A 121,896-nucleotide genomic window follows, 5' to 3' on the forward strand; every position below is an offset into this window, starting at 1 on the left:
TCTTTCTCATTGATGCAAAGCGTTTCTGGGGTGTGAGTTCACAGGGAGAAAGGGTGACTGAGGTGAGAAGTGTTCAAACAGCTGAACAAACCACACATGCACTTGAAATTACTGCAGGGTTTGTAAGTTCATAAAAGCCTCATAACTGTAAGGTTTATTAGCCAGCATAATAATTTTCCAAGGGAAATAGGGGGAGTTGTGAGTTAATTATCCCTCCACTATGCTGCATGTGCTGTAGCACTGGAGAAAAAGATGATTTTTCCTTTTTTTTCTGCATATCATTGACCAACATAGAAGTGATACAGAGAGGTTATGTGGCTACAAAAACAAGGCAAAAATCCCCAGCAAACCAAAGAGTGACACTGGGGTGTGTCATGTTGAAATGCCACCAGTAGAGATAACTCATTATTAATGCTGCACACAACAAGGGATCCTTTGGGGAATGTTTTTCTCTGACTGTGCCATTTTTCTCTGACTTGCAAAAAAGCTGTGTACACACTGAAGCTCATTCAGAGAAATGAATGTGGCACATCAGGGGAATGGATTTCCAAGCAAAATCCACAACTTTTTGGTGGATTGATTTATTTATCTGATGTGAATTTTGTTAGGATATTGATCTTCCAAAGTGTGATTTCTGTGGTTAGAGTAATATCCTTGGTGAGCTTTCATGCAGCTGGCAGGTATGATTCACTAAAAGTTTCTATTTTAGAGGTTTTTGGTCCTTTTTTTGCAGGAAAAGTAATTTTTTCCACAAGACTCTGAAAGAAATTTATAATGCATATAAATTGAGTTTATTAAAGCTTTGGCAGATCGTGACCCACGTTAATTTGTAAAACTCAGCATCTCATAGCAAGTAGTCAGGTTTAGTGTTCTTGGGTTCAGGTAATGATTCTTGGATCAATTCTCTGATCCTCACCTCAAGCAGCATATTTTCTTGGACAAGAACATGTTTTTTCCAGTATGTGTGGGACAAAAACTTGTATATTGATCAGACCAGCTATTTCCTGATAGAAGTATGAGAATAACTCTCATGTCTGAAGTGGGTAGCAAATATTAAATTATCTCAACAGCTGCATGAGCTAAACAGACATTTGAAAATAATGCCATTTATAAGCTCCAAAAGCCTCCAAAGAGTAAGGATTATTGGTCAGCCTACTCATTTTCCAAGGCAAGTAGGTGAAATGAGTTAACCCTCCAGTACACTGCACACATTTTGGCACTGAAGAAAGTACAGCATGGAACAGTGTTTCACATTTTATTTGCTGATGAGAAATCAAAAGCACTGGGGAAAAGCACTGAGAAATAAAAGCACTGGGAAATCCCTACAGTTGGTTTTATTTTCTTTTTTTCAACTGCAGGCTGTTATGCCACTTAAAATAAACATGGTAATCTACCAGACTAGTATTAAGATAAATGTTTTGTGGCCTCAGCTAAGTCCATTTCCTGCACTCATTTCTCAGCGTGCAGTTGAGAAGGGCACCAGCTGGAGCACTTGGGAGGGATGTGGACAGACACTGATAAAGCACTTGGTCAAAAAGAAGAAGTAGTTGATCACACCCATGGGTGGTCCTTTGCAATGTTTTGTTTACAGGAATCTCTGACATTATTTGCAACAAAAGCACTGGTGTGACAGGAGGCTGTTCTGGTTCTTCTGAAGCGTTCTGTGTCACTTCCTAGGCTGATGTCCTAAAGAGGGAGATTGAGAGGGCTGGGCTTCAACTCCTCTGATGTAAGAGATCATGCATTTTTCCTGTCTGTAACAGGGTATTTGTCATTTAGAAAGGTGACTGATTGCTAACCTGGTTATATTCCCTGAATAAAGGAGTTGAAAATGGACTGCTCAGCTGAGTGGGTTTATTCCTGAGTGGATCCAGTAGTTTGATAAATACATGGTAGGGCTTTGGATTTGGGATATCCATGAGATTGAAAGGCCAGGAATTCAGTGAGTTTTCCTTGGGACAGGAAGAAACAAGGCAGGTCTGGCCATACAGAGTTGTTTGCAGGCTGAAGAGAGTTCAAGTTTAGCAGAAGGTGTTAGATCACTCTAAAAAGTTTCCAGAGAGTGACAGGAGACTTGACAGCAGAATACCTGAAACAGCCCTGGAGTCTCCTTTTTTGTTTTTAACTTCCTCTTCAACATCTGTGTTTTTTCCAATGAAACTTTTGTAACAGTAAGGTACAGTAGACAACAATCCCTCCGTGGCAATATTTCTCCTCCTAGATCCTGAAGGAATACTGCTTTGGCTTTCACAGTTTATTTACTGGCATTGCCTGTGCTGGCTGTAGGAAGACCATTACAGTGTAGTTCTGTGAGTAATAGGGGCCTGATGAGCTCCCAGCAGATCATCTGAAGGCTGATGCCATGTTGCAGGAAACTTAAGAGAAGCCCTTCAAATCATCAGGTACTTTTTCCCCTCTCAGGACTTGCTGTTGCAGAGTTTCAAGACTCCCTTTGAATGGTTTATCGTTCCTCTTTGTGTCCTGTGGGAGACAAAGAGCTGCTGGATGTAGCTGGTCATTATGGGAATCCTCATGGGTGTCTCACTAGAAATAACAGATGACAAGCCATTGCAAAGAGATGGATTTCAGAATTACATGTACATTACAGTGGATGATAGAGGTGACAGCAAAGAAACATCAATAAGAACTTGGTGTAGGAAAGCTACTGCACTGACTCAGTCCCCTTCAATAAAAATGAGTGTGGTCCATAGATTTTGGTTATTCCAGCAAAGCACAGAGTTTAGCTTATCACATTTTCAGTTTCATTTCAACTTGCAGAAAGGTTTATTGGAGCCTTGAATTCCACATCAAAACCTTTGAAAATGTCAAAACTTTAGAAGGATTTTTTTCCCCCCATTCACTCATTTCTGTTCAAATCCATTTTTTCCATCAGCTGAGGATACTGGCAGATGAATTTCTATCCCTGAGCTAATATTCATTCTGGTGGGACCCCAAACTAAGAGAGACCTTGATGGGTGTTCCCCTCCAGCAGCGACCTGTGGTTCTTGGCAGCCCTGGGAAGGAAAGGGGCGACACCAGCCAGAGGAAGGGTTTCTGTTTTCAGTGCACCAGCCAGATTTTGGGTGCTGCTGCCAAGAATGCAGATTTTATTAGTGCTGCAAAAAGAGACTCTGTTCAGGGGTCTTTATTTTCAATTCCAGTTTAATTCATGTTAATACAGCAAAGCATATTCTCCACTACCCTAATGCCATTTCACAGCCCCGGGTGGAGTTGCCCTCGTGTTACAGAGTGGAAATGGGTTCAGGGTCTTTAGGGAGTCGGAGTTATTATACCTGATTTAAAGCATAAATGGGGAAATTATGTTGGTGGGGGAGAGATGGAGTAGGGAGAGGAAAGGCCTGGGATATGTGAAGTGGTTTCAGTAAGAACCAGTGTGAAATTTCATCCTGTTCTCAAGAAGACACCAGCCTTTTCATAGTCTCCCCCATTTTTCCAGGCTGAAAGTAAATAAGTAAATAGCTCATGCTCCCACTTGCTGGCTTCCAAGGGAAACAGTGGGTACAAAAAAGACACAAAAGGTCATATAATGGCTTGAAAGGAAAGAGTTTAGAAATGGATGAGGGTGAGGTAGGATTGGTTCTTAAGAATTGTCCCGTTTGGTTTCTGTAGCAGAGGACTGCAGCAGAAGAATTTTGTTCACCTATTCCTATGTTCACTGTGTTCACCAAACAGGTGCTGGAGTGAAGAAATACTTAATTACTGAAACTTTCATTTACATTAGCTCTAAAGCCTCATTTTGTTACTAACTTTAATTATCCAAGCCAAATAAACACCGAGGAGTGTGTCTCACGTTAATTTAGGCCCAGGCTCAGGAAGGTAATTTAATTAAGCACCAGTGTAATTCACAGCACATTAGAAGTCCCACTGAAACCTACTTGTGCTGCTTTGCAGTTGTTTTGAAGCTGGTTTTACTTCTCCACGCTCCAAGACAAGCCAACCTTATATTTTTTCATTTCAGCTCAAGTTATGAGCAGGGGAGAAAGGCAATTTGAGGTTAAGTGGAGAAAAATTTTACAGACTACTTAGGGAAAAGCTGAATTTGAAGGAGAAATGAATGCAGAGGATTTGAAGCATGTGTGGGCTGCAGGTGGAGGTTCCTTGCTGTGTACCCAGTTCCCAAGGTGCTGCTTGGATGGGTCTGCACAGGAGGGGACAAGAGGCCACTCTCTTAAATACCCTGGGGCTGGGCTCTGTCGTGCCCATCACGAGGAGTGCCATGATAAAAACTCTGTTGGATGCTGGCACAAACCTGATCTGCACTTCATTGCTCACCTTGCTTGCCTGGCTAGCTCAGAGTGTGCTGGGGGAGCTTTTTGCTGCTGCTGAAACTGTGGCAGAGGAATTGCCTGAATTCATTTCTGTTCAAAAGTTCTAAAGAAATTCTACCTTGGCATTAGCTGGGTTGAAATACTTTTAAGATGCAGCTTGCTCAGAGTGTGGTCCTGCTCATGTTGGTATGAATAAGTCCATTATGTAAAAAAAAAAATTACGACTGCATAAATTAGAAGGAACTTGAGTCCTGTGCCATTCTTTCAAGAAATTGTAAATGTAGTTGGGGAATTGACAAATATCTGGAATATTAATTGAAAACACCAGACAAGATTTTGTATTTCTTGTTATGGCTACAACAGTGTTGCAACTCATTTTCTTTTAGTTTTGAATAATTATCTAGATAATTAAGCATTTTGTTTTCAACTTATTAAAACCATGCTATAAAAATTAGTGCCAGTTTATATAAAAATGCAGAGAAACTTAGCTCATATAAAATGGTTTTTAGTTGAGGAAAACACCTAAACAACTTTCTGGAAGTTTTGAAACATTTTGACAGAACTTCTAATGTAATGATAGAGAAAATGCTGAAAGATTAGCATTTTAAACCAAATGTTTTTTGTGTAAAACAAGAAAAATCAATCATCACGTTAAAGGGGGGTTCTTATAACAATGAAGCAATTTATCAGATGCAAATGCAGGGTTATGAATAGACTCCAAAAAGCTCTTAGCTTCTTGTCCAGAGCTGCTTTCCCACAAAGTTAACATTAAGTCACTGACAGAGTTGCTGGGAAACTGGGATACTTGCACGTAGAAAATTTGTTTGGAAAACGTTTCTATTTTTGGATTTATCAACACATAATTCTGAAAAAGGCTTTTCTCTTTCTCTCCATACCCACTCTCTCTCTGTTTGCCTATAATTTCAAATGGAAATGCTGCTGCCTTAAATGAATAGTGGTGCTTGGAAGCATTTTAACTTTGTACAGTAACGTTGAAATGCAAAGTTGTTATTTAAAAGATTAAAGAAATGATTATTTAAAAATAGCACTGCTGTGCTTTCAAGCACTTTCAGTTAATACCACTTATTTTAACGGAATTGTTTGTTTAATGTGCAATCTGGTCAGTCTATGGAAACTGCTGAGTTAGTCTTGTTTCTTTATCTGCTCCAAGGGAAGTGTTTCTGAGTCAGCAAAGGGAACCCAGCACATTTTGCAGCATCTAGGAGGGAAGGCTCAGGAGAAAGACAGACAAACCAGTGATGAGTGAACAGGAAAGAGGAAGAGCAAAGTGGAGCAGCTTGGAAGGAAAGCCCAGGTGGACACCAGGAGGAAGAGCTGAGCACTTTGGCAGTGGGATAAGAAAACTTAGAGCAAGCTCCCACAGCAAGATCATGATGAACTTCTCAGAAAAAAGCCAAATTGTATTGCACAAATTTATAATCCCAGGGTGCTTGTCTGAGTCTTGTCTCTGACACTGCTGCTCTTCAGAGAGCTTAATGGTGTCCAGGGGCTGGGGGTGTGAAGGAAACCCTTCCTTCCTCCCAGCTGCTCCTCACGTGTCCCAGGACTGCCACAAAGGGGATTTGGGTTAGGGTTCTACTCCTCAGAACAAGCAGTCCTGAGCCTTCTCTAATAAGCCCCTCATTGTCCTTGTCCCTGTTTTGCAGGTTTTTTGTGCTGTGCCCACATCCTCCCGGGATGGTGGTGCCCACAGCTGAGCCACTTCCCCCCACTGAGCTGAGCACGAGCATTGCTCCATGTGTTCTACAGATGGCACTTGTTTATTCTCCCACAATGCTTTCCCATTTTTCCCAGCAGCATGATGTTGTTGACTCATATCTGTGATTTAATATATTATAGCTCACTAGTGAAATGGTAGAGGATTTGTGAGTTTGATTTTTTTTTTTTTTTTTTGCCTTTCTGACTGCTTTAATAAAAAGAAAAAGAAGGTGCTGTAGGATCACTGGCAGGCTAAGTTTATTTAATTTATTGTTTTTCTTAATGCTCAGGTTGAAGAGCCACATTCACAAAAGTACCTGCTGACATCATGAATGTCACTAAGACTGGGCTATCAGAGAGTTGTACAGCCCTTTTTAATCAGTATCAGCTGACAGGGTTGTGCTTGATTTCAGTTTTGTTTGTCTTCACAAAATAATTTTAATCATATTTTTTTAATTGGTTCTGAAGTCAGAGTTTGAAAGCAAAGCTAAAAATCTAGTTCTTATTTCTTTTTCATTTTTATGAAGCCAAAAGACTTCAGTCCCCTTGCTGTCTGTGTCGCAGCAATCTGAGCTTGTTTTTAGCCAAAATATTTTCTGTGTCTCCAAGCCTTTTTCCTCCTGTCAACAAATCTATGTTGATGGAAGGCTCAGTTTTGTTATTCATGCTTAAAACTGTGTTTTACCTTTCAGGTCTACCCTGGAGGAATTATGTCATGAGAAATATCAGAGATAAGAAGTCCTGAAAAACCGTAATTTGTGTTCAGGCTGACAGATTTCAACAGCATGGACAGGGATGAAAAGGTTGTGGGAGTCTTTTGGGGGGTTTTTTGTTGTGTTGTTGTGTTTTGATTTGGAAACAGATGAGTCCTTTACCTCTTGAGACCAAGTACGTTAGTGTGAAATAGCAAACTTGTGTTTGTTGCCCATTTCATGACTACAAGCTAAAAATATTTTGACATCACTAGTTCAAGTTTGATAAAAGGTAATTATTGGTGTAGAAACACCCAAGATATTTGCCATGTTGGCTGCCTTTCAGTCCATCCCACTGAATATTGCAGTGCTTTCCAGTCAGATGTTAGAGACCATTTCGTGAATGCTTACAGCAACCTGGCAAAGTTTCCTGCCACTGTATGTGCACTGGCTCCATAAATCCATAAAAGGGAGTATTTATTTCTGAGGCTGTCATTTTCTTCTTGGAAAAGCATTTAATACTCAGACTGCATCTTTTGCACACATTCGAGTTGGAAAAGAAAAGGAAGAAAAAAGAGGGGAAAAAAAAGAAAGTCTTGCAATAGTTCATTTTCAGCTGGGGTTTTGTGTTTGTGGATGTTGCAGCAGCTGTAAATTCTGCAAAGCAGAGTGACTCTTGATTTAGTCTGGGACATGATTTTCCTTCTTCTCCCACTGCTTCCTGAGCTCAGCATGTCCCAGTGTTGTTTGGGAGAGCTATGGAGTCAGCTGGCTGCTTTTCCAGGCAGCATTACTCTGCCCATGCCTCTCCCTGCAGACAGCAACTTCTGTGTGATAAGGCAAAGTTTTCAGCTCTGAACATTCATCAAAACACCCCATTCCTCTAGTAAGAGCATTGAACTGAGAGCTCTGATGCATGGCCAATTTGTCTCCTGCACAATGCTCCACTCAGTTTGCAGCTTTAATGCAGCAGGGTCGGAAATAATCAGGCTTTGAACCAGCACTGTGTGGCTGAGCACGCAGAGCAGGAAGCAGAAGGTTTGACAGTTGCATCACGATTTGTGCCATGCAGACAGAGCAGCCCACGACAGAGCTCAGTAGCACAAAAAAGGAGTGGAAATGGGAGTCGGTCCTCACTCTCCCCATCCAGAATTCTGGGCAGTGGACTGGACAACAGCATGAATGTTCAGGGCTGCATTGTTCAGCTTCTGAGTTTTTTGGTTTTCTTTTTTCGTTTTTTCTGCCTTTGTAACTTATCCCTCCCTCTTCTCTACGGCATCCTCGAGGCTGATGTGCTGCTGGTAGAACCAGACACTCATGTTCATCCCAAATCTCTTCTGCTTTTTTGTCAGCTCTACTTCCCAATTCAAGCTGGCCAGGGGAGTAGTGGTTCTAACCAGGCCAAGGTGCATGTAAGGAAGGGAGAACAGGAGACTGTGAGCTCTTACCAGCAACAAAAAAGGGCTGCAGACAGCTTAGCAGCCCTCAGGACTGGAGATGGATGGGGGCAGAATGCTGTGAGTGCTGCTGGTTCCTGCAGAATTCCAGTGGAATGGGTATTTCTGACTTAAGGGGAAAAAACCCTTCCCATAAAGAATAGGGTGGGTTTAGTTTTTAGGACATTTAATGATGTACTGGCACATAGTAACTGCACTATAAATATAGTCTGAAAAAATATGAGCTTAGTTTGGAAGCTGCTCTCAGCTAAATTATGGGGTTTTGATCCTGACCTAAACTGATCCCACATGTTCCTGTATTCTCCCAATGTTTGAGTGCACAGTAAATCAACTGTAATTTTTGCTTTTTATTGCAAAGAATGAATAGAAGAGATTGGAAATTATATGGCTTTGGCATATGTTTATCACATGGTTCAGGATTGTTTGATATCTTTTGGGGTTTAAAATTTAAATAAAGTTTAAAACAGGTACAGAGGATCAAAACCTGTTAACTGGTATTAGCTCAGAGAAAGCAGCCTGAGGTTCACCAAAGTGCTCATTTCACAAACATTCAGTGCCTCTAGAGAGAAGAATGCACTGATTTTATGAACATTAATGTGCTCTGCTCACACATACTGAGTGTATGGAGAAAAATAGTACCACAGCAGGGAGCAGTAAAGGAGGAGGAAATACCAAGTGACTTCCTTGGTAATGATACCCACTGCTTTAAAGCAACAGCCATTGTGGATTGTGGTGTTTCTGCTTTGAAAAATGAGCATGTTCAGTATTTATTCATTTTACCTCTCCTAAGGCCGTCTCTTCCCTCTTCTTCACTCTTCCTTGTTGTACTCACTTCAGGGATGATCCCATAAACAAGAGTTTGCTCTGCAGCATGAAGCTTAGCCTGCCCACTTCAACTTTTAAACCCTTTTCCTTTCTGTTCACAAACACTTTTTTTGTCATCTGATTCCTGCCCTCCAGCCTTTTTTTATTTTTAAGCTATTTCATAATTTTGTTGTTGTACCTTGTAACTTCTTCCTATTCTTTGCCTGCTTTTTTGTTTTCTTTTAACTTAAGAGTTGGTATTTATATTCTTTCCTGATACTACTGAAATATGGCTAAACTGTCTTCTTGAGCTTGGCTTTCCTAATGGACTGACTTTCCCCTCTGAAACACGAGTCTTGCAGAGTGATTTTTGTGAGCTGACTGCCCACACAAGTCTGCTGCCTTGTGGGCTGTAGAGTCAGCTTGTCTGAAGCCTTCCTCACTAATTACCAGGTAATAAAAGTTAACTGCCCCATAAAACCACATGGATGAACCATGCTATTGCTGGCTTGCCCTACTCAGCCATCCTCTTCCTGTGTGCTGGATCTTTTGGGCAGGGGAAAGGACTACCCAGGGTCTCTTTTGGCTCTCTTCTCTGTGTTTCTGATAACTGGTGACCTGGCTACGGGCTGCTGAGGACAACGCTCAGAGGCACATCTCAAACTAGGAGCCTGAAGCAGTGAATCTGAGCTGAAAATTTTCTATTTCATTTGTCAGGAGGGGGAAAAAAAGAAGTTGAGGCACTCCAAAGTTACCCTCCAATGCTTAACTGTTTTCTAGACACCTTGAAAAAACGTTTCAGAATAATGCTTCAAAGCTTATCTCATGCAGCACTAAATTAGGTGCTGCAGAGTGAAGGTGTCCAACACGGACTCAAAAAGAGATCAGCTTTGCAACTTGTCTGAATTGGCCATGACTCAAACTGGCAGAACTAGCCTTAATTTTGTAGTTCAGTAGATGTGTATAATAGCTTTATGGAGAATTGGAAATGTCAGGTTTCTGCCAACCTGCTAACAGGATTTATATTGCTCTGGTAACTCGTAATTTTTACTGCTGTGGCTCTGCTATCTTATTTTATCCTGTGTGTCTTCTGCCTCATTTTTTATTTCTCAGTGAGATAACAATCCCGTTTGGCTTTGTTTTTTTTTCCTTTTTGCTTTTGTTATAAGTAACTGAGTTTTCAGTCTTCCTCAGGGATTGCAAGCATGTCTGTGCAGAGCTCCTGAGAGAATTGTAAAGGAGTTTACAAATTATACAGAAGACTGTTAAAATACTGGGTGGCAGTTTGGGAGGGGGGTGATTCTGAGTTTTAGAGCATCCAGAAATAGCAAGAATATCTTAGGTTATGGTTAAATCAATGCTTCTGCCTCAAAGAAGAATCTTTACAATAATGTTCCTAACAGAGGCTTGTCTAAATTGTCCTTACATAATGACAACCCTTCAGCTTCATTAGGCAACCTTAACTTTAACCCTTGGAAAGCTTTTCTTAATCTTGGGTCTCAGTATTCCAGGATCCCAGAAAAAAACTGTTTGAGATAGTGCCAAAAGAATTCAGCTTCTCTTCTGCTTGCTGCACTGATTTTCCAGAAGTGGAGGAGGAAAGCCAAGTATGAAAGGTACTTTCAGAACAAAGTGGGTATTTTCAATCCTTTTTGTCACATTGATTCTTTTTGTCATTAACATTGCTGACAATGCCTGCAAACTCTTGAGGGTCTCCCCTTTGCAAGAGGGATCACAGCTGAGTGTTTTCTGCAGTAAAATCAAAACCCTGAGCTTTCTGCAAGGGCTGCACATGGCCACGCTGCTCCTACTTAAAAACCAAGGGGCTGAGAGCTGGGCAAGGGAGCTGAGCAGGGGAAGCACTCGAGAAGGCCTTGATTAATAGCATCCCTAAATGACAATGGCTGTTTTATGGTTTTTATAAGGCCTGTAGTGTTTCTCATACATAAAAATAGACAAGATGTGGTTGCAATTAATGGAGAGCTCTTTGTTGAAGCTGTTGACTGTAGGAAAGAACCCAAGGGTTTCTTACACTCCTCAGTTGTAAAACTAACTAAATACATCTAGGGCTGCCTTGTGTCACTCCATGGCATCTTTCAAAGCTGTAATTAGCAGATATCTAATGAGTTGTGGCTATAGCATATGGATCAGATGACTCAAATATTTGCTTTAGGCCTCTGATTCTCTGTCTCTGCACAGAGAACAGCTTGGGTGTAATGTGTAGAGACTCATTTTTCTTGGGTTGTCTTGCCTAGAAACTTTGTTTCTTCCCCATGGTCTGTCAAACTGAGTCCTGTCCAGCTTCCTTAGTGGCAAGGTGCATCTTAAAAATGTTTATTGGTGAGTCTTTGCTTCATGAAGACTTTTCAAAAAATTATTTTTAAGAAATTCATCTGAAAACTGTATTTCCATTTGCATTTTTTAGCAAGATTGTCCTGTTCTTTCCCAGTGCAACTTTAGAGCATAGGAAACAAATCAAGCCAGGATACATTTTTAGCCAGGGAAGGTAAGGGGCAGCTACAGCCATTCTTCCATTGTTGACAGCTTGACCAAAGGTTGCTAACACCTCATAATGCCCAGGAAGAAGTTGTTTTCAGAACAAGAGTTTGTGGGTCAGTTCAAACTACCTAGTTTGAAGCCTTCCCTTTTTTTTTCAACCCAAAGGCATTTTTTCTATGTTCTTTCCTTAGCCCATTTGAAAACTTTGAATATAAACTTTAACAGTAATTTCATATTGGCTGTGCATGAGCTGACCTTGATTGAGAAATTTCCTAATTGTTCCCTGTGCTCAGCCATTCCAGCATAAAGGATAAAGATTCAGATGAACTAAATAGCAAATCAAAGCTATATCTCTCTGTTAGCTGTTTTTCTCCATAGCTGGATGTTCCTGAACACTCTTCAGAGCCATTCTTTAAGAAATCACTGCATGAGTTTGCAGCTGTGAGAACAGCACTACACCTAGACCCATACCTGCAAATAGTGTGTTGTGAGCAGCTCCTGAAATGAGTTTATTCCTGCAATCAGCACTTTTCTAGGCATCTGTCCCAGGAGACCTGAACTGAATGTTCAACAAGTTTTTAATGAAGAAAGAAAAAGCATGGAGGAGGTTAGCATGTGCTGCAAGAGTGTCTGTTTTATAACAGTCATGGTTGTCACAATAAACATGATTGATGTGCTCTTCATCACCAGCCACTCTCTTAATTCTTTAGATGGTGGCAAAGATGAATAAGGAGTGAGCTTCATCCTTCTGGAAAGCTGTGAATTTAAGCAGTGTCAATCTCTGAATCCCATGGGAGGTGCAGTCAGGCCAGTAGTGCTTTTCCTAACAGGGATTTTTCATGTGCCAGTCTGGTTTACCCCTCAGCCCAGTTGTGTGTCCCTCAGTGATGAAAACACAAAGTGTTTTTTCCTTTATCAAATGGGCTGCAATCTGTGAGCACTGAGCAATTCATCAGAGATGCAGTTTATGGAAGATAGGCATTACTTTGGCTCCAAAATACCTAAATTTGCAGTTACATCTCTGTCTATGACAATGATTTGTCATATAGTCTAAAGATATGGGGGTTCTTTGGGGTTTTATTAACTACACATAAAGCTGTAAAAATGGCTTCTGTGACTGGTGGGAACACGAGTTCCCATGAGCCATTAAGTAGGTAAATAATTTTTGCTAATAAGATATCCTGCCTTGTCTGTCAGTCAGGCAGAACTTATTCTTCTGCTGGCTGCTTTCAAACATGTTTAATGGACTGAACTAAAGGAAAATGCCTCTTAGCAAGGATCTCCTTGCTTGAAAGATGTTTGTAATTCTCACTATGAAAACTTCTCCAAAGTGATCTTTTTTAGGATCTATTTAATGAGAAAATCCAGAACTAAAACAGGTAATGAGAGTCAACTAATTTCTTCAAGCCATAAGGAAAGTCATTCCTGATTTAATGATTTAGGCTATCAGCCCACAATCTAGAGCTGAGGCTCTGAACTGCACAGTGTGATCTGCACCTGGCAACACAAAGGTACAAATTGCCTGAGCATCCCTACTCCACCAGAGCTCACATCTTCCAAAGTAAATGGGTGTGGTGAGGCAAAGGCTGGAAATAGTGAGCCTGGGAGATGCATGGCATGGCCAGACACTTTTCATTAGTCTCCCACCTCTTGGTGAAGCCCCTTGGCAAAAATATTTGTAATATTCCATCCTTTTCTTCCAAAGAGGTGACTCATGTCTGGGATCCTGCAACTTTTCATATAAAGGAAAGAGTGAAGCTGCTATTGTAGAAGAACTGAATTCAGTGTTTTCCCTCCCTTCAGAACAATATTTTTAACTGAACAAGGAGAAAACTGGCACAGAGTCTATCAGTTTTCTGTCTTGAAATTCCAAACCATTGAAAACAACAAAGCCAGTTCCTGAGTTTTCACTCAAAGGAGGGACATGGATAAATAACATGATTGCATTTGGAGATGAATATATGAGTTGACCTTCAGGTCTTTTCAACTTGCTTGCAGTGATTGATAGAAAATTACTATTAAAAAATTAATTGTCTCATAATTTAAAAAGCAGCTGCTGAACTGTTTGTGAAACACAGTCAAAGATTGTTTTACTTCTTTCTCATTGTGTGGGTTTGTGCATTTGTGCTGAACGAGAGGAATGGGCTGCTCATAACCTACCAGGGCAGCCTGCTGTGGTCTGACCTCACTCAGTCTCCCCTTCATACCCTTGGAAAGGGCTCAGCAATTTCTGAGATGGGATTTAATCACCTTAATTGCCTGTGGTGGCTAGGAACACTGGGAGCTGGATGGAAGGGAAGGATTCCTGTTGGTGCCCACGCTGACACACCAGCAGAGCCCATCAGTTACCTCGTGGGTTTGACAGCAGCTGCTGGGGCAGCCCATGGCTCCAGCTCCACTGCAGATATCCACACATCCCCATGCAGAGCACGTGGCTTAGGGCACTGGAAGGAGACTTAGGGGACAAAAAATAGCAGGAAATCAAGTTCTACTGATTTTGCTCCTCACAGAATAAACTTTTATTGTTGGAGTGGCAGAGCAGCCCCACAGGTCACTTTTTGTGAGAGTGAGATCCCTCTCATTTGGTTTTCAAATCAGGTATCAGTTTGTCATGTGCACCTATTTTAGTTTTTCTTTTCTCTTGTTATATATACAGGCAGAAATTCTAGGAGCTTCTTTCATTTTGAACACATTTACTAAATATATATATTATCTTAGTGGGGCAAAGGCATAACCAGTACTCATGTACCACTTGTGGCCATCAAAGCATAACCAGACCTGCCTTTTACAGGGCATGTATATTTTATTGTCCTTAAAAATTGTCTTCAGTTGATTTTGAAGATGTCACAGGTTGAAATACTGAGTAACTCTTTTGAGAACATTATTCTAAGATACACAGCTGGCAGAGATAATACAGTAGTTTAATAACCTGAGGTATGTCTCTGCAGAGTGGATATAATTTAAAAAAATAATATGTAGTTCACAATGCTTGGATGTTATGGACAGATGAGTGAATGTAGAACCAAGCTGCAGCCAGTAAACTCCATCTTTCATGTCATCAGATAAGCTTGATTGAAGTCTAATAGCTACTTTTAATTGTTCTTCATTAACCTTTGAATTTTGGCCCCTGAATAACAGGTGGAGGCTACTGTGACTAAAGTTTTGGTGAGCTAGAGCAGAGTGTGGTGTGCTGATGTGGGAATAATGTAGTGTAAGACACAGCAGCCTCAGCCAATGACTGAATTGCAGCTTTTAGCCTGGCTGGGGTTTTTTTTTGTTTATTTATCCAGGAGAAGGGGGAATAGTGAAGAAATTGTGCATTATTACAACAGTGGACAGTTGGCTGCAGTTCATATCAAGAGACAAAGAAAATGATGCCTAATGACTAAAACAGACAGCAGGTTGCAAATTTGGACTTCATGATGCATTCCAGCCAGTAACATGAAAGACAGGAAATACCTTACACGTGCTGCCTTTGGGAAACAAGAGAAGATATGGAGGTCAAGCATGGCTCTGCCACGTTTGCTGATAAATCTTTTTCTAATAGTGGGCTTTTTCCTTTTTCTTTTCTTTTCCCCCCTGAGCAGAGGGAAGATGAAGCAGCCTTGCTGCCAGCTGCTCAGTGTTGGTCACTGCCTGTGAGAAGGATGGGCCCATCAGCATGGCTGAGCGTGGCCATTCATCACCCAGCACGTGCAGAGGTGCTTGGCAGTGACCTTGAGCACTGCACCAGCAGCTCTTGGCCAAGCCAGTGGTCATGTCCATCCCTTATCTCCAGGTACAATCCAACAGGCTGCTGCAGGCAGGGATGGCTCTGGAGCAGTTTGTAACTGATGGTGTTTGAGAGGGTGCCTAAATTCAGTTTAGTGGGACCACTGCACTGTTTGAGACCCCTGGCGGTGTTAGGGCTGACACAGCCCCCTGTCTGTGTTCCTTTGCACTCTTGGAAAAATAAGATGGCAGACTTGAGGGGGTGTTGTTATTTCTGTTAGCAAAATCCAGGCAAGTCACTAGAAAAATGGTGTGGTAATGAAAACAGTAAAAACATGGGGGCTTTCTTCATAAATCCTGAAAAGCTGTGAAAAATGGCAACTTTACAGTTGCTATCCAAACACACCACAGTAGAGCAAATGACATTATGTTGGCTGTAAATGTTCCTGCTGCAATGACAAGTTAACACGGGCTGCTTTTAGGTTACTGAGGAGCAGGATCCTTGTTCCAAACAGTTGTCATTTAAGAAAGGAAAGAATAGAGGTGAAGGAATAAGTTTCATGTCATTAAAGGATTTCCCTTTCTCATCTCTTTAATTACTTTATTGTGGTGAGAATGATGAAGATTTTGTATATATTCATAGTAAAAAAATCAGCCATTCTACATCAGGAAAAAATAAGTGCTAAAGTTCATTTCTGTTTCAGCAGAAACCAGTAACCAAATTCAGAATAACTTCAGCATTATAGGTTAAGGGATGCAATCCCTGGGTTAGAATGCAATAAAAATCTACCGGAAGCCCAGAGAATCAGCCAAGAAACACTTGGAGAAGTCTGGATTTCCTGTGCACAGTGAATTCTCAGAAGGTCTTGTGGCCCAACAAGGTACAAATTAGGTTGTTGGTTTCCAGCTGCAAGTTCTTGGTGTGGGGAATGACATGGATCAACAAATGCTTGTGCACTTCCATATTTCTGGTCTTTAAAGAGGTAGTGACAAGGTAATTGTTTGATAGATGCAATATGTTATGGGACTGCTGTCCAAATAACACCAACATCAATATTTAGCCATATTGTCAGCATATGAGTGATCTGCCCTCAAATTGTGTCTGAGAGCAACAAAACCACATTTTCTCAGAAAAAAGTTGCATATGCATGTTGAGTGGAGAAAAATCTCCGCTGGTGATCACACATTGCGGTCAAGTTGTTCAAAATGGCTGAGTAACTTGTGCCAGATAAATGTACACTGAATTTACTCTGTGACAACCAAGCATGAGCTTGGCTGGCAGAGCACAGCCCTACTCAGACATGCTTATTCTCCAAAGGAACTTTGGGAAGCACTCTTGAAATTCCAACTCAATTGGAATTCAAACTCACGTTGCTCTGAGCGACACCACGAGTTTACTGAGTTAGTGAATAGGATTGGCTGCTTTCATTTGAGCCTTCCAGAAAGCAAATTAGAAAAAAAAAACAAAAAACCACCCAGATCAATAGCATTGAAAATGTCCATTTACATATTATTATACTTTGGTCTGCTTGCATTTTTCTCCATAATCATATTGTCATAAACATTTTCCACTGAAAATATAAAGTGAACAACCCTTTTATTTTTCCAGGCCAATGAATTTTTAGGAAGACAAACTGAATAACATTTACATAAATCAGAAAGTGTTGATGGTCGTGTTTCCATGCATTGGGCCCATCTGTGAAGGAAGCTGTAAGGCAGCTTTTCATGTGTGAGGTAAGAAAATGGTCAATAATAGATCTTCAAGCATTTTAGGAGACTTTGACCTTAGCAGTGTATGTCATGTTAAACCAATAAATTAGAAGTGACTGAGCTCTATTAATAACAAATCTAAGTAGGTTTGAAATTTCTGTAAAGTCTCCTTAGAATAAATTTCACCTCAAACAGGTTTCATTGTTCTCCAGCTTTTCTCTGCTATTTTTCAGCTATGGGTGCATTTAAAATATTACATATTATCATTTGTTTAGTGTCACTAGTTCCACACCATTCCAAAAGTGCATTTGGCTTGTCCTGGGGCAAAACAAAAACCTAAATTGTACTTGACACTTTTTCTTGTCACAGGGTCTTGCATGCACACTTTGCTCAAGAAAATGGTTCAATGTTATTGGTCTATCCATAATTGCCATTTGTCTATTTTTAGCATGTTTTTATTAGCATGCCATAATTCATGGTTAAAATGCAGTGTGTCCTGTGTTCTTAACTCTAGATACTGCTCCTTGAAGATGCAGATTTGCTGAAAAACAATACTATTTAAAAAGTAAACAGTTTCCTTTTCTCCCAGACTAACACGAAAAACAATCTCTTGAAACAAATCCATTCAAAGTTCTCCAAGGAACATGGTTAAAAATAAATGAGAAGACATTTGTCTTTGTAATGGATAGTGTATTTTTAGGTAGTATAAATTTTATAGCAGTCATAAAGTTTTATGAATTTTAACAAATATCCTTCACAGAATAACTTGGATCTTATTGTCAGTGTGTTATCTGGGAAAAGGTCACCAGATCTGTTCCTAAAAGCAAGGAATTTGCAAGTGGGAAGAGAGTTAAAAATCAATCCCTGGTTGCTAGTCCCATAAGCTGCAAGATGCCAAAGCTGAGCTTCAGGAAAAAAAGTCCCTGAAATTGCTGTGTGTCTGTGTCCTATGTGCTGGCTGGCACCCAGCCCACCCACAGGTGTGCCTGCACTGAGCTCAAAATCCTGCAGTCACCTTGAGGTGCCTTGCTGAATTCAATTCCAGCTACAGGCAGGGATACAAACCATATTATAATTGCTGCTTCCAACCCCATTATGTTTATGCATCCAGCTTGCAGTAAGGATCCTGTGCAATGACACAAGGTCTGCTCCAGCAGAAACTGGGAAGCAATGAGTTTTACCATTTTTTTTCCCTGTTCACTTTAAACTGTTGACATGGTGCTAAATTCAGTATGCTGAAGGTGTTTCCATGTGTCACTTCTAATAGGATACAGGTGTCAGACAATTTGAGATTATTTCAAACCTAATTCTCTTAGAGTGAAGATACAAACAGTTACACCAGAAGCAGATGTTGGGCCTTTCTCACCCCTCCAAAATGTGGTTTGGCATCCATCCAGACTGAATCTATGGGGAAAAAGAGAAAATTATATTTAATTTTGGCTTGCTTGGTTTCCTCCTTTCAAAATCTACATGAGTGTGTAATAAAAAAACAAACTCATCCCATTTTCCCTCTGCTTTACACAGGGACTGAGTATCTTGTTGCAAACAGATGGAGTACAGGCAGGTTGGGATGTGAACACTTTTCCATCTCCACACTCTCACTTTGTGGCCCAAAATCTGACATTAAATTCTCTTTTCCTTTTTGCCCTCTTACCCATGTCTCTGCCACTTGCATTTCTAGGGCACCAATGCTAAAGGAACAGCCAGGAAACAGAGGGGTGGCAAGGACTGCACCTAAACCACTGACTCAGGCTCCTGCCTCTGGCCCACCTCGATTGACCAACCTGGTCACTGGGACTCAGGAGAGAAACCCTAAAAGAATCTTCTGTCCCTCTGTCTTCCAGATGCTTCCATTTTCCCTAGCTTGAAGCAAAATCTCAGCTGTACACGTAATACAGGAGCTACATCACTTGCTGGCACTGGCCTGTCCTGAGGACAGCAGGAATTCTCCATCAGGAGCTTCAGTGAGTTTAGTTACACTTCATCAGAACTCATGTGGGTGGCAGAAAAATGGAGCTCATCATCTTGATATTACAACCTTGTAGAAAAAGACCCTACTCCCAGGTTTGCTGTGTGAATTTTGGGTTCTGCTGCTCCAATACCTCTTTCTGCAACTGCTTGAATCTTGTGCCTGTAAATGCCATGTGAGCCGTGATGGTATTTAAAGCCAAATTACCAAAAAATGCTCTACTTGAACAGGGGCTTTTAATCAGTGTTTGTTGGTCACTGAAATGCTGCTGAACAAGAAATTCTTTAAGAGCTAAGAGCTGCACGTGTCCACTCAGAAGTGAAGGATATTTATACCCTCCAGCCCTGTGTGCCAGGGGAAGAAGGGCACAAAGTCCTTCCACACATTTAGAGGACTCCATGGACAGACAGATGGAGGGGCAGGAATGAGCAGATGCTGGACAGGAGGCATTAAAGCCACAGCTCATCTGCATGGGGTCAGCCCAGACTGCACCAGGAAGGTTCCTGGGTTGGCTCCCTGCCGAGGCCACCAGCACAGGTGGGGGAATGTGATCAATAGGAGGCATCAAGTGTTGGTTTGGCAATGCAAGGCAAAAGTGTGGAAATGCCACTCTGCAAATGGGGTTTCAGTGTGCTGCCAGCAACTTCTCCAGAGGCATTGGAAGACCAAGCCGGTAACAGGAAATGAATCAGAAGCGTTTTTGAGCAGCTCCTCGGCTGGTGAGTGCTGCTGGGGCTATTTATACCTCTGAACTACAGCAATTTACCCTGCTAAGGAGCTGCTCAGATGTCACACATTAGCCACTGCCAGAACAAGTGACCTTTCTGCACACTACATTAAGAACAAAGAGATGAAAATTCCCATTTTCCAAGCATGGTCCAAAAAAACCTCTGTGCTCTTGTTCAACCAGCTGCATTGAAGAGGAGTGATTAGAACAGACATTTTTTTAATTTTTTTTTTCAGTCTGCACCTGTCTCTCGTTCCACAGCTGAGGACACACTGAAATCTGCTTCCCTCCAGACCTGATCCTGTAAGAGCTTCAGGTGGTAATTAAATTCATCATTATCTCCATCTATTTCTACTTAAACACTTGAGAGGAAAAGCCACCTGAAGGCCAGCATTTGCTGGAATTTGCAATAATGAGTCACCCACAGGAAAAAAGAAAAAAAAAAAGCTCCCCCATTTCTCCATCCCCAAATGGTTGAGATTTTTCTTGGTTTTCGTTCTTATGGAGGCCTTGCAAAGGAGGGAGGATCATTTTGAGCAGCCCTGTGTGTCAATCTCTTGAGAAGGTGACAACTTCACTCCCAGCTAGGAAAAAAGGTTCCCTGTCCATTCTAGCCAGAAATACACAGAAAGAACTGTGCCAGATTACTGCAGCAAAGATGTGTGGGTTTTTTTCTTAGGAATTTTGGGCATTTTTAGGGAAAAACCTGGGTTCAGCATCATCCCTAGAGAAATGTGGCCAATCATTTTCTGTCCTGGAATATCCCTTTATTGTAAACGTGTTTAAAGTGCACAAAGTGAGGGATTCCACTTACTCCGTGGAAATGAGCAGTAGCATTTTTCAAGAGTGGGTTTCATTTAAAATATCTTTCCTCTTTCATAAAAATATCCTTTTAATTCTCTATTATTTTGCTCAGGTAGTTCCTAACATTGAGCTCACCTGCCTTCAGAGCTGAAGTTTCTCATATTCCATCAGTTGCTCTTCCCCTGTGAACATGCACATTGTCAGCAGTTTGATTTCTGGCACAGTGACACAGCCCCAGTGGCTTCAAAATTGTCACTATTGGCATTTTTAAAAATCCAAAACCATTGAATATTTCTGCCTTTAAAATGTGATGGGTGCTTGAAAATTACTGGCACTGGTACTTGCAAATTATTCTATGTACAGTCAGTCAGGCATCCCAAATAATTTGTACTTCTGGGGAGGAAAAAAGTCAAAGTAGAACTTGAATTGTTTTGTGACAAAGTTCTTAGATGTGACATTCAAAAAAAGATGAATTTTCAGGGCGAATTGTAGCTATTTCTTTTGTAGATTAATTGTAGTTTTGTGACTGCCTGAAATATAAATAAAATTAGGTTTTTTAAGGCAAATGCATTTATTGTGAACAATATCACCCAGAATACCTTGCTACAGAATTAAAACCAAACTAAACAAATCTAGGAAACTGTCTTAAATAATTTTTAGAAATTTTAAAGAGATGCCAGATTTAATGGGGATTTTTTTTTTGCCTCCTAGAAATCGTTATTAATATATTTATTTTCTGTCAAAGTAAGATGGATTGTAAGATTTTTTTGATTTCAAGGCTGTACTGGAGCTTTGTGTAGTTAGATTTGTGTTACGTGATAGAAAATGACCACTTTTGGCATTCTAATCAGCTAGTGAACAAATTCCCTAAAAACTAGGGCTATGAACCAGAAAATGTTATTCATTAATTTTGTTTATGGTGATTTAATTTTAATTATAATACTTTAAAGCTATTTCAATCTACATTTCCATCATGTTTGAGTTAATGTAGCATATTTTGCAGAAATAATCAAGGCCTGATAATACAAATCAGTGCAGAGCCTGTAATTAAATCTTTGATGAGTGTTTCAAAGTGATTTTTAAATGTGGCTTATAAGGTGCTTTACAAAAGCTTTGCTTTTGTCATTGTGACTTCCCCAATGTTCCTCTGGCATTGTCCAAGTTTAATTTCCACTCAAATTCAGAATGGAAGTGTTTGTAATTGAGTAATTGCCTTGTAAACAAGTGTTGTCTGTAGGTAAGGAAAACAATTAATTTTCACAGCAGCTTTCCCGTGTAAGTGTAAATAAATATCCATTTTCCTGATGTCAGCGAGCCCCCAGCCCACCTGCCCCTCTGACAACAGAAAAATGGGGTGTAAAGGTGTGTTCTTGTTGTTTGTTTTTTTTCTGGAATGATTTCCTTGTAATAGAATTCCATGTTGAAGACAGGCTTTCCCTGCTCACGTTACACGAGGGGAGCTGCAGGTTTGCAGTGATAAGCAGGCTGCCTGCAGGCAATTAGAGACCTCAGGGCTCGCAGAGTCTGGTCACTAAAATGTGTTCCAGCTCGAGTCATTGTTTAACAATCCGAGTCTCTTACAGCTGTGAAACACTCCCATCATCAAGTGGCTCTCTGGGACTCCCTCAGGAACGGCAGGCTCTAGATATCCAGCTGCTAGGAACAAAAATAAATCTCTTTGAAGACTTATTTGCCATCAAACTGTGTGAGGACTTAGAAAGGCTGAAGCATTTTAATCGTTAATCTTGTCATTCTTAACAAAACTCCAGAATAGTTTGGGCTGTGAGCTGGATGTCGATGACACCAGGCTCTGTGTGTAGGTATCAATTTCGTGCTGAAGATGTGCCACACACGAGAAGTGCCTGTTGCAATCAGAACAGTTCCTGCCCATGCAGAGACACCAGGGAGCGTTTCAGAACTCATTATTATTGATGCTCATGTGGAGGGAGAGCAGCACAACTTGAACATCTATTGATCACCAGCCTCTATTGAGCAGTATTAGAATGTCTTTCATTAATGGTTAGTCAGTTTTTGCTGCTGACAGATGGTGTTGGTTATCTCTGCTATGCTGTGATATCAGCAGCAGCAATTAGAAGTGATCACCTCGCAGAAATATTCACTGCACAAGTGTGGTTGAAAAAATATCTTAATGCTTTTCAAACTCAGCAAAACCTGATTGTCTTGACTTCACTGGGATGTGAAGAAATCCCATTTTCCCTCCCTTCTGAGCTGCTTGTGTTAAAGTAGGGACTGTTTCTCTTGTACTTTTTTCCCCAAGATTTTTAAATTTTATTGCTGACCTAAAAAGGAAGGAAATGAAAAAATTCTAGGAAAATCTGTGTGTACTTAAAACATTCTTGACCTCTTCCTTGCTAATACTTAAAACTGTTAGATAAATTAATAGCAAACATGCTCATGACTTAGAGGTGAGCTCTTAATGACTTAAAAACTTTCAAGCTGGCAAGTATCTCTAGTATATTCCATTAGATTGGTTTTCCTTATCATGTTCCTTCTTTTTTAAAAGGCCTGTTTTGCTTCTCCTTTCTGGAGCATCCCAGAGAGCACCAATGTGACATTGGGCTGGGCTGTGCAGTCAGCAGAAGGAAAGGTTGCTGCATGTGGGAAAACAAACCCCATCTCCATATGCACAAATATCCACAAATATCCAAAGTGAGCACTTCAAAGAACAGCAGCTCGTTGCTGGCCAAGCACGTGGATATTGCAGGAACACCCTCGGTGTTCTCTGCTCTTCTAGGAGACAAATTCCTCCAGACTTGGGGAAAACTTTGCTTCAGCACTTCTCTGTCAGGGGCACAAGATGTCCTCAAATTATTTAAGGACAAGAACCTTATCCCACTTCAGAGACAAGACAGCTTTCAAAGGTGCAGAGGTTAGATGGTCTTCCCAAATCAGTACAGCATGGGAATGAGGAATAAAACATCCTAGCCCAAAAGTTATTTTGGAGGGGTTTTAGTTCTTTTGAAGCACAAGCCAAAGCCCCTTGCAGGCTCCTGTGGAAATGTTCATATTAACATCAGTTTTTAATTTTTCTGGGGTTTGGATCTATTTGATGAAGGAGAGAGAATAATGTTGAATTTGCTGGAAAATGGTAAAAAATATTTTGACCTGCTCCTGAATTTTAATATATTTTTTAAGCTGTGTGGTTTTGACTGTGGTTTTACTTGTGCCCAATGCTGCAAGAAGAGAGAGCCCAGGCAGTGCTTATGCAGAGTGAGGAGGAGACTCCTGCAGTGGCCCTGCTGACCTCACCTTCTTTCTCAGTACAATTTCTCGTCACATTTCCCATAGCTTCTGATATTTTTGTTGAATTATTCCCTCCCAGAGAAGATATTTCCTCTTATCCTTATTTCCAAGGGCTTTCTGTCTGATTTATCTTCTATTTTCAGGAGTCAATGAAGCAGAAAAACAATGTTAGTCTTTGGTGGCCAGGGAAAAGGAGGAAAGCTCGTGGTGGTCTCCAGATGATGTGACCCTGACTGAAGCAATCTCCTTGCACAAGGAGGGAGCAAAGGGCTGGCAAGTGCAGGTAAAGCTGCCTGAACTCCATGTGCTAAGAAATCACCGCCCCCCACCCCCCACACACACATTCCAGCTTTGGCAGTGCTCAAGTAATGGCTATTACTGCTCCAGGGAGGAAATAATTAAAGCCATTTCTTGACTCTGACAGTTTGATACTGGTGGTTTTCAATAGCAAATTACCAACATCTGTACAGCAAAATTCAGCTACTGCAGCAATTATTCAGCAGGGCTAACCACAGAGGTGCTAGGAATTTTTCATTTTCTCCATGTCCCCTCGTTAGGTGTGACCTGTGATTGAGACCCAAGCTCCACACCATGGCAGACTGAGTCTCTAGCCTTAGATATGTAAACGAAACCATCTGGAAAGCTGAATATTCTGTGAAAACCCCAATGGCAAATGCATCAAAGCCAGAAAATGAAAGACTGGAAAGACATCTGAATGGCTTTCTTAACTATGTGACTATTTCAAGTTTCCAGAGCAATTCAGAAGTAGAATTTGTACAAATCATTCGATTCCACAAAAATTAAGGCTTTTCATTCCCACATAGTGTTACAACTGTTTTGCTTAGTAAACACAATGAGTGTCACTGTACAAGCTGAAAACTCACATCTATAACCTGTAGCAAGCAGCACAGCACTGCAGGTTTTCACTGCTGGTGAAAGAAAAGGGTAGCAAAAAAACTTAAATAAGCTCTATACGTCCCTAAGTCAAATATTTCTTTTTAAACATTAGCTAGAAAAGGTAATACAAACACAGTCAGAGGCTGTGAGGTGAAATATGTTTCTAGGAGAGACCTGATTTGAGATTGATAATAAAAATGCCTTATTTCACTGCTTATGTTGTAGCTACTTGTTTGTCAGGGTTTTATGTTATAATCTACTTTGGTCATGGGTTTACTGATGTATAAAACTTGAGTTTAGTTTGTAAATTGGCACTCTGTCTTCAGCTCTGTTTCACTGTTATTTAAGCTGCAGGACCCCATCAAGGAGTAGTATAATTTTCTGTAAAAGTATGCAGTAATTTTAAATTAGAGCTTCAGACTTCAGCAGTCTATGGGGTGGCCTGATGGGGAATAAAAATAGATTATACACCTATCAGGTGATAACTGAGAGGCTTTAAAATAGATTATAGTCTTCATGGCCCATGTTAGCTAATTAGTCTGTGGCAAAAAAATCACTTATTGACATGGGACAATTAAACCCTTGCTTCCCTTTAGAGAAGAGAGAAACTTGCTTGAAGTGCTAGGAAATCAGAGCAAGTTCCTCAGAGTTAGATCAATTTAATTTAGATATTGATATACAAGGTGCCAGTCAACTTCATAATGCCTTTAATTGATTGCTACACAGTTATATTTTGAAGTTGATAAGGCAGATCTTATTGTAATAGCTATCATACAGCAATTTCCTGGCCGTGTTGCAAGCAGGTTATGGTCAGATCTAACCAGTATCCATCAGAATTTCAGGAAATGCAGGTCACTACATTTTTTGTGGCAGTACAAAATTCAAGTTCTCTGCAGAGGAATTAAATGCAAACTAAACAGGCTGGGAAATGGTTTTACAGTTTTGAAAAGGAGGAGAATCTGCTCTGTATTCAGTCAGATGCACATTAATAGAGAAGAAGATAGCTCAGTGAGTATTTTCTTTTCACTCTTAATCTTCATTTGACATGAATGTGGACAGGCCAAGCCAGGTTATTATATTCACATCAGCAGTGCCTTCAGACACTGTGATGACTTAGTGCAGTGAGACCCACATGAATCAATATTGATTGGTCACTTACTTTAAGGCTACTTAATTAAAACTAACACCATGGCACAGCTTCCAGGCAAACCCACAGCACTGTGATTTATGAGTGTGCTTGGGAGAAAGTGGCAAGGACACAGTGTAACAGTTCTCTTTATTCTGCAATTGAGATCTCTTTGTGTAAGGTGAAATTAAAGAGTTTTAAAAGAGCAGCTGAATGAATGCCATAAATAAACTAAAAGGACTGTTTTGTCATTCTCTAGGCTGTTGGAGAGGACTTCTGGCTTTTTTCCAGGGTATCTGACTGTCTTATTATATATTGGTGTCATCCAGGGCATCCAACATGTTAATGATAAAGGAAAATGACTTCCCTGTGACTGGGGTTGGAGCGAGCACAAGTGGCATCACTCTTCTGTCAGGTTGGTCTTTTGTGTTTCTACTAAATGTATTTAGTTCCACAAATATATCAAATTACAGTGTTTATTTACAGTATCTGCATCTGGGGGAATCCACTAAGATCATCTGAAATGATTTCTTTTCCTAGAAATCTCCATCTCTTGATGCCTGGGGAGCAGTCATTTTTTTGTTTTACCAAGCTGGTTTAGGCAACAAGTTGTTCTTTATGTGACAGCCTCGTGTACTGTGTGTTTGTTTGACCAGAGATGCAGAGAACACAACTCCTTGTGTCACTAACAAAACCCTGGGGCTTTGCACCTCCAGATATTTCTGTTCCTCCATGGCCAGTGAGGAGGAAAAGTAAGAGAAGTCTCACAGATTGAAATGCCATAAGGAATTGTTTCTCATCTGCTCTTATTTACACAAAAATAAATAGAGAGAATTATGCCTTGAAAAGTTCAAGCCTTTGAATTGTGCTTAGCAGGCATAAGTCAAGAAGTCACTTGCAACACAACTGGGTTTGTTTTTTATCAGCACTTTCAATATCCTGAATCTCTGCTTGCTATTGCAAACAGTTTGGTGAGGGAGCAGCTGAGATGCCAGAGGACAATGTATTGCTCTCTGAGGGGAAAGTCTTGGAAATCGTTAAGATAAAGGCAAGAATAGTTTAGAGAAGTGTGATTTAGGCAGTGAATTGGGTTTTTTTAATATTTCTCCCACAGCAAGAAACAAGCTTTAGAAAATTTTTTTTTTACATCTGATACTAGAAGAAACCAAACTTTGTCTGCTTATTGTACTGAGTGATAGTTTGTGTTTTCTGAGCATTCCAAATAAAGCCAGACAGCACCATTGTTTTTAGAGAACTTTACTGATAAACTCGTAATTGAAGTAAAGCACTTGGCTGAAATCATCCACTCTATTTTAGTTCTTTAGTTTTGTCCAGGTGTATCAATTTCCAAAGACTGGCAAGCATCAGTTCTCTGTATTCAAAAGACTGAATTTTTGAAGATTTTGAACCTTAGAAGTTACAGAACTTGCTGCTTCAGGTATTTCATCTTGACGTTTTGTCAGAAGTCTAAAAAGTTATGCTTTGTTTCTTGAGTTACCTGTAAGGGACATAGAGTTCTCCCAAGAAACCTGTATTTGTAAGGATTTCTGGTGGATGAAAATGATTTTTTTGAATGCAGAGTAGTCCTCACAAAGCTCCTTGAACCATTTGATTTCTCATTCTTACTCTTCACTTCTTCATCATGTTTATGACGTGGTTATGACAATGTTAAGATTGTTGGAAGGATGGTGTCTCTGACTTCTCTGGAGTTTTCTTCTGAAAACTTTTTCTTCTTGGAACTTGTCTTTTCCTGGGATTTCATTAAAGACCATGGTACAGTTGAACTTATGAGAAAAACCCTTCAGAGAGGAGTGCATGTTGCTCCCTCTCTCTCTGCATTAGTGCTGGAAGAGTGTTCATGCTTTCCTAAACATTTGCACAGAGATTTAGCTGGGCAGGAGCCCCTGCACTTTAGTGAGAATTGCTGTCCTGTGACAGTGTTAACACAGTGTCACACTAATAAACTGCAGGACTTGCTGGGATGTGTCCCTCTCCTATTAAAAAAATATATATTGATATAAAGTAATATTTCTCTCCACTGCCATCTAGTGAAGTTGCTATGCTCTGTTAAGGCTTTGAGACTCTGCTGGGCATTTTGGTAATGAGTACAACAAAGTCCAGTTCCCTGCAGAGAGTCTGAGATTCATCCCTGAGGTAACAGCAAACACTACAAAATAAAGGAGGTACAATAAATTTAATCATAGAATTCTGTCAATAGCTATGATGATAGAAACAGTGAAAGTATTTGTACATGTTTGTCAGCATTACAGAAGTGATTGGCAACACCTAGATTCAAGTTGTAAAGAAAGCAAGCACCAAAACCTCTGCAGGCTGGTGGAATGGTGTAAAATCAGGCATTTTTGGTAAAAATCACACAGGTCCCCTGGGGGTCCAGATCTGCTGCCTCCAGTCTGTATTTTCAAGCCTGCAGAGTGATGCCCACCAAAATCCTCAGTAGATTTTCAGCCTAGAACTCGAATGACACTTGTTAAAAAGAAATGTTGGAGTTTTTCAGCAATGGCCAGCTTGTGTTGGGCCACACAGGGAGGCTCTGACAGCAGTGCTGGGAGGGCACCAAAGGGCTCATGCTGTGAGCACATTGCACCTCTCCATTTCTGTTCAGCTCAGGGGCATTGATTTTGCTTAAAGATCCTTGGCTATTTTTGTAACACACAAGTAGGTCAGCCCATCACTTCCTGATAGTGGAGATAGCTAAAATAGGACATACAGATCTGAAATCATTATTCTCTTCATGTATCATTTAGTGAACAAAATCTCTGTCCTAATATTCATGTGAAGTCATCTTAAAATCACAAGCTGTTCACAATGCAAGAGACTGAAATAAAGTTGAGAAAAGAGATAATATCAGTACTATTTGGAGGAAGAAAAAAAATCCAGACAAGTGCCAACCATGGCTGAAATGTGTGTTTCCATTGCCATAGATGTGCAGTGTCTCTGCACTCTGAAATGCCATCTTTCCACTTGAGTTTCCCAGGCATGAACATCCCAAATTCCTACAGATCTGTCAATCTGTGCACTTCCCTCTGTAGCTGTAGTAGCAGTGTGGTGATTTGCTTGTCTGTTTTTTACTTTCCTTCTAGCAGACTTAGCACTGAATCTATTGGGCAACATTTAAAGACAAATGATGTGAGTATCCCTCAGCTCTAAGTGAATTATACATTACCTTTGAACAGAAATGAAAGGTGACTTCATGTTTTAACTTGGGGTTGGCTGCTAAAGTTTGTGCTTCCAGGTGGGAACTGTACATGTACAGACTTGCTGGATTTTCCAAAGCTGTTTAAAGGAAGTAAAACAAACTGGTCATCTGGCAAATAAAAGACAAATGCAGGGTGGAGTAAGTTTATTATTATTATAATGATTTATTTTGTAGCTAAGCCTTTGTAAGGTCTTTCATTGAATCGTGTCATAAATTGTAAATTACAGAACAAATTTTTTAACTTGGTTTGCTAAAATATGAGAAATTCAGGAACCTTTGAAAAATCTGGAGCTTGTAATTTGGAATGAGTTTGCTCTATTCAGTAATTGGAGCCGTGTTTAAAGAAAAGGAAAATCCTTTATTTTACTGAGGAAAGGCTCAATAGGATTGAGTTGTAGCCACTACTCCCCAACCAAGCTGAGTGACTGAGAGAGTTGTTGTTTTACCTGTCTCTTGAGGCAATGAATAAATCTTAAATAATAAATAAATCTTCTAAATCATCTTAAATCACAGTCTGCCCAGGCATATTTACAGAGTGCCAGGGCAGCCAGGCAATGACCATGCTGCTAATTATAAGTAAGCAAACAGTTGGGTTCATTGGCAACTTCAGCACTGATCTTTTTTTTTTTTTCCATTTCGTTTTATTTCCAGCCAATTTGCATTTAAACTTCTTTGTTCAAGGAGTCCCCTTCCTAAGTTATAAAGAATGACATTTGAACATTTAATTGCATAGTGCCATAATACTTAGACTTAATTTTTATTGAAAAAAATACAATTCTAAGTAGAAAACTTTAACCAGTGCATTTTCTTTAATTAGAATTTCATCCAAAATGTTGCAAGGGGATGTCATGGAGAGATTATGGTTCCTAAGCAGCCCTGTTATCAATAAGCTAAGAAAGTACATTAGGAACTTAGACATATTAAATGCATCAGGAAAAAGAAAAAAAATTGAATTACTATGGTCTTTTCAACCAGAATTTGAATTCCTGGTTTTGACATTGCTGGGTAAGGTTGTAGTATTTAAAAGGTCTCTTTTGTTCTTTCCATGATTGTTTGTGTTGGACCTCACAGACTCCAAGCTTTTTTTGTATTTCCCCAAAAACCACCAGAGCTTGCAGATATCCCAGTGGGATGTAAATTGCCTTGATGTCCCATGGTCAAAAGCAGCGTGGCAGATGCAATGGCACATCCCCTTTGGAAAAGCAGCAAAAAAGAAAAGCTGCAGGGGTTCAAAGCCACAGAGGATTGGGAGCAATAGAGGAGGGATAATCCAGAGCAGTTTATTGAGACACAGGAAGGTTGAAGATGGATGACATCCCTAGTTTTGCACAGTGTTCCTTCCACACATACTATGAAATCCAGACTGGAAAGGGAAGGTAAAATACTGTAGGATGTGCTGAATGTGGCTTTGCACTGACTTCCAGTGCTGTCATCATTTCATTGCAGTATTGTTTTTAATTCCATCTTGTAAAAATGTTGTGTTGAAAAGGTAAATCAAGTTCATCAGGTATACGAATATGCAGGACTAGTGCAGTTGGATTTGATAAAGCAATACCAAAGTTTCTCATTGTGCCAGCAAATCCTATTTCCACACGAGAAAAAAAGATTATAAAGAATGGGATGTCAAGAGTAGTCTTTAAATAGTTTTCCAGTAAAAAATGTATGGATTTTACTTCTAGTCCAAAGTAACATATAGCATCTGCAGAAGTGGCTTGTTTTCTCAAACAAAAATTCCAAAAGAGGTTTTTGCTGTTGAGTTATTGATTTGATTTTTCTTAGAAGTCATCTTGGCTGTTATATCCTCTTTTCCTGCTTTCCAGTCAGGTAGCAATTGCATTGCACCTTCTACACAGGGTTTCCATTTTATGTCAAAATGGTGCACATTAAAATAAAAACACTGGGAGAAAAATGTAAGTTACAAACACTGAAGGTGATGCTGTCACAGAGTCAGGCCCAATATCCACCTCAGCCCTAACCTCATATCCTAAAACCACCAAGAGTTAACACTTGGGAAGAGTGTAAGTATTCCCAAACAAATAGTGGTAATAAGAAAGACTCCTAGGGAAATTAATTTGCAGTCTGCCTATCTTAGCCTCTCTTGGTGGACATCACTTAAAAGTAATAACAATCACTTGGTATTTGTAGAGAAGAGCAGAACTCATCAGCCATAGATTATTGTGCAAATTTATTTACAGTTTTAATTTTCTTTCCATTTGCTGAAAGAGTAGAATGATTAAGTAAAACCTTTGAAAAAACAAATGAGTATTTTTTTTTCCCAAGGAGAAAGCATAGAGATATTGCTAATAAGGCTGCATTCCTTTGATGTCAGGCCTCATGCTGCATAAACTTTATGGACCCGTCATTAGTCCTTGTCAACTCTTAGGGTCTTTTGGCTTGGGGCCAAACAATTGATATAGTGGAGAGCTTCCAGCTAAAATAACAGCCTCTGCATCTTTATCTTCCCATCCATCAGATTGTTGGTGGAAGAGATAGGGCTAATTTGTCACTCTACCCACTTGGAAAAGTGTGATAAATGGCTTAATTAGAAATTTTCTTCTTTTTATTTATTTTTTTTTAAGAAATCACGTTTCTTGAGAACTAGAGATTGGGAAAACAAGGACTAAGGATTGAATTAGAAAAGGAAAATATTTTTTCTTCAGTACAGATCAGAGGAAACACAACCATTATACAATCAGGAGAAGTGGAAAGAATACAGTTTTTTGGAAGAATTCTCAAGGACAAAAAACCCAAACCACCCTAACACATAAATGATCTGTGGGCTGTGCAACTGCCCAAAGACTGTGTCAGACCAGTCTCTGCAGAAACATTCACCTGCAGAGTGCCTTTTTAAACATGCTGCCCCCCCAAATTACAGTGCTTTTGTGTTCACAACTCCAGAAAAGATAGCCAGGCAGCTTTGTAGCTAAAAGAACATCTAAATAGAGAATGAACTAACTCTGTGTGATGCTTTTCCTATCTTCCAGCAGGCCACTGACACCAAAGGGAGCTGTGCTTCCCAGGAGGCTCCTGGGGTTAGTGCCTACACCACTCAAAGCCAGGCCTTTGCTTCAAATCTCATCCATCACTTTTGGGATAAAAAGGGGGCTGCTCCAAGGCCATGGATCAAGGACTGAGCAAGTCCAGGTCACAGTTTGTAATGTTCCTGCTCAGGACATGCTAAAGGTAAAAGGATATTTGCATTTTGTTCTTTGCTTGAGGTAGTTTTGTGGCTTATGAGTCAAACAACTTACATGGATTTCAGTCATTGGTTTTGATGCTTTTCAAACTTTAAGGAGAGAGAAGCTGAGTAAAAATCTTCTCTTGGCTGTTGTTTCCACCATTGTGTTTGGATAATTATCCTTCCACTTTGCATAATTATGGCATGTATTCCTACATGTGGATGTATTGGTGACAGCTGCCCATCTTAACATGTTAGAGATGTCTGGGCTTTACATTGCTAAGCATCTTTTTATGTAACTATTTCATTTGGGTCACTGAGGGAATATATTTCTCCTTTTTTTCTGATCCAACATAAATTAATAAAGCAAGAGACAAACTGCATCCTCCTTTTTTTGATAAACTGCCCAGAAATTGGATGCAATTCAGAAATAATTTAAAAACTCTCTAACCTCTGGGCAGAAATTTATAATAGTAAGGAAAAGAGAAACATTTTTCAATTAAAAAGATTTAGAATCCCTTTCTCTGTAGAACACTAATCTGAAATGACACTGAGGGGTAATAGGCCTGGTATTAGTGCTTCCCCAAGGAAATGTCTTATCTTTTGCACTAAATTAATTGTGTCTTTCTCACACATCCTAAAGCTGTCAGTTTGGGCGTTCTGTGTAAGGAAGCTCATGATTTAAAGTTTCTGAGAAGAAAGGCAAAACAAAAGTGTTTAAACAATAATGACCTCTTATGCCCCAATCTCCAGGACCCATTCTGAAGACGATAGCTGTTAGCATTAAATCATTCCCATTCCTGGCAAAGTCATAAGGACAAGTTGTGGGAGCAGCCTGTGTGTGGGTCAAGTCCTGGAGGTGTGATGTGCAAGGGCACTGCAGCAAATGACAGGACAAAGTGGGGGTGGGTTGGGATAACACAGAGGGCTGGCAAGGGCACCCCTGCAGAGTTCAGTTCCAATCAGAAACGATCCCTCCTGACTCCCTGGTGGCCTCTCCAAGACCAAATAATGCGAATGCCACATGGGAAGGATGCTCTGTTCCTCCGTGTCAAGGTCACAGAAATGGGACCTTGGTGACCCAGTGCCAGCTGGCACGGCCTGCCAGGCAGGATGGGGCAGCTCCACCACTCACTGCCCAGCTCCAGTGCCAGGAACACGAGTTCCTGGAAGTGTGGGTGCAGGTACCTCACAACCCCTGGGAGCTGGGGTTTGGTCCCTTCCCTGCAGCAGTTTGTGTGAGCTGCTGACCCTCCCCAGAAGCCTCATCTGGGCTCTCTTGGCTTCTTCTCCATTGCTGCCTTCACCCAGGCAGGAGGGCTGCCCTGGCCCCAGCTCAGCAGATGTTGTTTGCTGAGCCAGTGTTGCAGGAAATTCCCCCTGTGCTGTTTCTGAATCATCCTGCTGGTGCCATCAGTTGCCAAGTGCCCTCTGTTAATGTTGGGAGATCAGAGCTCTAAGGTTGTGTTTGTCACTGTGGGACATCCTTAATTTAACAGGGAAAAAAAGGATGTACAAAGGCACCTCATGCTTCCATGAGCTGTGTAATGGTGATGGCTGGACCAGCTGCTCTGGTGAAGCTGTTCATGGACAGGATTTGCTCCCAAGACAGGAATTGCCCATATCCCTAATGAAGTGAAGATAAATTGTATTTACAGCTTTAGATCTTCACTAGGAAATCTGATTTATCTAACTGTAGAATCTAAAAGTTCAGCAAAGTGGCTGCACATTGGGACATGAAAAGTGCATTTACAGGATTATTTTTTGCATTGAAGAGAAATCAGGCATTTTCTTCTGTATAAAGAAATGTCTTGGACATGAGGAAGAAAAGGAATATGTTAATCCCTGTGTTAGTGATTTGCTATTTTAAAGTAAGTAAATACATCCAATATGTTTTACTTTATTTTAAAAGTAAGAACTGTCAGAAATAAAACTCTCTAAGTCTAGAGTAATTCTTTTTGATTTAGAGCCAGTTGTGGTTATTAATGTATTAAATGAATTCAATATGTTTTGAATTGCTTTGCCACTTGGTTTTCTTGGAAACTAAAACCATTTGTAACAGAACAGTTGGACTGATTCTAAGTCAGACCAGTGTGCAAGAGCATGTGAAACTAATGGTGCACTTCAGAGCACCAAAAAGCAATCTTCTGGACTAGATAAAGGACAATTATTAGAAACCAAACCTAAAACTCTTCAGGTACTTGGAAAAGAAAAAGAATTCTCTGCACTTTCATCCTATGATTTGCAATTTAAAAAAAGCTCAACTCAATTTAAAGGAAACTCAAGGGTCAGGATGAGATTTCTGCACACACAGAGCAGCCAGGAGAGCTGGCAAGAGTGGACTGGAAGTAACTTGAAGTTGTGCAGCAAGTCTGCTGTAAATCCAGACATATTTACAGTTTTCAATCTGCTTAAATGTGTGTGGTAGGTGATCTCACAAGGTGTTGCTTCATTTATGGATTAGATAGTTCCCAAGAATTGAGAGAAATGAACTTGTTCTTTTCAAGCTGTCAGGTGTCTTTTTTTTTTTCCAGTGGTTTACTACACATAGAACAGGCTCAGATTCTTTTTTACAAGCACACTTTTAATACCTTTTGCAAAATGCTTGTAAATCTGCCATCAGTTTGCTTGTTTATACATGTGACTTTAGAAGAACCTGTTACATGTAAGTAAAGATGAATCAATAGTTCCTAACCTGTGCAAATCACTGTGCAGAAATCATCTCTAGCAGTTTCTCCTAAGACATGAAATGAAGCATGCTTTCAATACTTCATCTTACAGTAGACTGAGTTTTATTCAAACCAAAGTATTGAGAGTTTTATTTAGAGCCTGAGCTGAAATCTGTACTCTTAAACTCTTCATGAAATGCTCAGCAAAATTGAGTTTTCAATACAGGTTTTCAAAAATGTTGCCTTCATTTTTCTCCAGTGGAAAAGGTTAGACTAAACAGAAGTAAAGGGTCAGATTTATGGGAGTGTAAAAAACCTTACAAATGAATCCCAGGTGGAGTTCAGTCATGAGCAAGGGTTTCAGGATTGTCCCTCCAGTGAGTGTGACAGTAACAGACCTTGTAGTTCCTCTGGCTTCATCTACTCACCAATAGATACAATTTCTGCCTGAAATCTCTAGTCCATTACATAGTATTATAAATTAAATTAACTACATTGTCTTTTCAATGCAGATTCCAGTTGTCCCTGGACTCACCAGTGTAATGTAAGAGGGAAGCTCAGTGATGAGGGGATATAAACCCAAGGGCCAGGACATAAAGCAGAGGATATGATATGTATGTAAAATGGTTTATGTATGTTTGCTTTGATCTTTAAATGTAAACCTAATGCTTATCACAAGTCAGTGATTGCTTGCCAGAACCAGATTTGCCTTGCACTGTAGCATCAAACTTGAGGCAATGAGAGCAGCATGAAAAACAGCTTGGCAGAATGAAAAACAGTTTCCAAGTTCTTAATGCCTTGGACTTTCTTGGCTTTTCTTTGCCTGTAGAACCAGAGGTGAACATATCATCCTTTCAAATTGCTTTGATAAATCTCATTCCCTTTAGGATTAAACATTCCTGAATATTTTTATGCCTCATCGAGCTCTTTCAGAGAAACAAAAATTAATTCTTTACCTCAACATTTATACTCATAAGACCGAATTCCCCTTGCCTGTAGTTATTGTAACCATGGCCATTTGTGCATAGTTATCACACTGTTACTCTCCTGCCTGCTTTGTGCACTTAGATTTTATGTACAGAGATTTTATGTGGCTCTGAGCAGTGGGAAATGACACGGCAGGGGTGAGTTGGATGGGTAGATGTCAAACATCGATTTTGGATGCAAAACCAGGACACTTCCCTGCATTCTGTGCGTGCAAAATCAGGCTTAAGCACTAAATACTTGACTTTGGGTATCTCAGCTGAATCCAGGCTAAGCTGAACACATAGAGACAAGAGTTAGCACCTCACAAATACTCACAAATATTTGCAAAGTCATTGGCACAGCGTGACTCAGCTCTCCTGAAGTGATTGGGCCACCTGATTTATACCTTTGGAGGGCACCTGGAAGAGGTGAACAGGGACACAACAGATGGGGTTTTGAATGGCTACCCTGTGGCTCCTTTGGAAGGATATCTTACCCAGCCACAATCCTTGTGGTTATCTGGCCTTCAGTCTTTGCAAAACAATTTTCTAAGGTGGCTGAGGTAAAAAAGTAAGAATTTTGTGAACAGCTCAGTTTTTCTATGATGACTTTGCTATGAGATGGCTGATGTGAAACTATTCTCCTGTATTCCTGTTTGCCTGTCTGACAGGCAGCTCAATCAAACCTGTGTATTTACACAAGCAGCATGAACAGTTCATCTGCAGTATTCAACATCTGTGTAGCAGCTTAGAGCAGGGAAACAGGTGACAAAGTGTGTGAAGGTGATACAGATTTGATAGAAGGTGAATTTTTGTCCCAGCAAACTTTTGTTAGAGATCAGTGCTCAAGAGGAAGGAAGGAACGATCCATCCCAGCTCAGACAAAGCCTGAAGCACCTGTAAATTGGTTGAATAATTCATTTTTTCCTGTGTAATCTTAAATTACATATCTTGGTAATGCTGCAGTTTGAAAGGGTGAGATGGCACACCAGGAAATATGACCAAAAAAATCAAGTGAACAGGAAGAAAAGCACATTTTCTGCTTCAGATGATGACTGTTTTACAATAAGACTTTAAAATAGGCTATCTCCTTTTTTCTTTCCTATGTCCCATAAACAGGTGAGGAATTCTCTGCTTGAGGAACAAGGCTTTCTGTGATACAGCACTGAAGTGCTGAGGTGCACCAAAAGCAGTCCACAGATGTGAAATAAATCTAATTTTCCTTTTCCATTGGACTTGCTGTTTGGCTGCTGAGCAGCCCTCCTGTAATCAGACAAATAAAATTGCACCCTCATTTCCTTTAGTGACAGGGAGTGCTAAAGGAGGTCTCTGCCACTCTCAGGTTAATTTAGATGATCATCCAAATGCACAGATGTTTGTTCCAATCTCCTCCTGTAAAGGAAGTGGGACATTTCCAGTACTCTGGACAGGGCAGGATCCATGCAAAAATGCTCTTCCTTGCACAGCAGAATTAGCTCTGGCAAGGAGTGCAAAAAGGGGAAAAATATATTAAAGTAGTCTGCAAATTTTTTTTCCAAATGGCATTATTAGGGGATTAAAATCAGAAGTTTACATTATCTGTTATTCTGCTTAAATTAATATATACATTTCTAACTTGTATATTTTTGCATAGTATGGATCTAATTAAATTTGCAAGCAGATCAGTAATTCCAAATGAAGTTAGACAGAGGTGACCCATAATACTCAACTTGAGTGCTTTCATATACTGGCTCCCTCTTAGATTTCCTGTAGTAATTTTAGAATTTAAAGTACCAATGTCTTTATGTTCATACTTATGAGTTAATTATTTTGACTAAAATTCAATCACATTTCTTTTCCATTTATTATCAACTCAATGTATTACATAGTAAAACTGACCTCCTAAACCTTCCCAGGTAAAAACCAATTAATCAAAACAAACTAAGAGCAAGTAAAGGTGATTTCAATAGCAGAGTTTTCTAGCAATTTAATTCTGTTGCTTTCAGAATTATATCTTTGGTATTATTGTCCTTTAAAAATTGAACAAAATACTAACCAAGTTGAAAAAGTTCAGCAAAAGCAAAGGCTATTGAAAGCTCCATATGTAAAATGGTTCAAGTGTCCTTTGAGAAACTTTATTCTGGTGTTCACATACATTAGCCCTCCTATTATAACTGTATTTTGGGGGGAAAAAAACTAAATCACCATTTGGGAGCTGTATTTCCTCAGGTAACGTTGGTAAGGCCCATAAAATTCCTCCTGCTTAAGCCAATGTAATCTTGTGAAATCTGTAGGCAACCATGAAGCATTTATGAAAATGTGGTGCCTGCACAGGTCTTTGTGTGGTGAATGCCAGAAGTACCACCATGTACAGGAAATATTTTTTAATATTGATGAAAATGGAAAAAAAAACCCAAGCTCAGCCAGATTTGTGCCCCAGGGTTGGAATGTGAACACTCACAATCTCTCTTGGCTATGTCCAGCAGTGGAGGATGGGGAGGTCAAGAAGTTCCCAGGCTGTCAGTGCCCCTGGCTGCCCTCATGTCTGGCAGTCATCTTCCTGCCTCTTCTGTGTGGTAAGAAAGGATAAAATTCCAGTTTAAGAGAGAAAATTGAGTTTCAGATAGACCAGCACTTCCCTCCCTGGTGGTGGAGGAAGCAGCACCAAGGAGTGAGTGATTCCACCCACAGCCCAGCCTTGTCTGTCTGTTCCTGTCCCTCCCCACTGGAGGCAGAGGGAGGAGGGATGGGAGGTTAATCCAGGTGCTTCTTTTTTCTATGTTTAAATTAGGAAAAATGAATCTACCTTAGCTGACTTCCCCAGCAACACCCACAGTGCTTAGCTGGGGCATGATTAACTATTCCATCTGCTGGTATCCCAATTACAGATACTGTAACAATGGCTTTTGTCCTGCTGTATGACTGTGGGAGGAAAAGACAAAGAAAATTAGGCTCAGCAGACACAAACAATAAGGGGGTGGGGTTTTTTTTGTGCCTAGTTGGTTTTTTTAACCTGTTAAAAAAGCAGTGTGTTCTGCTTGTCCTGGAATGCTATTCTCAACCAAAGTCTTAGTTTTGAAAATTATAAGTTGTTTAGCTCTTTCTGTCTTCTAATTGCTTAATTTAGTTCAGTTGTAGCTCCAGAGTTCTTTATGAATTTTATAAGGAAAAAGAAATCTTTCTGTCCTGAATTGAAACACCCGACCTCAGTGCTGCTTCTCTTGTGAGCAGTGGTGCCATTTGTGCAAGAGAAGTGATGAATGAAAATGTGATCCTGACTTCAGGACTAGTGACATCTGCACTGACACAGTGTCTTGAGAGAATAACAGCAAAGGCTGGCACATCTCCTGCAATATATTTAATTAAAATAACCAGAATAAATACCTAAAAATGCCACCACGTTATTAATAAGGTGTCACCAATGAATAACTGAAATTCCCACCTCCTTGAAAAAGAGAGGTTTTGTAGTTGAGACACAATTAAATCATAACTATCTTTTACACAGAATGAAGTATTTCTGTTGAAATGACTGCCTGGGCTCCAGGCACACTGGCACCAAGGAGCAGGCATTCCTTACTTCTCTGCTGGTGCTCCAGCTCTATCTGGCCTAACAGACAGGATGGAGTCTGGCCTGCAAAGTTATCATTATAATGTCAACATAAATATAATTACATTTTCTCCAGCAGTGGAATTAGTGCCACTAGGAAACAAAATCATTTCAGGTTTCTCCTGCTGTGTTTGTATGAGCTTGGGGTCTAACTGCCAACCAGGGAAATTTGGCCTTTGTGCTCAAATAATGCAATGCTGTGCTTTCCATTTGGAGATGAAATTACTACTGGTGGGATTTGTGATATAGAAAAAGAATTTGTGTTGCTAAATCTTTTGGTAGATGAGGCTGTTTTGTCTCACCACATAAAGACAGTTATTTACAAGGCCATGCATACCCAGATGCACAGCTAGAGCTTATGTGCATGTGTGTGTGTGTGTGTGTGTTGGTTTGGGATGTCTTTTTAGGAACATTAGTGTGATGTGCATCATTGTAAGTGCAATTTTTATGGAGAAGGATATGAGCCTCCAGGTACCTATTTCCTGTCTCTCTGAGTGCACTCATTTTCTAAAGTTCTGGAGGTGGATGAAGGATCTCAGCAGTAAGCCCTGGGATGCTGCTCCCTCCATCTCATTGCAGACCCAGGTGGGCCCTGCTAAGGATTTCCTGGCATGCCATATGCCCACATTTTTCCTGGGGAAAGCAAGGATTGGATATAGGAAAGGGGAAGGACTTGGTTAACCACACTTTTATTCTGTGTTTTAATGTACCAGTCAGTTGGGAAATAAATGAATCACTGGAGATTCCTGGAGCATTTCTTGTGCATCAAGAGGTTGGCTTTTCCCTCAGCATCACAGAATTAGTTTGGAGTGATGGTGACGAGCTAATTCTCCCTATAATTGTGCCTCCTGTGCCAATATTGCTGTGTTCCCAAAAACGGTCTCAAATGAGATAAAATCAACAAACTGAAGCCAATTGCTCTTACACATAGCCTTAAGCCTTTTTTCAAAAAACTCTGAAATGATACTGCAGGATAAGTATTGCAGCTGCTGCTTCAGTGGTGTCCAAGTGCAGTGATTTAGAGCAAAGCCTACATGAAAGCAATGGGAAATTTGTGCTCAGTCTTGCTGGCCAGCTGGAGTCCAGGTGCAAATCAAGCCCTTGTGCTGCCCTTATGCAGGGATAACAGCACAAATAGGGTGAGGGTAGGTTGGCATTTTAGGTCAGATCAGAAGGGCACTTCTGAAGCAAATTTCCTGATTTCTCCCACTTACCATGCTTTTCTTGCATCTCAGGTCAGAGCATAGGAACTGGGCTTTTGGATGAAACCATCATGAGAGGTACTCCAGGAGCACACTTCCTAAGCTCCAGCCATGGGGCTAGACTGGAAAATTCAGCCACATGTGTGGTGTGGATGTGGGGTCCCCACTACCAGCTGTGTTTCTGCTCCTGTTTAGCTTTCCAGTGTAGGTAGAGCCATCTGACACCCAGCTAAAACACTAGTGCATTGCAGGCTCTCATTTTGACTAAATTGGAAATTGAAATAAGTAGTAGAAACTTTAAAATAATGCATTTCTCATCCCAAGTGATTTAAACTCGAGGCTTTCAACTCTTTAACACAGCTTCTTTCTTCTCCTCCTCAGCTGAAGAAGCAGCTCTGCTTTTTAGACTCTCCACTACCATATCCATGTTAAATAGAAACAAGCAACTCTTTTTCATTATGACTTACATACCAAAATTGCTTTCTTACTCCTAGGTAGAATTAATCTTGTCTTTAATTACTTTTATAGCAATTACATGCTTTTAATCTGTGGTTTAGTGATCTATTGCTTACAGCTGCAGTGAACAAAAAACACATAGGCTGGGGGAAACACATCCCCTGTGTAAAGTGGCCACTGTAGGCCTCTTTTCAATTATACCAAGCTTCATGAGTTAAGGCCTAAGTAATTTTCAGGATTTGAACAAATGAGGATATTTCAGTCAAGGACATCATTGGCAACTCTTTATTGAAAATGAAAAGATGCAAAGCCCAAAATAACTTGTCCCAGAAAGCTTAAGATCACAAACTTAAAGGATTGTGTTCAAACACTCTGTACTGGTTTTAATCTTCCTCCTGTTTTTTTCTCATTGCAAGTGGGTCAGATTACTCAGGATAGGAGAAATTAATTCACAAACTTCTTAGATATCTGGATTTAAAATTTTAGTTGGACCAACTTCTAGTGTGCAAAAAGTGTACACTTGTATTTCTCTTCCCTCCTGAACATCTGAAGATGACAGTATTAAAAAATTAGTCCTCAGAGCATTATTATCCACTTCCAACTGATGGGGCACAAAGAGATTTGATGGCTTTTTCAATACACTGTGGTAAAGCTAGGAAAGGAATCCAGATGTCCTGGTTCCTCATCCTGTCCCTGAACCACAAACCACACATCCCTGCCTTATTAGCGACAATCACAGCACATGAAAACAGACTATTTATATCTAAATATTTCATCTGTTCTCACTCATTATTCCCTAACTCACCAATGTAATTATGCTGGCAGGGCGACAATCTCTTTTTTCCCAGTAAGAGCAAACAGATTGTTAGGTTGTCTGCTGAGATACAAGCTGCACAAGAAGAACTCCCAAATAAATCAGATCAAAAGGACCACTTGTTTCCATTGAAACATCCTTGGTCAGGCAGCAATGGGAGAGAAGATTTCGTAACATCTTCCTTGGCTGAGTCAAACAGCTGCATTAAAAAGCACTGATCAAGAAAGGTTAACTTTGAAAAGAATATTATCCCAGAATAGGTTTAGCCAAAGAGAGGAAAAAAAAAATTCCAATAAAAAGGGGCTTTGGAAAGTTGTGGGTTTTGAACGTTATGCAATATTTAACAGCCCTCAGAGTTTACATAACATGCGGCTTTGGATAAAAAAATAAGATGGTCTGTGCAAAATAGATCCAAGATTCACATTTCATAAATATCATTAGAAGTTGCTTCAGTGATTACATATTCTCTGATTAGCAGAAATAATGCTTGTTCTGGTAAAACACTTGCTTCCATATATGGGGAATATCAGTGCATCTTGGGCAGAACACAAAGCTCCTTGAGAATTTCTCTGCCGAAGTCAGTGACACCACATTTCTCTCTGAATAAGGCAGGCACCTCACAGGTCTTGACAGTGCTTGGGCTGCCTCATCCTGAAGTGGCAGCTCCACTCTGTGTCCCAGATGCAGACGTTATAGACAGATAATGTGCATAATCACAGTCCTTTTATGTGCATAATGTGCATAATCACGATCCTTTTAATTTCCCAATGACATGCAGGAGTGAGGTTGTGTTTGTTAGCATTGTACACTGCTAGTTCTGCTCAATAGGATACCACAGTTCATTGCCACAAAATTTCAGGTTCCTAATTCCAAGCAGACTTAGAGCAAAGGCTGAGAGCATAACATGGATTCATAATGTTCAGATTTCAAAAAGCAACCCCCAATTAACAGCAATGTTTTGGCTGGGATTTTTTTCTCTGCTGATCACGTGCTTCCAAATGTAAGCCTGAGAAATCTCCCCTGCAGTGGAACACGACCAGTGATATTTGAGAACACTGGAGGGAGAAAGCAGCTCAAGAGCACCGTGTTTTCATCTCTTACTAAGTCAGAAACTCTCCACTGTGCATGTGCTCTTCTGTTTTCTGTTGGCCAGGGTTTGGTGACTCTGTACAGCCCCACTACAGTTCTGAAACCCTCTGTTGTTTAGCACCACGAGTGAAATGGGCACCATAACCTCTGTGTGGCCCTGGAGCTGCACAGGAATGATTTCCTGCTCTCTGCAAAGGAAGATGCCTTCAGATTCTGTTAAATGATAACAAATAAGGAAAAGGAGGCCTCCCCTAGTTCTAGCAATCCTATCCCTCCCACTGGGCTTTCCTAGAGGTGGCAGAGTTGAAACTCGCAGGTTTTATTTTCAGAGCATGGTCATTTCTCATTTTGGTATTTTAAAGTAAACAATCCTTGGTTCCCATGTATTATTCAAGTCGAGAGAAGTGGGTATCCAGTGCACAGATAATCAAACATCCAGCCTGCACCAGACAACCTTCTCAAATCGCTTGAGAAACTTCCCTATTGCTGTTGTTACCATTCTCCATCCACTTCCTCCAATTATCCAGCACTTCAAACATTACATCCCATGTTTTCCCCACAGCTGTGGGGTGAAGAAAGCAAGAGCTGTGTTCTTCCAGCTCCCCTAACAGTGCTTGCCCACAGGAGAAGAGAGGGAGCTGCACAGATGTTGCTGGTATCACATTAATACAGAAATAACCTGTTGAAAGTAGATTTGTTTTCAAACCTTTCAGTAAGAAAATACCAGTTTCAGACTGAGGAATTAATGATTTTAACCTGCCTATCAAGCTCTTTCATTGCCAGCATGTAAAATCGTTATTGGTGTTTCAAGTTGCAAGTAGTAATGTTGAGGGTATTTTCACTGCTGCCAAAACATTTACATGAAACTGCTATTCAGATCAAATTATCTTGAAACTGCAAAGCGTGCGTGGATTCCAAATTATTCAACTTGGAGAGAGTGTTGCATATTGAAATTACATGGTAGAAACCCACAAAACACCACGATTGCTTCAGATTCACGGGGATGGCAAAAATAGCTCTCAAAAAAACCTCTTCTCCTTAAATGCAGTAATGAAACAGACACAGGCTTTGGCTATGTTTAAACCAGAAAAATCTCTTTTTTTGAGGCAGGCTGGGTGGTTCTGGCTTTGGTTCCACCACCCTTCAGACACAGCTCAAAGAGAGGAGTGGTGTGGAAGTGATGCATCAGCAAGATGAAGCACAGAGGGTAAAGAGCTGTGACCATTTGGGGAATGACAAACTGAAAACATAAGTTCCAAAAGTGCAGCAAACTCTCAGAAGTGCTCAGTGCTGGTAGGATCCTATTAACTATCTCACATTTACCTTTCAGGAACACACCAGTTGTGGAAAATACTCCAGAATATCACCAAAAAGAGGATTGGGCAATTTCAAGTCTTTGATGAACCATCATTCCAGGTATTTTGATGTGCTTTCCTTTGCATAATGTTCCAAAAAACCTGCTGCTTTTTAGTAAGGATTCTGTGTTGCAATGAAAGAACAATCTGGCCACATTAAATACATCTCTAAGAAAAAAGTGCTTCCCTCAAAGAATCATAAAGGTAATTTTCTAAGAATCACAGGAAGGACTGTCTAATTTAGTACCAGAGGTGAGGGGTCAGTTCTCTCTAGCAGAGAGGGGATGGACAGATGAAAACCCTAAATACGAAAAAATCTTAGAGATAAAACTGAAAACTCGTAACTGCTGTCAGAAAAGAGTTGAAAAGAAAAGTGAGGGCTGTAGAAAGAGCTCACCTGTGAGGAATATTGAGTGTGGCACTGGAGCAGGGTCCTTTGCCCTTTCAGTCACTGATAATTGGAGATTAGCATCTAAAATGTCTGTGTTTTCCCTCTTCAAGTTTGTAGTTGATTTGTTCTCATTCCTTCAGTGAAATATCCTGAAAAGCAGCACAAAAAGCAATAGGGTAAGACAGGTTCCCCAGATGTGGTGGGGAGTGCTCAATGGGTGTTTGTCTGCAAGAGGAAATGAGTGCCTGTGTGCTCTGCCACTGTGGGCTGTTTTATCGTGGCATAAAATCACAGTGATTCAGCAGTAGCCTGAGCAGCAGATACTCTGCACTGTCCTGTGCATAAGTCACAGGTGAGGCATCCTGGTCAGAACAATCTGCTACACTTCTCTGGGAAAGGGAAAAGGAATTAAAGAGAGAGCCAGATGAGGAGGAAAGAAATACTAATGATCTCTTCAGAGGCTGGGCTTTTTCCACTTCTTCTTTTAATGTGCATGCAGTGACAGCTCTGTGAGTAAAACACCAGAAGAATGTGCATGAGCTTCCACAGTGTACACGTTTCAAAACAATCTAATACCTGTTGTCTGTTGCATTCAGATGAGGTGGGGTTTTTTCCTGGAAAGACCTAAGGCTTGAGTTTGCACATCTTAGGAAAAAACATTTCTGCAGTACTTCTGACACTGTACATCTGGCAGTGCTCTTCATGTCACCTGGGAGAAGAGGGCACAAGGTTTCCCACATCATCTCCTTTCTTGCCAACCCTTGAGGCTTCCAGGAGGGAGATATCTCTTTGTTCTCCACCTTAAAGAAAAAAAAAAATCTGAATTAGTGGCTTTGGTTCAGTAGGGCATTTCAACACCTAGTTTAAAGCATCAGATGGGCTCCAGTGAGTACAGGAAGTGTGGGGGCAGTTAGAATGACACAAGCACATATGTAAATATTTCCCTGGATGAGGCTTCAAGTTGCATTTGGGAAAATGTGAAGTTATATAAAGAAAAGAACATATTAATTCCTTTTCTTTTTCTTTTTTTTTAACAGTATTTAACTTCATTTTTCTCGAAGTAGGGAAAGTAGTGTGAAACGCTGCACTAATATGGATAAAAATATATTAAATGGGTAGATTAAAGATTTGGAAATTAATTTCTCAGGAGACCTTTTCCAGTCTAGACTCTATTGACATATCCTGCCAATTTGTTTGTCTGGTCTCTCTGTGAACAGAACATTTGATACCGTAGGCAATGTGAAGATCTCTGATAAGCTTGCTGCTTCCTGCAGCACTCTGTGCTCACACTGAACTTCTTAAATACAACTTTCAGCTTCTCTGAAAGAACTTCCAGCTTCTCTCCATCACCCCCATTCTTTTCACCACGGGCTTTCTCCTTTTTGCACCTTGTGCCTTCATCCCATGGGGGACCATTCTCAGCTTCCACATCTCCTGTGAGGACAAGGATGTCTGAGCTCACCCTCTGCCTGCTGGATGCACACTGCTGAACGGGTAGGATTTGATTGTGATCTTGCTTCTTACCTGTCCTCACCCTTTGCTAGTTTGTATTTGGAGCTGCTGGAGGGAAAGGTGAACCTAAGGAACTAAAGGGGTTTCCAGCAGAAAGATTCCAGAAACGAATCTGATCTTCAGGGGGTGATGCTGACTCATTAATGGGACTTCTTGCAGTGCCTTTACTGCTTCTTAGTTAAGCACACAATGCAGCTCTGTAATTAAGCTACAGGCATAATAAGGGACAAAAGTCACATATGGATTTTTTTCTTGTTTTTAATTTTCTTTCTTGTAGTTATTACTGGGCCCACTAGATGTGAAGAACAGTTGTGCTTGAATTTTACCATTATAGATTAATCTTTAAACTCATGGTGTTTCTTGACAATTATGTCTTTATTGCAAGTTAGATAAAGCACAAGTTTTTCTGAATGCCTTCTTTAGTCCATATATTTTGGTTTGAAAAAGTAAGGCAGGAATATTTGTAATTTAAACTTAAAAATTACCTGGGAATAGGAGAAATCTACTTGAAATTTAGGGAGACCAGGCCAGTCATCCACAAGACAAGCCATTTCTGTTTGGAAAAGTGTCTGTATATCCTCACCTGTAAGTAATGAATGAAGCTGAGTTCCAAGTCAATATCAGGCCTGCTTAGGTTGACTTTCTGTGAAGAACCTATTACAGGATCCCAGTAAACATCCATAGGACTACTTTAATTTTCATTATTCAAATAGACCAGCATTAAGAAACTCCCTACATGTGCTATCTCATCTCTATCCCTCAGCATCCCTGAAATGCTGTGTTCAGTCACCTGAGTATCCAAGAAATGAAGAGTAGCTGGAAAAAGCTCTGTATCTTGGTGCTGCAGAATCAACTGGCTGGTTCAAATTTATTAGGATTCACTTTTTTGCCACAGAGGCAATAAAGCATGATTCTAGCAGGCTCAGAGATCTGGCACTGGTCTGGCACTGGTCTCAAAACAAAACCCCAAAGCCCTGGAGAAAGGTATTCTTTTAGGAATATGTGTTTCTGTACCTTGATCTCACCAAGGGGTAGAAATGTTCATGTTTTCTTTAGCAAGGATGCAATGTGGCTTGCTAGGAATAACCTTTATGTATCCTTGTGTGCATCTAGCATTAACAAACTCTTCCCACCTTACAGATTTCCTCTGGGAAGTTTGCTTCTTCTGGCTAATAGCAAGTTCCCAGTAAAATCAGTTTGTACTACAGATGCAGAGGAGTCTTTGTCAGAAAGAAATTCCTCCCAAACCATGGATAATCATTATCCACTCTGAATTACCTAATTATCTTTTGGGGGTTTTATTTATTGTGTGGAAAAAGAAACAAGGAGTTTTCTTGCCAGCTCCCTCAGAAGTGGCCTAAATGCCCACTGTCTGAGAGAGATCACAGGCTCAGGCCGCTGTCCCATTGTCCAGCTGGGTGCCTGCAATAGCCTGGCCCCATAAAACAGACATTTAGCTGAACAGAAGCAATTAGCCCTCCATCGTGGCCCCTGCTCACAATAGCAAAACCAGCTGATGTTCCCTTAACTTGAAACAATGGGAGGACAGGCATGGGCTGTGGAACTCTTAGAAGCACAGTAACTCCTTCCAGAGGGGGACCGTGAGAAAGTGGAGCCTGTAAAGAGCCTTTCAGTGGATGAACTCCTGAGCAGTCTTTTATCCGGTGAACTCATCAGTCAGCTGTCTGTGGGTGCAGTTCTCTTTAGAAAACCCCAGTTCAACTGCAACATGCCAGTTCGTAGTGATAAACCTTCGTGCTGAATGATATTCTGTCTCAGCACTGTGTTCACCCCAGTATGGATTTATTCAGCAGCATCTTTTCCCTGCAGCCCTGTTTCACATTCCTTACCGTGCCTGTTCCTCTTCCTAATGATCTGGGAATAGCAATGACCACCAATGAGAGCATGGCAAGAACTGAATGTTGCTCCTAACAATGGCAGTGAGGCTTCACTTAAGATTCAGATGCTGAGAAAATTCCAGCAAAGCTGGTGAGCTCAGAAATTCAGCCCTTCCATATGAATCCAGTAATTCACTTCCTTTTGCCTGCTTTCTCCTCCACTTTTGCCACCACCCCTAATCACTGGATACCCAGAACTCAACTCCTGCAAGCAGTAAGGCTGTGTTCAATGACTGAGCTCTCTTTAAAGCTGTGTACAGCACTGTGCCCCTTCCCACCTGGAATGTTTTCCAAGCACCTTCAGGCAATATTTCATCACTTGCAAGGATGAAACTCCTTGAAAACACAAGGCCTTTGCTAGTGGCAAGGCAAAGATACCATTAACTTGGGGAAAACAGTCCACAATAAATAAAACCATCTATCTCATTCAGCATCTTTGGCCACAGTCCAGTGGTTTGGTTTCCAGCTGATGCTGTGAATTTTCTGTAGGCACACATTCCTTATGAGCATCTTTTCTCCTAAGCCTTGTGCCGAATTTTCCTGTAGTTTAGCAGAGTTTGGATACCACAGCTCCAGAGGTCTGACTCCTGCCTGGGCAGGCCAGCTGCAAATGGATATTCTGTTACTTTTGGAATCTCCTTCCTACAACCCTATCTAAAATCAAATTAATTATTTAGTGATTGAGTAAGACTTGTCAGTGAATATCACAGAACGGTTTGGCTTGGAAGGGATCTTTAAAGATCATCCTCCAAGATGTCCCACTTCTGCTGCTGTTACCATGGTCTGCAGTAAAACAACCTTTCCTTTGCTCAGCCCCATTATGGATCTGTTTCCCCATCATGTCTACTCACTAAATCTTTTGCAAGAACTAACAGAGAAGCCATCCCAGTATAGAATACTGAGAGGACTGGTAGGACTTTGTGGTCACTGAAATGTAACTATGACATCTCCCCAGAAGTGCCACTGGAAGAATGAGGAGTGAAATGAAAGAAAAGCAGATGGTACCAGAGAGCTCCTACCCCTGGATTATCTGTCCATTCAGGGACCTGGGTAAAACAACCAAACTGATTTACTGGTTTTTATGGGCATTCTTCTCTTGCTCACCGATAGATGGGAGCAGAGATTTCTCTGCTCGTGAAATTTTCAGGCTACAGCACTTGCAGTTTTTTGTACACTGTGACTGCGAGGGGCAAAAAATAAAACCAAACGATGTCAATGTAGCTCATTCATATGTCCACAGGGAGAAGGATATTGTTTTGTTTAGTAACATACAGATGAGGTTTGTAATGGGAGTCAAATAGAAACCAGGAGTCAGCACTCTTGTATTCTTTAACATTGGAATTCTCTGGTTTGGTATCTAGAACTGGTCAGAGGGTATTGAATAAGTTTACAACCCCTCATTGTTATTTCCCAGATTGTAAGTGTGTTTTGCTTGCATCCAAGCCTTTACAAAAGCAATTAAATGTGTCCTAAACTTCCATTCATTTTTCTTACAAGATCAAAGAGGAGAAGCTGTCCAGATGTAAATAGCTAAACCTCTAATGAGATGATCAGTGAATTGTTTCTCTCTTGTGTTAGAAGCATTTAAATTACAATATTGCACTTAGGGCACTTGGCACTTCTGACTTATATAGCAGGATCCCAGCAGCTAACACAAGCCAGACAAATAATTCCAGCAATTGGCTTTCAGCATAGGTCCCTGCCCTCCGACCTCTGCTGTTCATCAGGGGTCACTCAAATGCTTTGTTAAACAATATTAATCGGGCCTGGCACTCCTCTAGGGCCGGGCACGTCACAAACAGTTTCTAACAGCAAGGTGCTGTTTGTAAGAAGCAAAATCTCATGAATTTCTTGCTCAACAGAAGCCTGACTGAGCCATACTGGAGCTGAAGCAAAGCCTGATCTGTGGAAACCTGGGAATGGCAGTGCAGCACCTGCTCAGGTGCCACCTGTGTGCCACTGTCAGGACTCCTCCAAACTGCCAGCGAGGGAGAGGAGGATCAGTTTGCATAGCCTGAGGTTGGTCGGTTTGTTTGGGAGATTTTTTGTTAATTGCCTCTATTCCTGCATAAATATTTTGTGCCAGCATAATAGGAATATAAATTTAAGTATCCCTGGAGCTACCTATAAAGACAAGGGCCAGTGGAAGGGAGAATAAAGAAAATTTCTGTCCTGCCCAGCTGTGGGACATGGGCTGGTGTTTACAGCATGTCAGTACAAACTGGAGCTGGGCTCGGTGTGAGGTGCTGCCAGGGAGTACCAGTGATGTGTGCAGAGGTAGAACATGGTGCTGAGGCAGGAAGAGAGGATTTCCTCTCTGCTGCCCCTCCTCTGCACCTCACCCCACACAGGGGCCTTGGTTGGGCAGCAGTGGGATGTAACCAGGGAGATGCTTTGCCTGAGCTTCTGCCTGGTTCCCAGTCAAGCCCTTTATTCCTTATTTGTTCCTCTTTCACTGATATGCACTAGCATGTTCATAATTGAGAGCTGAAACTTCCAGAGACAAGCAGGAGGTAGGAGCCATCTGCAGGTTTCATGAGAGGCACCCAAGCTCCTGAAGAGAACCTAAAGAAAGTGTACTTACCTAAACTCATTCCATCTTCTTTCTGAAGAGATTTCTTCTTTATATTAAAAGTGAGTTCACTACCCTTCCAAGACATAGAAACCGTGATCTTGTCCCAGGGTGTGACATTGGCTTTGAGCATTTCTCAGCTTTTTTCATGTCATTTGCTTTTCTCAAGGGGAAAGATCTCTCCAGTTCCCTTTCATGCAAGGGTCTACAGTGATGATTTTTTTTTTTTTTAATTCTGGCACTAATCCTGCAGATACCACTACTCATAACAAAGGCAGCTGACTGTGTGCCAATTTTGGAAGTTACAAACTCTGATTTGTAGTTTGGGTGTGTTCCAAATTTATCAAAGCCATGCCTTCATTCTAGTAATAAGCTCCACTAAAACCCAAACTCCTCTACATAAAACCAACTTTTGACTTCCTAATTTAACAGTAACAGCAGCCTTTCTGAAATGACAGTTTCTGTTAGTGACGAGTTAAAAATTAAAATTCAAACCTTATCCTACAAGAGGGAGCAGTTTCACACATTTTTAGACTGCTTATGGTAACATGGAGAAGGAGTACAAATCACTCCACAAAAATCAGATTAGGATGCCCTAGTGATTCAAAATTTAGGGATGCCAGTGCTCCCTACCTTGTGTGCCCCTTCTGATCTGGAAGCCAGCAAAAGCCCCTGTGAAACTCGAGTGCAGAGGCTCCAGGCCCAGCCTGGGCTTTGCACTCAGGGTATTGGGCTTTGACAGCCCCATGGCATTTTGGCTGTACATTATCAGCTCTTTTTGTTATTAGTTGTGGGCTTCAGATAACCGTGAGGAAAAACAATTTTAAGAGGAAACAGCACCTTGGGTACAGACCAAAACAGAAAACATTCAAAAAACCCAAATATTTCTTATTTCTTGTAATCACCTGTGTTACAGCAATCAAGTGTTGACTGCTGTTTGCTGACAGCTTGCTTTACAGGAAGAACAAAGGGAAAGAGACAGGAAGAGAGGGTTTTTCTGCATTTCTGATAAACCTGTAGTTATGTCCTTCAATGACACATTTGCCAACAGCAAAGAGTAAGAAAATATCTGCAGTCTGAAGTGTCTGGAAGCAAACTCACACATGCCTTCACTGTACTGCTTTTGTTTGCAGAACCTTTCATTCTGGATGAGTAGCAGGAGCAGGAAAGCATTTGAAGCTAGGAAAACCACCATACTGCTGTCTATAAAGCGCTGATAGGATTTTTATGTGGAGCCCTAAAGAGAATGACATGCTGTGCTTGTTTGTGTTTTTTTTTTTCTTTTTGCCAAATTGGAGAGCTCAGATGTTTGCAAGCAAAACAAAATAAACGGAGGCATTGAAACTCCTTCCTGAAATGTGTCTGGTGGCTGATGCCATGGCACGTCCCCCAGCACATGCATTGTGCACCCTTGGGCTGTCCTGGGCCCTGCTGGGACACAGCTAATGGCACCCATGGCACAAAAGGGAAGGTAATTAGCAGAGAATGATTATTGCTGCAGCTAGAAAATAGACAAGTAATCTTTTGGGTTTCAGTCCATTGCCTCAGTGTTTTCAAACCAGCACCTAATCTTCCCAGACCCCACTCTGTAGCTGTTCCTTTCTTCCTTTCTTTTCTTTCTCCCCCTTTTTTGCAGGGACTGTGGCTGATTCTGATTCACTCCATTTCTTTCTTCTCAAACAGCCACAGGGCAGGCTGGCTGTTGCCAGGGATATGGCCAATGCATGTGACATCGTGCCACCAAAAACAATCCCGTTTATTTCTGCTGTGATGCTGCTGAAGTCGGCGCAGCCAGGCTGGGAGCAGGACACCTCAGTCAGCCACGAAATTTTGTGAGAAGAATTTTCCTTAAAGGAAGTGCTCTTAAAAAATAGCTCTCGGGGAGAAATGTGCAGGTTTTGCTCATAAAGTGGTTGTTGGCAAAGGTTTCCTTGCCAAAGTCCAGTCAGAGTATCAGTGAGGGATGGTAAACACATGCCAATTTGACAAGAAATTAGTAGGCTACGTAGCACTGTGGAAAATATTAGACTTTCTTCTTCCCCTGACCTCAAAGAGCCTGTTAGGAGATTAAGAATCTCCAGCTCTCAAAGGTATAGCTGTTTTACCAAAATTCAATTAATGAAGAATAATATTTTGGGAACAAGAGAAAACACCTCTGTAGCATGTGGAGTGCTAGGAATAGATGGAAAGTTGCCTGAATAAACAGTTCAGCAACTCTGGGATGAATTATACGAGCATTTGTATGCATGATTGCCCATCTGTGTAAAACAAGACATGCAGTCACACACAGCAATGATGTGCAGGGCAGACCTGTGGGGATGTTATTAACTTGCTCCAGGACAAGACCTGTCCCATCACATCCAAGTGTGACCCAAGGAAGTTGAGATAAATCCGTGTAAGTAAATAAATAGAGGAGGTGGCCTCAATGGGAGGAAACCCAAGGTATGCTATCTACATCTGTGTTTCTGGGTTTGGTGTTTATTTAGACTCAAGTCAGATTTTGGACTGTTACTTCTCCACTTGAAGTTTTTTTGGCAGTTCCAGAGGGGCTGAAGGCTCAGATCCAGAGGGTTCCTTCCAGCTGCACAGCCCAGCATGGGCCACGGGCACTGGCAGAGTCTGGGGAGCTGCAGGACTCCAAACCAGGGATGCTGTCAGGAGTTCTGCCTTGCACAGCTCCCCTCTCAACTACCAGCTGCAAAATGTCAACAGCACCTTCCTCAGAGAACACAATTAATTAAACGAGGCCTAATTAATTAGTGTCAGGAAAGCAGATGTAGCAATTATGGCAGAAGTAAACAAATGTACATATTGTGAATTGTTCTGCAAAGGATTTGTTCTGGAATCCCTGTAGCCCTTTCACTCCTCCCCACGATGCTATTGGGAAGGCCATCAGGGAAAACGTAGAGATAAACTGCAAATTGATGAGGAACTAATGTACTTTTATAAGTTTATATCTCAGGAAAACAATCAGCAGACAGACTCCTTTATTAACCTCTTGGGACTTGGGGGTGAAATACAATCCTGATATTTAATTTCCAGATCATGCAACATCGTGTGCCACAAATAAGTCAATTGTTTAAAGATTGTTTAATGTGGGTGTGAAAAAGCAAATGTGGAGCCACACCAGTCTGGTGTTTGAGTGGAGCCTTTAGACTTTATAAAGGATCTGCACTGAAGGAAATCTCTCATACCTTGTAGGTATGAGGATGCTCCAAGCTCAATGTAACAGACACTGGAATAGTGAAACACACTTGGAAAACTCAGATAGAAAAATTTCTGAGTTGCCTTTCAAATTTTCTTCAAGATGATAAAGAAGACAAATGAGGCTGGCTAGGGATGTTGCTGTAGAAGCAAATGGGACTGATGTACTGGAAGAAGCAGTCGAGATATTAGGAAACCAAGAGTACTGTGTGTCAAAGAAAATGCATTGCACAGCTGTGCCATGCTGAGGGGAACAGCCCCATAGGCAGCCAGGAACAGTCACTTTCTAGATCTCAACAGAGAGTTTTACCCTTCACTCCGTGCTCTTTTTTGCTCTGCAGGTAATGATGGCTTTGGTGCAGAGGATGGGAGCTGGGATGTACTTTAGGGTAGAGTCAGCTCACTAATTCATGCTGTGGAGAAGCTGTGAAGGTGGAAAATCCCCCTTGCCTTGGTGAAGAATTAAAGGATTAAGGTAGGCAGCAGCAGCCTGTGGCCGGGGTGCTGCAAGAGGGAAGTTGCAGTCAGAGGCCACTGCTCTTTCCTGCCTCTTTGTGGTTCCTCTTTTCCCCAGATGATACTGCTAAAGTCAGAAAGAGAGGCTTTCATGGCCCATGCCAGGATATGTCCTTTATTTGTTCAGGTGACAGCATTTCCTGTGCAAAAGACTGCCAAGTAATGAGCTGCTCATGAATGCTGCTCCAGGGCTGGGGGCTGCTCCCCACCATGGTGAGTGCATTGCCCTGCTCACGTGAGATATTTGTGGATTTTGGGTTCTGTATTATGGGCTTTGTGCTCATGTGAGTTTCTCCCTGCTTTCAAAAGCCAGGATTTAAAGGTGAATATCTCTGTTTTATGATGATGCAGAGTTGCCAACTTCCTGAAGGGAATGAATTTGGTTTCTGTTCACAAACATTGGCTTCTTTAGTGCTTGTCTCAAACAATTTTTGTTCCAGTGAGTAAATGAGCAGTGAAACAAGTAGTGAGAGGAGTGAAGGTACAAACAGAATTGTTAGAACAAAGTTTAAAAATCATTCTAAACAAACCCACCCACGGTAAGATGTATGAGAAGAGGAGAGGCAGCCTGTTCCTGTGCCCAGCCATAGGATGGAGAATCTGTTCAGGCAGCTGACAAGGCAGATGGATAATTAGTGCCATGGGTTAGGACCTGGGCAGGCACAGCTGGTGACCTGGCAGTTGCTTTTGGCACTTTATTTGGAAATCTCTTCCTCTTGCTTTTAGGTATTGGCAGAATAGCACGAGACCATCTTGCATTAGGGACTGGGGCAGCAACAAGAGTGCTTGACTTTTCTGAATCTTAAAAGGGAAACAAAACCTTTAAAAGAATGTTTGAAATCCCCCTTTTTAATTCTCTCTCGAAGTCTGAATTCTCCCCTTTTGAATGGGACACTGGTCTCTTTTTCTTCCTCTTCTCTCTCATAAAAAAATTACTTTTTTGTGTGCATTCTAATGCATTTTAGAGTTTTTACAAGACAGCTCTGCCAGCTTTCAGCTTCCAGCTACAGCTTCTATGATCTGAGCCCCTTTTCATGCAATGTAACTTTACATTAGTCAATGACAGGTTTTACACAAACAGAAGATATAAATAATATCCAGGGATTTAATGCACTAAAAGCCAACCAGCTCTCTGTAACACCCCATCCTATTACTGTACCTTGTTTTGTATTTTAGATAACACTTAAAGAGGTAGGGGGGTAATTAAGTAGTTGAATGAAATGATCTGATAACAAAGAACATTTTCTTGTTTGTGTAAAGTCATTGGTCAAATCATATGACCTCTACCTATGCAGGAATTCTGAGAGTGAGTCCAGCACCATAAGTGCATTCCAGAGCCCAGGCACATTTGTGAACCTTGTGCCAATAGATGTCCACAGGCATCACCTTTCCTGTCTCTTCCATTTGCCTGTCCTCATGCCACACCCACACAACGCTGCCAATGCCTTTCCAAATCCCTCTTTTTTTTCAGCAGTCACTGAATGACAAGCCAAAAGCAAATGGTATCAAATGTGGCCAGGCAGGGCAATGTCAAAACAAGGCCCAGCAGGGTGGTGTGGCTGCAGTCTTTGCTACCTGCCTACAGCTGAACAGGTTCCATCCTCATATCCTGTACATTCAGCTTAATTGGCCTGGCCCTTCCAAAGAGAGGCAGCAGCCCTGATTTACTGCACTGTATAAATGTGTTTATAGCTTGGCACCAGCACACTTAGGCTCACTATTTTCCAACATGGATTTCCAATAAGCCCTTTGCTCAAATGAGTCTATTAACTTTAAAGTGCCTGAAGGTGAAACTGAGTTATGAGAGGCAAGCTTTGGGGATTGAAGCCCAAAACAGCTGGGAAAGGCTCCTGGAGTCTTCTGTTAGTACCTGTTGTGGTTGATATTTATATGAAGGAAAAATAATGTAGAAAGTAAAAGCAAACCTGGGACACACATGGTCTCAGCCTGAGCTGCCTTTCACTTCAGCTGGCACTCAGACCCATCCCATTCCACAGGATTATTAGAGCAGCTCCTCATTTAAGCCAGTGTGCAATCAGAACATAACCCATTCCTTCCTCTCCTTACAAATGTAACTTCCAAGAGTCACATTTCCCTGTTTCTGCAGTGGGGCACCACAGCCTGGGGAGAAGCTCATGTGACCATGGCCCCTTTGGCAGTGAATTTCATGGCTCTCTTTGGTCCCTGGTGTTCTGCAGAGCTGGGACACACTTCCATCTCCTGTCTCAGCCTGGGGGATGCACAGAGCTGCTCCTGGAGCCTCTCAGTGCTGCCCTGCTCACTGCCAGAGGGGCTGGGATACTTCCATGTGGAACTCCAATTATCATCCCTGCAGGGATGGGAAATCAGGCAGAAAGTTTTAGTGGACCCCTAAGTACAGTCCATAATTACCTGCCCAAACCTGCTCAAGGTTACATCTCTGCAGCTAAGGAATGAGATTGATTTCTAGTTGCTTATAGCTCAGCTTTATCTGGAATAAGAAAGGAACTCCTTAATACCCATGGAGGAAAAAAAGATTCATAGAGAACGGAATTAAATTAGGAAAAGTAGAATTTTGGATGAATGTCAGGGGTAAAACTGCCATAGTAACTTCTTCTAAACTGTGGAATGATCTCCCAGGGTGAGTGAGTGATGTAGCCCCACAGTGTGAAGAATTAAAGCAGCATCAGGCAAAGCCTCAGGAAATCAGTGTCTGAGGAGGCAGTGCAAGGACTGTGCCTGTGTGGGAAATGTCCATTGTCCAAAAACTGAACCTGTTCTTGTCCTGTAAAATCTGTTGTATTGCTCAGGTAGGTGTGATCTGCAGAGCTTTAAATCCTGCTGGCATTTAAACTATTGGGACTCTTACAGGCTAATCCAGCAGCAAGCCCTCAGAGGACACTGGTGACTCTGGCTGATGCTCCCCTGTCCCATCCTCAGCACGTGATGCCTTTAAAATTCTTCAGACTTACATGAGGTAGAACACGGGTATTACTGGGCATTTCTGCTTTAAGAAAAAAGTCTCCTTTTGCTTTTACAAATTTTTATCCCAAGTTTTATAGGCTGATCCAATAAGTTTGGCTGCTCTGTCAGTTGGGAACTGCTCCCTTTCCACTTGTAACTTTTTGTGCCAATAGAAGGTTTGTGTGACAAGTGGAAAAAACCCCTGTGCACCAAGGTCAGGGTGAAGTGTCTCTCTCTCTGTGGAGATCAGCTTGCATTTCCTTGTTTCTGAATGACATCCATATGAAAGACCTGCAGACATAATGAGAGGATACAGTTTTTAATTAAAAAATATAATATGCTGTTATCACATTATTAAACAAATTGAATTTGTGATTTTTTGCAGAGTAGCCAAATTTAGGAAATAGTATTTTTTGGTGCAGTATTCTGCTGTGATGAGTAAATACTGGATTGCATAGACAGTCATTCAGAGTAAAGACAGTGGGATTAGATTAGATTAGATTAGATTAGATTAGATTAGATTAGATTAGATTAGACAGTGGGGGAAAATTCAAGAACTTGCTTTGTGTAGCACTCAGACACCTCACACTGTGTGAGGTACATTACCATCCAAACCAAAGGTGTGGACACGTGCTAATCGTGACCCTTTAGCTCTTCTCTGGAAATTCTCGTTTGTGCATAAAATAAGAAACAGGAGCAGAGAAGCAGAGGGTGAGGAAATGCTCCCTCTCCTCTGTTTGTAAGTGTGGGAAGCTGAGTGGGAGCAGGGCTGGCTGGAGCTGACCTAGGGCTATGCAAACAAATCCATCTCCTGTGGCTTGCCTCCCCCTGAACCAGGGAACAGAAGCTCTGCAGGTAAGCAGGATTGCTTCAAAGATACGTGGTGGCAATTCCAGTTCTCCTTTGTAACACAGAATATGTGGAGCCCCTGGATTTTGTCCAACCACTTAGACCAAGGCATTCAGTTGCCTGTCTTTAGCTCCCTGGCACCACTCATGGGGCAGTGCTGACACATTCTTCAAAGTCTCGTGGTTTGGGTCTGTTCAGGGGGAAAAAAAAGTGCCTCTTGCCACTCACCAGATATGCTGGAGGGCTCAAAAAATAGACATGGAAAAGCACTGGCCATGGCTGCTGTCCTGGCTCTTCACAGATGTTGGCTTTCCCATTCCTCCTGTTAAACTGCTGCTACTTCACAGTGCACTTCATCTTCTGGAATGAGGTTGGTGCCATTAGTCATCTGTATTTTTTCTGTATTTGTTGGGGTTTTATAGTCTGGAAGGATTATCCCCTATAATTTTTGATTTTACTGAACTGTTGGCTTCACTTGCATGGTAATTCCCTTCCAATATTTCCCATTGTGGCTCAGAATGGCTGGGGGAATGCAGCAGGTGGGAGAGCCAGGATCTCAGTGGAGCTCTGCAACACAGGTTCACCTGAGGTGTCTGATCCAGCAAAACTCCACATCAGCCTGGGATACAAGAGAAATCATTGCAATGGAAATTGAATCTTTCATTTGCTCTTTGTATTTTCTGCCCTTGCTTTGGGTTTGTTTTCTCCTCTTTTCTTTCCCTGCAATAGTCAAGGCAGCATCTGGAAGTTTTATGAAACAAATGTTTCCCATTAAAAGCCCATCGCTGCCTGCCAGAAAGGAAAATGGCATCTTATTGAAAACAATATGTAATGGTTATTGCTGTCTTGTTGCAAGTTATGCCCTTGAAAAATGTTAGGGACTTATTTAGTAGCAACTGATGGTGAGGAAAAGCGCAACTAAAGAGAAAATTAACTGTTGCATTATCTTTTACACAGCTTCAAACACCATCATACAAATGCCTGGTCTGTTGTGTTCATATCTGTGTTTACAGTTGCTTCAAGGACAAGGAACAGCACATTTCCAGGATGCTTTTGTTGCCTCAGTGTTGAAGTCACAAATAATTCCTGTCTGGTTTCACATACCGGCCTTGGAGCAGCGATGGAGACTCCAGTCCTGACCAGGAGAGCACAACTCGAGCCTTGTGAGTGAGAGACCCCCTGCAGACACAGCACCCTTGGGCACTGCCTGGGGGACACTGTGCCTACAAGGACACTTTTTACTTTAAGTTGGCACCCTCAGCACCTGGCACAGACCAAGCTGCTGATTGACTCACAGGCTGTTAATATTTTTAACTGTTTCCATCTTTTGTATTGCCTTTTATTTTTTAAATTTTACCTTGTATTAAAATTAGGATTAATGAACGAACAGATTTTTACAAATCAGTTTGGGAAACACAGATCTTTTCTCTTGGAAACACAGCATTAATTTCTGCACACTGCAAAGCCCCTCTCTCAGCACAGCCTGGAACCAAACCTGGTGGCAGAACTTGTCCTTCTTAGCCTGAGCTCTCATTCATAGGGTGAACACGATTGAGGGTAATGGCCAAAATGCCTGACAGCCTCAGGTGTGGCAGCAGGGGATTTCCACGTGCCCCCAGGCAGGGACAGGGAGCCCTGGCTGAGCACAGAGCGCTGAACGTGCAGACTTCTGTGCACGCGTGAGTGACGAGCAGCGCTTGGGAAAAGCCTGGGACTGCACCTTCCCCAGGGCACTGGCAGCAGAGCGATCGTGCCTGGGGTCAGGCACTTTGCACAGGGCCCATAAAGGCGCCTCCCAGCCCCCGGTTAACTCTGGCCTTCGGATGGCCCCGTAGGTAAAGGAGCTCCTCCTTCTGCGATTCCCCGCGGAGCTGCTTGAAGCCCAGTGCAGATGCGCACGTTCTCCGTGGGATCAGTGCGCTCTGACAGGGCTGAAGCTGCTCCAGCTCCACGGGACAGTGACACAGAGCAGCCCCAGCACAGGCAGAAGGCTCTGAACTGACTCCAGGCTGCTGGGGAACAGCGTTGGTCCCGGCATCAGCATCGGGCCCCTCACAGTCACATTTACACTCGTTCTGCAGGGATGGGGACTGGTTGACAATTCCCTGCATTCCAGTTTGGAAGGAAGAGTTTTGTGTTCGAAGAGGATTGTAGGATGGAGAGGCATGAAATAGATACCAAAGCTGCACCATGGAAATTGTGGTGGAAATGCTACGTGCAGTTTGGAGGCACTCATCAACGTGATGGTAAAAAAAAAAATTAATAATCTCTGTATCACAAAAACTACAAGGAACGTAAATTAGGATGCCCAGTATTTTCCTCAGCCTCATTTGTGATTCCCTTTGGTAACTGTTGGTGCCACTCTCTGGCACCTGGCCAGAGATCATCACTTAATCCAGCTTCATTTATTCATTTCACATAATTATGCCTGTGGATTACGATGACTGCAGAGTTCAAAGCTGCTTCTGTTTGCTGTGGTTTGTCTGCAGTGTTACTGAGGGATGTGTTTTCAAAGACTCAGCTTGGCTAACAGGGTCACTGAGTGGTGTCAAGCTGCATTTAGCAAGTGGGAGAAGGAAGAACCAGGAAACCTGGAATACAAAAGGCAGTGAAAATCCCAGGCAGGGATACCCTCCCAAGCCTGCTCTGGCAGTGGAGGGGCACGGAGACATTTCTGGGCTGGGAATTCCAGGAGCAAACCGGGACATGGCAGTGAGGACAGGCTGGAGCTGCAGAGCCTTGCACAGGGAGTGATCCACGGTGAGTTCCCATGGAGCTGTGGGTAAGAGGTTATGTGTGTTTTAGGAAAAGCAGGGATGCTCTTGCTGTGGGGTTGGTAATGGCAGAAGTGTGGAGCCCTTCCCAAACTCCCCTCTGGCACCAAAGTGCCCCAGGCATGCACAGCCTGGCAGTGCATCCACCTCGAGCTGAGAGACCTCCATGGCTCCTTCGGCTCTGGGGCTTTCTGTGACCTCTTCTGTCAGGTAACAGAGAGCTCTGAGCTCACAAACCCTGGGGATTCGTGGTAGGACTCAAACCTCACTCAGAGCTCAGCTTTGCTATTCCAGCTTCATTGTCGCTCCTTGTTTTGGGGTGTGTGTCACCCATCTGATGTTCAGCTACATTATTCCCAGAGCAAAATCAATACTGGCTGGATCCTGTTCAGCAGAGCCAGGGTTGACACTTCTGAGGGGAATGAAGCAAACACAGACTTGCCCTTTTACTCTGGAGAGTGAAAACAAGGCAAGTTTGCCTTTGGAAGCGTGAGTTTCCTTGTATTTCTGCAACTCCCTGTCCTTAGGTTGCTCCTTTGTATTTTAACATGAAGCAGTGGTGCCTCGTGCTCCACAGCACAGCAAATAGAGGAGGCTCCCTGGATAAATCCGGGTGGCTCCCTGCTGCCTCCAGCCTTGTTCTGCAGTGGATTTTCTGTGCAAACCCCTTACAGGGGCACTGAGCAGGCTGTGATGGGAGGGATCCTTTCTGTGCTGTGTGTGGTTTGCAAACCCCTCACTCCCACTCAGATCAGCAGCTTGACTCATGTAATTAATGGCCCCAGACAGAATTCTGTGTTGGCCTGAAACAGCTACTGGTTCAAGTTGTAATTTTTCAATTTCATTCAGTTCTTTCCTTCTTGCTGGTATCAGCCTGGCAAAACCTCTCACTGCAGCCTTCGTTTGCTCAAGGTGCTCCAGTCCTCGGAAGTCAGATGGGGCTGCCTCAGGCACTGAATTTAGATCCCATAACTTTTCCTGAGAAAGACCAGAGGCAGTTGAGGAGCTGTGGGCACCACACTGGTGCAGCACCTTCCATCCTCTCCCCTGCTCCCTCCTGAGCCACAGCAGCACCACTGTCAGTGCTGACAGACACAGGGGCAGGGCTGCCAGGGTCAGTGATGGGCAAGGAAATGCTGCTTTTCCCCTTCCAGGAGAGGTCATTTCCCAGATAGAAACAGGAATTCTCACCTGCTGCCCAGGGGCTGTTGAAGGCTGGAGATGCAATGGCCACGTGCTGTGGCTTGGGCCTGCAGGAATATTCACCACTCTGGATTCTTGTTTAGCAGGGCACTGCTGGACTCAGTGAGGTGGGGGTGTTTTAGGAGGGGCCCTTTCAGTTCCAGGAGAAACAGATTCTATCCACAGAAACCTGAGGGTGTGTTGAACTCGGTGATATCCTCAGCAAGCAGAGCTTTTCTGTGTCAGTTCACGTAACTCAGCTCACAAACTCACCAAGGCACACAGCAATCCTCAGTGCCAAGGCTGAGGTGACAAAGCTGCAGAAGGTCAGGTCCCTTTGCCAGTGGAGAGAGCTTTGTCTGCACCACTCCTTGTTTTATTGTTCACCTCTCCTTGCAAGCACAGTCAAGTTCACCAAAGGATGTTTGAGTAAAGCAGGGATTTGTTGGTGTTTCTAGAGAACGGGGTCTTCTGGGGGGCATAAGGAGTGAACTCTCTCTCTCCAGTCTTGGAAATTCTGTATCACATCTATTTTGAGTTTCTGATTCATTTTGACAACACCTTACATATTCCTGCCTTAAAGGTCAAAGCTGCTCCTTGCCAGCGACATCTGACAAATGAGAATATCGGTGCTGGAGAAAAATGACATCCCTGATAGGTTAATCTGCTCTTTATCAACTGAGCTGAGAGGGTGCTCTTGAAAAGTGATTGGGGAGATTCACCATAAGCATTGCTGAGACTGTCAAAAGCTCAGCTTAAGCTTCCACTGAAACAGACTGAACCTGATCGATGTCACAGCTGGGAAATATTGGGGGATCGAGGCAGATGCCAAGTGTTCCCAGTCACTTAGGATTACTCTGTCAGTGAACCTGACTGCACAGCTAAATCTGCAAAGGTGCCCTCCAGACAGAACAGGCTTTACAGGACCTCACTGTCAAAAGAGCTCCAAAAAAGGTACATTGTGTTTTTCTAACCTGTGTTTCTGAAAAGTAGACAAAGGAGCTTTAAAATATTTTGAAAAAGCCCTGAACCAACTCAGTTTGTTCACTTTATAATCCGCGTTGCTCTAAACACATCCCAGTCACCAGCACTGGGTGTAAGATCCAGGGGAAATGTTGCAGCTCCTGTAGAGGTGTGGGAGCCACGCCCGGGCTGCCAGAGGAGCTGTCCCTCAGTGCCACAGGAGTCAGCTGGAGCTGCAGAGCCGGGCAGGAGGGGGCTCCTGGTCCCGGCCAGGCACACTCAGAGCCTTCCCCTGACTGCACAGGGCTCGGGGCAGGCGCTCAGCTGGGTTTTATTATGGACTGAGGGAAGGGTTCAGGCCTGCAAGTACCTCCCGGTGCTGCTGGACAGTCAGAGCCTGGCACAGCTGAGCCACAGCAGGGCTGAAAAAACGGGTCAGGATCAGTTTGGACACGGGAAACTCTGGGAAACTCTTTTTCAGCTTCTGGAATTCCTAAGAGCGACCCTGCTAGGATTGTGCAGAATATCCCGTGGAAGGGTTATCAGTCATTTATGGATGGAGGAAGCTCTAGAAATGGAAAAAAAATACTTAATAACTGAGCTTTACATGGACAAAGGTTGTTCTTCCTCTCATTCCCCTGCTGTAATGGGACTTTCCCTTAACAAGAGCAGTCAGACTCTATGAAATCAATATCACAGAAAGCACATCAAACATAAGGTTTGTTTTTTGACCCTCACTAGCTATAATGTTGGTTCACAAAAACAGAAGTACTGACAAAATAAATGTTCTTAAACAAGACAGACATTTAGTGACAATGAATTCTGAAAATTCATGAGTTTGGAGCCACAGATAACCTCTTAGTCAGTATTCATCATGTTGAGAGCTACTCGTGAGTTGTGTCACCCCGTTTCACAGCTCCAGCTCCCCAAATTGAACTATTTATTGCAGAAAGAACAAGATGCAATTTGTTTTGCCCTTATCTGTGTGATAACAACGTGTGCCATGCAAATATCATGAGCAGAGATGATATCAAGCTTTGGTGTGAGAAGCAGAACAGGTTGGATTTAGAGTATCCTAATGAGATTAGAATGAGACAAAATGTAAGATAACATGAGCAGAGGAGCACATGGATGGATCCAGGGATTTCTGGAATGGAAAGCTAAATATGCAAAGATCGGGCATCAGTTTTTAATTCATCGCTTTCATCTTCCTGCTTTCAAAACCTAGTCAGGAGCATGGTTTTGGCCAGAGTTTTAAGAAGAAAATGTCATGAGGTATTATTAATCTTACCTACGTATAATTGCATAAAAGAAGGAAAGGAAAACAACGTAGTTTATCTTTGTTTTGAAGCCTGCAGACATTGTGGCTGTTTTGCATAATATACGCTGGTATCAGTTGATGTCATAGTCTATAAAATGAATATTAAAACCTTCTGGCCATCCCTTAATCCCGCTCGAGGAACACGGAGCAAGTTCTCCCCTCGGGACCGGCCCAGTGCCGGCTGCACCCGGGCACTCCCATGCGTCTCCCTCTCCTGGCAGAACCTGAGCAGAGACCCCGCGTCACCGATCCCTGTGCAGGACGAGACTCCCAGGCTCCTGCTGCCTCTGCTCTGCTCGGTGCCAGGGGCTCGCTGGCTGCGCCGAGCCCCGGCTGCCGGGACCTCGGTTCCTCTTCCAAACACCCGGCTGGCCCTGGGAGAGGCGGGGCAGCTGCCATGGCACGGGAGCGCGGTCATCCTTGGGGAGCTGCTCCTTCCTGGCAGCGGCAGGTGGGAGCTGCCTCACCCCGAGCGCGGGACGTGGGGATCAGGACGTGCCTGGATCACCGCTGCTCCGGCCTGGCCATCTCCCACCGCCCGAGTTCCATCAGGCCGAGCAGATCCGCGGCGCTTCCCTGGGCCTCGGGAACCACGAGCGGCACCGGGCAGCGAGCGAGAGGCGGCACAACAAAGGCGATGTTGGGATAACAGGATATCACAGCGTTAGGATAAGATAATGCACCATTTTATGGCTTCAGTTCAGGGGAGGCTTCCTACCTTTTCATCCCACGGCTCTTTTTTTGCTAGTCTGGAGCAGTTCTCACAACAGACTCAAACGTGTCTGAGAGGTCCATTCCCTGTCACCATCTCTGGGAGTGTCCACAGAACTGAGACTAATAAATTGGGCATTTTTCTGGTCTCAGAATCGGAGTCTTAAGTCCTGTGGGGATTTTTTGGTGGGGGTGAAGGTGTGGAGGGCTCAGGAACAAAGTCCTGCATTGCTGGCACTTGGGCCCAGTCCCATCTGGCCAGGGCTCGGGCTGTGAAGCAGGGACTTGAGCGCTGCGTTTCGGGAGTGCAGAACGAGGCTCGCCCAGGCCTCGAGCACAAAGCCCAAATCCTGCCTTTTGGGGACAGACCCCAGATCCTGGGTGCGAGTGCTTGGAACACGGAGCGCTGTCCGGGCTGGGCCCCGGGCTCACGGGCGGCTTCAGGGCTGGGAGCAGCGGCCGAGGCTCTTCCACGGCCGGGACACTCGCGGGGCCTCTCCCCGGGGCCGATGCGGTGCTGGGGGCCGAGCCGCCAGCGCAGCCTTGCGGGGCTCGTGGGGCCGGGGTTCGGGGGCTCGGGCCCAGCCCCCGCCGCGGTTCCCGGTGCTGGAGGCGCCGGGGCTGTTCCCGGGGCAGGAGGCGGAGCGGGAGCCGCGGTGTCTGTCCCGGGCCGGGCGGTTCCCCGGTCGCGGTGCTCCGGGACCCCGGTGCGGGCACTGCGGACCCGGGCACACGGGGCGGGGCGGCCCCGGCCGGGGCTTTCCAGCCTTTCCTCGGTGCCTGCGCGGAGCCGCCGCGCCCGCCAGAGCGGGACGGGAGGGGACGGGAACGCGAGAGCGGGGCCGCCGCTTCCCGCTCCCCGCCCGCTCCTCCTGCCCGCGGCACCGGCACAGGGAGGGTGACACCGGGACACCGAGAGTGACACCGGCACAGGGAGGGTGACACCGGGACACCGAGAGTGACGCCGGGACAGGGAGGGTGACAGCGGCACGGGGCACGACAGGGCCCCGGCCTCACTCCCCGTGCCAGCCCCGCCCGGCTGCGAGCCCGACACCGGCCCCGCCCGCAAACGGGAGCGGCCCCGCGCGGGGCAGGGGCGGGGGCGGCTCAGGTGCTCGGGACGGGGCGGGGCGGGACAAGGGCGGTACCGGAGCAGGACAAGGGCGGTACCGGGGCGGGGCAAGGGCGGTACCGGAGCGGGGCGGGCCCGGCTCAGGTGCTCGGGACGGGGCGGGGCGGGCCCGGCTCAGGTGCGCGCGGCGGGGCCGGGCAGGTGCGCGGGGCCCCAGGGCGGCTGCGCGGGGCGGGGCCGAGGGCATTTAGGCCCCGGAAGTGGCGCCCGCCGCCATTTGCTCCCCGGCGCTCGGTGGGGTCGGCAGCGGCCGCTCCGGGCTCCCCGGCGGGGCCCAGGTGAGGCGCGGGAGCTTCGGCTTCCCACCGCTGCTTCTTTCTACCCCTTCTTCCCTCTTTTCCTTTCTCCCCGTTACCTCTCTCCTCTCTGTCCGCCGCAAAACCCTCATTTCTCTGCCCCTTTGCTCTCGTCTTCCTCCTCTGCACCTCGTCTCCCCCTGTCCCCACTCCCTGCACATCCCGACCCTCCACTCTACCCCTCCTTCTTCCTTTTTCTACCTTGCTCCCTCTCGTCTCCTGAGCCCCCACTTTCTTCCTCTCCCTGCCCCATCCTACGCATCCCGACCCCCCCACCCCCCTCTTCCTTTCCTCCCTACACACCCCGACCCCGATTCTCTTTCTCCTCTTTCCAGCCTCTCTCCTCTCCTGACCCGGCTTTCTGACCTCCCTGTGCCTCTCTCTTCCCCCATTCCCTCTCTCCCCTCCTGACCTCCACTCTTGCTCCCCTCTTCTCTCTCTATTCCTCCATTCCCTCTCTGTCCCTCTCCCCCCTCCTGACCTCCCCTCTTCCTCCCTCTACTCTCTGTCTTCCTTGTCTCCCGTCCTGACCTTTCCTCTTGCTCCCCTCTGCTCTCTCTCTATTCCCGCACTCGCTCTCTGTCCCTCTGTCCCCTTATTCCCCTCCCTGTTTCCCCGCATTCGCGGGGTTCGGGGCGCCGGATAATAAAGGCCCGAGGCCCGGAGCCGGCGCCCCTCCCTTGAGTCCCCCAAATGGGCCGGAGCCGCTCTGCGGCCCCCGCCAGCAGATTCCAACACTGCCCTACACTGCCGGGCTTCCGGCTTTCCCTCCATCACACTTGGGGGGGCAGGGGGTCGGGGTGGGCCCCCTCCTCCGGAGGGGGTCCTGGGGGGGTCGGAGGGAGGGGGGTCGGGAGGGGGGGTGGGGGGGCTCCCTCCGGAGGAGGGGCCCCTGGGGGGGGGCGGGGGGCGGGCCCCCTCCGGAGGGGGGGGTCCGGGGTGGGAGGGGCTGGGGGGGGTCAATCCCCCCTTAGCTCCTCTCACCCCGGGCCCTCCCCTCCGGACGGGCCCCGCCCCCTGAGCCCCTCCCCAGGACCCCCTCCTCCGGACGGGGCCCGGGGGGAGGGAGGGGTGGGTGGGGGGGGGGAAAGCAGAGGGGGGTCACGTCACTCTGAACCGTAATTTTATTTTTGTTACAAACAAGCGCAGTCTTCCTCCCTCCTGGCCCCCCCCACCCACCCCTCCCTCCCCCCCGGGGCCCCGTCCGGAGGAGGGGGTCCTGGGGAGGGGCTCAGGGGGCGGGGCCCGTCCGGAGGGGAGGGCCCGGGGTGAGAGGAGCTAAGGGGGGGATTGACCCCCCCCAGCCCCTCCCACCCCGGACCCCCCCCTCCGGAGGGGGCCCGCCCCCCGCCCCCCCCCCAGGGGCCCCTCCTCCGGAGGGAGCCCCCCCACCCCCCCCCTCCCGACCCCCCTCCCTCCCTCCCTCCCACCGACCCCCCCAGGGGCCCCTCCGGAGGAGGGGGCCCACCCCGACCCCCCGCCCCCCCAAGTGTGATGGAGGGAAAGCCGGAAGCCCGGCAGTGTAGGGCAGTGTTGGAATCTGCTGGCGGGGGCCGCAGAGCGGCTCCGGCCCATTTGGGGGACTCAAGGGAGGGGCGCCGGCTCCGGGCCTCGGGCCTTTATTATCCGGCGCCCCGAACCCCGCGAATGCGGGGAAACAGGGAGGGGAATAAGGGGACAGAGGGACAGAGAGCGAGTGCGGGAATAGAGAGAGAGCAGAGGGGAGCAAGAGGAAAGGTCAGGACGGGAGACAGGGAGGGAACGGGGCAAACAGAGAGAGTAGAGGGAGGAAGAGGGGAGGTCAGGACAAGGAATGGGGGAATAGAGAGAGTAGAGGGAGGCAGAGGATTAAGATCTAAGGTCAGGAGGGGAGAGAGAGAGACAAGAGAGGGGGAATGGGGGAATAGAGAGAGTAGAGAGGAGGTCAGGAGGGGAGAGAGGGAATAGAGGAAGACACAGGATAGAAGGAGGCAGAGGGAAGAGAGTCTGGAGGGAGAAGGAGAAAGAGGAATAGAAGCGGGGTCGGGGTGTGCAGAGAGGAAAGGCAGAGGGGGAATGGTGGGGTCGGGCTGGGTGCCCGGGAAGAGGAGAGGGGAGGAAGGAGGGGTGGGGGGGGTCGGGATGAGTAGGATGGGGAGAAGATGGATAAGGAGGAGGAAGAAGGGCTAGAGCCGAGGGTTGGGGTGTGCAGGGAGAAAACAGAAGGGAGCAGTGAAGGGAAGGAAGGAGAGACTGGGGAGGGGAGGGGGGGGTAAGGGGTAGGAGGGGGAGCAAGAAGAGGTAGAGTGGGGGAGCCGGGTGTGTAGGGGGACAAGGAGAGGACGGAAGGGGAGTTCAGGAGCGGAGAGGGAGCAGGGTAAGGGGTAGGAGGAAGAAGAAGGAGGGATAGAGGGGGAGACCTCACCTGGGCCCCGCCGGGGAGCCCGGAGCGGCCGCTGCCGACCCCACCGAGCGCCGGGGAGCAAATGGCGGCGGGCGCCACTTCCGGGGCTTAAATGCCCTCGGCCCCGCCCCGCGCAGCCGCCCTGGGGCCCCGCGCACCTGCCCGGCCCCGCCGCGCGCACCTGAGCCGGGCCCGCCCCGCCCCGTCCCGAGCACCTGAGCCGGGCCCGCCCCGCCCCGGTACCGCCCTTGTCCCGCTCCGGTACCGCCCTTGTCCCGCCCTTGTCTCGCTTCGGTACCGCCCTTGTCCCATCCCGAGCACCTGAGCCGTGCCCGCCCCTGTCCTATCCCCCCCTTTCCCTGTCTCTCTCCTGTCCCATCCTGTCCCTTCCCTGTTCCGCTGTCCCGAATCCTTGCTCTGCGCTGTCGGGCCCCGTCCCGAGGGGGGCGCTCTCGGCCGGGCCGGGTCGGGGATGCGCGCCCGGGTCCTGCCGGTACCGGCTGCGGTCCCGGGCGGTGCCGCCTCTCCCCGTGGGCGGATGCGTGTCCGGGACCGGAGGACCGGGACGAGATTGGGGTTGGGATCGGCACCGGGGCCGCCCCGTTCAGGACGAGCCGCTCCGGGCCGGGCGCTGGAGCCGCGTCCCGCGCTGCCGCTCCCGCTCCACCGGGGCTCCGCCGCCAGCCCCAAAGGCAGTTCCGAGTCGCTGGTTCCGAGCGGGCCCGGGACTGGGCTGTGCCAAAGGCAGCCCCTAGAGCCGAGCGGCTGCGGCTGACGCTGGGCCAAATGAGCCCGGTTTAAACACCAAAGCCGGGATTTGGGCTTTACTTCAAGCCCCCCAAAATACATTATTCTGTGAAGCTCAAAGCCCAGAACATGGGTCTTGTTCTTTACCTCAGGCCCCTAACATGCAGAACTTACTCTCTGTGAGTCCAAATGCTGTCTGAGTAATCGTGGTTTCAAGTCCCCAAATCATGACTCGGTTAATCCGTCTGCACTTGGCCAAAGTAGCCTGCTTTTGAGCAGTCAAACTGCAGCACTTGCTCTCCATTTCAAAGCTGAAATACACAGATCATGGTCTCTTTTTAGACCCCCAAAACGCAGAGCTTGGTCCCTGTTTCTCAGCCATAAATGGGGCCATGTAAGGCCAGCAGCACTTGCTCTCCATTTCTCAGTTTTAGTACTGGCCCCATAAGCCTGGTTTCAAGGCTCAAATGCTGTACAGGACTCAGTCTATGTCCTACACACCCAAAATGGAGGACTTGGTGTCTCTATGCGAGTCCAAAGTTGGCTGAGTGACCCTAGGTTTTCAAGGTCCCAAAACCCATGACTTGGTCTCTGTTTTTGAGGCCCTAAAATATAGCACTTGGTCTCTGAGTTAAGAGATTGTCTTAGTCTCTGAAAAAGCACAAGGCTTAGTCACTGTTTCTGAACCCCAAATCCAGCCATATGACCCTGTTTTCAGAGTCTGAAATGCAGGATTTAGTCTCTGGTTTTAAGCTCGGAACCTGAATTTTGAGCTCCCCAAAAGCAGCCCTTGGTCTTTCTTTGTGAGCCCAAAAATTGATCAAGTGAGCCTGGTTCTCAGGCTCTGAAACATAACAGTGACTTGGGTCTCTGAAAGCCCAAAATTGCTTGACTTGGTCTCAGTTCCAAGGCCCCAAACCCAGTACTGAGTCCAGTTCTGGGCCCCTCAAACCCAGTGCCTGTGATGATTACAACTCAGTATTTCTATATATATTCCTCTAATTGCTAAAGCAGGAGGGAAGATGTAACAGGTTTTCCTTTAACATATTTTTTACTTAAAAATCTACACAGACATTGCAGCTTACATGTCCCTTTGTCTTCTGAAGTACTTAATAATTCTTCTAATATATTTTTTCACATTGCTTCTTTAAACAGAGCCAACTCAGTATTTTCCATTTGACCTCAAGAAACACTGAAATATGGTCTAATATAGAAACATTTTCTGAATAATTTTAAGAAGTGAAACACAGACAGAATGGTGTTTGCCCATCTCCTCCTGCCATTCCCTCATGGGGAGCAGTAGCTGGTGCTGCTGGATCTTCCTTCCCAAGGAGGTGCCAAATGGGAGCAGTGTCCAGAGCCTGGAGCAGGGCTGGGATGATGATTAGACAGTGAATTGGCACTGGTGCTGCTCCCCGGGATTTTGGTGCTGCATGGTTTGGGCAAGACAAATTTCAAGCCTGGTTCCTAAGAAGTTTTTGGCAAGAAGAGAGGCCAGTACATGCACCTGTTACCAAAGGTGGCTGTGAGGAATTTGTCCTCCCACTGGAGAGACATTTCTAGGGCACAGTGGATTGTTACAGCACAGCCTGGAACCAAACCTGGTGGCAGAACTTGTCCTTCTTAGCCTGAGCTCTCATTCATAGGGTGAACACGATTGAGGGTAATGGCCAAAATGCCTGACAGCCTCAGGTGTGGCAGCAGGGGATTTCCACGTGCCCCCAGGCAGGGACAGGGAGCCCTGGCTGAGCACAGAGCGCTGAACGTGCAGACTTCTGTGCACGCGTGAGTGACGAGCAGCGCTTGGGAAAAGCCTGGGACTGCACCTTCCCCAGGGCACTGGCAGCAGAGCGATCGTGCCTGGGGTCAGGCACTTTGCACAGGGCCCATAAAGGCGCCTCCCAGCCCCCGGTTAACTCTGGCCTTCGGATGGCCCCGTAGGTAAAGGAGCTCCTCCTTCTGCGATTCCCCGCGGAGCTGCTTGAAGCCCAGTGCAGATGCGCACGTTCTCCGTGGGATCAGTGCGCTCTGACAGGGCTGAAGCTGCTCCAGCTCCACGGGACAGTGACACAGAGCAGCCCCAGCACAGGCAGAAGGCTCTGAACTGACTCCAGGCTGCTGGGGAACAGCGTTGGTCCCGGCATCAGCATCGGGCCCCTCACAGTCACACTTACACTCGTTCTGCAGGGATGGGGACTGGTTGACAATTCGCTGCATTCCAGTTTGGAAGGAAGAGTTTTGTGTCTGACCCTTTATTTTCAATGCTGTGGGTCTGCCTGCCCTGCTGACACGCCTTTGATCCATCCCATTCCTTCCATTTCAGCTACAGATGAGGAAAGCTAAAGCAGTAACAGTGCTCTTTTTTCTGGTATGCTTTTGGCTTAGTGTTATCAGGCTGGATTTAGTTTCTGCATTCATTTCACTGCTTTCATAAAACTGACTTGGAAATTTTGATGACTGATAAGGAATGACCTTTTCTCAGCTGCTCTAACAAAATTTAAAAAAAAATCCCTTTGGACTGAAGAAATGCAGATGATATTATTGACAATTTTTATATGAGATAATAAATCTTAAAAGGCTTTTCATACACATGTACTCACAAAGTCAGAGTTTTATCTGAACATGACCTAAATGCTATGAAAATTTCCAGAAGCCTCACAAGTATGAAAATACTCTTCTCAAAGTCACAGGAGACTTTGAAAAAAGTGAGAAACAACAACAACTAAAGAAAAACAAAAATTAAAAAAAAAAGGAAAGCAAAAGCACCATGTTATTTCAGTGTAAGCACATTAAATAACTGGCATCTGTCCTGAAGTCTTGTAAAACAAATTGTAGCTCTCTGCAATTAAGTGTGATGGCTTACAGTATCCTGCAAGATTAGCAATCTCTAGGGAATGTTGACAAGACCTTCGGCATAGCAATGCAGCGCTGCCCCCTCAAAGAACAAAGGAAAGCTCCTGGGAAATAATTAAAAACCATTTTGGGCAGCTTGGGATGCAAATACAGACTTTTCAGGTTATGCAGAAATAAGCTGGAAACCCACAGAACATCACCAAAATACACTAAAGGAGAATGACTGATGTTTTTCCAAATGGGCCTGAAAGGAAAAGGCTGGGAATGAGAGAGGACAGGAAGTTTTCTGAGTAGCTGTGGTTCCTGAAAAACTCTCCTCTCTGTCTTAATTTTTTTATTTTTGTAGTCTGATGATGGAGATGAAACTAATCAATCTTTTCATTAATCCTGACTCTTTCTCCTTCATCTGAAAAACTGACATCAATTATGATTTTAGTTTCATATTTTACTTATTCAGAATCTTGTTAGAGAACAGTATTTACATATTCAAATCTGTTATTTTCACTGGTCTGTGCCTATATTCTGTGTCAAACAAAGCTTTATGTTACCTCTTAATGGTGTTAAAAATAGTAGGGTCTCCTCATTATGTTGACCATACTTGGTTAGCTCAATACTTCCAACTGTTCTTCATCTCTTGCTACTTTTTGATTCAAGAAGAATATTTACTGAAAAGAATAACAAGGAAAATCAAGTATTTTAAAATTGATCACTTAATTGCTGACGTCTATCTAACAAAGCCATCTTTGGGTTATTTTGGCAACATGGTAAATTTAGGAGGTAGCTGACCTTAAAAGGGTCATTTCTGGATAAAAAAACCAGTTAAACTTAAATCAAGACTTGAGAAATTAGGACAAACTACAGGGAGGATCCAAGTCACGAAGTCTCTTTCTCACACAGCCATAATTCACTAAAGGGAGTGTTTGAACATTTCCACAACTGCAAGAGTTTGGACAGAAGGAATGGGGAAGGAAATGCATTTTACTATTTAGCCTGTACATGGTGGCCTCCTCCTGTCCAAAGATGCAAGCCTGAAAAATTAAGAGGTGTGAAGTACATACAGCCCAAAGGGTAAAAAAGAGACAGGCATTTAAATAACTTTTATCACTTTTTGCATATAATGATGTTTAGAACAGTATTGTTTAATGATGCAGTATTTTTTCTAAGGTACCCAGGTCCCTCATCACTGCTGAAGCCATTAGAAGGGATTATTCCATTTTTTTATATAATTTCTACAGCACAGTGAGGAAATCCCACAATGTCTGCATGAGCATTCTTGCCATTGCTTGTGGTTTGAGATGCAGTGAGTTTCCTGGCACGAAGTGAGAGAAAATCATGTGCTGAAGGTGTAAGCCAGCAATGAAGCAGTAAATAGCTGCTCCTCAGAAGATCAGCTCATTAAGAAGCAGACATCTGAATGAAATAAGGTTCCTGGGGAGTCTGTGGCATGCCAAAAAGAGAGGCATGAAACCTCGTTATGTGCCATGACCAAGCAAAAGGAATTTCTACCTAGGCAGGATCTGTGGTTAATATTCTGCTCTTGTGCTTTGCCCACTGAAGCCCTGGTGTGCTTTTGTTTATGGTGTGGTTCTTGTTCAGCACATTTCCATGTGAGCAACTGCGAGTGGCTCTGTCACCCTGGGCACAGAACAGAGCCCAGCTGAAATGCCAGAGGCTGCAGTTTTCTTTATGCCATGAAGAAAACCAAAGAAAAATATCACAACCTTTTTCTTTTTTTCTTTTTTTTGCTGCGACAAAAGCTTCAACAATAGCTTCCTTATTCAATAGAATGGTGTTGTATGGATATATAACAGCTGGTCAAAAGACTCCAAGATTATTTAGCTTTTAATTAGCTTTTTTGTACTGTTAATTTTGTTAGCCATAAATAGCTAAATGACACAGTATTTGTGTAACTTAGCAATACCCAGCAATATTCACAGCTTAATTAAATAATTGACATGCCAATCTCTAGTCATGATGTAAAAAGACCAAAAGACAAATTAAATAATCATAGCTCCCTTGGCCAATTTCTAGCAAAAGAGAAACAGGGCCTGTTGAGACATATGGTAAACAATGTTTTCTGCAAAACAGCAAACTAAAACACATCACTACTCCCACGTGCTAGGAGGCAGGATACATTTTCAAAGCACAATCTCACGATGAGCAGCAGACCTGTCACAGAGCAGTTGCACCAGTGCTTGAACAGGGAATTCAACTACCATGAACTGAAAGCAAAGGGAAGAAGGCAGGAGAGGGCATGAAATATCACAAATTCAAATGGCAATTTCCCAAACAATTTTTTTATTGTTTGGAAATTTGTGAAATGTGACAAATAAAGAAGTGATTGAGAATGCCCACTACACTGAGATCTGTCTCTGCCAACACATGCATAAGTAGGAATCAGTGCTGGAATTACCTTCAGTTAAATCAGGCACCCATGCCAGCAGGGGTGAGGAATGAAGACATAGATTCAGTTGCTAAAATCTGCCAGGATTTAGAAGTTTTCTTACATCATGGCTTCATTATCTAATCACCCTGTTGGGATACATGCATACTGTACACAAAAATGTATGTACAGCACAAAAATCCAAAAATTCACTATAAGTTGCTTTACATTGTGTTTAGCAGACATTATCCCACAAATGAACAACTTCAAATAACAATAGTTTTTCTCTTGACTAGGTTCTCTGCTATGGTGATGTTATTTATCCTGGTGTCACACAAGCAGCCTTGTGCAGGGAAATCCACTGGTGGCAGCACAGTGATAAGGGTGCCGTTTATTCGTATTTTTCTATTGCATATTTGAAAAAGTTAAACCCAAAAAAATCTGCCAAGATATGATATTCCTTGAGAGGAAGAACATGGTTTATGTGTCTCAGCTTTGCCAAAGAACTCTGGATACCAACGCTTCAGTTTGTGAATAAAGATGTAGGCACAAACACTGCCTCAGGCAGGGTGAAGACCACCCTTGGGCAGGAGTGGTTTGGAGCTGCAGTGGTGAAAGGATGGGGGTGTGCTTTGTTTTGCAGACATTTGGGTGTGTATAACAGGCCTGTCCAAACAGAATTGGTGTGTCTGATGGCTGATCCAATGTTCCAAGGAGGTCCTCTATTCAGAACTTGTTTTCCTTCCCACTTACCCTACTTTGTGTATTGTGCTAGATTATACTGGTTTGGTAAGTGGCAGTCACAGTTACTGTCCATCTGGATGTGTTTTGAGGCTCTGTAAAGTTTTAACAACTGTGAAGGGGAAAACACTGAAGTATGCAGCCAGTCTGAAGTGGTTATCTTGGGCTTTAACCTACTGTCACCAGTAAGGCACAAAACACCCTTCACAGGCCATGTAAAACTTATTCCATTTGTACCTTAATAACACAGCAAAAAGCATTCTCTTATGAGATAAAAGGTTCTCTCTTTGTATCTGTAATCTCTTTATGAATGAAAATGGTTATAATATTTAAAGTATTATTATATAATATTATTCAATATTATAATATTTAATATTTAAATCATACTAACACGTCTCTATGCATTCCATCTTGATCTAAGACACGTATAACTGAATGAGATACTTGATTAACTCTTGCACTTGTCTTACTGATTGCTATTACACAAGGAGATTTTATACTTTTCAATATTTTTTAGGAAGAAAATTTGTTCTCATGCTATTCGTTATGGAATGCCAATCAGTTTTCAAAACATTTGTGCATGCTTGTCATGTTTGTCCCATGTTTAATAAGCCTGATTTTCCATGTTATCCCAGACTAAATTACCCTGTCAATCTTTACCTCCTAGGCCTGTGATGACAGATGATGATAAACACCTGGCTAGGCACGAGCATGGTTCTGCACATGAACTGAGTCTGTGCAGGCCTTTTAAGGTCAGTAAGGTTAGGACTGGTCATCTCTAAGTGTTAACGTAGGCAGGTTCTTGTGTCAGGCTCAAAGGGATCCAAGGTTTTGGGACCACATCTCTCTAAGCTATCACCTGCACATCATGGGATTGTGAGGGATGATTTCCCTCAGAGCCTGGGCTGGGGTTTGCTCCCAAGCTGGGCCATGGCACAGGAGCACAGAGCAGTGCAGGCACTCACCAGCTCTCTTTGTTCCTTCCCTCCAGCCTCTGGAGCTGCTGCAGGCACTGGCACTGCTCCCTCTGCTCAGCTCCTGCCCCAGGATGGGGCTGACTGGGCTCCCCTGGCTGCCTGTGAACACATGAACGGGGAACAAGAGCACGGCTCCCAGTGCCAGGTCTGTGCTGGGCTTGGCTCTGCAGGAGATTTATCAGCACGGCTGTGCTGGGAGCTGAGCCTCTGTGCTCTGTGAGGGGTACAAAGGACATGGCACACCCCCAGTCCTGGTCCCCAGAGTGCCACTGCACTGCCCTGCTGCTCCAGCCTTCAGCTCCAAACCACGCTGCTGCCCAGGTGTGCTTTCTGACATATTGATGAACACACGGCAGAGGAGAAGCCAAATCACACAAAACTCTCTTCTTCTGATCTATGGGGCAGTTCATTACCATCAGCCCTCAGAGCAAAATAATGCCTGTGCTGAGAGCAGGGCTCTTCACACAGCACCTGAAGCTGTGCCTGCAATTCCAAGTGGGATTTAAGTCTCTCTCGTTTATGCACAGCCTTCTGCTACTTCATCCCTTGGCTATCCCAGCCAGGCTGATAAATTATTTTCTTTGCCATCTGTAAGACAGGATTAGACCATATTGGGCAGGAGAAAACCTCTTCTGCTGGGGGAGGGGGGAAAAAGTTACTGAAACACCATCATAAGGCAGAGATGCTGTTGAAACAGCAAAGGATTTTCCTGAAGGTTCTTAGTACCCATCTGCAATAAATTTTTATGAGGGTTTGGATGAAATAGAGGCCTGGGCTAGCCAGCAGGTTAGTGGTTTGGAAAGCTGCACAGCACAGTTACTGGCAAATCCTTGCTTTATCCACCCTGACAGGTTCTGCCATACTATTTATTTTTCTAATGCAATAACATAAATCACTGTCAGGTCATCAGCATTCCCACAGTTTTCCAAAGTATTTTTGTGTCTGCCAAAGGTTCCCACTGGACCTCTAGGCCTATAGGATGCTATATAAGCTCCTTTAATGGAGCATGTAGTGCTGAGCTGTGCTCTGCTCCAACATTCCTGCTCAGAGGAAGAGGTTTAAGGAATGAGGTGGTCCCAAGAGTTATGGCTTAAGGAGCATATTAAAGGCCACCTCCAGTTATAACATGTCTTAAAACCTGAAAGCAAAGCAAAGCTGTATTTTAAACAAAAGCTTTTTTTCCTTTCACTGTCCACTTAAGAGAATTCTATATGAGGATCCCAGAGTAAAGCAAGACACTCTGAGGACACAGGAATCTATGCCATACTCCTGAGGCCCATGATCCAGCTGAAAATAGCTCAAGTGCAAGGTGTGCTGGCCACATGTCCCTTTGTGCCTTGTTGTTCAGCTTTTTCTTCTGGGTAACTCTTTCCCTTCTTCTTTTCCTAAACTGTGGTGGAGCACTTCCAAAAGATGTTAAAAAATGAAATAGAATTCAGTTCACTGATTATTTTGTGAGAATCTTAGTTCTCTGTGGGAGTTGAAGTGATGCTTTTACCAGCCCATACCATGAAAGAAGTCCTGACAATAAGAGGTGGACTCTCAGATGCCAGGCTGCCCATGCCATCCCACAGCACTCTTGGGCTGCCCTGCTTTGCTGAATCTCATGACATCAAAGCTCCAGCCATGCTGAAGGATTTGAAGCACAACAGGCCCTTTTCAGATCATCTCAGGGGCCTGACCTGAGGATAAGGGGTGAAGGGGTGCAATAACATCCATCCCAAACTTGGTGCTGTGCAGCAGCTTCCCTGATGTGCTTGGTCACCAGGTGAACCACTCTGAGCAAACCTCACAGATTTTCTCCCCACACCAATCAGAGCAAAGCTTGGGGTTCTGTTAAACACCTGAATCTTCCCCTAAAACCCTTTATTTTCATTAATTCATGACTACTTTCCTCCACACTACACTTACTGATAAACTCGCCATATTTCTGTGCACTGTCCTTTCTTTAGTTCTCTGACTTTTTTGCCTCCAAAAGCAAAAAATATCCAATTCTCTAGATCTAAAACATTTCTTAGTTAAATTATAGGCTTTCTTCTTTGAAAATCTAAAAAGTTAATGCATGACTTCTCTTTGTTTGGCTTTGTTGTGAGGGAAGGAATGGTCTGGCTGCAGAGTTGTGTTTTTCTCAGAGAACATTGGATGGGCATATCAGTCAGATTTTTGCTTTCCCTTCTTTGAAGGAAAGATAAAACTAACTAATGAGTTGCAGAGTTTCTCTAGGCAATGGTCTCTTTATACTTGTTAAAACCAACGTAGGCAATGTTATCCACAAACCTTATTAAGGAAAAATGTTTTAATGTCCTTTTCTCAAAGACACATTTATCTTTCCAGTGGAAGAAAGACAGCTAAATTTGGAATTTCTCTAAAATAAGAAAGAGACTATCAGAGTCTCTTCTCAAGAGAACCCATGAGGATTTATTCCCAATACATAATGTCCCAAATGAACCCAGTATACCATTAGGCTGGAGAAGCTCTTCAACTTACAACATTTACCACCAATACACCAATGGTATTTCAGTGTGGAGAGAACAAACAGCCATCTGATTTAAAATAAACCAAAGAGAGGTAGGAAAGCTCATCATGATGAAGACAAGAAGTGAAGAAAACTCTACTCACCATTTCAGGATCATGTATGAAATTCTAAGCATTAATGAAAGTAGCTGCATTGAAATACAGTATGTCACCTGAATATTGCAGCTGAAATTGAAAAATACCAGGCTAGGAGCTGAAAACAGGATCAGTTGAAAGAAACACTGAGGTAGGAGACCAACTCATGTTATGGAGGAAGGACTTATATCTGAGCTTTGGAAAGCAGAGGGGACTGAGCAGCAGGCTGTGAAGTCAAGTAGATGGCCAAGAAAAATGGAAAGGAATTGAAAAACAGAAAGGATAAACAAAACACTTCTAAGAAAGTTACTTATGTCCTAGTCAGGACGGAAAGGCTACTAAGGAATGGGTTTGGAAACAGTGGCAGCAGAAATTAAAATGTCTGGTGTATTTGTAAACAAAGGCACACAGATATTCTATTCTGACTTGGCTGTGAAATGTATGATAAGAAAAGTGCACTCAGACGTTTTTGAGAGATTTACAGAGTAGCTCTCTGTTTAAAGAGTCCACATGAGTGAAGGAAAGGCAGAGGGGATTCAGAAGTGGATGCAAGTTGTTTATAACACAAGCATTAAAAACAGTATGCTTCTGTTTTGTTGGCATTGAGAAAAGACATCTGAATAACCTGTCATCTCCAGCAGTTGCTCAAGCAAACTTACTCCTCTTTCCCAAGGAAGCTGGGTTTGATTGGTCTCTGAAGCACTGCTGAGTTACAATGCCACAAGTAACATGGAATTGCTGTCTGTTCTTGTTCCCTGGCACAGTCAGCATTTTCACTTCATTTAGATTGTAGCTGACATGGCTCGTGCTTTCAGCTCTAGGAATCCTCTGTCTGGCCCTTTGAGCTGGCCAAGGGACTCGCTCTATAAATATACTTACAGGATTTCTAGCTCAGTCTCAACAGGTCAGCACGTCCTCAGTTTGGTTGATTTCCCTGAACTGGGAAGGAACAGAACAGTGAAGAAAAATCCCACTTCTCCCAGCCCACAGGCTGGTTAATATCTGAGGTGCTAATGCACAGTCATTAGGCTTCCAGACTGACACAGCAGCTTGGAAGGAGAGGAAGGATTTTGTGTCCTTGATGTGTCTTGTTTTATGGTACCATCAGACCTAGCAGAGCTCACCACTCCAAAGCTGCTATCAGTCTTCATTGCCACAGGCACATCTAAGCACCTTGATTTTAAGTTCTAAAGCAACATATATTCCTGGCAGGAAAGAGGAAAAAATTCAAAAGTGAAAGAAATCAATTCAGAGTCTTAATAAAACAATCAGAAGTATAGCAGAAAGAATAATATCAGAAGTATAGCAGAAAGAATAATGAAACATTGGAAATGATTTATGGCTGTAATGGATCACTCTCTATGTCTTTACAGAAAGAAAATATCCAAATTACCTCAGCTTTCATAGTCATATTCCCAGTGACTGCAGATGAGGAACTTTTAAATGTATGTTTAAGACTGGAAATGGTTATAAAAGATCAGAGGCTTTCAAAACTCACTGTGTACCAGGTCTAGTGAGTGCAATGCCAAGAGCAATATATGAAATCTGATCTGACAGTTTCATAATTTTCCTTTGTTTGAGGAGATCCCTGTGCAGTGAAAACATACAGCAAAGTGCCAGGACTCAGAGGTAAGGACCACTGGCAGTTTCTCACTGACAAAATATTAAAAATAAAATAAAAAAGAAAGGAAGAATTAACTACATTAGGAAGTCCCAGGGAGTATGGTTTAGATTAAAGGACACTCTTTTCAACGAGGCTGCTGGCAGGTTGATGTAGGACTCTTCATGCAGATGTTTGGAAAGTATTTCACAAACTCTACTTTTGGAGAGGGCTTCTAAAGGCTGTTGCTCTTCCACTGCTCTGTGCCACCTCCAATTTATCTTTAGCCTAATACAGAAAAAAAAAATAGAAACAACAGATTCTCGTTAAATAGGAGGGGTCTTTTAAAGAAACACAGTAAAACATAAGATATTATAGTCCAAATCCCATAGACCCTGTATCTATAGTAGGCTGGCAGCTCTCCTCTTACCTATATACAATAAAAATGAAGTAAAAGCAAATCTGTCAAAACTCAGCAGTTTTAATGCAGTCCCCTTGGTTCATAGTGGCTGCATGTGAACAGTGCAAAGAGCAATAAATTGCTACACTGAAATATAACCAGACCTGGTTGTGTGGTTTATCTTTAAAAGTCTGCTTCTATATTATGCTCTGGCTATTGATTTTTAGCAGACAGTGCACCTGGCAGCTGTTCTTCAGCCCCTCTCAGATATATTCCGAGCTGGACTGTGTTCCCTTGAACATGAAACACACAAAAAGGTGACTTAAGTAAGATCTCAACTAAGGGAGCTTTTGTGTTTTGGCCAAAATCTGGGCTAATGCTCTGAAGTTCTGTTAATTAATTTTGCAATTTTTTGTTCAATTCTGACTTTCAATTGATGAGGAGCTTTGAGTGTGCTTCAAAGCCAGAGAGCAAGAGCTCCATCTTCTCTCAAACAAAAACAAACCTGCTGGGTGGTGTCAGTTCAGCTCTGAAAATGAGAACCCCACTCTGCTTATGCTCTGTCTACCACATTTTCCTGCAGCAGAGGAGAAATGCTCAATGCTGCTGTTCCCCTGCCTGCTCCCCCTTTCTGACTTCCTGCATTTTTGTCTATCTATCTTCCCTGATCATCTCTCAGTGTCTGGAAAAGGTGTTACCTCATGGCAATACCCAAGGAAACAGTTTCTCCTTTCCTTTCCAGGTTTCATTTTTGCAAATGCAAGATGTGACGAGGGATGCCTCTTGTCTTAATGAAAGAGGCTGAAGGTTCCATTGACTTCACTGGGGTCAAACCTTCACCCTATTGGAAAAATGGAAGGAATTTCCATTTTCACAGAGAATTGGCCACCCTTAATTGTGTTGAAACCTCAAATATTTTCTTCACAGGGCAAAGTTCGTCTCTTATTTCAGATGAATGCAGTGGCTGAGTGTCACCTGCTGCTGGAAAATCTTCGGAAGTTCCTTAAAACTACAACAGGCATAAAAGAGAAGCAGGGTGGGAAAGGGTTGTTTGCTATTAAACACCAACACAAACCAAGCTGGGCTTTTTGTCTGTGCCCTTCCCCCTTTTTGTTCACACACTCCTCTTCACCCTCCAGACAGTCTTAGAATGCTAATTTTTCTAATCATTGGAGAATGAAAACGATTATAGAAATCAACTAAAATATTATTTTAAACCTTGTTAAATGAGACTGGATTCACACTACAAATTAAGTCCTGATCTTTCCCTTCTAAAGTTCAAAAATGTTATTTCTCATACTCTATACAGCCTGTCACTTTCAAATTCAAAGCAAATGCTTGAAATCATTTTCAAAAAAGGATGTTTATACAAACTGGCAGGTGGAATTTACAAAGAAAAGGTTTTATTTAAAAGTCTATTTGTCTCTTTTCACAGATATTTAGGATTTCTCCTCACTTAGCAGAAGATGATATGGATGCCCAGAAATAATCGGTGCAATGGTACTGTAGTGATAAAGATCTAATTGTGCTATTCTTTCTTGGGGTTTTTACCACTTTCTGAACTTTAAGGTATTCAATTATTCTGTTTTTCTCAAGGGTAAAATATGCATGTAACCCTCAGTTAGCAGTAAGAACAATGTGCAAACCTTCACACATCAAAGATGTGACTACGTGCTTTTGTCTCTCCTAATGGTTTGAGAGAAAATCTTAATAAATCAACATGAGATTTCTTTTTATTTTCCTTTTTTCTTCTTTTTCCCTTTCTTACATTTTGTTGTCTTGATTAGATAAAAAATAATAGGGGGCTGTCAATCTGTTTTCTTTTCAGGTCTTCTCTGTCTCTTTCTAAATTAGTTACAGCCTGCTTTTTGTAGCTTTATAGCCAGCCTGACCTAATTTAATTACCATGACTTGTGTGGCTTAAAGATAAATAGTTTTATTCAGCCTGCCTACTTTTGTATAAGTTTTCCCTTTCACACATCTCTCTATATTTTGGCATTCAGAATTCTTGTCCTCTGTTCTTTGGTAGGTTAACACAAGGTTGGTTTATAGCATTGTCCTTATTTTGACAAAAAGGCCTTTGATGCCTTTAGTCCCTGCTTTGCTCTGAGTCTGGGGGCCTTTGTGGGACACAAATCAACATTTACTGGGGCTCAGGAGCATGGGATGGAAAATACAGCCCTGTGTCTATCACGAGGGAGAAATTCTAAGAGCTTGTTCCTACACTGCTACAGTCCAAGATTTTTTTCTTATTTTTAGGAAAATACTTCAGAAATCAAAGCTTGAGACTTCTCTACAGATTATGATAAACTGACATAAGTGGCTAGAAGATCTCCAGTAAAATAACTCTGTAGTGTGAAAATGCCTTCAAGATGTCTGAGAACACAAATGCTTTAGACAGAAATTTCCCTGGTGCACAGATCCCTGAGGTTCATGCCAAGATCACTGACAAATCCTTCTACCACCCTGTTGGCCACCTTTAAATACAGAAAGCAAGCAACCAGTTCATAAATTCCAAAATCCTACTTAAAAGAAGGGATAATCATGTTCCTTCCTCTCTGTTAAAATGGAGAAGGATTGACCAGAAAACCCTGAGTGATACTAAATAGTTTTAAAAACATCTGATTTAGGTTCTGTGACATTCCTGTAATCACTGCATTTTTAAAAAAAATCTCACATATAACACTGAGATGGATGTACAAAGACTTCCTCCATATAAATATGTAGTGTTTTTCCTATGAACACCAAATACACTTTGCAGTAGTTTAAAAATAATTCTTTTGAGGCTTATTGCAGTTCTTAATATAAATATAGATTTGTATTAAGAATTTGGAGTGTTATTTCTTGTATCATCTGTGTGTCATCTTAATGCTGCTTAGAAGAGCCTCAAGCCCCTTTTTAAAAAGGCATCGACCTGAGTTTAAAAAGTCTATGAGGTCATTAGCAAAGGAAGTTGCCAGCACTAATCCTGACCTACCACAGGCTTTAACAAAAAGAACAAACTGTGAAACTCAAAAGGAAACCAAACAAATGTGTTTTATGAACACATGTGTAAAATTTTTGTTACAATCAAATAAAATGCTGATATGTGCCAGATACCTAGGAGTTGCTCTCCTGTGTCTAATTCTTCTGAGCTGGATTTAAATTAATCTTCCATTACTTTGCCTCTCCCCACCCTTGTTAATAAACTAACAAAAGAAATTTATACCAACCACACCATAAGCAAACAGTTAAATAAAAACACTTTCAAGCCTTTCCTTCACCCTATTGGACACCTTTACCTATAATCACAATAATGTTCTATTAAATAAAATTGCATACATACGATTTCATTTCAATATATAAAATGTTTTGTTTCCAAGTGCAATATTCAAATACCTTGTTTCTGTGTTGTTGGTCTATTTATCTGATGGCAATATTCCACAGAACTTCCATGAAACTAACCTGAATAGTTGTAAAACTCCCAGGAAGCTGATTTGCTTCGGAACAGATCATGACGTTTCTGTAGGTGCAGAAAAAACACAAATCTAAACCTTTCTATAAACTTCTCAAGAAATATTGCAATCCTCAGTAAAATCACATTTTGAGAAAATTCTAAACTTGAGGGCTAGAGGGTTTATTTCTCATCCAAATAAGTTCACCTGCAAAGAAATAATTCTGAGACATCCAATTGGAGACATCTGAGTGGTTCAACCAGGCCTTCCCATTTTCATATTTAATGATACTTACTTGGAACTTTTCCTTGACTGAAGTGGTGTATAACTCATGAATACAAACCAGTGTTTGACAGCTGAGGCAGCTGCTATCCTTGCCTTTAGCTCTGCCTGCTTCCTGTGTGCCATTGCCTGGATGGAAGAAAAAGCCAGAGCCAGAAAAGACAGGGAAGCACTTCCTGAATGGCTCAGGCTCAGTTTACTGTGGTAACTTATACCCACAGTGTGATAATGTAAAAAAATTAACACAGTGTATGATAAAGAAGGCACCAGCAGTGGATAAGAACAGTAGAAACAGACACACATAAAATAGGATAGGAAATTGGAATGAAATTGAAATGGAATCTGTGCTGAAGGACACAAATGAGAATACCTGGGCTCCTTGAGAAGTTCTTCTGAAAAAGTCAGAATGTTCCTGGCAACAGTGACTGGTCACTTCTGTTCTTCTTTCTAGGAAGATGTAAATCTGCTTCCTTTATGTGTCCAGAGTATTTTGATTTTAAATGCTTCACAAAAGGCTGCCAATATGAGAGTACAGTGGTTCTTGACCTCATTTGATGTCTAGAGGTAATTTCATGTTGCCTAAAAGTAATAAAAGAGCAATCATGGGTGAATTATAGAAAATATAATTTCTTATTTATGCATTTATCTTTGTTACACCCTGTACAAAAACTATGTCATAATGAGATATGCCACGAGGGGAAAAAAAAAAAAAGCACAGATCAGTTCATGGGTCTGGATGTGGATCAAACACCAACTGCACTTGGCAGAAGCACACATCTGATCATTACTGCAGCCAGATTCCAGGAAACAAAGGACAGAATATGGCACAGATTCCACTGCTCTCATCATGCACAGAAAACAGCTGATATTTTGAGGTTCTGAGGTTACAACATGTGGCTCTTCTAAAGAGCAGACTGCAACCTTGAGAGGCTTGTTTTGTTTTCCAACTGAAATCTGACATGCATTACATGTGAACATTTGGAAGTCATATTGTTCATCATGCATTACATAGAACTGCTTGAACTTTTACAGTGTGCAGTCATTAAAGTGACTTCCACAATAATTGAGCACTTAAGAGAACCCTCACCCACATGTGACCCAACAAAGAGGAGTAAGTGTGTAACTCTGCAAGCACTTTGTCCTTCAGCAGAGATGCTCAAGTGCCCTCTTTAAATCAGTGTGAAGCTTGCAGTGGATAGGAAGCAGGCCACCCTGTGATCTATGGACACATGCAAGGAGAAATTATTTCTGGCACAGATTTACTTCACTCAAGATTCTCTGAGCAGCAGGGAGACATCTGATATGTAAAACAGTAGGCTCCAGCCAATTAGGCTGTGACAGATAAGAACATTTCTTTAATTTGTGCTGTAGGGTTTCTATGTGGTCTGTTCCTTCGATGATCTCATGTTCCCCTCTGACTTCACTGAAATCCAGTTTGTATCAACTGGGATTCTGGCATTCTTTCCAGGTGCAACAAAGGAATAGCCTGTTTGGAAGAAAGGATGATAAGTGGGCCTCGTTTCTGTCTTGTGGGAAGCAATGCTTTTGTAGTTCTATTCCTCACAAAAACAATCTGTGAACAAGGAAAGTAACTACTTTATTATCCATACAAGTGTACCCTTTCAAAGCATTACAGGGGATTCAACCATTAATATCTAACAGCAGCAAGACTGCTTTGGAAGTCTGCCTTGCCATAGTTGTGCAGAACAAGTCCATATAAAAGTAGTCAAAAAAAGTTTACAAAATCTCCCTCATTATGAATATCTTGCATTGCTTTTTATATCTGTGTATTACTACCTTCCCAAAGTTAAGGAAAGGAAAATTCTTCTAAGCCAGCATCTCCAAGGTGCATAGAGACCCGTGGGGAGTGCTAGGTTGTTGAGATGGCAACGTTTTAGTTCGTGTTCCAGCTGGAGGAACCTGTAAAATTTTAAACTGGTACTTGCATTATTCCACTACATCAGCAAAAGCAGCACCTCACACTTCTCTCAGTAATAATTTCACAACATAAACCTCAATTTTCATTTGCACCCCTAAAAAAATTCCCATGGAGTTTTCCCTTCAATCTTGTGGCTCTGCATGAAAAGAAAATTCTAGAAAGGCTTCATTCTACTGATGGGAATGGAATTCTGAGTGGCAGATGGAACAGCTCCTGAAACAACTTGGTCCGTGGTAAAGGCATTAATTCAATAAAGGTTACAGAAAATATTAGAACAAATGTTATAGGAAGCAAGAACCACCTTCTCATATATTTCTACCTTAAATTAAAAATTGTAAGGCCTGGCAAAAAAAAAGAAAAAATTTACAGTTCTTTTAAGTATAGCATAGAAATAATTTTTGAGGCCTTTAAGGAGAGATTTTTTTCTTCCTTCTTCTTGTTAACTTGATTTATTTTTATATATCCTCAGAAGCTGCAGTCAAACTTCACACAAAAATTACTTCCAACAAAAGAGGTTCATATTGCTGGATAGAAAACAAGAAAAACTCAGATCCAAATTCCTCCTTTACTTCCGTGACCTAGGGCAACTACTGCTGCCTTTTAAAGTCTGCGTGCTTCTCCTGTCCCTGGTGATTGTTATTAATACAGGTTAGGGAAAGTGGTGATAAAGATCAATTCCCAACCCAGAAAAGAAACATTAACTGCTTCTTTCATGTCTTCCATAGTGACTGAGCAGCTACAGTTTCAAATGATCAAATGATCCCCAGATGTTTACTCCTCCTGGTGCTCAAAAGCAGCGTGGGTTTTCTCCAGAGCCATGTTGGGTATTTCTGGTTATCCTGCAGACTTCAACCCCTTGTCCTCAGAAGAAAATGCAAAGGTCAAATAGAAAACTTGTGTAGTGTAGAAGTCTCCAAGGAAAAATAAACCAAGGATGGTCTCTTACTATTGGCCAGCTTAAGCTGTGCCTCTGCAGGTTAATGCAAGGAATTCCTACACAGATGGGTATGGGAACACTACAAGCTTGTCACTTAATTACACAGAGAATTCATGATTCCACTACAAGTAAAATGGCTGAGATTCCCTCACAAAAACGATGCTGTTTTTCTGGTTCTTTACAGCAGTGTTTTCCTATTTCTTCTCACTCAGAGCTTGGACACAGCATAGTCCACCTACATTTGTAAACAGGACAGCTAACAGAAAAATGAAAAATAAAAAAAATTCTCCTTAGATAATACCGGATTAAGTACAGTAAGAACAATTTTCATTCCACTTCTCTTTTCTTTGCACTTTTTCCTAATTAATCCCTGATGATGTGAAGACTTGCCTTTACTAAAGCTTAGTCCCACTGGAAGCAATTAATAGTGATAAAACCAGGAACTTTCCAAGAGCTTGAAACACATTTTTATCTGAAGAGCCCAACAATTTTGTCATTATTATAATCAGGAAAGTAAAGACAGAAGAAGAACATGCCATACAGGACATTAAAGTACTTCACCTTCTTGGTCTGCACCATTCCTTTCTCCTCTCATCTTCTGAGGAACGCTGGCCAAAAGATTTAGTGCTGCATGAACAGCAGAGATGGAGAAAAAAATACTCCAAACCATGGTAGGACTTAAATCCAATTTCTTACAGCTGCTACAGTGTATAACTTAGAGAATGTAAGGAAAAACAAAAGCCTCTGATCCTCATTTCAGGACAATTATTCAGATTGAGCACTCAGGTTAACTGAGCTGGGCTCCTCTTTCTAATGAATGAGAAGATGCCAATATGACCTAATTGGATCAGCCCAGATGGAAATTAAACATTTACATGTATTGTTGCAGTTCTTCTTTCATGCCAAATAGGCAGGCCTCAAACTGACTTCTCTGCTCATGTGCAATGGTCAGAATTAACCAAGTTGTTCAGTCTCTTCAGGATCAGAATTAAAATACTCTCTGAAAGGTATTTTGAACAGAGGATGGAATTATTTGACCCTATTTCCTCTGTTGATAACTGAGAGGGTGGTAGGATGGCCTTGAATACAAAAACATGTTCCCATTGGAACAGCAAACTTTTGAGTAAGATAATAACACAGCACAGTTCCCCCAGCCAGTGCCCTGGCTCAACATGAATCTACTGCAAAAATATTAAACACCTATTTCTGAACAGAACAGCACCCAGTTCACATGGGAAACATTTTCATCTGCTAGCATATAAATGCTGATGAGTGTTGAGTTAATAGTCTGTTAATTCTTGGGTACTATTAGCCACAGATTTGTTCAAATTGAACTGAAAATTCAGTTACTCAATAACTCCTGACTACATACAACATTACTTTTATCAAAGTCATGTTACTTACTGATCTATTTCATCCAGTGTATCAAAAACAGGTGGAAAGGCTCTGAAATGCAAACACCACAGCCAGAGGTCTTCCTGCTGGGAAAGCTGAAAAAGACAAAGTGCATCACTGAATCTCTATTTACCAGGGAAAGGCACGTCTCTAAGTCTTAAGAAGTAAATACAAATTGGAATCTCTCTTCCATAGCCCTGAAATGTGAAAGAGACATTAGAACTATGCTGACAATTTGATACTGTGGTTTGCTGAGAGAAAATGGTAGAACGGCTTGAAAGCAACTTAACAATTTCCACACAGTTTCTCCCACTTGCAATTCACTTTAATTCAAGTTTTCTTTCCCCATTCCCAAGTCTTTCACCTTTTTGTTTTAGCACTTGAAGAATCTTTAAATCTTTCTTTCCGGCAATCCAGCAACTGTTTCCTTCCCATTTCACCTTGGGGGAAGTCAGTTTTCACAATTGGCTATATGGTTAGAGGAGAAACATGAAAACACATGAAAAAAAGGACATATAATAAATTAAAATAAATTTTTTAAATTTTAAGAATTGCAGAACTATCTTCATCTGAAAATAAATTTCTTTGATAAGGATCTTGCTTCCAAGAGAAATTCTATTGTTAATTAATAAAATTTTGCTCCAAAACGCCAATCAATTATAATTAAACATGGCACCACTCAGTTACTTGCAACATCCAGGATTACCCAAGCCCTCCTGGGGTAAGTTGTATTAAAAGCAAGAAGGACTTCAGAGTATACAGAGCTCTTGTGTAGCCACCCAGTGAGGACATGCAAGGAAACCCAACAGGAAGAAGCTTCCAGCTGCACAGCTCCTTAGGATTCTCAGGCCAGTAAAAGCCCAAGGCAGGAATGCACAGTCCCTTTCTGTCCTGCCAGCATCACACATCGTGGTTCTTGGGAGGGATTAAGGTACAAGGATTTCATTCACTCTTCCCAAGTCGATAAAAGCACACCTCAACTGGCCGTGGCAACAATGAGACTTAACTGCATGCACAGAATTAAAAGGGGGTTATAGACTTCTCAGAAAAGGAGCAGTTGCCAAAAAAGCACCTTTCTGTTTGCCCACCTCTAAGATATCAAAATGCAGAGGCTGTGGGGCTTTAAAAATATTCTTTCATGTCCAAGATTATTCATGTATCATTTTTAGAAGTTTTTTTTTTTACAGATTAGCTTGTGTTTTCCATCTGGTTTATCAACGAGACTGTAGCAGCAGTGTGACCTCAACTTTTTTTTCCCCTTCCTTTTAAATTTTTTTATTACTTAGCACAGATTTTAAGATAGGAAATAATAGCAAGCTTATTGGGCTTGAAGACAATCCCTAGTGGTGCACACTTTAGCTGGGGTGTAGCTGTTAATATGTCTGTGATCTAATTCCCCTAAAGTCAGCCAGAGAGCCCACTTACTCAAAGCAAAATAATCATTAGGGTAAATATCCTGGGATCTGTAAAATCCACGGTTTCTAAAATTAATCTCCTTTACTCCACAAAAGAAGGCTATGAGGATTATGCATGTGGGAAGCTGCAAAGAGCACTCTACTGTACTTTTTGAACAGACCAAACTCTTCCCTCCTGCAGTTTACCAAAGCAGTGGGTTCCACCTGCAGCATCTGCTGGGGAACTGGGGAGCAGATCCTGGGGACACTTTGTGCACCAGGATATAATTCAGTAACAGCCTTTAGCAGCAAAATGGCATCCTGTACCTTGGAAACACCGGGGTTGCCATAGTCTGACTACTTCCATGTGGGCACACACAGAGACAGAGCAACTGAGTTGCTCCATTGTGTGACCCAACCACACAATTACACCTAAAATACAAGCAGGGGACAAGTGTAGACACTGTCCTGAGAAAGTGTCCTGAGACTCTCCACCTTTCCCACATTTCCTATTCTTGAGCATCCATTGAAGCCTTAAGGATGAAGGACACAGTAAGAGTGAAGAATTATGATTTGTGTCCTTTAGATGAGATGCATAGTAGCAACAGGAGAGCTGCTTGTTTGTAGGCAGATAAATTTGTATTTCATCTGTGATATCTGTATCTCATCAAACAACACCTGATTTAACAACTTCCTTAAAATGCATAGATTTCTGAAATAGGGATCAGGAAGAGCTGAAGGAGCACATTGCTGTTTCTGTTTCATTCTTCCTGCAACATTCTGGATGCAAAGTCACTTCCCTGTATTTCAGCCTGCTCTCTTACAAGGTAAAAATTTGACTTTCTTAAAATATTGGTCACCTCTGAAGCTGACCAGGAATGAAGGAATGAAGCTCTGTCTGGTGAAAAGCTGCAGATTAAGTGAGCATGACCAACAGCCACAAGGACACAACCTGTGCCCTGCACAAGTGCAGTCAGCTAGGACAGCAAGCCAAGTAAACAGAAAAATGTGGTGCAGATGGGCAAGACAATTGCAAAATAAAATAAACAGGCTCTAACAGGAAGCAGAAAAGCAGAAAGCTTAGCTTGTCCTTATACAATTCAAGCTACATTTGCCAGTGAATATGCTTTCAACTAATAAAGATCTCCACTGACCACATTTTACATGAAATTGGAGAATAATCAGTTTTTTATGACAGAAGTGAGTACATGAAGTGCTTTGCAGGAGCTCATACAATCTACTGGAACACTCTTGGCTTACTGAACACTTTGAAACAGAAACTGAGCATTTCAGTAGAAGTTAACTCAGCTCAAGAGTCCTTGAAATCGGCTTTTATTCATCACCCATAGATTATCTACTCTCATGACTACTCCTCCTTTTCTGCACCATTATTATTATTCATGATTTGGCAGCGGCCAAGAAATTCCTCTGGGTTTCAGTGATGAAGTGCCTCATTTGGACTAATTGTTTCACTTACTTTAAAAGAACAAAGAAATATGTCAAAGCACATGTACTCTTTTGAGGCCACTTTTGGATATCTGTTGCCAGTTGTTAAGATTTTTGGAACTGAACACTGAAGACTCAACTTCCAAAAATATTTTAAGTTAGAGCAGCACACGGGAGACAAAGTGAAAAGAGCATCAAAGCTGCTGCATTTGTGCTGCTGCACATTTCACCTGCATGTCACTAATTTCCCAGATTGCCTTGGCACATCTCAGATATGACAAGGGTTCTACATCACAGGTTGTAAGAGTGTGGTTCAGGTTAAGCATACTCTGTTTAACCCTCCAAAAAATGGAAAACCATTATTTCAATGTGTACTTTTCCTTGGGCTGTGCCTGGACTGGTATCCATTTACACTGCTCTCCAGTCTCCCATCCCAGTGCCTGTGTGGCTAACAAATTAAAGCTTTAGAACCCAGAGAATGCAATGTACCTTTTTATTATAAATTTTTATAACATTATTTCCTTACTGTATCAGTACTCAAGAAGAATGTTAAGAGCCATTTGAATTCAACTATTTGCATCTTTCTGGAGACTATACAGTTGTTAAGGGAATACAAAATAGACCTCTGTCATTCTTGAAGCTGAGCTTCTTGTCTCACTGACAAGCCACCTGTGATGCTAATTCTGTGATATATTATAAGCTTTTGTGCAGGAATGAAAGGAGTCTGTAAGGTGCTACAGATGACTAACCATGAGACAAGCAGAAGAAATTAATTTTCATCTCTTTAGTATTTACCAAATTTAAGACTTATTTGCTGGCTGTCAGATTGATATTTAAAACCAGAGGACACTTGAATTTTAAATGGCATTACTCTGAGAATTTGCCTGTTACAATAAAGAGTACACACGTTCATTTGATATTTTTCTTTCTGCAGACCACAAAATAAATAGTATTTTGTGTCATGTCTTTGGGTTTAGTTGTATAAATATTGCTCTTTACCTTGAAGCAAAACAGATTGTATTTTTTTCATTAATACTTAAAGAAACCTGAGGAAAAGCTCTCATGCTGTCAGTTCTGTTTTCTCCTGGGAATTCACAGTCAAAGTGTCTTTCACAAACCACTTGGGCTGTAAAAAAGACTTGAGCTCCAGCTCATAAAGCAAAGAGGATTTTGACACTCTAAGATAATTGAAATTGAGCTGTCCAGGCTCTCTCCAGTGCCCACAGGAAGATGTGAAATAATGGCTAAAAGCAGGTGAGGTGAGTCCCTGTCTCGCATGGGTTAAGAAACAAACAAACAAAAAAAGCTGATATTGATGATGGCAGGACCAAAACCAAAATCAAGTATTTCAGTATAAAATCTTCACTCCAGCAGCAGCCTAGCACCCTCCCTGATTCTAGGCCTGCTGGCCAGTCCAAAGATTTCTCCACAGGGCAGAAGAAAGATTATTGAGCACATAAATCATCATCTACTCCCAGAGTAAGCCCCATAAAGTCTATTTATTGGCAAGGGAGTTCTGTGAAGGCAGATCCTATAACACCATGTTTTCAAAAAGCCCGTGGCTGAAGTCCAGGGGGGCACTTCAAGACCACATGCACAGGAATCTGACAGGCACTGCATTCCCCATGCCAAGCAGTCCATCCAGAGGAGTGAGCACTTGCTCCAAAAGAGCAACATCTTTGCAATCCAGTAACCTCCTCTCCCATATCCCTCCATCTGTCCAACCTTCTCCTATGTTGTATTGCTAAAGGCAAGGAAATATTCTACTTTTCACTGTAACTTGTCTAGCTCCATGGTTTCACCCAGTTTCCTATCATCAGGTTTACTCAAGGCAGCTCTCTCAGATCAAGCACCATCTTCTGACAGAGCAGAACCAAGAAAGAGTCTGAGGCTCTAGTAAAACATGCTTGTCCTATCTCAAAACTTTGCTGAGCACAGGTTTCTGTTTTCACTTATTATTCACATTACTCTAGGAGTTTCAAGCAAGTAATTTTCAGTACTCTGGTATATTACACCTTTTGGGCAACTTTTGCTCCAAGTCAACAGGTTTTGTTTCTTTACCAATTTTAGACTCTCTTTACACCTCTTTAGTTTTTTTCTTTCTAGGCAAATTAATAGATGCCCTTCACTAGAGTTTGTCAATGTTTTTGTTTTCCTTCTTTCGTGTCTTTTGTACAGCCTAACTCTTCAAGTGGTGTCCCTTGACTTGATTCCACATTGTAGCTTCCTTCACATGGCATTTGCAATGCTTTGATCATTCTCTGCCCTCCTCATTTTGTTCTTCCACTGGGAAAAATATATTAACACCAGAAACTTTCCACTCTAGGTAAAGGGGCACCTTTCTCCTTGGAGACACTGCCTGTCACCTTCAGTTTTACTTTTTACCCTGTTATTGACATTGACAATGACTGTTGGCTGCTTGTAGAAACTGAGAACATAATTCTCACCATAAAACATTTACCAGAGTAAACTCAACCCTGCAAACAAATTGATGCATACAAGGGGAATAATATAAAACCTACCAGCAGGGCACAGGTCTATTTTATGCAGATGTACAGTTTGCATATTATGGGACTCAACAGCATTCAAGTTTCCAATAACTTCTCTTTTTTGCTTGACCAATTTTGTTCATTACTTATAGGTCCCTGCAGAATTCTGAGCAGTTATTACAAACATATACATTACAGAAGGAACACGGCCTGACAAGCATAGCTGTTTAATAAGGTTTTCATCAGCTGCTTTTACTGACATTTTTCATTTCTCTTAAGCCCTGTTTTTAATGTCTCAGTCTTCATTTGATACCATGAAACAAAAGGAGTGGAATATTACACAGAATGTGTTCGTGGCTGAATATCAAAAGAATCACACAATGCACTTGAAGCATGAAGGCTCTGCAGGCAATTTCCGTTCCTGTTTGCATATGCAATCTAGACTGGAAACATTTTTCTCTTTTCCTATATCAGATCAACCCCATTAAAAAAAAACCCAAACAAAAATAACAAAAAAAAAGCCCAACATTCTCCAAGAATTGAAAATAATACTGAGTTATAAGTCTAACATTCAAAAATAAGCATGCCTGTTGCACTGAGAATTTGGTGAAATTTTCCAAGAGCTGCACTTTTGAAACTGTCCACCTCAAGTTGCTGTTAAAAAATCACCCACCTCAAAGAACATGAGCTAAAACAAAACGTCCCTTTATCACTGAGGAGTGATTGTGACGTTCTAAACTTTAATTATTTAAGCTAATAAAGCTGGCAAAAAGAGAAAGCAGTTCTCTATCTCACCAAGATGTCAATAAAGTGAGGGTCTGCTGGCTAATTCAGGTCCACCAGGACCCAAGGCAAGTTTCTTCTGACTCAAGGGCACAGCTCTGGCTCATATCAAAAAAAGCACATTTTAGGTGGGGCTATATGTACAAAACAGGGGTCTGTATCCAAAATCAAATTGTTTGTTATGATCCAACCATTAAAACAAACAAACAAACAAACCCCTGCTAATTTTCTCAACTCACAAGTCAATACTAGTGGTGTCTCCACATCCCTGTTGGCCAAGCTTTCCCAGCAGAAAGGAGGTTGAAAGAAGACCCAGTACCTTTTTTCTAAATATTTTTCTACTTTGGTGGGGTGTAACTCTTTAACATGTTTCATGATATGAAGGGGAGAAAGAGAGTGAAGCTTCACAGCTTGTGGTCAAAGAAGGTGAAAAGAAAGTTTTCCTAAGGATGCAATCCTGCTGCAATTACACTTCTGTTCACTTCAGTGCATTTTTATCAGTGGCCATCCTTACCACACCTCTCTTTTCCTCAGTTCACAGCTTAGCTCTGGCTGCATGATGTTGGCTTTGTCCCAGCTCTGCTTTACCTCCAGCAGCTGTGCTGGATGAAGGATTCAGACACACAACCCCTTTGCTGCATTTGGGATATGCTACAACATTCTGGGCAAACATGGTTTCTTTTTTGGATCCCCATAAGTATCAGTAGGCACCATGAAACCTGAACTGCTTTTGCTCAGATATGATAGCCAGCACTGCCAGAAGAGGGTTATGCTGAAGGGTCCTGGACAGCTTTACAGATGAAAAATGCCAGTGCCAGCATGACTCAAAAGAATCTCAGAAGTTGACTGTTGATACAATAAATCTGAAGATATATCCAACAAGAGCACAAAAAACCAACCAAACAAAAAAACCCAACCAAACCAAACCAAACCAAAAAAACACCAAGAAACCCAAACAAAAAAACAAGCTGTGAAGGGCAAGGAGAAAGCTGTGGGTGAAAAAAAAAGTTAGATCTCAGATTTTATCTGCCTATAATGGAGCTCATGTAGTTTTTAGGAGTATTCAGTGATGTTATTTGACATCACTTTGCTCATTTGTCAGAAGGAGCAGTATTTTTGTTATTAAATTTTAATTTGCCATGGCATCTATGTAAGACTCTGACAACTGCCAGGTTTTGTGTACGTGCTAAAACAATTCTGCTCCTACAGTCAGGTCCAAGTCTTGCTAAAATTAAATGGGTATTTTGAGCATGTTCTGAGTCACTTCTGATTATTTTAAGCTTTGATTTGCATCACCAGACAAAAACACCCCCTTAAGCTAAAAATAATCAAGAAATATGTAATAATTACTTTTTTAAAATCTGCAATTTACAGTGACATTTAACCAATTTTCTAGAACTGCAATTTGAGAACTAAGTAATTACATCTGACCACTGATAATCACATACACAAATAAAATAAGGCACGTTTAGGCTGACCTCTCTTAATTGAACTTTGCAATCTATAATAATCTTCTATGATTACATTCTATTTTTCTGAATGAAAGTGCTATCACGGATTGTTTAGTCTCTTAGTTGTTTAATCTAAAGGGACTGCTCACTTCTCATCACCTTCACTCCTGCCAGGAAGCACAATCCATGGGCCAGGTGGGAAACCTGGGACACCTGAGATGGCTTTAGCCCCTGTACTTCAGGCTCTCATCTCTTCTAATGACAATGACAACACCAAGCTTTGCTCTTTAGCTCAAGTACAAACGATGGATGTGGTTTATGCCTGAAAACAGCTAAATCTATACAAATGTATATCTAAATATATACAAAGTGCTACTTACAACAGTTAATAAGGCCATCAATGATGAAACACTTGCTTATCTCCAAGAAGAGCTTCACCTTCTAATGCAGAAGTATAACCTGACTCCCTAATTTGTTTTCTCCACAGACCTTTGTCTTCCATTTATTTTAGCAATTAATAAAGTCATTATAAGCCTTTCTATTGATTTCAGTAGCCTCCAGTAGAAGACTCCAGCCCTGCCTCTGGGAGCTGCTTTCAGTTCTCTTGGCTAAAAGGAATTTGTTAGCTGTGCAGCATTACATACTAATTTATACCACCAAGTCTGACAGTGTGCCTGGGAGGCAGAAAGGCTGTAATTTAATATTTGAAGGTATATTATGTTCATTAAGTGATATGTGTACATTACCTGACTGTAGACGTTAACAGAAATTAATTTTCATGTAACAGAGTGCAGTATAAACTAATGAGAAATAAAGGAATGCTGGTAACCACACAGTAACAAAATATTCTCACATCCACACGTGCCCCCTGAGAATTGTTACCTCATGCCCTGCCTGATAGAAGTCTACCAACAGTGGGTTTTGTTGTCTGAGGTGACTCACCTGGAATTAGTTAATGCTTCCAAGTGAAGCCAAGGAATGTTAACATTTTAAAGAGCTCAGCGATACAATAAATCCTTACACTGGATTTACAGTATTGGCATCACATTTAACTTTAGGATCTGTGATGTTTTTCCACATTAGCTATGAAAAGTGACTGAGAGGTTACAATTGTACTCTAGAACATGCCTACACTGCAATAAAACCTCTTTTTCCTCCTCTAATCCCAAAGTTAAAATGACTTTGTCTTCTGTATTGATCCACCAATACCACAGGATAAACTTGTGTATTAAAAATTATATTCTGTAATACACAAATTGGCACACCACATGGAAAAAACTTACTGAAATGACACAAAACTAAATGGAAGAACCAAAGATTCTTATAAACAGATTGCCATTCCTATTGGATACCAAACACCTGACTTTTTCATGGCATGTTTATTCCTTCCTTAGTGTATGATGATGATTTCTTATGGCAGCAAGTTCTGTAAAAATTTGCATGCCATAAATTAAGGCAAAAGGCACTGGAAAAGATGCCTGGGCCTAAAATGTATTGAAACAAAAAAAAAAGAATATTTAGATTCAAGATGCTTTGGATCAGTACGTGAGTGCAAACCACCTTTTGTAAATAAACATTTCAGAAAAATAATGTAATGAAAAAGAAAATAGGAATATCCTGTGACTCATTTCCTTCCTTATATTATTCACCTGACAAATTATGTATGTACATGGACATATCTACACATCCAGAACCTCTCCTGCAAGAGGGGCTTCATATTGAGACATCACAGCTTTCTTAGTGTCCTTCACTCTTCCCTGTTTTGCTATTGCTCCAATGACCTATTCCTGTCCATTTTTAAGAGACCATCTAATCCAACTGCACCTCTTGCTAACACCAGATCTTTACAAATGCATCATAGTGCCACTGAAATTCCTGATTCCTCTTACCTTTGACTAATCCAGGGTTTCCAATGGCAAGTCCATATTCTCACAATCAGAAGAAGAGACTGGTACTCAGGCTTCGTGCATCAGAAACAAACATCTGGCAGTGCCTTGGAAATTGTACTCCCCCTTACAAACCTAAAATGGATTTTTCTACAACGTCAGTGACAACTCACATTTTTAACAGCTTTGTGCTCCACTGGCCCTTAAGAAGAGAATATTCAGGTTTCAGCAATAAGCTCAATTAATATATATTCCCTAATTAGAAATTCCATAATATCTAAAGTAATATACCTTAGTGTAGGCTTAAAAGCATGTGCCACAGAGAGCATTTAACTTCCACCTGCACTTGTGTATGTATCATCCACCTGACTGAATGCATGGAATAGAAGAGCACCAATGCAAAAGTACTAAACAAACAACCTCCTAACCACCCACATGTGAAATCATTTACTTTATAATAACTTTATACAAACTTAAGCACGGCCATTCTTACATAAGCCTTCAAATCCCTTGCATGTGAGATCTGAAGATTCTGTGACCCTCATAGGCATATTTATCAAGCAGTGAGAATTGTTAGAACTTCTCCTCAAAACAAAACTACAAAATCAAACTGAAGAACAGAAGCAAAAGTCAGTAAAACACTAAGACTAGAGTCTAAATATTGCTAAATTATTCCCACTTTTCCCCTGGCTGCTTTTCTTTTTTATTATTTGAAGAGATTTCACCTGGTGTAAGAGAGAATTTTCAGTCTGAAGCAGGACAAGGTACTACCTACTCAACAATAGCAACTAAGAAGCCTCTCCAAAGTCAGGGTTTATCTGCCGGTTATCATGGAGGGCTGTGATGCTGATGGAATGTGAGCACAGGTCCTGCCACTTTGACCACACTGCTTTTCCAAACCTTGTCCCAAAAGGAAACAAAAACAGTCGTGACATCAGAAACCCGATTAATTGAGAGTGGCATTCTGAGCCTGCTGCTGGTGACCCAATGACTGGGAACTGCCCTGGAGGTTTAAAGTCCCGTGTCCTTCCCAGGGTGGCAGTCACAGATATAACAAACCTGTCCCGTTAAATTACATTAGCCAGCTACTGTTTACAAATGGGGGCATCACACAGGGCCTGCCCATTGTTTGGCACAGACAAGCACAATCAGCCCTGGCATCCGAAGCTGCTGAGGGACTGCCAGCCCCTGGTGCAGATGGTGGCAGCTCGAGAGCGCTAATTACCGATGACATTAATGATGAGGTAACCTGTCTCTCTTCAGCTAATTAACAGATAGAATCTGCTTCCTATTAATTTTTTTCCCAGATAACAAATTGTTTCTTAGATAACAAATTGCAGCTTTAATGATGGAGAGCAACAAAACCAAATTATCTGTTCTTTGGAAAAATTTGTTTTCCGCTAATTGCTCTAAACAATCAATAAGAGAATTACAACTGGCGTCCCCCACTGAGAACAGGAGCAGAGGAGTCAAAGTCAATTAGCTTCCTGCAGTATGATGCACTCAGATGGAAAGAGTCATTACACAACAGAGTGTAGAAGTCAAACTCCACAGTGTGCAGCTTCAGGAACAAAGCAGGCTCGGATGGAAAGTCTAACAGAGAGCTTTTACATACCTGTGAATTGTTCATGTATCACTGCTGTTTCTTATTTTCCTTTAGGTGCTTCCCAGAAAGGATAAAACACAAGGTAAGAGGGCATCCTTGGATCTCAGGAGCACAGGAAGGCTGTAAGTCTTGAGAAGTCATGACTGAGAAACATCTCATCTACAGAGTAAAAGCAGCAGATAATCAGCTCTGTTTTCTGTCTTAGCACAAAAATAGTAAATGTGGAAAAGCCAAGAACTCCAGGGGGCTGGAGAAATATTCTACAGGTGGCAGCGTTAGGTTTACAGGTGGACTCAGTGATGTTAGGGGTCTTTTCCCACCTAAATGCTTCTATGAACATCCATGTCAGAAAAAAATTCAAGTACATAAGACTGACCTCTTCTACTGGAATGAAGTCTCACTCCTGTTTTATTTGATTTTCCTCCAAAAGCATGGAGTTTTAGATGTACTTTTATTTTTTAGACATTATTCATGCATTATTTGGTAGTTCTAGTGCATTCAATTAGAAAGTAACATTTTAACACACTTTGTGCTGGACATAACTTATTTTATGTGTTGGAAGACTCAAGTCCCCAGTATTTTACATTAATTCCTTGTACCCTACAGTGAAATAAGTTAAAAAAACTTATATTTGCCCTTGAAAGCTGAAATCATAGAGCTCTACATGAGCCCCTGACTGATTTAACTTCTCTCCTGGGAAGTTCCTCACTATTAGTAAGGAGTGGCTCTGGCACAAGCTACTTGAATGACAGTGCTTGCCTCCCCCAGACCTTTCCATCAGGACACTTTCCTGCACAATTTCCCTACAGCAATGTCTCTGATTTTATACAGGATAAAAATGGCAGGCCACCCAAGACCTTGATCAACTGAGCAATGTTTTCAACAGTGATGTAATGCTGTTTTTGCAAATACATTATCTCTCCACTTTCTACTTTATGCCGTGGCACACAAAGGACTCCACTCACTTTTGCATGCAAGCACAATTGCAAAGGCATCCAAAACTTCTCTTTAAGGCCACCTACCACTGCTTTTCCATGAGTTATCAGGAACAACACAGGCAGCCTATTGAAAAGGGGAATAACAGTGAATGGCTGTTCAGGGCTGGGAAAGGTTTACACACATGCTCACAGCTCTCTTTATTCAGAGCTTGTAAATAACAACAGCCTACAAGCCCTACAGCCACTCATTCAGCACCCTGTTGTGACTCCCTCTGTTCCTTTCCACTTGCCTCAACCAAAGTCAAGTTCTAGTGTCCTTTGTTGGCCACTATATATAAAAGTGGCATGTGTGACCTCAGTACAAAGCATTATATACCTTGTACAAAGCAGACAGTACTGTCTGTTGACCATCAAATTCCTGACTGGGTTTATGGTGGTTTGTCTGCACACTGATGACTAATTAAGTTTTGTTGAATGGGAAAACAAACATTTTGTTTTGTTGCAAAACACTACTAATTCAGAGATTATTCTACTGCAAAGCAGAAAAAGGAATTTAAAAAAAAAAATCACTGTATTTAACAGTTCTCAGCTCTTCTCCTCGGCCAGGATTCTTGTGGAATGAAAGCAGCATTCTTCCATGGCTGTATGCATAACAATAGTAAGTTAAGCCACCTGTATAACAGGGTCTATTTTCCTCTGCAAAAGACAGCATGTGGTGCTTGGAATGGAAACTTGATACAGGAGGAAACATCTCTCATATATATTCTTGTTTACAAAGCCTCTGACAAAATTTTAAATATTGCTCTGAATGCCTTGCTTACTTTTCCAGCAGAAATGTTTTTTATTTTCCTGTGCTAACACAAGACAGATTTTCATGGAATGCCAGCTGAGTGCTAACATTTGCTCTTTACAACATATCCCTCTACAGATGAGACCAAATTCTGCTTTCCTTCTCATTTTGGCATTTCTGTATAAGTAATAATTGCATTGTGTCATCCTAACTCACAAGTTTTGCTTATAATTTTTAGCATTTATCTCATGTTAGACAGCTTTTCTTCCTTAACATTGGAATTTTCATATTTTATTTACAGATACACAGGGTTGGTATCCAACAAAACTTAGGTCAGTTCTCACTATGCAACTTCTGCTCTTCCTTCACACAGGTGAAGTGTTTACACAAATGAAAGGAAATCTTTCCTCATACTTTTTGCTCATCTGGGTCACCTGAAATGCACAGTGCAAAATGAAATTCCTGCAGAGAGAACCCCAGTTCATCCCTCTTCCTGCACTCTGCTTCACACTTCACTATGCACACAATGTGGTAATTGCTTTTGCTTGACTTGTTCAAACAGCCATTTTCATTATGTGACAGCCAGGGCACTAATATATTTATGCCCTTTGTAATCGGCCAGCACTGCTTGTAATTAGGTGCAAAGTTAATTAAGTGCAATACATCTAATAACTGCCTGCCAGGAACTGTAAAGTCTGATTTAGCACATGAACTGTCAAGGTGTCAGAATGGTGTGCTAAAAAATAAGTTGCTAGCAGGGAAACAATCCTGCCACAAGCCAGAGAAAAGCACAGTGACTGTGAGTGAGCTGAGGAAAGGAACAGCTAAATCAAAACTTACTATTTCCAACAATGGGCCATGACCCACCTGCATGCTGGTAAGCTGTATCTTGCTTCATGGAATGATATATTGAAGTATTCTTTTATTTGCCAGCCACTGTCTTCTCCTATAGACAACCCTTCCCTTCAAGAGCTATACATATGGCATAGAACTTTTTAAAGTCTGGAAATGATAGCAAAATAACAGATTCTATTTTTTAATAATGCATAGAAAGGGTTCTAAGCCAGATGATCTCATTTCATGTCCACAGACGTAGTTTTGTTTCTTTTACTGCACAAAACACAGCCTTTCTTCTACTGAACCCAAGAGAATATTCCAAAATCTTCTTCTTGTTTTAACTTGGAATTGCTGAAATCTTCCCTACACCTCCATCACCATTTGGTACGAGCTGCAAAATGCTCTTTCCCTCACATTAAGCATTCAGGGCAGCTGCAGAAGAAAAGTGTAGCTAGTCAGCAGGGGCAGAAATAAAAACCCAACAAGCAAATGACACAAATGACACAAAAGAGAGAACAATGCAGGAGGGAGCACAAGTGATGAGTTGCACATGAACCACAGCAGCACAAGGTGCCTGCAGAGTTCAATAATAACTTGATTCTTAACACACACACACAGATGGATGAAGCTCACAAAACTTCCTGTAAGATAGGAAGAAGGACAGCATGGGCAATGTTCTGAAGCTTTTTAAATTGATGGAATTTGTACATACAGAGGATAGCTCACAAACCTTCAGAGATCACCTCAGTTCAAGGGCAACAATTCTATCTCCAAAGCAGTTCCCAGTTGAGTTCTATTTTAAAATACTTGGCAGAAATCCATGTCAGAGAAGTCAGTCTTGGTGGTTTGTTATTATGAACTGATATCTGATCAGAGAAATCATGCTCTGGATTGACATGAAATGAATAATGCTTGTTATGTGGTGCCCAATGACAAAGGTAAATGCTAATATAGCTCTAAAATCCTAGTGAATGCCAAAGTGCTCTTCTGAGCTTTGATTAGTGCTTGTGTTGTGCAATTACGCTTTGCTATAATTACTGTGAATTACCATCATGATATTATTATTCTCATATTTTCTATTCCTCTGAAATTCTCAAAATTTCCTGCAGCTAAAAATGGATTTCATTTGCATTACCACAAGCGTTGATTGTTTAATGAAAAATAATTCCATGCAGACTCTCATGTTAAATTGTCCATTTAAAATTTTCCTGTTACCTAGATTATGTTGAAGTGTCCTTTCTTTCATTTATCATTTGCCTCTATTATCACAGTCACTGCCCTCACTTCATGCTACATTTCAGAGAGAAAGAAAAAATGAAAGACCTTTTTACTCATATCCTCATCTTTTGCCTGGCAGCCCTTTCCTCTGCATATTCTCCCTTTTCCCTAAAAGTCCTTATTTGGAAAGCTTAAAATGAAAAGGGGGGGAAAAAAAAAGCTTACTTGTCAGAAAAATGTGGTAGCTATGCTAAAAACCCAATTTTTTTGGTTTTTGATTGCAGTAGGATCTGCAGAAGGATACCTTGGACTTGCATTTCAAAGTGAGTACAGTACCAGAACCAGCAAAATCCATTCAAAAGCCAAGTTGCAAAAACTGTGGGAAATGTGTGTTTCTAAAAGTCTGAAGAAGCCTCAGAGGCGTTAAGTTGAATAATTTTAAAAAACCACCAGGCAGACACGACCTTCAAAATTGAAAAGTATGAAACTGTCCCACAATATAAAGAAGTCATCTTATATTTGAAATATTTCTTCCTACATCTATCACTGCTATATGAAATGTGTCTATATTTAAATAGGTAGACAAAAAGAGATAGAAATAGCATCCATACTTCAAAACTCAGGCAAAGTCAATTTACTTTTTCTTGGTTTACATTGAAAATTTTCATTTCTATTGCAACAAAAACGGAAAAAATCTTTTGCCCTTTGCACAGTTTTGATAGTTTCAAGAACTGATATTTATGTCTCTGACCATCATTTTGCTGCCTGCAAATTAAAAGCATTCATTGCAGTGTTTCTACTAAGAGTGAATCAGTTATTTTTCAAGTAGATTAAGAGCAATTTTCTGGTGTATTGAGAAATTATGCACTAGAAGACAGTCTAGATAACTAAATTTATATTATGTGTTTCACTACATACACACAAAATATTTTCTTATTTTGTCTCCCTTATTTCTTTCCATCCTTTTCCAATTGCTTCCATTTTCACCTCATATATGCATCTGATTTTCCTCTCACATACACAATTCTCCTATGCAAAGTGTTAATAGAACACGTGTGGTCACGATTTCACACTTGCAATATTCAAATAGCTTCCAAGTTAGTCAGAGGAAGTTTGACCATGTCCACATGTACACTTAAGGAGATGAAAGCCTGGATCAGATGAAGGAAAACAACCTTTTTTAAAAAACCAAAAATCTTATACGAGGTTATTTATGCCTTAATGATTTTTTTCTTTTAAATTTTCCCCATGGATAAAAACAAATGGAAATACTTCATCTTTAACTTTATCACGATGTGGGGAAAATTGAGCTCACATGGAACATCTGCAGACTGCATCTTTCAAGGCAGTGCTGCACCAGGAAAATTTCCTAAGGGTGGCTACAGGATGTTGGGTGTGGGATGTGCACTCATGAAACCACAGCTTCTTTTCCTCTGTTTGCCAGCATCACCAACCTGTTCCCATCACTGCCCACGTGGATCACCATCATCATCATCGTGTACATGTCCTGATGGTGATACACAACCATCCCTGACCCCACCACAAATCCCAGTTCTGTGTGCAATGCAACAGGCATGGATGGCTGTGACACTGAGCACAAGATTGGCATCTTGCACACCTGAAGTCACACTGAATTAATCAGGGCTGTTATTTTAAGGTACCCAAAGCAAGGGTCCATGAACAAACAAGATGGAACAAGACAGGGACCAGGGATGGGGCACTGCCCTTGCCAGTGATCCAACCTTCTGCAACTGGCACTATAAATGCAAATTATTAGAGAAGCTCCCACCCATACATCAATGAAACTTCCACTCTGCCACCCACATGGTCACTGCCCGGTCTTACCCCCTCATATGGGAAGGTCAGCACAGATTCTGCTCGTTTCAAAATTTTTCTTTCATATTCCAGATCAGCTTCAAGTGTCTAAGAGAGGAGTTAATCCTACACACATGTGTCTCTGGTGAGATGGCAACTGTCCCTGGCCAAGGAATTAACACTCCTTTTAAAGTTATCCTCTTTATTCTGAGCTTCCAACAAACAAATCAAATCCAGCATTTAGCAACTGCATGTTTCACATCACCAAAAGGCCTTTCAGATCTCGAAGCTGTACACACAGTCTGCTGGAATGACCCCAGGCACTGTGTGACAATTGAATTATAAGCAGTGACACCCTCTTTCCCAGCCCATTGCACTGAGTTACCTCCACTGGCTACAGAGAGGACTCCACAGGCTTTCATGCAGCCAGCAATGTGCTGGACAACAGCAGGAACATATTATTAAATATTTCTTTTATCTTCACTTACAATAGCCACAGATTTAACCAGCCCACAAATATTTTCCATTAGAGTATTGCAGCCACAAGGTTCCAAGCCTCAGAGACCAAAGGGGTTTTAGGTGATTATAACTCTCCAGTCACTTTTAACTAGCCCAACCCATTTTATTCACAAAATCTTGAAGAAAATACCCAGTCACAAGGCACAGCACAAGACAAAATGCACACAGTTATCTGGGCTGCTCTGCTCCCTGCTAGACCTCTAAGGTATCACAGGTTTAGCTGTTGACCTTTCACTACAGTTTAGATTTTGTTTGAGGATGTCAGAAATATTCCCTGTGATTGGAGAGACTGCAGCCAGTGAGCTGGGTGGTCCCTCTGCAGTTCGAGGCTTTCTGGGCTCTCAGCAAGTGATCGTGCTAATCCATCACTGAGCTCAGTGGCCTGAGCAGCCATACTACTTCACCATTACTGCAGTGTGGAGGGGTTTCTTTCTGGATGAACTGGACTGGCACTGAGACTGGATCCTGCCAGTAAATAAATATTTGTTTGTTTTTTAAAATTATCTTTGTATTACTTTGTGCAGTGCTTTACCTGTATGCAGGAAGCACTTGACTTCCTTCCCTCTGGATGGTCTGCAGAGAATGAAGAGCAGCCTGAATGCAGAGATGTGAAAAACACAGGATGCTGCATCCAAATCCCTTCAAACATGGAAATGGTCTCATGGTTCCATATCCATTAGCACATGGTTACTCTATTTATAAATTGTTTTAAATCTACCTGGCTATGGCTAATGCAGTGAGTCTGAACTGCTTTGTGGATAAATCACAGGGATTTGGGAGAGGAGGTTCTAGTCCAGGATCTGCTGCTTAGCTCATGAATAGTCTTGGACTAATCACTTTCCTCCCCAGTTACTACTTTCAAATGCAAAGTACAAAGTTATTTAAGTGCAGGAAGCTGTACAAAAAATGTCATTATTATTAAGGGACGCCTTTCTTTACAAATTCTACTAACTGCAGGAAGGTTCAAAAACTGTGCTGCTGTAATAAGTCAAAACCACAATTTGTTTGCACTAGGATGGTTCTACCTGTCACCAACTAAACCATGCTAAGAAACTGTGGCCAAACAGCATTATTGTTTTTCCAGGCAGCTCCATGCAAGCCTGGAGGGATGCATGAATTGTCACCGAGTCTGGCTAGAAAGATACCAAAACACTTTGTAGTTGCACACAACTCTCTAAGCCCTTACTTGAACAACCAGGGACTATAAGGAGCAATGCACCAACTCCCTGGATCCAACAGCTGTGAAGTCAGGAGGAAGCTCCTGGCTGCTTATTTGAAGAATCCTTCCAGTGGGAGTCAGACACACAGCACATACAACCGTGGCTCAATCTGTACCTGTTGGCAGGTGAGAAGATCTTCCAGACAGCCCAAGTTATTCTGGAGATGGTGGCCCCAGCTGCCTGCTGACAGAATGGCATCAGAGTCACACATTCTGTTAGTCACCTCCCAGGCTGCAGTGTCAATCACAGGGTATGATAAACTAGGCCAGTCACTTAATTGCATTTCGAAGTGGACAACAAAAGAATGTTATCTGTCCCAGATAAAAACTGCACTGTAGCCAGCAATCCATAAATCCCTTTGGCCTGTCCTGAAGGCAGCATGCAGCACCATTTTGGAGTCTCTGAAATGATCTTTACCACAGAGGTGACAGATGAGATCCTGTTGGACAAAAACCACTGCCCATGTGGCTACAATACTGGAAGGATGCTGTGCCAGGATGTGTGAGCAGGACTGAAGATGCTGCAGGCTTGAAGGTGTTTGTCTGCTTTTCCTCCATCACATTAACCCAGCCCAAATATTGGAAATCAGAAGTTTGCATCCTTACACCCAACCCAAGGTTGCACAAATAAACAATCAGTCATCACAAGAACAGACACAGTTGACAAAGCCAGCACATTGATTGTCTCCCTCTGAGAAATAACTCCATGCAAATGAGTGCTACAAACATTTACAGTCCTCCACAAAATTAGTAATGATCTTCCCACGTAGAAAAATCCTAGGTATTTGATCTCACCTTCAAATAGTTTTATAGTTTAGGGAAAAAAGGCCTTTGCCATAATGTAGCTATCAAACAGAACCAATATGGAATTTGCTCTGTACTACTGCATCCAAACCTGCATTCCAGTCGGGATCTTCACACCCTAACACTGAGCTGGAATGGGTGAGGGTTTCTTCCATCAGTTTGATTTTTAAAAATTTGTATTTCCCTCTGTTTCCTGCAGCAACTGCTCTCCCGTGTAAAATGTGAAGGTATCACATAAGGCAGATTCAGGACCAGCTTATTCCTAGATTGTGACATCCCAGCTCTTGGCTTTCTAAGCTTAGCTTCTATCAACCATTTAAAGAGGAAACCAAGTATCTTTAATTCAAAACCTCTTCCTTGCATACCTACACACACTAACAGCATTTTTACAGTATTATAAATGACATTTTAACACCAATGGCAAAGACAGCAAGTGCCTTTCAGAGCCAGGAGAGTTTACTTTGACTCTGGCACCACCTACTGACCTGGCAATAAAAGCGTTTGGACTATGAAAGCAAGAAAGGCCACATGAATCAATGAAATACACCCCGATTTCTTCTTGCAGTGTGAATATTTCTATTTTTTCATCAGCAAGACAGCTTTAACTTACGTCCTCGAAAAATATTTTCTTAGCTTCTCATTTCTGTTGACATTCATCAGAGTGCAATGATATAATGTAACAGGATCTTTCCAGTCTGTAAGATAACCAGTACAAATAAACAAAAAGCTGCTTGCACTGACTTTGCAAGCAATTCTTCACCACACAGACACTGAGGAGGAACGAGCTGTTTAGTGTAACTGCCAGGAATGTACTCAGCTGTGCAAAATACATTAAAATATGAACGCAAAAATAAAACCTCACACAAAGGTTTAGTTTAGAAAACAGTTTTCTTATTCTTGCCTTCCTAAATACTTCATTTTCCCTTTCTAGACAGAAAATATTCTCCATGCATTAACAAGGAAACCATAAGTGATATGTGAATGTATTTTTTGATTAATATTTAGGCTGAAAATATATCTTTGTAAGAACAAATGACAACTTTTTATCTGGATTTTAAGGTTACTGAAAAGTGCTGAATTTGAATTTTATAAATTTTTGCCACTATTGAAAATCAACAATTCAAACAGAGAACATTTGTACTAAATATCTTTTTCTAATATTGAAAATTACTCTTAAATGTTGTATAATTTCCAGAGTTATGTGGAAAATATTTTGCCTTTGTCTATATGAATGTACTGACCTCACTTAACAGGGAATCAGGATTTAAACTTCAATCAAAATGTGTAAGGATAAGCAGGGGTTACAGCAAATTCCAAAGATGAAGACAGAGGCTGGTAAGTAAAAACTGCTGCAGAATAATAAGAATTGATCACCTGTAGCTCTGGGGAATGAAATGAAGACAATGAATACTGTCTTAAGCCTGCTGGACATTTAGAAGAAGAGAGCTGCCATGCTTGCAGGGCCTGCTGATTAATGCTTGGCTTTAGTGTAATGTAAGATTTATTGCATTTTGCCTTAAGTGGGTAATTGAATAATCCCTCTAAAAAGCAATAATTTTCCCATGAAGTTCATAAAGTTAATACACTTCAAATCTCCAAAGAGCAGAAAAGAAACAGCTACACATCTACCTGTGGAAATCACTAGACATAAATCATCCTGCACAAATGTGACTTCATAGAAGTTTGTTATTACAGTGTTTTACAGGAAAGAATAAATAAATTAGTTTTAAATAATGCCTATATATACCCAGTATGACTGGCTGAATGAACACTGATTCCTGATCTCCCATCTTTTTATATCATAGTAACTTTGTTGGATCACTGAATATAATTCTCACTTTATACAGACTAAAAAAAAATTGAAACTCAAATTAGCCTGACTCAAAATCTAGTTGTTAGTCTTATGGGAGAACAAGTTCCACATGTACTGCTTGGACTCTTGAAATCAATGGGAATATGAGGAAAAGGAAAGAAAATTCCTATTGACTGGTGGTGTGCTTGGTGTTTATAGACCATACCCTGTAAAATGCATGTAGGGCTCAGACAATGAGCCAAGGAAGCAGCTCTGTGTCGTCAGCAGTCACTGCACAGAGGGAGGATGAAACCTTTGTGCCCCACTGTGCAGATCCCCAGAATGAAGGTCCTGGCAGGCCAGAGGAAAAGCAAGGTGTCCTTTTCCAGTTTGTCCTACTAAAACCAGGTCAAAGGGGCTCCAAGAATCACTGTATTCCACAGGGATGGATTTATAAGTGTACAAAGCTGTAGGTTAGACCAGCACATTAAAGACACGTCACTTAATTTATGCAGAAAATAAACCGATTAAAAAAAAGCAAATTAAAAGCAGCATTTAGAAACAATGTGGTGATCAGAAAATCTGCCTCAGATGATTATAATAATAGAGGAATCTGAACTCACAGTGTCTTTTAAAACCACACAAAGTGAGCTGAAATAGCCTCAAATCTACTAACACCAAACCTACCCAAATCCTCAAGATTATGTTCTTAGAAAGTATCAGCTTTAAAGCACCAACTGTTACCACACTCTAGACAGTCTTCCCTTGAGAAAGCACTGAACACATACTGGGTTTGGAGAAGCAAATATCAAACACACACACTGCCACACTTGAGGACACCTGCTACAACGTTTTAAACATTGAACACTAGAACAAAGGCAGTGAAATATTTCAAGTTTCAGTTCCAATTGAAACTGTGACCTCTGAAGCTGCATTTTCTCTGTAGGTCCTAGGTAATACCAGAGTTCAGAGGTGCAGAATTATCCACTCCAACCCAATCATGACCCAATCAGCTCCTCAGTGAATGCAAACCAATAAGTTCTGGAGCCATGTTGATGGCTCCATACACAGCCACAACAGATCAGAACCTGGACTCCAGGTCTTCCTGTCATTTTTCAACCTCTGGGTTGAAAAGTTCCACCTGGCCATGACAAAAAAATGGCCGTCTTGCTATGGCACACACCTTACACTTCCCATATTACCCTCTGTGGGTTACAGCTGGGAAAGCTGTGATTTCTTTTGCACTAATGAAATGATTCTTGGGCTGGACTGCAGGGATACAATGAATTTCAGACATTCTCTGAATTAATGCTCATGGGGCTAATAATGTGGTACTTTTGACATCAGCCATCTTTTTGATACTGTACTTCATATTACATGGCTTCACTAGGAACACCAGTGGAAACATTGGAATTCTCTATTCATAGTTTTAAGTCTCACTTTGAACCATCTGGTAATCTCAGCCAGGTATGAAGTAAATTATGGGCCTCCAATTTTCAGGACATTCTCTACTACTTAAAACTAGATAAAAAGCACATTTAAAAATACGATATAGACATTTTGAATTAGAAAGCAATGTTATCACAACATATAAAGAAAGACAATGAAAGAGGAAGGGCACATTTTGGTACTGATGTGTACTTAGAAAGAATTATGCTTTCATCCTTCAACCAGTTTTAGCATGGTACTGCCTTGGGAATTCTGTGCTAAGAAAAAGGCCAGATGGGATGACATATTGGCCCCACAGCTCTTAGAGAATAAAGGGATTTGGGGTTGCTCCTATTAGAGTAGATTAATGGCATATCAGAATGGCTATGAGTAACAAGGGAATTGTTGGCTGAAGTTACTCAATCTTGAAAGCAAGCAAGCAGTGTGGGCTGCCAGTGAAGCAGTCCTCAGTACAGAGCATTACACAAGTGATTTCCTTTGTTATGGTTTAGGAATTTACAGTTCTTACTCCTGTTGGTCTGAAACATGATAAACATTGATTTGTGTTTCCATAAAAAGTCTGTAGTATTTCCTTACTGAGTAGGAGAATTGCTTGGATAAAGTGTGATGCCATATTCTTCAAGGCTGCCAGTAAGCAGGGCCTGATTGGATGTGAAGTATTTGGGATGCCAAATTTGCATTCTTCATCAACCAAAACACGTGCTTTGGTATCAAATTTGGGAATTGTGTTAATACAGAACCTCACGTAGGAAGTTCTGTTCCAGGCAGCACAGCAGATACTAACAGGGAAGAACTGGAAAGGGGAAGTCCATGACCTGTAAGCAAATTACAGTGGGGCCCAGTGAATGGAAGTTTGGAATGGCTCAAATATTTTGAGGGGTGAGGAGGGGGATTGAAAACTGGGAGTAATGCAAGATAGCAAATCTTGCCAAAATATTTATGTCTCTGACCTAGGCAGGTTAGATCTTCAGATGAGAATCTGTTTGCAACCAGGGGCAGCTAATAAAAAGTAAAATTTATGGCTTTCTCATTGTAAACTGCCCCAGATGTTCAAACACAAAGTACATAGGTTCACCACCAAACCAAATGCAAGGAAGAAGATCAATAAAACAACATCAGAGTATCCTTTTACTGGTAAAGGCAGAGTATTTGTCTAAAGAACAAGCACTATAGGGTATCTCAAGTGGCTCCTTAAAACTCTTGCCATAAAGTTACTGATGATGTTAAGATGAGAATTGCAATATGAAGACCAAAGACTACATTTTTTACTCTTCTTTATAAGGAGAGAAACAGAGCAAATCTCGAAACCTGGACAGGACTGATACTGTTCCTGAAAGGTTATGAGAAGTTCATTTAATAAGAGGAAACCCCTAAAACAAAAAACATAGCCTCTTGATGCCCTTTATTTGATCAGACATACTGCCTCGTGGACTTTGATGAGTACTCTAGCAATAAACTGTTTTCTGAATTTCTGTGCAAAGAGTGACACTGCAATTATTGCACCTGTGACCTCAGTGCTGTACACCACACAATCCTTGGCTTCACCATAAAAGCTGATTTTTAGGCAGACATTGCTGTATTAAATTGTATTTTCACATAGACATTGCTATATTATATATTATGTATAAATATTATTAATCACTGTGCACTCTTCATATTCCTACAGCCAAAAGCATCCAGAGCTGTAACTGCTGAAATAAAAGATTTCCCTTGCTGTTTGCTGACCAAGCCCAAAAAGCCTCAGTCTTAGCTGAAAATGCCTGTTTTCAGTTGCAAATAAGCTTTCTGTTATTATTCATAAAGTTTAGAGCTCGATGCATGATTATGCTAATCCTCATGACAAAACAGCAATAAACTTGCAACCAGTAAAAAGGTGAGTGGTCCCTGCAAACAGTGAAAGACTAGAATAGGTCAGTGAATGTTTTTGTGGTTTAACTTTCAAATTTTTTTTATATTTGCCAGCAGAGTTTTCTGTCTTTTTTTGGTGCTGAGACTTAGGACCTCTTAATTACATTCTATATAAAAGTCATGCATAATGTTACTGCTTATCAGCCACATTAGAGAATTTTTGCTACCAAATATTCAATATTATCATGGATAATATACAGATTAGGCACATCTTGCCTCTAGTAAGTTTGTGAGGACACCATATGCCTGGTTCTCCTAGATGGCTTTAGCTGACAAACTAATAAGAAAGAAAGATTACTTCTTATACCCTGTGAGAGACTTTAAGAGTGTATCTATGGGGGAAACAGCTTTGGAAGCACATAAAAGTTGCAAATTTTGGTTCTGCTTTGCAAAGGAAATAAACAGAAGTACTTGCCATTTGCTGAAAAGCTGGGAATAAGCAGACTGAAAAGAATTAGAAGACTTATCTAAGATTTTTCAAAGCCAAGTTAGAAGACCAAAGAATGTGGAAGGCTGAGCAAGGCTTGCAGGGATGAAGAGCATTCTGTGGCAGTGGTGAGGCCCCAACTTTTGTACCATTTCTGATATTACACTACAAGATTATATTAACAACATTTCAGTTGCTAACAACCAGTCCTATGAGTGTTCACGTGCGTGATGTCTCCATCATTTATGTCTCACAGTGCTCTCATTATCCATGAAAAGGAATGCCAAAAATTCAGGACAGGAAGCCTGATTAATTGTTTCATCCCTGCTGCTTTCCTCTATCTACTGGCGTTCAACACGTGAGAAAATCATCTCTGGTGAGACCAAAGGTCCCCAGCAAGCTGAGCAGCAGATGCTTAGGAAAACAAGGTATTTAGGGATTTACCCTCCCCTTGAGATGCCCTCTCAGCCACTCGAGAACTGCCTGCTGGCATCTGCTCAGGTGCCTCTCTTCTCTTACTGGAACAAGTACATTCAAAGTGGAGTTCATTTCTGTGGGACACACGAAAAAGGATGGGACAAAGGGCATTTAAAGACAGCTGAAGATACAAGGAAGCTGAGCTACAACCCTTGTGCTAAGGGTTACATAGTAGTTCACTACACTGGATTTACTTGTACCATGCTTTTCTTCATTTACTTTGAGTTTCAGCCTCTCCTTTAAACAGCACTGCAGGGCCCAACTTGAACAGCCCAAAATTTACTGCTCTTCCTTGAAGAACACTGTTCTTTGTAATGTCACTTGTAACAACTGCACTGTTAGGCTAATATAAATGTAGTCCAAATTTCACTTCCTTTCACATTCCATTTTGCTGAAATGAAGTAGATGAGACAAATACAGAAAGTTCAGCGGGAATAGTCTTGTGCAGATGGAGGAAACTCACATGTGCTTAGTAGAGCAGGTCAGAGTCAAAAGAGTCCAAAGGACAGATGTGTTGTTTGTTAATCCTTCAGGAAACCCTTGTGATTAGGAACTCCTAGATCTCCAAAAGGCCAGCCAACTAAAAACCATACACTCAGCTCCAGCACTCAGAGTACTCCATTTGGGAGAATAAGAGGATTGCTTGGCCAGAAATAAGAAAGAACAAAGTAAATAAGGTTATTATACATAAAAATCAGAATGTGTGCCCTGGAGGACAGAGAGATTTCAGTTCAATAAATCAGCTAGGAAGATCTGGCAAAGTTCATTGTCCAACTGGCTTAGAAATTTAACAAGAATACTAGGGTAGCCACTTCTTTAAGAAGTCTAAGGAAAAGCAGAGATAGATTCAAGCCAATGTATTAAAACAGTATGAAAGGCAAGTGAAAGCCATTAGGAAAGAACCTGAAAGCAATTCACTGTGAACCCCAGAGAATATCAGTACAAGGGTGGAAGAAAACCAGAGAGCATCCAATGAGAGCTAACAAATAAAAGCATAAAGTCCTGTGGAATATAGAAAGTATTCTGATGGTACTAAATTTTTGCATGGATGAAAATAAATATCTCAATTTTCCAAAATTCTATCACTGTAACTTCTATAATTTATGCGATACCCTATACTGCATTTAACCAACATTATTTTAAAACTATTTTCTTATTAATAATTCGTACTACTGAGGAGACTCCAGTTCACAAACAAATACTAGGATACAGCTGCTGTCTCCAAATATGGACAAATACATAACAGTACCAAAAAAAAGAACATAAATTAGTCAACAGTACAATCAATTATTTCAGCACACCATCTACATACCTGCTTTCAATATTTCTGTAGATCTCATGACAGCAGGAAACATCAGAAGGTGAAGCCTCTCAAGTGCCTTTGCTAATTCATGGGGAGCACCTTCTCAGCATGAAGGACATCTCAGAAAAAAGTACAAGATGTTTCTTTGGAAACCTTTGGGGGAATCAGTTCAGTGGAAGCAGCAGAGCAGCTCATATGGCAACTGCAGCAGAGGAGAGGAGCTGAGCTCTGAGCAGAGCTGGGGGCTCATTCAAGAACAGAAGCTAATGGAGAACAACACAGATTTCAGTCCAGGCTAAAGGAGACTTTGAATGCCTGTGTTGAGAGATTATCCAAGGCTAAGTCATAGAAGGAAAAGAGGAGGAATTCAGGGGCACAAAACCCTGCAGAAAAGGAGGAGGGAACTGGAGAGGGCCTGCTTATGATGTGCTGAAGGAACAAACAGGAAAGAAGACAAATGGGGATAAGACAGCAGCACGGCAGGCAGACCAGACATGGTCTCATGCAGACAAGTGCAGTTGGATGGGTCAAAGGGAATGAGCAGGGACAATGACCAGAGAGGCCAGGAATGCTGGATGGAGCTTCAGTCATGCTGAGTTATGAGGCAGCTGCAACAGCCACCAAAAAATACTTGGCTCAAATAAGCACCCTATTTAAGTATTGAAACTCAATGAAACAGAATGGCACAGTACAGCAACATCATCTCTTTCTTGTTATTCCTAGGTATAAGGACTCAGTACTGAACAGCTTTATGGCCCATCTGTGAGAGAACACAACAACTGAAATTATATGTGGACAGTAGAACCCTGGTTTCCAAAAAAAAAAATAGATTAGCAATACTACTCTTCACTCATTATGCATACTCACCATCCTGAATTATTAGATATTCATCACATCATTTTCTTGTTTTGATTCTTCAGGAAAGATAAAAATATCACTGTCCAGGATGTTCCACTCCTCTATAGCTACAATCTTCCTACCTCAGTTGACCCAAGAGTTACAAGGAGTAGAGATATTCAAATTTTGGTTTTTTTCTATTCATAGATCAAACAATTCCTAACTCTACTTCCACACTCACCCATGCTTGGTCCAAGGGCAGTTCTGTCATTCCAGCAGCAGTGGCAGCACACTCCTACACATTCATGAAAAGTGTACCCTTTTTATGATGGCGATTTTTTTTCAAACACCAGAGGGTTTTGGACAGAATAACGTTTACACCAGCAGTGTAACACAAAGAAACCACCCCTGTGCTAATAGTTACAAAATTACAACAGCTAGCACATTACTTGGTAAGTCTTTACTAGTTCTGAGGACGCAGAAAATATTTGAAGAGATACAAGCTATGCAACAGCCTCTGCATCCGACATTTAGCAAATCTGAGACTCAGTTTTGACCCAAGGGAAATTGGAATTTCAAGCATAAATGGCTGCCCAGAATAAATAATCAACTTGCCCACAGTCAGATCTGATGTGGGAGGCCCTCTGCAGATAAAATCATGAATAATCCCAAAATTAACAGAAATATGTTTTCATTTACTTATCCACATTCTGACACTCCATTTTTTTATAACATAAATAAGTGCAGAAGTTATTTTAAGAAAGGAAGCAAAAATTACTAGGAGTCTATCAAGAATTACAGAAGAATGGAAAATATTTTGATCACAGGATTAATTTCTCGCTAATTCATTTCAGCATTTAGGTCTTTATCATTTCAGGTGTAGCCTGAATTAATATTACACGTTTAAGAAAGAAACTCATGTCAGATAAGTATTATCTGCCAAGAAAGTGAACTTTTAAAATATTCTTTAGTGTGCAAAAGAAATATTAGATTTCCATGAACTCATTCTTATGTTCTTACTAACAATTGTGGTGGACAGCAAGTAATAACAGAGAGGCCAGCATAGCAGTAAAATATGTGAACACATCAATTTATAAAAAGCAGCATTTGGTTATTATTGTTGGTTTTGAGGAGCAGTCTTGCCAGCTGTCACAAAATGCATAAACAGTTCATAATCTGTAAAAGTTCCTCGGACAGCTGCAAGACCATAAGGAACCAACTTTTATTCCTCAAATGAAACGTGTTATTTCAGTTCAAAATGGACAGATATTTTAGAAAACATATTGCAAAAATACAGCAGAAAATCAAGACTTTTTAAAAAGACTTGTGGGGTTCTAACCAGATAAAATTCAAGTTAAAATGCTTATTATCACTCACTACTTCCCAGAACCCCTCCAGCTTCCCATCTTCTAATAACTGTGTTATGCTGCAAATGAAGGCCCCTAACAGCCATGGCATGAAAAAAAAAAATAACAAACACAGGAAAATCACTTAAATATTCAGACTATGCAACATAGCTGTTCAGAGTTGATGTTTTCCTTTGCAAGAGCTTGTGCAAACATTCTGCTCAATTTCATATCTGTGGGAGTTTGCATCCCCCCACATCCAATTTTCAAAAACAAACTCTCACAGAGCCTTATTCTCATAATAAACATCCCCAGCTACATCTCACCTAAATTTTCCATGGTGCTGAGTTTAATAAAAGCTGGATTTAGCACCATTATTTAGACAAGAATTGTTAAACAGTTTCTTGTAAAGAATCCTTTTTTTCATCTGCTCTAAGAGAGGCACAGAATTGGGTGTCTTATGATTCTTTGCATGACTACAGAAAATGAGATATTTTCTAACACAATGCAACTTGAAGAAAAGTCTAGTGATTACAGTATAGAAACCCATTCATTTTGAAGGAAAAAAATCCCCCCCTGTTTGCAATTCCTTCTATGTGTAGCATGAAATGGAACAGTTGGGGAAAAAATACAACACAACTTTCAGAAACACTTAGAAATATTTTGTTTCCGTGAAGGAGCTCTAGGATTAAAAGTTTTCTAGTATTATTATGAAATTGAAGTAACAAGTGCTTTAGAAGAGCTTATTAATGAAAGTATGCAGGTAGCAGAACACAACGTGTTTCATACCAAGTTTCAGGCTTGGAACATTTGTAATCATGTTTGAACAGTGTTATAGCTCCTGTTTTCCAGTCTTTTAAGTACAGTAGGAAATATTAGATTGTGTTTCTTTTACCAGAAACTTTGATAACAGAGCTTTGTCATGCTTCCTTGCTGAATTTGCACTGCCTTAGGCTGATCTGGAAGGCCATCTGGAAATTAGCAGTGATTAATTAGCTGTGAGCCTATGATGTGAAGAGGGCAGATGGAAGAACAGAGCACTCCATTGCTCCCATCCCTGCACACCCTACCAGTCCAATGCCTGATCCATGTCAAGGTGTCAGTCTCTTTCCAGGAAGAGTGAAAGATTCAGATTCAGGAATTCTCCACAGGAACTGTCCTTCCTCAGCTGCTTTTTATCCCAGCTCTGTTCACAACGTTATCAGTGGTAACAAACAATGTCTAAGAACCACAATGGAAGGGAGCTGCAACAGTGTTTTCACCAGAAGTCCTGCCTTCCTATCCACAGAACTTAGACAAAATCATCTTGGTTTTACATTTATCACTTCTAGATGTATTCCCAAATACTGCAAAAACTGCAGTATTAAAACCTCTTCTTTTTTTTTCTAATGGAACAAGAGGATGTGCTTATCCCTCCTGGCTCCTGTGCTTACACACCAGATTCATGTCCATGTCACAAATACACACACATTTACTGCCCACGAATTTCTGACCAAGATATGGGAGTCATTTACCAATATCCTGGTCTTACAAGCATCCGAAGTACAAGGAAGTAGTTTTAGATTGAGAAGGGGAGAAAGCAATTCAGCTTTACCTTCCACTCACCCTACACTCTCCATACACTTTAAGTGGGAAGGACAAGATGAAATTAATACCATTACTGTTATGCAAAAAGCAAATTATTCTGTCATTCTCTCCTTATTGTTGTCAGCTACTTTCACTTAAAAATTAAGACACTTAAAAATTAAGACAGATAAGCAAAGAGATATCAGCTTTGATAAATAGCTTTTCCTGCACAAACAGCATCACAGCACAGCAGCTTAAATTTAAGTCTCGCTTCTTTCAAATTTATGTTTTTAATCCCTGTGCATGAGCATCACTGGAAACTGCTCTTCCACAGGTTTTCCAAAAAATGTGGTCATAACTAATGACTTATGATTAACTTAAGATCAAACATCAAATGCTAGCCAGAAGATGGCTAGCTAAGAGAGAGAGGAAGAATTACCACATATTTACTACTAATATTGAGGCAGAATTTAAGACAGAAGTTCTTCAATAAATGTTTACATATATTTCATTGTACTTGGATTAAAATGATATTTTGGTCCATATTAAAATATAAGGCTTAGTACCTGTTCATCAAATTCTTTTTCTCTCTTTAAATTACTTGAGAGCCCCCTGTTTTGAAACACCAAAGTCCTGACTAGGAACACAAAAAAGCCATCTGATGTCTGCTCAAATAAATCCTTCCTTCCACACTGAGACCTGAAAACGGAGTCAACCACCACCTATTTTGCTCTGTCATATTTGCTGCTATCAGCTCTGCAATTTTCGGCTTGTCAAACAGGCCACTGACTAAATTAAATTTTTTAACTAAATTTTAAATATTCCAGGAGCAGCCCAAACATTGATCAAACCATTATATCTAGTTTGTAAAACCTTTCCAGTTCATCACTATTTTCCAAGTGAATGAGTGTAAGGACTTTTTTTTCCCAAAAGGATAAATTACATACAACCCCAAATCTGAGTCTGTACATTAAAATATTTAAACTTGTGACTTTTCCCTTAGAAGGTGACAATTCAAGGATTTTGCTATCAGCTAACAACAATATATGTGTATGCAAAATGTTGTTTATTTTTCCCTCCTATTCTTCTTTCCTCTTCTTCCTTCTCCAAACCCTTTCAGTGCCCATGCCTTGACACACTGAACTCCCCAGGTTAGGCTGCTTTTGATTTGCGAGGAGAGCCACAATAGTTAATTACAGAGCATAGTCTTCTGTGCCTCAAACATTTTGCATTTATAGCCTCCTGACAAAGTCCAGAGCAAGAGGCTAACCCACATTTAATTTGTCCAACACGTTTCTGGTTAAAGTTCCATCAAATGGGTGACTGGAATCCCTCCCATTCAGCTGGAAAAGTCACTTTGAAGGAGGTGTTTATTAGCAACATTTGCCTCAGCCACAACAGGAGGCCCTGAGGGCCTGGGCAAAATCAGTGCTTGCTTATAACAGTCAGCCTCGGCCATTCCCCACGGGCTCAAGTGTCAATAATAGGTTCGATATTAGTCGCAATTGATTTTACAGCGGGTATAAAATTAAAGCAGCGAGGCCGTGTCTGAAGGCAGCAGAGGCCTGTGTCTGCAAGGCGGCCCCACGGGAGGGGCAGCGGGCTCGGCCCCATGCAGTGCCTGCTCCCCACGGGATGGCAGCTCCAGCACAGCCGGCACGACAGGAACGGGACACCGAGCACACAGCCCTTGCCTTTCTCCTGTCCCCGTGTCTGCCACAGCAATTCTGGAGGGTTTCATTCTCTCTGCGGCCCAAGGCTCGCAGGAAAATTTAACGCGTGTGTGGTTTGGACTGCAAAATCCCAAGCCAGAAGATCATTAGCTCACAGTGCTTTCAAGTGGAATAGGCAGTAGTTAATTCTGAAAGGTCTCACTTTAAAACATTTTCAGTGTGAAAGAACATGTTAGGTAGCCTGTAACTACGAATGTTTATTTCTCTCTTCATGCAAAAGTTCCTCTTTTTCAAGACAACCATTGTTATCCTTTCCTGGTTATTTCATTGTCCCTGGAAAATTCAGTGGATATTGTTCTCAAAAGCTTTCTTGTTGAAATGTTTCATGAAACTAAAGCTCCTCATTGACAAACACCTCTAAAATTTAGCCTAAGTCCTGAAATGCTACAGGCACTTTGGAGCTGAAGTCTCAGTGAAACTCTGATACAGAGTTTCTGAAACTTTCTGAAAATAGACTAGCTCATAAATCACTGAAACTGTCCAAAAAAGCAAAACATTTTTACATTTTCCCCCTGTTGTAATCAGGTACAAATTCACTAGTCCAACAGCACTTACACCCAGCAATATCAGGTCTAAGTTTCATCCACCCTACATAAAACCTTGAATGTCTGAAACTTTTCAATTCTTTTTCTTTTGAGGGAATTTTGTGGATTCTCTTCCTTTAATTTTACTTTCCATCTTTATTCCCTTCTGTCTTTGCTTCTTTTACAGCCTCCTTC

General features: G+C 42.0%; 2 long non-coding RNA genes across 3 annotated transcripts; one reads left to right on the top strand and one right to left on the bottom strand.

The window, feature by feature from the left end:
* The first annotated feature begins 19,813 nt into the window (after positions 1-19,813).
* LOC106859432 (uncharacterized) lies at positions 19,814-59,495 on the top strand. The gene is made up of 8 exons (XR_015803449.1): positions 19,814-19,893; positions 23,789-23,928; positions 25,928-26,083; positions 31,870-32,068; positions 35,245-35,346; positions 44,175-44,260; positions 49,863-50,019; positions 59,098-59,495. It is a non-coding gene; the product is annotated as an uncharacterized LOC106859432 (long non-coding RNA).
* Positions 59,496-72,550: 13,055 nt separating this feature from the next.
* LOC148224088 (uncharacterized) lies at positions 72,551-116,095 on the bottom strand. 2 transcript variants are annotated; one of them, XR_015803450.1, is made up of 8 exons: positions 101,708-101,837; positions 100,209-100,358; positions 89,154-89,239; positions 85,244-85,452; positions 84,887-85,002; positions 84,602-84,659; positions 81,856-81,998; positions 72,551-81,045 (listed from the first exon to the last, which is right to left on the bottom strand). It is a non-coding gene; the product is annotated as an uncharacterized LOC148224088 (long non-coding RNA). The 2 variants fall into 2 exon arrangements; XR_015803451.1 differs by lacking the exons at positions 100,209-100,358; positions 101,708-101,837 and adding an exon at positions 115,705-116,095.
* Between the last annotated feature and the right edge of the window lie 5,801 nt (positions 116,096-121,896).

This window comes from Sturnus vulgaris, chromosome 4 (genome assembly GCF_052056855.1).
Source record: "Sturnus vulgaris isolate bStuVul1 chromosome 4, bStuVul1.hap1, whole genome shotgun sequence".
Classification (NCBI taxonomy): domain Eukaryota; kingdom Metazoa; phylum Chordata; class Aves; order Passeriformes; family Sturnidae; genus Sturnus; species Sturnus vulgaris.